The 144,179-nt window shown below is 36.9% G+C and overlaps 1 protein-coding gene across 1 annotated transcript; it reads left to right on the top strand.

Moving 5' to 3' along the window:
* The first annotated feature begins 21,203 nt into the window (after positions 1 to 21,203).
* Positions 21,204 to 87,826, top strand: LOC108645842 (ephrin type-A receptor 7). Its single transcript, XM_031896215.1, has 13 exons — positions 21,204 to 21,225; positions 22,657 to 22,781; positions 40,562 to 40,724; positions 45,838 to 45,946; positions 46,781 to 46,836; positions 54,558 to 54,683; positions 59,964 to 60,149; positions 61,039 to 61,100; positions 65,491 to 65,694; positions 66,323 to 66,472; positions 67,838 to 68,031; positions 81,238 to 81,402; positions 83,912 to 87,826. The coding sequence occupies exons 1-13, from the start codon at positions 21,204 to 21,206 to the stop codon at positions 84,024 to 84,026; spliced, it is 1,677 nt and encodes a 558-aa protein (XP_031752075.1). The 3' UTR covers positions 84,027 to 87,826.
* The last annotated feature ends 56,353 nt before the right edge of the window (positions 87,827 to 144,179 follow it).

Genomic DNA, 144,179 nt, shown 5'->3' on the forward strand with positions numbered 1-144,179 from the left:
AAAAGAGTGATTTTTTTTTTTGTACATTGTCTTGGCAAAATTGGAATCTGCAAGCTACATTAATAACAAAAGGCAATCTCAAGCCACTGAAAGAAAACTAAAGGATCTCTGAAACCTTGATATTACATTATCTATAGTCAAATAAAAAGATAATTGCTTCATTTTTACATGCAATTCAGAAATGTTCGGAAAACATTACCCACAAACCATTTGCTCTTAAACAAATAAAATGTGTTATTTTCTACCTTTTTTAGCATCTGTACACGAAATTTAATTAGTTTTTTCATCATAGTTATTTGCAGACAGAACTCACTATCAGAACAGTGGGAGGTATAGATTAATTCAGTGAGGTCTCTAGGCCCCTTAATCTGAGAGATATAGAAGCAGCGTGGGGTTAAAACTAACTGTTTACTAAAAAAAAAACAACAAAAAAAACCACACACACATAAACAAATAAATAAATAAATAAAAATGTGTGCGCCTGCAAAAGCTCCGCCAAAGTCGCTTACATTAACACAATAATAACAGTATTGTTTGTTCTGCTACGCTGCAGAATTCATTTACTATGTAAAATCAGAATCCAGTAACTCATTTTATGGCAGATTTATTGCATTTACAGAGGTTTAATCTCCAGTTCCCGGCAGCCTTAAATTGCGTATGGCCTATGATATGTGAATCCTTGTCTGTAGCTTGCTATACATTTGGGAAGATAGAAGTTGGAGATGAGTACTGTAGCTCTGTTCTGCTCTGCAGCTGCTATGTCTGTATGAGTGCATAATGTGCTATGGAAGCACCAGCAATAGCCTGACTTGCTTGATACTTTGTAAACTGGCCAGCTGTTTTTTTTTTCAGAAAAAATAGTCACCTTCCCCTAAAAGATTATTCTCCACTTTCTTATATTATTTTGTGATCTTGAAACAACCCTACTCCTATTCATTCAAAGGCATTGTAAATATCCTTATCTCATTTCAGACTGCACCATTACCGCTCTGTGCTTGGACAATACCTTCATTGTACCCAAAAGGTTTTTCATCTTGCATTAGCCCTTCTGTGTATTTTATGCATTCAATTGAACAGCAATACTAGTATGAATTGATGTTACTCTGCCATTTGGTTTGTGCCCATAGGAGCTGACACCAATACTAAACACACAAAAGAATTGAATAGAAGAATTTACCTTGTTAAAGCTAATGTGAAAGCCATGTTAGCATTTCTTTCCTATGCTAATGAAAGCCCAGACACGGAATGTCCTTACATAATTCATTGGTAGATATGGGAAAGGTAGTCACTTATTAGAAAGAGTGTTATTTATATTGTAGTTGGCCCAGAATCTGATTCTGTCTCTATGTAATAGATAAAGGATGGGAGGGATAGAAAGTAAACAGGAAAAAACTGTGCAAAACTTCTGCAGATACAAATTTCCTTGTATTATCCTGTAATTTAACTTTAAAAGGGCAGAAAGGTGGTATTTAGATGTAGAATTAGTATAAATGTTGTAATACATCAGGTAACAGATGTATAGAACCAAGATTATGGCGTCAAGAATAAACATAGGCAACCACATTATAATTTGAGGAGCCACTTGCATGAATTAGGCTGCTGCCCACGGAGAGCTTCAAAAACAATTTATAGTTCAGGTTTTTTTAAGCCCTTCAATTGCTGGGTGGTGCAAAGAGGAGCATGATTGCATATTGCCAAGCACAATCCTCATGGATTAATATTGAGCCTGTAAACCTAGAATATACATTGCCTACCACTCTATAGGGGTAATTTACTCAGACACAAATGCAATATCATGTGCCCGTTTGTCCTCATTTAAGAAAACATTGGTGTCTGGGGTCTGTCTGTGCTCTGCTAGAAATGTATTGCTAGGGGGGTCATGGTTACCAGCTTAGTGTGAGAGGATAGATGAGCTTTTGCTTAGCTCCGGGATCTGGGCCCCATTTGTGATACCCAAAAGCTACTACTATGCTACCATGGACCCTACTTCAACAAAATTGGCATCCTCTGCCCCAAAGAGGTGGCAAAACTTGATAAATATGCCTGCGAGCAGAAACAAAATAGCGCCAACCCTCCTGCTTCACAACAGAGAAATACTTCAGCGAATGCCAGCACAGCACCTCTAACAAAAACAACACTTGCTGATCTACTCTCAGAAATTAAATTGAGCCATGAGGTGTGCATAGCTTTCAAAGTGGACAAGGTAAAGGTGGAGATATTCATCATTCACCATGATATGCAAAAGACCTGGAAGATGTTAACAGGCCTCTCCCGACGTAGATGTAATTGATCCAAGCAGTCCAAACTTGGCAAAGCAAAAAATTTAGCACTTAAAGGCAAGGTTGGGGGGGTCCCCAAAAAAATAATTTAAATGAATAATTCTCATGTTAAACAATGGTACCATTTACATCTCACTAATGTTTTTTTGCCGGCTGTTGCTAATGTAATTTTCTGGGGATCTTATTTGTTAATTGGAAATAAGGCATTAATGTACTGCACATGGCTGATCATTGCAAATTATTTTACCAGTGCACACTGATCGTTCTGAAAACTTTTTCAGTTTGTTGTAATTTACATATAAATATATTTATTCTGAATGGAATTTTAGCAGGGGAACTAAATGCTTAAATAGCACCCAGAATAGAAGAGTGCTGGGTAATAGGAGACGTCATATCTGTTACCCTCAAGTGATACTTAAACTTTAATCGGCAAGTTTACCTCAGCCTCAGTAATGCTGGTAGCAGTAGTCAAAGAAAAGTTAGAGAGCTTTAGATTATAGATACAAATATATTCCTTTAATGCGTAAGGGTCAATTACACTGATGTGAAGAGATGACTATGGACATTGTTGGTGATACATCTCTTAACAAATCCTTGAAGATCTACAGTACCTTGTCCTTTACTTTGCCCAACCATTTCTCATCATCTTATTCCCAAAGCCAATTATGTCTTAAGCCTCTAGTGACTAATTCTATTAGTTGAACATGCTGCAGGCTGGGTGGGGATGGAAGAAATTTTCCATGCTGATGAGAATGTCTCTTTTTGATAAAGTGAAATACAGTACATGTCGTATGAGAATTTACTTCTCCTCTTGGCATTCCCTGCCTAGGATACTGCTCTGTACTCTGATCAATTGCAGAGAAATCTAATTTTGTACAGGGAAGAGCCAGCAATTTATTAGTGTGGTTTGTGTTTGCAATTCATTTTCATACCACAACAAGATATAATGATGCCTGGTGAAAAGTATCTGTTACTCGGTTTATAGTTGCATTTTCATATTTCAAATAAAATACCAGAAATTTTGAATATTTTAAAATATGCCTGAAATTCTATCCTGTTATAAAGGGTATTGGGACTGATTGCAGAAAGATATAAATATATATATTAATGCACTCTCATTTAATCTTTAAGCAGTGATGCCCTGCTTCATTGAAAAATACAGACTCATTTTCCACATATAAAAGCTAAAAAACAATCAGCACTCATCATGTCTCAGATTGTATCAAAACATAAATATGCAACATTTGAGCAAGCTGCATGCCCTTTGTCCTATATATGGGTGTATAGGAAGTGATCTCAGTGAGGTTAATCCTAAACTGAGCAATGATTTTTCAACTGATACAGATTTGCTGCAACATTTGGTCTTTTGTAAATAGCAAAATATTTTGTGAATCTGTGTTAAAATGTTATTGCACATTTTTTGCCAGAATAAAGGGTTGTTTTATTTTTTTGCACAGGAAAAAAAACACATGACAAATGTACATTGCCCCCAATGCATTCAGCATGACAAAAAAGATATAACACAAAGCCTACTGAATCCAATGCATTTGGCATCAGAATAAAGTATTTGTTGACTCCAATGCATTTGGGGCAGGAAAAAACATTTATTTTTTTTTAATGAAAAGGGGCAGTTTAATTCATCACTGAGTGTAATTTCTGTTCAGGTATAACTAAACCCTAAAAATGAATATGGCTAGAAATGCCATATTATGTTTCCTAAACCTATTTCACTGACATGATTTTTTTAGCATTTCTATAACAGTATTATATAGTTATATAGGGTTGAAAAAAGACCATCAAGTTCAACCGTTCCAAGTAAACCCAGCACACACACATAAACCTATACTGACCTATCTATACACTCACATACATAAACCTATACTGACCTATCTATACACTCACATACATAAACCTATACTGACCTATCTATACACTCACATACAGACCCATACTGACCTATCTATACACTCACATACATAAACCCATACTGACCTATCTATACACTCACATACAGACCCATACTGACCTATCTATACACTCACATACATAAACCCATACTGACCTATCTATACACTCACATACAGACCCATACTGACCTATCTATTCACTCACATACATAAACCCATACTGACCTATCTATACACTCACATACATAAACCCATACTGACCTATCTATACACTCACATACAGACCCATACTGACCTATCTATACACTCACATACAGACTCATACTGACATATCTATCCACTCACATACAGACCCATACTGACCTATCTATCCACTCACATACAGACCCATACTGACCTATCTATACACTCACATACATAAACCCATACTGACCTATCTATCCACTCACATACATAAACCCATACTGACCTATCTATCCACTCACATACATAAACCCATACTGACCTATCTATCCACTCACATACATAAACCCATACTGACCTATCTATCCACTCACATACATAAACCCATACTGACCTATCTATATACTCACATACATAAACCCATACTGACCTATCTATACACTCACATACAGACCCATACTGACCTATCTATACACTCACATACATAAACCCATACTGACCTATCTATACACTCACATACATAAACCCATACTGACCTATCTATACACTCACATACAGACCCATACTGACCTATCTATACACTCACATACATAAACCCATACTGACCTATCTATCCACTCACATACATAAACCCATACTGACCTATCTATCCACTCACATACATAAACCCATACTGACCTATCTATCCACTCACATACATAAACCCATACTGACCTATCTATATACTCACATACATAAACCCATACTGACCTATCTATACACTCACATACAGACCCATACTGACCTATCTATACACTCACATACATAAACCCATACTGACCTATCTATACACTCACATACATAAACCCATACTGACCTATCTATACACTCACATACAGACCCATACTGACCTATCTATACACTCACATACAGACACATACTGACATATCTATCCACTCACATACAGACCCATACTGACCTATCTATACACTCACATACAGACCCATACTGACCTATCTATACACTCACATACATAAACCTATACTGACCTATCTATACACTCACATACATAAACCCATACTGACCTATCTATACACACACATACATAAACCCATACTGACCTATCTATACACTCACATACATAAACCATATATACCAACATCAGTTCTAAGGGGCCCATTTACCAAACAATTTTGAGATAACTTCATATTTTTTTAAAATTATAGAATATTTTGGAATGTATGCGAAAAGTTTGTTAAAATTCAGTTAAAATTGCGGTTTTGGGTAAATTTCCACAAAAAAAAATGTATTTTGTGCAAAGAATACAAACAGTTTGGAATTTGTTAACGCTTTGGTTATACTTTCATCAGAAATATATTTTCGCCATGTTTGATTTGTGTGCCATTGAGTCCTATGGAAGGCTTCCAACGCCAGAAATTACAGAACTACAGAAATTATTGTGGTTAAATACCAGAAAAAAAACCCATTTAGTAAATGTGCCCCTAACTGTAGATTTTAGTATCACAATAGCCTTGGATACTATGCTTGTCAAAAACTCATCCAGGCCCCTTTCAAAGGCATTAACAGAATCACAACATCACTAGGAAGGGCATTCACTAATGTAACTATAGAGAAAGCAGACCACATGGTTGTGCCCAAGGGACAGGTGGGCCCAGATAACAGGGTTTGCTTCCTCTGTAGTTGCACATAAATCCCCCTTCCCCATCTGCTTTCCTACCTGCAGCCAGGGAGCAGGAGACACGAGGGACGCGGGCAGGCAGGGGACACAGGCGGGGCGTAGGCCAGGGAGTGGGCGGACAGGGGGGGGGGCCAGGTAGGAATCCCTGTATGCTGGGCCCCCATATGATCTAATTCCCTTCGTGTTCTATAGATTGCTAATACATGGACAGAGAGAAAAAAAGCAACTCTCACCCAGTAAAAAGTCTAAGAATTAAATAGTATGCTGGAAGATTTACACTACTATTAAAATGAGCTTTTAAGTAAGTTTTCACTGGCAGTGTCATTTGAAGAGTGATATTTAATCTAATATCTATTGACCATTAAGCATTTATTGCTGTAGTGATGGTCAATACTGTGTAAGTAACTAAATTGCAGTCCCTTTCAACAACGGAATAATCAGTTCCTCTCACAGTAGCATCCACATTCTCCTCTCAGATCCTGTGGCTTTCCCAGCTGCTAAAATGTAGACTGCAGGGATGGTTAGTTAGCAAACCAAAATTGTCATGAATAATTCATGGTATTTGGGGTTGTTTTTCACTTAGAGATTAATGAGTAAAGTAATAAAGATGGAATTTTTACAGACATTTAAGTTGACTTCCTGGGGACTTTAGAAAGTTGAGTTTCACTCTTTGGAAAGCTAGAGAGTATTTTTAGAAAAAGGACAGAGTCAAATTGAACACCTTTTTTGTAAACAGGCATTTATCACGCTTGTTTTTATATATGTCACAGCAGGTAGGAAATAATTCCAATAATTATTAAGGGATATTGTGTTAATGCCTACATCTGCTGAATGCTCAAATGAAAGGGGCTTTGTTTTTATCCATTTCTAAGAGTTAATAGTAAGAATGACTGTAAAACAAGAGCATTGTTTGTTTTGTGCCCAGAAATTCCTCTGCAGTTCTATATTAGAAAGAGAGCTGCCATTCTGCATACCTTGCCTGTGGTCAGTACAGAAAGCAAATGGTCATAAATTGTACACTAGCCATTGCTACAAAGTGAATGTCAAATTACACCTTATAAATATAAGGATATAATAAGTCACCCAGGAGTTCTATGACCTTATAAAGGTGTGAGGCTTGACGTGCTTTTGAATAGGTCATGGAAGGAGTTGAAGGACTATTTTAATTACGGAAAAAAGAAAACAAGTAGAAATCAGCCATTTTTACCCCACAATGCATTTTTTTTTCACCAGAACTTCAAGGTGATTAAGATTCAAAATTACACCCTGCACCTAACAAATAGTCAGGCCCTGATTTGTGGAAAGACCACAAAGGCCCAGGCCTAGAGTAGCACAAATTTAGGGGTGGCATGCAAAGAAAATTATGAAAATTTGAAATTCTGCTCCCATACGGAGCAATGGGGACCTCTCCCCACTGCTCCGTATGGGAGTTTAAATTAAATGGAAAGGGGGGGTTGGGGCTTGTTCACGCGGGGGCGTGAATAAGGGGCGGTCTCGGGGTGCCCGGATTTGAAATCCAGCGCTGCAAAAAATAGTGAGACATAGGTGTATATTCTCATGTTAATCATTTGCTTGCAGTTTTATAGTAGGTTAAATGAAGAATTGCTTATATTGCTTCACATAAGAAATTAAACATTTTGTAGTTACCTTTCCCTCTTATACCCGCCTAATTAACATCTGCTAGATGTGTCTGTATGCAAACCATCTCTTTGCATGCTTTCCAGACAAGAAAAAATCTGGGTAAATATCTTCCATGACCTGCCTCAATTACTTATTAATTCTAAACTGAGTACTTTAGTACAATAAAACATAAAAACATATTTTTTTTTACCATTCTCTTAAGAAATCCAGCATGAAGGGGAAACACTTGACATGAGCCCCCATCTCCCTTAGCTATATAGACAAGGAAGGCTTGCATGATTAGTATAAAAATTACTGCTGCTTAGCTATTATATGGCACTCGTTCCCTTTCAGAATGTACCAGTCTCTGTTCTATTAAAGTGAGTTATTTTTATAAGGCCTTTATGCCATGCTATAATTATTTGTACTGGCATTTTGATATGAAGTGTCAGCTGCAGGGAATATGGCCGTTGCTACTTTAGTCACAATTGCCGTGTATTGGAGTTAATCATTCAAAGCAAAGTGACAAGTTACAACTGTATTTTAGTAAAAACAATTTTCTACTTCTCTGAAGTTATGAAGTACTATGGAAATCATCTGTCATGCTATGCAAAATCAAAATGGGTCAGAAAGAATAACGAGGATTTCATGATACATTTATTTAACAAATAAACCACTTTTATGCAGTATATTGTGCTTATCCTATGTAATAAGGTTTACACCTAGTACAGGAAAGGGATCCATTAGCCAAAAAAACCTTTATCCAGAAAGCCCTGAATTACAGAAAGATCATCTACCATAGACACTATTTGAATCAAATAATTAAAATGTAAAAAAATATAATTTTCCTTTTTCTCTATAATAATTAAAAAAGTTCCTTGTACTTGATCCCAACTGAGATATAATGAATCCTTACTGGGGGCAAAACAACCCTCTTGGGTTTATTTAATATTGAAATGATTTCTAGCAGACTTAAGGTATGGAGATCCAAATTATGGAAAGACCCCTTATCTGGAAATGCCAAGAATTCTAGATAGCAGGTCTCATAGCTGTAATTAATTTGGATTTTAAAAAAAGATTTTTTCTCAAATAGCATATATGACTAAATCTTAGAAATGTATTGGGTGCTTAAATACTAGAAAAAATAAAGGTGCGGTAAACATTACAATGCTTGAATTTCGCTCATTAGCTTAATAAGTGGCTAAACTAAATTAGCCTTGCAAGACGAATCTCCAAAGACTGCACTTCCTACCAGTGCTGCGTTAGTCATCTTATCTAAGTGAATAACTGAAAAAGTTTTGACTTGTCAATATTGTTATTTTATTCGAACATCTAAATTGCCAATATAATGCAATTTAGGTGTTTAGTGTTAAAAATAAGTAGTTTTAATGCCACCAGAGATATCTAACATGTAGCTGATGTTACATACTTACATAGTCAAGTTGGACTCAGAAAAGTCTATCAAGTTCAATCCCAAATGAACTGATCTTTCCATATACTCACATATACCGTATTACTATACTTGTGCAGACCTATCTATACACTCACACATATAACCGTATATACCAGTATCTATATTATTGTAGATTTTAGTATCACAATAACCTTTGATATAATGCTTGCTTGAGAAATCATCCAAGCATCTCCCAAGGCATTGTACACCAAGGAGGCAGGATCCCCATTGAAGTCACCTAGTGCAATGCTGCCCTGAGTGTTTGCTCTTGGAGTTTGTTAGCATTTGGAAATAGTCATTATATAGTCCCTAAGGTGTATAATTATGTTCTGGGGGTTGCTGTGCTATCCACAGAGGAGGAGGAGGAGGCATATGGATTTAAAGGTATGCCTTAATATGACATAAGGTGATATCCCTACAGTGAGCACCAAACATTTGGGGTTTTTTCTGAGCTACCAACAATGTGGGTATGGTTTAAAAAGCTCTTGTGATAACATGGGTGTTGTTTAAAGCGGGTGTGGTTTAAAAAGGGGAGTGGTCAAAACTGGCTTTCATTATCGGCCCTCCACCATGTAGGCCAAAAAATTTCCGGCCCTCGGTACCACAGAAGTTGGACAACACTGTCCTAGTGCATTCTTGCAATTGACATACTAGCTCTGGAGAGCTGGGGAAAGTTGAAGTGAGCATTGTTGTTAATTAACCATAGTGTTTACATCTGCCACCAAGATTTAACCTTTCATAAATGGTTAAATTATGGTTTAAAAAATGTAAAAGGGATAAGCATTGAGAAGCATTGTTGTCATCCTTTATGTTAAAGGACACAATGAGTCTTTATGTTAAAGGACACAATTATCTGTAAAATCACAATATAAATCTAGTATTGATTCTGCTAAAATCATGAACAAACATAATTAACTGCTAAATGCACTAGGGATCATTTGGATAGGTTAAACTTGAAAAACTATGTATTAATTATGTTCATTGCCTACTTGTTCTTCACATTTGGTTTATTACATGTGGTCAATTGACTAACATCACTTTTTTGTACTGTATGTATATGTTTTAAAATATTAATTGCATTCTGTCTAACAGATCCCATACCTATATAACTATATATATATATATATATATATATATATATATATATATACATACATCCTACAAAAATTCTGCAGTAGGATGAAAGGTTAGTCAGTTTATTGATGACACAATTGATTGTCACTGGCAAGGCTTCAGAATCACCCCAGATGCATTTCAAGAAAACCCTGAACTGCAAAACTACATTAGGGATAATTTTTATATGTCCCAATATTAGTAGTGGTTCTGTCAAGCCTACTATATGCTTTATGTTTGCCACTCTCCAAATTACAAAAGAAGTTAGTGCTGGAGGGTGGGTAAGTATCTCTTTTTCCATTTAAACACCTGGCATAGAGATAAAAACTTAAATCTAGACTGAGCTTTAAAGCATTGGAATGCTCACAATACCATTAATATTTAAATTACCCATGGGAAAACATCATTTTTCTGCAATATTTTCTTATAACCAAAAACTGCCTAGAGGAAATGAAGATCGTCGAGGGACTTATGTGAGAAATGGAAAAACTAAAGGTGGTTTATTATAAAAACATACACCTTCTGTAAGCAGAATATGTAGTTTAACCTTCTAACCATAGAACATAGAACATTAACTTTTTACCTTTACAAGCAGTTGAACACACAGCTTTTATATGTGTTTTTAATTGGTTAGTGCAGGGGAATGCAATGGCATGCCTCAGGGGATTCTGTTAGGTCAGGTTCTAAAGGGTAACTATGTTTTTGATTTTTTAAATATTCCAGGTGACCTTTTAAACAAAGACTTTCTCAGAGTAGTAATTTCTGTTATGTTTACAAACTTTGTAGGGCACATTAAAGAATAGAGATGAGTAAATCTGTTCCCGCTTTGTTAAAAATTTGCGAACCGGCGAAAAATTCACAAAATGCATTGAAGTCAGTTGGCGACAATATTTTTTTCCTCATGTGCGATAATGTTTTTTCATGTGTGTCGCAAAAAAAATCACAGGCAAATCCATGCCTGCCAAAAATTTGCTCATAACTATTTAGAAATATAAGTGAATTGTGCAAAGTGCAATTTTGGATTCAATTTAAGTCTTTTAACCAGTAAACACAATGCATTTGCTACAACAAACAGAATATACATAAACAGAAATATCTCATGGTTTCATCCAACTTATACAGTCTGTTAAGAAAAGGTAGGGCAGATGTACTGGAGATGAGCACAACTGTAAGGTAGTGAAAGTAGTGTTTTTGGACAAAACTATAGGTTCCATGAAAACATTTTTCTTTTTGCAAAAAGATTTGAATAAACTGATGTACTTGGCAGCAAACTGGCAAATGAGTTTCTACCTTGATAATTGCATGGTTAAGAATTTCAGCAGTAATAAGATGAATGCTAGTTACACACTAAAATGAATTGTGTTGGGGCTTTGCTACTGAGAAGAATTTTGGAAGTTACTGTATTTTGGATACAGGGACAAATCTCTCCTTTATACTTTTATCCATTTCTCTAGCTATGTTTTTTCAATTGCCACCTTTCCCTCCATTCATTTATTTCACACTACATATTATACCTAGCACTTAGGTGTCAGGTATATTTGGCCCTACCACTCAGAAGCCGTGTTTCAACATCCTGCACTGATGAGATCTAGAAAGATTAAAACAGGCTGTCTGTAAGTTTGAATTTATGGCTCTTAAATACCAGTGGTTCAGTAGTGTTGCTATTTTGTCCCCTACAACTTTTTGTAACTGATACCCATCTTTTCTCCTGCCTATACCATATGTTCTTCATCTCTAAATTTTTAACATAACACAAGTCACAAATATACAAATTTTTAATCCAAGTAAGGGTATTCTGCACTTGTTACTTCTTATCTGAAGGACTTGCATCCCCAATAAATGTGAAGTTCAACAAAAATGGCACATTCATAAGGATAACACAATCTATAATAGGAATAATTATATGATACAACATTTCAAACTAAGGGCCTGATTCACTAAAGGGCGATAAAACGTGCGCTATTCTTATTGTGCGTTAAAAATTTTACCGCCGCTTAATTTTGGCGATTTTTCGCACGATTCACTATAAGCATACTCGCGCTTTTTTATGCGCGATATTGCAAGCGTTATTTAACTCGCGAAAGACTATTTCAATGCGGTATTTGCCTGTACATGCGCTAAATTACGCGAATAATCGCCGAATATGAATGGTAGCATAGAAATAGTGTATAAAAATTGTCGAAGCATATAAATGGTGTATATAAATATTAGCCACATATAAATAGTAGATGCTTATAAATAGTAGCCACTAGTGATGAGCAAATGTGTTCTGGTTTCTTTAGTGAAAAATTAGCAAATCTTTCTAAAGATCCCCGAAACGGCAAAAATGTTGTGCGGGCAAAAAAATTGTTGCCCGTGACTATTATTTTTTGACACTTGTATCAATTTTTGGATGTGCGGTGAATTTTTGCGTGGCGAATTTTTTCATGCGTTTTGCCATTGGCGGATTGTTTTGTTAAAAAGGAATGAAAAAATACAACGCGAAAAAATTCAACGCACGTCCAAAAATTCGCTGCGAATCCATGCCTGGCGAAACATTTCATCACTTGTAGCCAAATAGAAATAGTTGCGCAAATGAACGCACGCCATGTTAGCCATACACGCCAATACTTGCGGAAAATTACTGTATTAAAAATGAACATTTCGCTGCAAACTGGCGGCTGCGTCACTCTGGGGGAAACACAAACTTGAATAAATAACACTGTAAGTCCATATTTTATTGCAAAAAATAATTTACTGTACTTTTGTATAATTTTTCGCCTGCCTGTAGTAGGTGTTAATTTTCGTATAGCCGAATGCGATATTTAGCGCGCAAAAGTTATAGTGAATCATGCGATCGTATTCTTTTCAGCGCGGAAATTAACGCAAAACGGTAAAACTAGTGCGAGAAATACCCCATGCGAAAATGGCGATTTTTCGCACGCGATAATACTATGGTGAATCGCGCGCAAGTTATTTTGCGTTTTTTAACGCGAAAAAGCGTGCGATAATTTTTATCGCCCTTTAGTGAATCAGGCCCTAAATGTTCTATTACATAGTACCTCAAATCAAGGTTCTTTTCCTTTTGTTTAACATAAGGCAAGGAGAAGGGATGCATTTTTTCTAGTGTACCAGGTGTTGTGGGGCCTACACGAGTGATTGTTCTTCCTCTGGTGGGATGACATGTATTTACTCATCATCTTCCACAACACTATCATTGGAATACACCCACAGCTCAAATTCATGATACTAACTGGATTTCTTTCATGAATGTTGAGGTAATGACTGAGTCTGATGTATGTGACACACATCTACTTTAAACCAACTGATCACAACCAATTATCTTTTGATAGCTTTCACCCCCTACTGGTAAAGAAATTGATTCCTATTGAACAGAGTATTGCATAATAGAGATCTAGTGATTGAGAAGAAGGAGAATGCATATCTGGTATATCCCCCACTCCAAACACATTCAAAAGATGTTGATCCATAAGGGTCACACACTGTCAAACTAGTGGGAATAGGTGTTTGTCCTGATTCTTCAAAATATACCTTTCTTAGGGCTTTATGGGAGATTTATTTATTTTTTGGGCATTCTTTCTATTTAAGCATAAACATATTTAAAATATAGAGGTTTTATACTTGTGATACTAATTATAATTATGTTCATCTGTTTGCATCTTGGCCTATTTTGGAGAAGCCACATTCATTTTTTTCTATATAGGTCAAACATCAACATGGGCAATTTTACATTACCAGTTGTTTTGCAGTGGGATCTACAGTTTTCTTTTGTTTAATATCTAACTCCTTCCCAAAGAGGTGGTAAACATAAAGAATTAAAAAGAGAATCCATTGCAGTTGTAATGTTTCTGCACATCTAGGTGACTTTTAGCATTGGTATACCTTTGATTGTTCCAAGTCACTTACAGTAGGTATGAAAGACACATTGGAACTGGACTTTTTCTATTAATAAACTGTATCCTGATTGTTAAGTCCTGCTGAGTTTTGTGCTTTTGTTTCTAGAATGTTTTCTTTACCTGCATCTTGGAAGTCTAATCTGTGGGAAAATTTGTGTTTCAATGTAGAATATATATATATATATATATATGTGTATCTATATAAAAGACTTCTCTTGACCAGCACTCACCCCTCCACTGTCATTCACTGGGTGATCCTCATAAGCACAACATAGCAAAGAAGATGAAAGCACTCACAACATTTTTTTTAGGCTTCACTTGTTTGTTCACATTATCTAGTGCATCATTGCATCTAGGCATCTTTGCTATGTATGTTATACAGAGAGAGAGAGAAAGAAAGAGAGAGATTCTATATACCTGTATGTTTTCTGTCTGATAAAACAGATGCTTGTGTTTGTTGCAGTATCTTTACAATTTTACAGTTGTTAGGTTTGATACATAACAGCCCATAATGACATTTAATACATGGAAAGATTACCATGAGTAAATTGTTTCTGTAAATCAAAGTAACATTTTCCACCATAGTTGCAAAGGCTTAATGTAAGTGCTGTTTACCCTTTCTACATAATCAGGGCCGCCATCAGGGGGGCACAGGGGGTACGATCATCCCGGGCCTGAACTTTCCTCAAGCCCGGGCCCTGTCTTTAGTTTTATCCTCCTCTTTGTGCCGCGGCTCTCTGCCGCATCTTTGCTTTTATAAGGTTGCGCCCTTGCGTACTGACGTCACACGCACGGGGTGCAACCTTATAAAAGCACGGAAGTAGCAGAGAGCCGCGGCACATAAAGGAGGACATCGCCGGAGCTGGGTGCCAGGAAATGTAAGGTGCTTGGGGGCCTGGGGGAAGCCGGAGGATGCTTGGGGGGGAGCAGGAGGATGCTTTGAGGGGCCTGGAGGGAAGCAGGAGGATGCTTGGGTGGCCTTGGAAGAAACAGGAGGACGCTGGGGGGGAGCCGAAGGATGCGGAAGGAAGCAGCAGAGGGCAGGCCATAGTATGAGTAATTTGGGGGGAGCACCAATGTTTTAGGGGGCCCTGGGCTGGCCAGCATTGATTTAGGGGGTACCTGCCCTGGCACCAATGCAAAACGTAACCCCTGGCCACCAATGTTTTAGGGGGGCCCTGGCTACCAATGTCTGTATGTCCTTTGTATTGATGGGAGGGGTCACTGGGGGAGGGGCCATTGGGAGTGTGGGAGGAGGGGGGGCCCAGAAAATCTTGTTGTGAGGGGCCCCGTGATTTCTGATGATGGCCCTGTACATAATGACCCAGTAATACCCAGGGTAAGTTCACATTACGCTATATCATTTGTGTTTTGTGCAACTGACTGAAGCCCTGAAAGGGTTTGCAGTGCACTATGTATTGCATCTCTTCATTCTCAAACTGTTGGAAAAATATTTTATGTATATGAGAAGGTTACTTTTGTCTGTTCAAAGGGTTAATTTTGATAATAAATAAGCATCTCTCCAAAACAACCCTGTGATCCTTTTAGAGCTTCTGAAATAAGGCATTAAGTCTGCTAGTAACATCAAAAAGAGAGAGGTTTTCAAAGAGCATCAAACATAACCTTTTATACTAATTGCATGTGTGACTTTATTTATGACTTTATTGAGCAGAGGTTTGCCAAGTAACCAGCCATCATGTTATTATGAAGAGCGAGTTTCAATGTAAATGTAAAATACACACACACATACAGTTTTTTTTAACATAAACCCTATGTCAAAAAGGGGGGAAGGGGGGTGTATTCCGCATTTATAAGAAGTAGCAGGAGCTGCTGTCATGTTTGTGGCAAACACAGTCAACTCAAGGCTCGGCAGATTTGCCAGCAAGGCTCACAATTAAATTGGCATCACACTACTGCACTTGCTAAGTATTTCATCCATGTGGAACTCCTGTAAAGTTTATGTTGTTCTTTTACTATTATTTAAAAAAGGATTATCAATCTTTGAATATAATCTCAACTGATTAAATTGAACCATACAACTGAAACAAGAACACTGCGCCAAAGCTATGGGGGTTCTCTCTTGCTTGTCTGATTAAGAATTAGTGCAGGCAGTTCAGCAGCATTTCAGTGGCATTTGATTAAACCATTACACGTGGCTGCCTGTGCATTGTGTAGGTTAGATTCAGGTTTTTATTAAATGACAACACTTCAGAAATCAGTTTTCTGTAATGAAACCTCCCATTTTTTTGTTACAACAAAGTAGTCCATTCATTTAATTCATCTGGCAAGTAGCTGCAACTGGAAAAGTGTCATGTAGCACTAATACAGTGCCCATTTTGTGCCTAGTAAATGAGACCTGTAGTCTTTAGGTAGATGGTCAAATAACAGGATCCAGAGGACAACATGGCAGATGAGCCTATGCAGAGGGCAATGCAGTCAGTGGTTTATCAATTTTATCGGTTTGTCTAATGAGAATAAATGTTACTGCTGAGCAGATTTCTTCTCAACTGTTAGATTATATTTGTTATGACTGTCAATCCAAACCTATGGGGAACCTAGAGAACCTGGTCTCATTGTATTTTTCAATAGAAAAGGTACCAAATCAGCACACAGGAGACATGCTGGCTTCACAGGCTGCAGGTAGAGCTAGTGGAGGTCAAACAAAGTCAACACATACAAAGTTAAACCAGAAAGTCAAGCCGAGGGGACAAGGGCTGGTCAGAAACTGTATGAAGCAGCAACAGAAACAGACTACAAAACAAGGGATCTTTTTGTAATTTGGATCACCATGCCTTAAGTCTGCTAAGAAAGTCTGTTAATTGCCTCCAACAATGATTTATGAAGCTTAGTTACCATTAAGTACAATGAACTGTTTTATTATTACAGAGTAAAAAAATATAAATTAAAAAAAAATGGAATGATTTGCTTTAAATGGAAGCTTTGGGAGATTGCCTTCCCATAATTCTGAGTTTCCTGTAACACTTGGTTGAACTTGGCTAAACTGCATATGATTTGAAAAAAAAAATAGTTTGAAATTAGGGACGATCATACTCAGCTTTGAATACAGTATTTACGTTGGAAATGGAAGATTAGGGTAACTGAACTGTGATAATATTTTACTTGAAAGCAGACCTTGAAGAGGTTATCTGCAGCTGTCTAAGGGCACGTCTATGAAAGTAGCAGCTCATGTTATGATTGACTGGCCCACAGAGAATATTATAGGTCCTCCAGGATGAAGCCAATAGATATGCGATGTCCATGTTCAGCAGAGCAAGAACTCATAATCTAAGTAAACGTCTAACAGGCGTCTAGCATTTTCATCCCTGTAATGAAAATGCATGTCCTCCTACTCTTTCAATTAAGCAAGGATGCAGAATCCTGTTAGAGAGACAAGTGGAGAACTAATAACAATATGTTGTTGATTAGATGGCAGCACGTATGCTAACGGTTCAGGCTGCTTTTCACCCTTTCAATGCTACACTTGTACTGAATACTAATTGGTCATTTTGGTTTGTTCAATTTGCAGTGCACGTCAAAAAACAAGGAGGCCTTGTCCTGTCCCTGAATAGAGATTGATTTTCACTTTACTCTCTTTCTGTCAGTGACCAGAATATGCTTTTTTTATTGTAAGGAACTGTAAACTATTTGGTGAGAGACATTAATTCATAGATTAGGCAAACAAATATGTAAAGCTTTTGACAATTTGTACAGCAGGGACATCCTGCTGAAGAAGCCCCATGTGTTCAACAAGTACGATATTTTGTATCCCACTAACTGTTTGATAGGATGTTGGGAATTGTAGTTCTCAACATCTGGAAGATCGTGGGTGGGGTCGTTCTGGTTATTTTCTAATCCCATATGTTTCTTGGTTGCCTAAAATGAAATGTGATTAAAATGTTTTTAGCTTCTGCACATGGATCGGGTTGAACAGAGAAAAAGTAAGAGTTTAATCACTTTTCATTTCACCTTGAAGCTTTCCTTCTTATATTCTTTTCAGTCAGGAAATCAGGAGAACATGCTGAGATGACTTTGACATGCTAAAACATAAAAGAATAGAGCACATGAAATAAAAAATATACAATTACAGTTTAGAGCAGTACATTTATTCAGCTATTCTGTACTATTTACAGTTCGGTCTATAATCAGTTCTCAGACTGCTGTATATGTTCCCTTGCATTCTTTCCTAAGAACCACAGGCAGCAGCAGTCTGGGAATAATAAAAGTACCTGTACAATGAATTGAGAAAAACATAGCTCAAAGCCAGATTAATGTATTTAAAATGGCACCCTCCAAAGATCAGGCAAGAATTTGGTATAGTATATGTGTACTTTCAACATTTCTATTGAAGGATAATATTAATTATACAAACTAGCAATAGTTCCAAATACATTTGTTGTTTTTTTCCCTTGTCGTTTTTAAAGTTATATTTTTGCCTTTTTTTCATTCAAGCTTTTTTGCAATTTAAAGTCGCATGGTGCAAATGATATTTAAGTGAACGGTTTGGTTTGATGACTTGATTTAGATGGAAGGGTGTAACTAATCTGCTCCAAAGCAGATATTAAAAAAAAAATAGGCAAAGGTCTAAGAATTAATATTTAATTGTATGGTCTAAAAGCTAGAAGGTATTGTAAAACATAGAAATAGGACTGTAAAGGGAAAAACTTGAAACACAAATCAGTTTTGATTTACAGGTAAGGGATCTATTATCCAGAAACCTGTTATCCAGAAAGCTCCAACTTATGGTAAGGCCTTTTCCCATACACTCTATTTTAATTAAATAATTGAAATTTTTAAAAATTTCCTTTTCCTTTTCCTTTTTCTCTGTAATGATAAAACAGTGCTTTGTACTTGATACCAACTGAGATATGAGTAATTCTTATTGGAGTCAAACCAATCTTATTGGGTTTAATAAATCTTTAAATTATTTTTAATAGACTTAAGGTAAGCTTATTCAAATTACAGAAAGACCCCTTATCCGGAAAACCCCATTTCCTGAACATTCTGGATAATAGATCTCATACCTATAGTTGAAAATGCCAAGCCTTACACTGAGTGGAGGTGTGGATCTAAACCAAACATGATAACATGATCATCAACTGGCAACTTGCTTGTATGGAACTCTATTTCTCTGGTTTTCTTGACAGTGTTACAGATGCTGGTGTTCCAGGGCAAATACACATCATTTAAAAATATGTAGCTTATGAATTTTTCAGTTCATATAACTGTTAAATGAAATCTACAAGGTATATACATTTATTTGAGTGCAAAGGAAAGATTAGTTGGTAAAGGCCTTTTGAACTGTAATGAGGTTGTTAATAAATTTGCCTCATTTTAAAGCAGATCATTAGTCGAAGGTGCCATCTCTGCCTCTGACATGGGAAAGTTTTTGCTGCCTAGAAACAGGCAGCAGAATTATGGGCCAAGATGACTTTACTTGATATATTCCATTATAATAAGTGCATGACTTCATTTTCTGCTTCTCTGCCTGTTAATCAAACTCTTTAGATTTGGAGTGGGTCGTTAGCCACCATGGAGCTTTAAAATATGTAGAAATCTAAAGCCACACTAACACAATAATTAAAAAAAAAACAGATGTAGATGTATCCATTCTAAATCAAGATTAGCTCATCTGTTACCCCTGGTGATTGCAGTCAGAGATGCATTTTAGTAAATGTAATGTACTGTATAATGTTTAGATAGAATGGCTACTGGCTATGTATGCCAAAACCTGTGTATCTGTAAACCACTATCTAGCATATACATTTTCCTGTAAGAGTTGGGCAACACAGTTTGTCAACAACTATACTTTTACATTTTTTTATTCTTTAATTTTCGACACTCACTTCAAACCACCCCACCCCCGATCTTTGTTCAAGTTTTTGTCTGGGATTTTACTTCTAATTCTGTTAAATGACAGAGAAGGAAAGACATTTTGGCATTTTACTGCCAATAGATTTGCCACATTAGTGCCACCTAGAACTCTATATTATTCTGCAGAAAGCTTTACCATACCTGAGTAAAGAGCCCTAGAATCTTCCTTCGTTTGTTTAAGACAGCAGCTGCCATTTTAAGTAGCTTCCTGCTACAGCTCTAGCTGTTGGTAGCTCAAATCACACATTCCTAAGGGAGGGGGGAAGGAGTTCTTAACATTCTTGTGGGAGAGGGAACAGGAAAGGGGAGAGAGGAAAGAACTGGGTAGATTCGGCCCCTGGAATGAAGGATTTTTCTGACAGAGGAAGTCAGACACCCGAACAACGTGTTTACGAAAAAGGAGACAATAAATTCTGTGTTTCTTTTCATAGAGGACCTTTCTGATAAAGCTTACTTAGTTTTTACCTTTTTTTCTTCGTCAATGATGATATCATTTCACTTTTCTGCTTTCTGGTCCAATATTTTGATTTTTCAGTACTTTCTGAATGTTCGTTGTTTATCTTGCACAACTAAGTAGTCAGGTATGTCCCATTGCTTAGCATATTAAGAGAACAGCAAGCATTTTCTGATTCTTTTATCAAGACGGATTATATGGCATTATCTAGGTCCTAAGTCAATTATACCATTCTAAAATTACTAAAATTTACGGTGGTACATTTTTGCAGTCTTCTGCACCTACCCAGGGAATGAAATGACAAAAATGTGCAGCATGGTGTTGTTGGAAATGAAGTTCTGACTAGGGGACTGCTAACTACTGTAACACCGTTTCAGCGGAACATGTAGTAAACACCAACAGTGGAGAGAATACTAAAGGATAAAATAATGGCACTTTCAGTAACAAATGCTTTTAAAAATAATGTTAACATTTTAAATGAACTGTATATTGGATAGTTGTTTAAATTAAAATTGCTCTCATTATGCAAACTGTTTTATTGGGGTGTATAATGCCTTTAACTTTTACTGTTGCTATGTCAACAAAATCCAACCTTGAGCATATCTTTTATAGTACTGCTGTCATGTACAGCTTATGATTCACAAGTTCAGGATTCTATGGGAGAAAGGTGGTGCTGATTGACAGTAGTTGTTAAAGCCAACAGCAGGTGCCATGGGCCCATCTGGGCCATAAATACGGCCACGTTCTACATGGTCAGATATGTCCATAGAGGTAATAATAACCCTATAAAAAGAGTTATAGCTTGATATAAATTTGAATGTTTTGTTGATAATATGAAGCCTGTCAGCATTCATTTGAAGTGGGTTTGGATGGAGTGACCTTTTCCAGCCATGCCTACAACACAATGTAACCATTATGACAGCGTTTAACTGTATTTAAAAACTATGGAAAACAATATATAAGAAAGTAAATTTTCTGTGGACTTTGCCATTTACCCATACAACACTTTTGGGGTTACATAATTTGTGAGGAACCATTCAAGCCTCTCTTAAATGCATTAAGGGAATCTGCCATAAGAAGAACTATTTGTGTTCCAAGTGAGAATTTAATTCCTCAGTTTTCTAAAGACGGGAAGCCTCTTGTCCTTTCTTTTCTGTGTGAAAAAAGATTCTACCCTGTATTTCTGTAAAGGTTCTTAACATATTTATTTGAAGTTATTATATACTCACAATCACCTGTTCTCTAGACAAAAAAGTTTGTTTATCCCTTTTACTAGCTACTCTGCATACACCCCTTTTAGCTCATTCATATCCTTTCTGGGTACTGGCATCCATAAGTGAGCTGCATATTAAAGGTATGGCCTCACCAGTGATCACTTTTTGCTTTAGTGCCCTCTTGTGCTTTAGTAGACACTGATTGACACTGCCTGTTTACAAAAGTCTGGTATGGATAACCCCTCACCAAATCCTTCTCATTAAAGGAAGCAACAACGCAGTTCTACTTAGCGCATAACTGTTTATTTTTACCCAGTGCATGTATCACATCTGCAAACTGTTCTTTCTTTTGTTTTGCTTAATTTAAAATCTGAAGATAAACCAAAGTTATCAGTTATATTTCTGTGTAAGTACTTGCTAGGGGGCCATACACTGTAAGATCTGCTCGTTTGGCACCAAGTGAGTGGATATTCTTCCGATATGCCCACCTATGGGTGGGTGATATGGGGCTAATTTGATCTTTTGGCCCTAGGGCCAAACAACCTGATTCAAGTGGCGGACATAGGCACCATCTGTTCAGGGACTGCATCAATGAGCGAATGCGGCCCCCGATCCAACGGAAATATGAAACCTGCCCGATCAAGATCTGGCCAATTTCAGGTCAGATGTAGGTCGGGGAGGCCCATTGGGGGTGCCCAAATATGGGCCGATTTCAGCTGCCGACATTGGTACTTAAGACCAATTCAGCAGCTTATCTGCCGATGTATGGGCACCGCCAACAGGCCTCCTCGAAATCAGTTAAATTTGGCAAAGGACATTTTATAGCATATACCTTTTGGGATACAAGTAGACCTTGGTAACTTAAAGCATTGATATGGCTGCCTTTGCAAAGTACCCATTAAACACTAGTGCACTACTATCTTGATGTCTGATTTCAGTTTAAATGCACTGCCTAATTTTTCTTACTTTTTCCTCCTCTTCTTTCCAGCTTTGTCATTGATCACTGACATCCGTGCAGACAAAATTGACCAGAAAAGAATAACTTTGTCATGGCAGGACCCAGCTTTCCCATTCATAAACAACACAGAGTATGAGATCAAGTACTATGAAAAGGTACTGTGCACAATGCTAAGTCATAATCTTTCAAATGCATAAATGTAGCTCACAGCCAGTCAGTTGAAAGCAAGTTTCACTTAAAAGTAATTTCTCAAGGTGGTGCAGAGGTTGCCAAGAAGTTGAATGTAGGCTGTTGATCTCAGGAGGGTGTACCATTTAATAAGTCAGTCTACTCTATTGCATACATAATGCATTGCTTAATAAGATTTGATTTGTAAGAGGTTGTCATAGAGACTGTAAATATCCCCTTATTTTACCTGATTAGGTATTGAAATTGGATAGTCTGTTCTGTAATTAATAACACAACTTCCACCTACACGTGTAATTACTTTTTTGTCAAGGTGTGAATTATATGAAAGCTGCTTCAGCAGCTATAAAGACTTTTTTTGCCCGTGCAGTCATTTAGCACATGATCTAATGTCATGTCTGCTTGCATTTAGAAATGGAAAATACTGTTTAAAATTGAAAGTTTGAAAGGCATCTGCATAGTTTAAAATATGACACTCTGTAGACGTACAAGTCATTGAGTTACTGCAGGAAGAAAAGGTCAGGTTCAGCAAGCCATCGGAAAGTCATCAGACTGAATAGAGTTCAGGCAATGCTAGCAGCCTCTGCTGAATAGATTTAATTGGGACATATGTTTTATTGAGCATTTCAGAAGTATTTAAGACCAAAAGGTCAGTTGTGATACAGTGCTGTGAGCATTTTATTTTTTTTAATGGTAAAGGTGTATTGTTTTTATTTCCTTTTTGCCTATTTCTTTAGATTTAGTATAAGGTATACACTTTATCTGCAAATTGTAAAATGTTGCTTTTCATTGCTACAGAGCCATGAAAATTTCCATTTCTTGAGATTTAGATATGAATGAGTTAGTGAAAGTGCTTGTGTGAAGGGATAAATCTATCTGTTTTTCCAGTTTTAGTTTTCAGTTAAATGATTTTCTTTGTTAAAAAGTACAAGGCTCTTTTAAAAAGAAATGGTACCTTGTACGAAATATTTTAGCAGAAGGAATTCTATTAAGTTTTGCATGCAACAGTAATAAATTCTGAAGAAAAAATTTCTTTAGGCACCTCACTTTCCTGTTTTAAGTGCTTCTCAAGCAAAGTCGGTACCTGTTTAATCATTCAGAATATATGAAGTTTATTTAAAAAATGCATCAGAAAGGTGACATGATGCTAGTGTAATGCAATTGAGGGGTACGATCTGAGAGAGCTTAGAATGTATTCCCCTTTATAGAACCTCATATGTTTTACCTTTATTGCTCCTTTGCATTTCTAAATGCTTATTGAGGCTTGTAGGGTGGACTTCTACCCTGTATATCATAAAAATAAATTTTGGACAGCACCATACCATGAGACTGTTTAGCAGCTGGGTTAATGTTCATAAGCTTAGGCTATGTGCCACTGTGTACAATTTCAGAATCAATCAATTGCTTAGGGAATGATTCTAGGTTAATAAATTGCCCTTTATGGAGCATTGTTACACTCCTGGACATAATTAACTGGACATAAAATGCTTTATGGGGTGTTTAAAATAACTGTTTATAAATACTGTGAATAAAAGCAACATTTGATAAATGTACAGCAAGAATATTCTATAAGCACTAATTTCTTGTATTCATTTTGTGACATCAGGTCTTGGGAAGGCTTACTTATCAAATTTGTGAATTTTAGGGTTAAATTTAGGTTTACAATTTAAATAAACCCAAACTTGAATGTCTGCTAATTTATTATAGTGGTTGCAAAGTTAAAATCCTAACTCTGTGTTTACAGTGGAGGAAATAATTATTTGACCCCTCACTGATTTTGTAAGTTTGTCCAATGACAAAGAAATGAAAAGTCTCAGAACAGTATCATTTCAATGGTAGGTTTATTTTAACAGTGGCAGATAGCACATCAAAAGGAAAATCGAAAAAATAACTTTAAATAAAAGATAGCAACTGATTTGCATTTCATTGAGTGAAATAAGTTTTTGAACCCCTACCAACCATTAAGAGTTCTGACTCCCACAGAGTGGTTAGACACTTCTACTCAATTAGTCAACCTCATTAAGGACACCTGTCTTAACTAGTCACCTGTATAAAAGACACCTGTCCACAGAATCAATCAATCAAGCAGACTCCAAACTCTCCAACATGGGAAAGACCAAAGAGCTGTCCAAGGATGTCAGAGACAAAATTGTAGACCTGCACAAGGCTGGAATGGGCTACAAAACCATTAGCAAGAAGCTGGGAGAGAAGGTGACAACTGTTGGTGCGATTGTTCGAAAATGGAAGGAGCACAAAATGACCATCAATCGACCTCGCTCTGGGGCTCCACGCAAGATCTCACCTCGTGGGGTGTCAATGATTCTGAGAAAGGTGAAAAAGCATCCTAGAACTACACGGGAGGAGTTAGTTAATGACCTCAAATTAGCAGGGACCACAGTCACCAAGAAAACCATTGGAAACACATTACACCGCAATGGATTAAAATCCTGCAGGGCTCGCAAGGTCCCCCTGCTCAAGAAGGCACATGTGCAGGCCCGTCTGAAGTTTGCCAATGAACACCTGAATGATTCTGTGAGTGACTGGGAGAAGGTGCTGTGGTCTGATGAGACCAAAATAGAGCTCTTTGGCATTAACTCAACTCGCTGTGTTTGGAGGAAGAAAAATGCTGCCTATGACCCCCAAAACACCGTCCCCACCGTCAAGCATGGGGGTGGAAACATTTTGCTTTGGGGGTGTTTTTCTGCTAAGGGCACAGGACAACTTATTCGCATTAACGGGAAAATGGACGGAGCCATGTATCGTGAAATCCTGAACGACAACCTCCTTCCCTCTGCCAGGAAACTGAAAATGGGTCGTGGATGGGTGTTCCAGCACGACAATGACCCAAAACATACAGCAAAGGCAACAAAGGAGTGGCTCAAGAAGAAGCACATTAAGGTCATGGAGTGGCCTAGTCAGTCTCCGGACCTTAATCCAATAGAAAACCTATGGAGGGAGCTCAAGCTCAGAGTTGCACAGAGACAGCCTCGAAACCTTAGGGATTTAGAGATGATCTGCAAAGAGGAGTGAGACCAACATTCCTCCTAAAATGTGCGCAAACTTGGTCATCAATTACAAGAAACGTTTGACCTCTGTGCTTGCAAACAAGGGTTTTTCCACTAAGTATTAAGTCTTTTTTTGTTAGAGGGTTCAAAAACTTATTTCACTCAATGAAATGCAAATCAGTTGCTATCTTTTATTTAAAGTTATTTTTTCGATTTTCCTTTTGATGTGCTATCTGCCACTGTTAAAATAAACCTACCATTGAAATGATACTGTTCTGAGACTTTTCATTTCTTTGTCATTGGACAAACTTACAAAATCAGTGAGGGGTCAAATAATTATTTCCTCCACTGTATATATAGCCCTAAGATAGGAAAGCACTATAACAGATGTTGTTCTAAATAAATCAGATGGCAAAGCAGTTAACAGGGTAACAGGGTGAAAACACAGCTAACTGGAGCTCAGTATTCCTCAGTGTCTTCAGCAGAATGAGGAGTGGGCGTGTCTTACTCTCTGCTCATGTTTCATTTCCTTTTTTGTGCCGGACTTGATTTTATCACTAACTGACCAATGACAAATCAGTAAACAAAATCCTGTGTCTTTCTTTCAAGTCTGGTACAGAGCAGTCTCCTGCTTCTTTCACACCAGAATGGCCGCTGACACTTTAGATTTCCAGGAGCTGTGATCAGAGCTCATTTCAGGGGAATAGCATAAGATGCAAAATACAAAGGCTTCTAATTAAATAAATGGCAGAGAGTGTTTAATGGTTTTATATTGCAAATTTATTTTCAAATAACACAAGGATTAAGATTTTTGACTATACATCCCCTTTTAAAAAATTAAATTCTTAAAAAGTTGATCAAATAAACCTTGAAAAAAAACTTGAATGTATTAAATTCATATTCTGCGCATCATTTTCAAAGGTATTCTGAAACTCTAAAAAAAAAATTAGAAAAACTTGAAATTGAATTAAAAAAATAATTAACATTTTGCATAGGACAACTCGCATTGCCATAAACTCACAAGCTCTTAGATGCTGAAGTTTTTGCATTCAAGTTTTTAATGTCAAACATTTGAGTTTTGGAAGCCCTAATTTGAATTCAGGAGTTTAAGCTAAAAAAAATTTGAGTTGTGACAAAAATTCAAGTTCAAACATTAATAAATCAGCCTTTTAGTGTCACTTTATTACCCTGCATTTTAATGCATATTGCCGTAATCTATCAGGGATCTCCATCTGAATCTGTTTAGAATATTTATATTGTATTCAATTTGCACATTTAGATGCATTTTACAGGTAGCTAAAATTCTTCTTTAGCATGCTGTGTTTCAATAAAAACCAAAGTATTGAATTTTTTCCTTAAATACCCTTTTTTAAATGAAAGAATATTTAGTCATGCAATAATTTACTAGTTTCTAAACCACAAGAATGTTTCCTTATTACAGGCAATTAACTAACATCTGAAATTCCTTTGAAGTGAACATCCATTTCACAAACATGTAAAACAAGGGAATTTGAAGTTATATCAACACAACATGATTATATTAATATGGAAACATGGCTATCACAAAATGAATACGTCCTTTAGTTATGCAGAACAATAAACTAATAAGCTGTGACTTGCTGTTGCTAAATCAATACTGAACCTTTCATATTATGTATAATTGTATTTCCAAGACATAACTGCATATCCAATTTGAGTTGAACAAATCAGATATCATATCTAGAGGTCTAATCATGGCGGATCATTTAGAAAATGAGATTGCTTTAATTTGCAAGAAGAAATTGTGCTGTCAACCTATCATGCCTGTAAATGACAAATATTATTAGTGACACTGGGAAAGGCAAATCACTTGGAATCTAACACTCTTGGAATCTGAAACATTGTAGGAATTTTGGAAGTGTAATATCAATGGCAGGAAGCAAAATAATCTTTTACTTCTCCATAAAATTGCTTGGAAAGGAGAAGGAGCCTTGGCAGACTTTGGCACACTCATTGTCTTGTTGTATGTATCCATGTAAACATTTTGTGTATAGAACCACAAGGTTTAAGACACTTAACAAAGTTTTTAAAAAAAAAAATCTGAATGTAATATATCAGGGAAAGAATCTTAGAAGAGCTTACATTATTAAGTGGAACAAAAAGAAGCATAAAGTATGAGCTTTGTGGAAATATATGAATAATTTCATATTTTTGCCAATGCAGTAACCTTTATCAACCAGTCAGAAAGTAGCATTTACTGGTTACCTGTATAAAAGCAACCATATGATAGGTCACTGTGGGATTTTAGATCTGGTACAAGGTTTGCAACTTCTGTTATAATTGTGAAGGTCTGTACTGAAGAGGGATTCATTGTTAGCATTAATCATCAGTCCATTTTATCTGGCTGAGATGCCTCAGATGGTTTACTACAGTACTAAATGAATAAGATGGTAAATATGCCAAACATATAGGAAAGAAATAACAAAACATTAACTGTGAAATAGCTTAGTTCACTGTAGACCTAAGAATGCCCAGTAGGCAGCTGTCAATATAAAAAGGGATAGCACATGTGCTCAGGGTCTTTTACCTGGAACTTCATCTCACTAGAGGTGGTTATCCTGCTATTAGATAGTGATTAGATTAGATTAGATGTCCTGCTACTAGATAGTTCAAGTTAAAGAAAGCTAGCTGATGTAATAGTCACTTCTAGGAGTGAAAGGCAGGTTTAGGTGAAGGTAGTCGGGAAGTTCTTTGTTCCACCAAGGAGGTTAGAGTGTTATAACCCAGCAGTGACTAGACCGCCAGCTTAGGGAGCCACTGTGGGATCACCTATCCTGGGGATAAAGTCACTCACTTGGCGACCTCGCCAAATGAGCAGATCTTATAGTGTAGATCTTATAGGCCACCTTAAGATAAAAATGAGTTGGCCTCGCCATGTAAAATTGCATAAGCCTGGCCATGTGGGGCAAATGTTCCCTTGGTGTGTAAAACAGTGCAAAAATAATTCCTAAACAAGGCATAATTCCTTTCTTATGTTCCGTTCTTAGGACGTGCATAGTAATAAGTGCTATATAGAAATTGTTTGGGAATTGGTTGGTTGGTTTCTACTAATTTTTACAATAATGAAAGCTAGAGGACACTCATGTTGAAGTTAAATTTGATGATAAATTATTTTATTCTCACTTATTTATTAAAATACTGTCAAATATTGCACTTTTAATGGTAGATTAAAAACCTAATTATCAGGTTCATCTTAGTTATTTAATATAACCTAGTATTAGGGGCTGATTTACTTACCCACGAACGGGTCGAATGGAGTCCGATTGCGTTTTTTTCGTAATGATCGGTATTTTGCGATTTTTTCGTATGTTTTGCGATTTTTTCGGATTCTTTACGAATTTTTCGTTACCAATACGATTTTTGCGTAAAAACGCGAGTTTTCGTATCCATTACGAAAGTTGCGTAAAAAGTTGCGCATTTTTCGTAGCGTTAAAACTTACGCGAAAAGTTGCGCATTTTTCGTAGCGTTAAGTTTTAACGCTACGAAAAATGAGCAACTTTTCGCGTAAGTTTTAACGCTACGAAAAATGCGCAAAATGTTCGTTTTCAAGTCGGAACTTTTCCAATTCGGGTCGGATTCGTGGGTTAGTAAATCAGCCCCTTAGAGTGTTTTTTTTTCTAACTTGAGACTAATCTTACTGCTTGACTTTTCTGGGCCAAATCCTGCTTTATACACACAGTCTGCTAAACCTATAATTATTTTCAAAATGTGCCTGGGTTTACAGAAATGTTTATCTGAGCTACAGGACTATCCATGCTACACAAGCTTCCTTTTCCTTCTCTCCTGCTTGGATTGGCAGTGCAGTGATTGTGAATGTGTGGAAGAGGGAATGAAACCAGGGATTAAGTGGGGTTTATCATGTGGCTATAACCTCATGAGGCTAAGTCTTAGAAGGGAGGCAGAGTTCAACTTCAACGTAGGATTACACCAAAACCAGAGCAAAGCCTTTGACATCCATAAATACACAAAGAATCGCCCTGTTAAAACCAAGTTTTACAAGTGAGTTCATACAGCTGTAATGTTATATTAATGCAGCAGATCAGCTTTACAGTTTGGGACATTTTTACTGAACATTTGAACTACCTCTTCTAAAACTGTGGTTATAAGTTACATGTTTTATGGATAATGAGCTAATAAGTTTGGAATAATAAAGTAGCTAAAATACAAGGTTTCCTGAATCTAAATGCTGCAGAGTTTCAATATTATTTGTTGACAACTCATAAATAGACCCAGCGTTGTAATTCAGAAATAGATGGAATGCCAATTACTTCCTCTCTGAATTTTGAGCTTCATGACCTTGTAATATGTATTACTGTCATCTCCTGTTAATTTTACAATTAAGGTGACATGGGTGTGAAGAGGAAATACTGTATGTACCTCTTTGTCTAAGTAGAAGCAGCTATTGCCAGTAAAGGTGTAGGATCTGTTATCTTGAAACCCATTATCCAGAAAGCTCTGAATTTACAGGAAGGCCAGCTTCCATTGACTCTACTTTAATCAAATAACTCAGATTTTTTTTAATGATTTCCTTTTTCTTACAGAAAGATCCCTTATCTGGAAAACCTAAAAATCCTCAAAATGGGCCTTATTTACTTTTACAAAGGTTAACCTCTTCATTGAATCAATTAAGTAGTAAATGTTCTATGCATATGGTCATTTTAAAATTGATGGATTTGTTCACCTGCCAAGTAATTTAGTCATTATGGCTTGAGAAAAAAACAGTACATTTGAGATTGGGATAAATGTGGGGGGACATTTCTTAGGAACTACATGTATGAAATTAAAAAGAAGGTTCAACTTTTTGATGCTACATAGGAAACAGTGATCACAGCCATGCTGCAATATGCAGTAACACTGATTGATAAGACATCATTACTAGTGCTTACTTATGAAACTCATACTTCTTGGTTGCAAAGCCACCAAAATGGGAAAATTGGTGCTCCTTGCCAGGGCTACACTTGTAAAACAAACTATAAAAAAAAAATAAATATATATATATGTATATACATACATACATACAGACAGACAAAGACAAGAGGCCCTCTGCACTCCAATTATGCAAACCAATTATTGATATATAAAGGACATTAAAGGAACAGTTCAGTGTAAAAATGAAACTGGCTAAGTAGATAGACTGTGTAAAGTAAAAAATGTTTTCAATATAGTTAGGCAAAAATGTAATCTATAAAGGCTGGAGTGAAGGGATGTCTAAAATAATATCCAGAAGACTACTTCCTGCTCTGTAAGCTGTTATAAGTCAGTAACCAATCAGTGACTTGAGGGGGGGGGTGCACATAACTGTTCAGTTAGTTTGCTTTTGAACCTGACCTGCATGCTCACAAACTAACTGAACGCTTATGTCCCATGTGGTCCCCCCTAAAGTCACTAACTAACTAAGAGGTTAGGGAGCTGAAAGCAGCCAGGAAGTAGTATTCTGGCTATTAACTATATTAGAAATATTTTTCATTTTGCGAAGTCTATCTATTTTAAACAGTTTCATTTTTACACTGAACTGTTTAAGACATTCTGTGCACTAAGCTACTAGAAAATGCCCCTCTTCTTTAAACAAAACAGGAATTGTTTGTCCATATATTGCAGAATATTCAAGCTGGCCAACTACTTCATCCTCGGTCTGGCCAGTCCTACACTCAATTCCATCTGGTTTATTAAGAATTCTACTGCTTCATTATACATATTTCACAGGGACTAAGTTTTACCTGAAACTTGCTTGGTGTCAAGGTTAAAGGAACAGTAACACCAAAAAATTTACATATTTCAAAGAAATTAAACTATAATGTACTGCTGCCCTGCACTGGTAAAAGTTTTGTGTTTGCTTCAGAAACATTACTAGAGTTTATATAAACACTGGTGTGTAGCCATGGGGGAAGCCATTCAAAAGAAGAAAAGGCACAGGTTATATAGCAGCTAACAGATAAACCCTGTAGAATACAATGGTGTCTTATCTGTTATCTGCTATGTACCCTGTGCCTTTTCTCCTTTTTTCCAGCTTGAATGGCTGCCCCCATGGCTAAACAGCAGCTTATTTATATAAACTATATTAGTGTTCCTGAAGCAAACACCCCAGTTTTAACAGTGCAGGGCCACAGTACATTATATTTCAATTACTTTAAAACACTTTCATTTTTTGGTGTTACTGTTCCTTTAAAACTCCCAAATTGTTGCCCTTTTATTCACCACCACTGGGATCAAATGACTGTAGCTGAAAATGATGGGAAAGTTGTACTCACCACTATATATTAGACCATTAGGCAGTGGTGCAATAAGGCTGTAACCACAAAATTCATACAGACAGGTACAAGAAGTTCTCTGCACTCACCCATTATCAATATACAAGTATAAAGAAAAATAAGACATTCTGTGCATTAAGGTACTTAAATATTTCTTCACAAAACAGGAATTGGTTGCCCATATATTTGCAATCTACAGTACTTCAGGCTGGCCAACTACATCAAGTCATCCACAGTCTGGCCAGTCCTACATGCACTACATTCTGATTAATTAAGAATTATACTACAGTACTTCATTATGCATTTTTCACAGGGACTTAGTTTTTCTTGCAATGCGCTTGCTTTCAAGGTTAATGGAATAGTAACACAAAAAATTGAAAATGTTTTAATGTAATTAAAATATAATGTAGCGTTGCCCTGCACTAGTAATAGTTGTGGTTTGCTTCAGAAACACTACTATAGTTTATATAAACAAATGTGCTGTGTAGCCATGGGGACAGCCATTCAAGCTGGGAAAAGGGAGAAAAGGCTAATAACAGACAGCAGATAAGCTCTGTAGAATACAATGGGAATAGTTCCAGTTTATCTGTTTTTTTGCTATGTAAACTGTGCTGTTACTCATTTTTTAAAATTTGAATAGGTATCCACATGGCTACACAGCAGCTTTGTTGATATAAACTATAGTAGGGTTTCTGAAGCAAACACACAACTTTTACCAGTGCAGAGCATAAAATATTTTGATTGCTTTGAAACACTTTTATCTTCCAGTATTACTGTTCCTTTAAAATATCAAATGATTGCCCTTTTTATTGGCCACCACTGGGATCACCTGACTGTAGTTTGGAAGGTTGGGAGCTACAGCAAGGAGCTGGTTACCAGTAGGTAGGGGTGACCACAAAATGATGAATCATATGAAAATTCATGTAGTTGGCCGCTTGAATTATATTGCAATATATGGAAAAACAATCCCTTTGTTTGAAGAGAGGGCACAGTTTAATGCACAGAATGTCCTAATGTCCTCAGCATATTGATAATGGGTGAGTGTAGAGATTCTCTTGTCTCTTTCTATATGAATCTGTTGTCAGTTTCATTTGCACTCCCACCTAATGGTTTAAAATTTAGTGGTGAGCATTTCCTTTTTTTCCAATTATCATGTTGTACTTGGGTATTTAACATAACCTGGTATTAGAGTATTTTCTCTAACTTGTGATCAATCTTACTGTTTGACTTTTCTGGGCCAGATCCTGCTCTATAAACACTGTCTGTTAAACATATAATTATTTTCAGAATGCGCCTGAGAAATGTCTCAGCTACAGGACTATCCAGGCTACACAAGCTTCTTTTCCTTCTCTCCTGCTTGGATTGGCAGTGCAGTGATTGTGAATGTGTGGAAGAGGGAATGAAACCAGGGATTAAGTGGGGTTTATCATGTGGCTATAACCTCATGAGGCTAAGTCTTAGTAGGGGAGCAGAGTTCAACCTTAACGTAGGATTACACCAAAACCAAAGCAAAGCCTTTGACATCCATAAATTCACAAAGAATTGCCCTGTTAAAACCACGTTTTACAAGGCACACTGATTCCATTTATATCTATAATGTTATATTTATGCAGCAGAATAATAAAATAACTAAAAATACAAGGAATACTGAATCTAAATGCTGCAGAGTTTCTTTATTCTTCGTTGACAACTCATAAATAGGCTGGGAATCATATTCAGCAGAGTGAGAAAAAGTCATGGTCACGTGCATCAAAAAAGTTATGCAATAGCAGCATCTTGCAAATTTTTTGCCATTTTGCAAATTTTTCAGCGAAGTGAAACAATACAGATTCACTCATCACTACACCTAGACAGCAGGATGCAGACTCAGCATCCTAAAAATGTGCTTTGTTTTAATTTATATTGAGGTAAAGTTGACCTCTGTGCTGTTCCTGCATCAATTACATACATATTCTATACATTCTATACATATTCTATGCTTATAGTTATATCAAGTGTCTGTATCCACTATCTGTCTCCATATGTAGGGCCATATTTACTATATAGACACACAAGGGCCCGTGCCTAGAGCAGCTTTATAGTGTTGGCCTTTGGGTGCCTATATGGTTAATTAAATTTTGTCAGAAAAAATACTGGATACTTGTATTTATTATTGTAATGACCCCAGTTTGTTCTATTAATGTATTGTTCTGCTGTACAATGCTTTGTACAAAAGTAGCCCTATGTAAATCAAAATATACATACACATACATACATAAATACATACAAATCAAGTGGCAGATCTGGAGGAGTTATATGAACATGAATGATCAGTGCATGTGCAATTATCATTTCCTTCTGCACGTGTGCCGATTGAGGGCTAGGGGTGCACAAAGGTGTGGTGTCTAGCATCAGATCAAACTACAGTGCTGTGCATATGTTTGCATGTTCTTCTCATTCTCCCCAGGAATATTAGCAATTAAGTAAATGAAAGTTGTTGAGATCAAAACTGATTTTTAAACTAGATTTTTAAAGAAACTTGTAGACAAAATGTTCTCAGACAGCACGAAAGGTTCCTTTATTCTCCATAGCCAACTGATGTGCTGACGTGTAACTTTTTGCAAAATGCTATCATCAATAATATTTCAAGGACCCCCCTGTACAGAAAGTTAGAACTAAAAGTTGCAGACCAAACAGATAAAGGGGTAGAAGCAATCAAGTAATTTGCACCTCTTTGATGCAGGGCATGAAACGAGTGGCGTGTGGATGCTGAGATTACAGGCAATCTTATACTTTTGGTTTTATCAGTTCTCACTTGTGAAAGGTCCCATCCAGTTTCTGCCAGGGTCTCCAAATAAATTACGAGCCGAGCTGGAAAGGTGTCACATCTCGTTGACTGTGAGATGCTATTAATTATGGATGGAGCTTTCAACAGATTACAAATCAGTGCAGATAAGCAAAGAAACAATCTCTTTGCTAGACAAAATTTATAATGGAACCACAGATCTGTTTTGCTTTGTGTCTACTTAAATATCATGCTCCCTATTTATGCAATAAATATGCATTACATAATAAGTTTAGAAGAAGTTCTATATCATTCAGAATAAAATGTTGAAGTCAGTCTGGTGCCATTTATTGCAAGTGCAACCAAAGAAACACATATTGCTTCAAGAACAAGCAGCATACAAAAAAAATGAAATCTTTCATGTGCCTTTATACCTACATAATCTATAAAATGCTGCATTAATACTATAAATAAGCAAGCACACCGCAAGTTCTTTTACCCAGAGGACTCTTCTGCTTTGTGGACTATGCTCTGCATACAATATCTTGGTGTTGGGATGCAGGCCAGCATAGCCCTAAAAGCCCTTTTAAATAGTGGCACAGGAAAAAGACAGCAACAGAATGCAATTGCATGGACACATACCTAATTAAAAAGGAAGTTTACCTTTAAATAAACTTTTCATAATATTTAGATGCACCTACTCTAAGCAACATTTAATTCAATTATTATTTTATATCATTTTTCAGTTTAGCTACCTATTCTGCCAGCTTGCAACTGAAACTGGCCAGGGCAACCAAAATCAGATTCACTGTGGCTGTGATGACTTAGTAACCTGTTATCCAGAATTCCCTAAAAACTGACAATGACATTTATTGTTTATATAAATTATTATTTTTATATAAACTGTTGTTAGTGCTGGTATTTTGTTATCTATTATAATAACATAATACCCAGTAATTTATGAAAGGAGGAGGTAGACACTGTTGATTGGGGAAGCTTTTAACACAATGCATTCAACCAGAGAACATGCAATTAATAATATGAATATATAACAGTTGCTCTCTTTTTTTGGGGATGCTAAGCCTTATTTGCTGGCCATGCAATTTATGGTAAATTATGTAGTATAAATCCATGTCAATGTAATAAATATTTTAATGTTTAAATGTTTTTTAGATTTTAGGAATGGTTCTCCGAAGTACTCTAAATCTACATCCACATCCCAAACATTTTGGCACATATGTTTTTCATGAATTCAGATCCCCATTTCTTTAAGCAGCAAACTGAGAATAAAAACTAAAGAAAATGGAAAGATTTTTTCCCAACAGTGGGGCTATGAAAAAATGCACTTTATTAATTGCCAGTCTTCATTTAATCACAAGATAATTTAATTAAAATGATGTATTTTCTCACTCTGGCAAAAGATCAGCTAGGAAATGGGAAAGAGGGAGGTCAAGTACTGAAGATAAAAGAAAGTAATGACTCCCAAGGCTCCTATTTTAATATTTTGTAGTCCATGATATAACACACAGTGATATTGCTGAAAATGTATGGCTGATCATTACTGTATTTAAACTCCTTAAAACATTGAAGTTAGCATTCTGCCAGTGGGCCACGGACCTCTTAACATTCGTAATGAACACATACTGAAAAATAACATAATTAAAAAAGAAAATGAACTGTTAGTATAAGTACATCTATGTTAGAAATTCTGCACCACTGAAAAGTTCTTTGGTTGCCATTTACCCTTTATTGCTTCTTCTGGGAAGACCACTTAAACTTAAGGATAGGGTAGATTAGGTGGCATTATCACTCAATAATAATAATAACGATGTATTGATATTTGTAAGATTGTATAGAAAATTCTGTTGGATTAGGCCCACGTGAAGCTGTGTCTGATATGTCTGCATGATATGTCACAATTTCAATTTCATCCAACAACTTGGGGACCTGGCCAGTGAGGGTGAAGACGCACAGAGCTACTAGTAGTAGCTAATTGTCACAGCTACAGAAAGGCTAATCATTTACTGATAATTGTCCCTATGTGTGTTTTAGCAGATGCAATTCTAAGTATTGCCAAGTAGCTGCTACTAAGTAGCTTGGTGTGTCTAGTTATACCACTGCTTTATGTTTGTAACTTTTTAGTAACAGTTATGGATTATTCTTTTTTGCTGTAACTTTATAGTTAAACAAAAATTCTCAATTTACTTCACAGCTGACAGTGCTGGAAATTGTCCATCCATTAACTTCAATGCCAATGATTTGAATATTCCCAGTGATAATAACTTAAAAATGGTCATGCATGGAGAACTCGCATCTAGTTGCACTTGGAGATGCATTCTAAGCTTTGTGGAAGGTTCACAATTCTAGCACTCTTTTGTTTTCTTATTCTGAATGATGTTAGGTGTATTCCAGGAGACACCCATGTGCTACACACCTTCTGCTTCTGTTGTATGAAACTGTGGTAAAAGACAGCCACAAATCTCTATGCATCATTCTGGGAGTATAAAGAATTGTGCTTTAGGGCAAATTTAGCTGAGGAAAAGTTTGCACCTTACCCTGTTATATAGTGTAACCCTTTCTTGGCTGTAACAAGCCAACAGCACGGCTAGATAGGCCTTGAGCATGGGGTACACGTGACTCAATCCTTCAGGATGGGCCTTCGCTATGTGGAAGTAACCAAACGGAGCTATGGTGTAGTGCAACTACAACCCACTGTAGCTGTGTGCAGTGCAGAATAACAAATGGGCGCCAGAAGGTTCTTGCAGTTTAACAGTAGAACTGGTTTAATTTCAGCAACAAGCAACTTGCAGGGTTATGCAATATACTCACACATCAGTTAGCATAGCTTTCTCTGAGGACAGCACAGAGAGGGGGCACACCCGCTCCTCCCAACTCCCCTTGAGCCAGGCAGGATCAGTGCCACCGGTTCAGTTGCTCACTCTGTGGAACAGCTAGCTGGATACCACACTCCTCAGGCCCCACGGCAACTTTGGATCAGGGTTCAATCTACCTGCCTCCTAGGTCTAAACCGTGGCCCTACACTAAGGCAACAGTGCCTGTATGGAAGGGTACTCCCACAGCTACTTTCCTCTGAGCCAAACTGCTCGTGCTCTCTTCCCTCACTATCTCACTTTACTAGAAAGTGCTCCACAAAACTTGCTATCTAACTGGTCCTCATTCACGGGGTCCCTGTCCCCGACTTCACCAGAGTGGCTGACCACACTCTGGGGCACATGGCTTTACTGGAGGCCTAGTCTTCTCCCTCCAGGCTCAATGCTCCTCTCTCTCAGAACACAGGCAGCCAAAGAGACAGACCCACTCCCTGCTAAACACTATATCTGTGTCCCAGGGGAGTGGTCTCCCTATTAACCAATAATCACACATATGAACTCAAAACTGATACATGGGTCTTTGCCCAGTGACAGCACAAACCAGGAAGCTGCAGGGTTTAAAGCCATAGGGACTAGTTAACCCTATGGATCCCTACATTCACCCGGGGGAAAACCCATTCCGTCCCGGCAATGGTTCAAACATACACATTTCAAATCAGTGCAAAAATCATGTACAACACACAGTACCAAACATCCTCTTCAGGTACCCTCTCCTGAGGCATACCAGGTACAATGGTTCCTGTGGACAAAACATGTTACAATTTCTCAATCACTTACAACCCCATCGTGTGCTTGGCTGTAAAGGAGAAAAAGTCAGTGGGTGCATGCAATTGTTAAAAACACACCCCACCCAACATCAACTTTACTTAGTCCACATCTGTCCCACCTTTATGGGCAACAGACGTGGTCATCCCCCCTAAGTGTCTCTGTCCTTGGGAGTCCATAGGGGTGACCAACCAGTGGGAAATCTGGGCATAACCTCACACCTTAGATTTCTCCCAACCTCCCGGCCTTTATCCGCCATCTCTTTAGACGATAAAGCAGGGTCTATGGAAAGTCACTACAGTTGGGGTGCTCCGCCGCCGCAGTAACACCCGGGGGAAATGGCTTGCTTACCCCCCTTCTCACAGCAATCCAGTCCGCAGCCGCGGTCATCTGGAACTTATCCGGTTGCAGTCCTCAGTGGTAGCAGCTGCTTACCAACTCCCAATCAGGCAGCATGTCTCGCTTGCATCTGGGTCTGAGGTCTGTCACAAAATGGCCGACACTCCGCGAAGTCTCGTCAACAAGCGTGACCTCACGCGGGATCTCACAGAAGCGCGCCAAACTCCACAGCGATTGATTGATGGCTTCAACAGCCAATGGGTACTCTCGGGGGAACCTTCAAGCCCGAACCCACGGCCAAACAAAACGTAGAATTCACGATCAGCATCCACAGGCGCCTTTTCCTATCGAGTCCGGCAGCCTGTCAGCAAAATTTAAAGGTACATGCACACCAGCTCAGCACCCTCAGGATAATGCTCTGCCCTGTTCAAGGATGGCTCCGCCCCACGTTGGGCGCCATAAATGTAACCCTTTCTTGGCTGTAACAAGCCAACAGCACGGCTAGATAGGCCTTGAGCATGGGGTACACGTGACTCAATCCTTCAGGATGGGCCTTCGCTATGTGGAAGTAACCAAACGGAGCTATAGTGTAGTGCAACTACAACCCACTGTAGCTGTGTGCAGTGCAGAATAATAAATGGGCGCCAGAAGGTTCTTGCAGTTTAACAGTAGAACTGGTTTAATTTCAGCAACAAGCAACTTGCAGGGTTATGCAATATACTCACACACATCAGTTAGCATAGCTTTCTCTGAGGACAGCACAGAGAGGGTGCACACCCGCTCCTCCCAACTCCCCTTGAGCCAGGCAGGATCAGTGCCACCGGTTCAGTTGCTCACTCTGTGGAACAGCTAGCTGGATACCACACTCCTCAGGCCCCATGGCAACTTTGGATCAGGGTTCAATCTACCTGCCTCCTAGGTCTAAACCGTGGCCCTACACTAAGGCAACAGTGCCTGTATGGAAGGGTACTCCCACAGTTACTTTCCTCTGAGCCAAACTGCTCGTGCTCTCTTCCCTCACTATCTCACTTTACTAGAAAGTGCTCCACAAAACTTGCTATCTAACTGGTCCTCATTCACGGGGTCCCTGTCCCCGACTTCACCAGAGTGGCTGACCACACTCTGGGGCACATGGCTTTACTGGAGGCCTAGTCTTCTCCCTCCAGGCTCAATGCTCCTCTCTCTCAGAACACAGGCAGCCAAAGAGACAGACCCACTCCCTGCTAAACACTTTATCTGTGTCCCAGGGGAGGGGTCTCCCTATTAACCAATAATCACACATATGAACTCAAAACTGATACATGGGTCTTTGCCCAGTAACAGCACAAACCAGGAAGCTGCAGGGTTTAAAGCCATAGGGACTAGTTAACCCTATGGATCCCTACAATAGTATATAAAGTAAATGAGTCCCGAGTTTCAGAGGAGATAAAACAAATGTTAGTAACCTATGGTTCCTAGTATAATTATTTATATTAATTGTATTAGTATGCTGGAAGCCTTACTGTCATTTAGAACAAGAAATTCCTGTATTATATGATTGAGAACAGAACACATTTTGTTTGAGGAAATTCTCGAATTTCTCTTTGTGAATTTTAATAAATGACTGCTACGATTTTAGATTCAGCATAAGGAATGATTTGGGAATGGGTTTGTTTAATATGCTTTGTTTTTTTTCTTCTCTTTTATTCACACCACAGGATCAAAGGGACCAGAGTTACTCCACCGTGAGAACACCTTTGACCACGGTGACTGTTTATAATTTAAAGCCGGGGACTGTTTATGTGTTCCAGATCCGAACATCTTCCTCACAAGACTTCAGCAGCTATAGCCCTACTATTGAAGTGGAAACACTTGGAGAATGTAAGTAAGGCTCCATCCCTCAAATGATATATGGTGCCAACAGGTGGACACTCCTTAAAAGGAACAAACGTAACTGCTAAAATGAATAGCTTTATGCATTTAAAAAGAACACTCTGTATTATTATTTTTAACATGCCACTTAGATGAACTTTTATTTACTTATATACAAGCATATGATCTGTTATCTGGAAACCTGTTATCCAGAAAGTTCCAAATTACAGAAAGGCCATCTCCTATAGACTTCATTATAAGCAAATAATTGTAATTTTTAAAATGATTTCCTTTTTTTCTGTAATAATAAAACAGTACTTGATCCTTTATACTTAATCCTATTGAGTTTAATTAATGTTAAGGCCTAACACTCAGTCCATATAAAAGGCACAGCTGCAAAGGCTCCACACCTACATGAAAGCAGCAATTTCAGCATTTGTTTGTACAATCGTTCCATAGACTTCTTAAAGTGATAGTAGCACTTCAGTATCTGCTCTGTGAGATGCCATTTTGCACGTTACTGAACAGACATGCTTAGAAATGCTGTTTAAGCAGAAGAAGCAACATAACAGCCACAATGATGTCATGGGGCCCATCTATCAAAGCACTGCCAGTTTTGTGTGTAGTCTGCTATTTTTCCTGCAATTCTGCATTTGTGCCCAACATGCTCCACGTGCCCTTTGTTTTTTTTTTCAAATTCTTTCTTTCATAAAAATAGAGAAAAAAGGGAGCAATGATAAACTAAAATAGTTGACAACTATATATGGTATTCCAAAAGTGTTTACATTGCTCTTAAAACAGTGAAAAAAATTACTGGAGTTGCTTTTGCATATTTTAGAGGGGTGGGGAGATTAGAAAGTACCAAGTAATGCCAATTTAGCTAGTGACCTTCTGTCACTGAGCTCCCAGTGGCTATTCAAGTACAACATTTCTTCCCTTGACAGTGCAGGAAATGTGCATCACTAATACAGAAAACAGGTTTACTCTTGCTGGAGCTCATAAACCTAGCACAGGATTTATAGTTAGCAAACATGAAGTCAAATAATGTGATTTGTGCTGTGTCCCACTGTAGATTAAAATTGCTATTTGTCTGCTTTTCAAACAACCAGGACTGTGTTTCAGTAAAGGTGTTGTTAATAATACTCTGCAATTAATAGTTGTGTCTTACTGTCTTTTCTGGGGGCTACTCCAGTATCCCTATGTATGGTTCTTAGTAAAGCTGTACCACCATTATTTAATATTTCATGACAATTCAGACACTTCAGGGAGCTGTTTCAAAAAAGTCTATACTGTTATTTTACTGTATGTCAGCATATACAGTATGACAGACCACACACAAATGAATACATGTAAATATTCATGCTGCTTCTGTTATGGAAAGTGCAGAAACAAAGTGAACATAAGCAATACTTACAAAGAGTCTATTTGCCCTTTGGTCACTAAGGCAAAATAACTAAAGCACTTCAGCCAACTAGAAGAGCAATATTGAGAACACCTGGGGATGTTTAGTTTTCTGAGCAGAAGAGCAGCATTATTATGCATCTAAAAATGATAGGCAATGAGAAAGCATGTTTGTTATTTGATGGTATGCTGCCTTCATAATAATATAGTCTTCCCCTGATTACTACTTTGCTTTTCCCTAGCTCTGGACCATTGTGTTTTAAATTGTACAGATTAGGCATATTGGAGCTTCTGTAATGTGGCAGAGATTCATATGTATTTGTGTAAATAATGAATATGTTGGGGATCAAGGCATTTAGTCATTTTTATGATTATTTATTGCAGTAAACTCTGATTGCCAATTTATGGACTAGAAATAACTGCCGTTAGCCAATGATGTATAGTTGAGTGTAGAAGCACATAGCTAACCCCATTGCTTCCACCTTACCCAAGTTAATGAAAATGAACTTGGCTTTGGTGTAATCCAATACATTAGAATGCTTGGAAGCATATACTAATGCTACTACTACTTTGTTAGGGAAAGCAAGCAAAAGGACCAAAGGTTATTCCATAAATATTCACTTTCATTTTAACTAAAGTTCTTTGTAACAAAATAAATAGGAATTTTGTGAACAATTGAGCTGGATGGAGTATATTTTTCTCTATTAGTATATTAATAGACTACCCCATTTCCATGTCTATAAAAATCTCTTATTTTTGTGAATGAAAATGTTTCAGTGCAGTGCAGTGTGCAGATACAGTCTGATGGAAATAGCAGGCTTGAGAAAAATGTTTTGATCAAAAAAAAAATAAATAAAATATGTGGGTGATTTCCATTTAAGTGGGCACCACTATAACAAATGAAAGACTGGAATGATAGCTTGCTCTGTATGAATTTTACAGATTGTGCTTAACGGGGCCTTAAATTGCATCCGTTTACTGCATAAGAGACATTTGCAGAATGAATTGAATCCAATAAAAATTTTATGGAAAAAAGTGTGGCTGCCTGGAGCCCTCGCATGCACATGTTGGGTGGAAGAAAATTAATGAGTAGGAAAACCATTTGGATGCCATCATTTTTAATATGCCCTTGTGATAAACAGGGATATTTTCCTTATGTCATCTTATAACATGTTGCCTGTACAAGCCAAGAGTCAGGAGGTTTCACTTTAATATTTCAGTAACAGCATATTAAAATACAGTTTCCTCAACCAGACTGGGCTCAACAAATGTGACAGTTTCCTATAGCAGGAGAAAGATTATGAAATTGACCCTCCCCCCATCCCACTTTATTTCGGATGTACTGTAACCCTTGGAAAATCCTGTGGAAAATGAAGCATTTGTATCTATACTGTTTTGGCTGGAGTTCCATATTATGAACTGAGAATGCTTAATGTGGTGTATTTTTATTTCAGTTTTATGCACACTAATACAGAACAAAGTGCCAGACTGTCAATGCTGCAGTAGAAAAAATAATGTGTAACTCTTTCAGTGTAAAGGGTAACTAAATTTTATTTTTTTATTTAAAGCACACAATTAGTAGCAATAAAAAAAAATAACTTCTTTATAAACATTGCCCTTTTCTTTAGTAGGCAAAGTAGACATCTCGAAGTAAAATGATAATATTTTACTATTTGTTTTGCTAGAGTCAAGATTGGATTTTTTTACCCACAAGGGTAACAAAACAAAACTCACCACAATCAATATATTGCAAAAAAAAAAAAAGACAAAGAAAACGCCTCCAAAACCACTGTATATGCATGTAGGAAAGTTGTCTCCAACTGACTTGTATAAGACAAATAGACAGGGGCTTTATATAAAGCTTATAAAACTAGGATCAAGAGGATAAAACTTGATGTAACTTCACCTTCCAAATTTATGATATGCCTTCATAGGGATGATGATTTGTACAAAGTGAGCGGAGTTTTTAGTTTCAGTGTGTGTCAGCCCCTCACTTCCTGGGCTTCAACATGATAAGGAAGATTTGAGTTGCATAGAAATGAAATTAATGCACAGTCAGTGGTCATTTAGGGTATGTGTTGATTAGTTTGGAATATACATTTTATTACAAATGATTTGTATTTCTATTGCTAAATTATCTTGCATAGGGGTTTAAAGAATAATGGGATTTCAGCAACATTTTATGATTTTGATAACATTTTTATTTGAATATTACTGAATATTACACTTTCTATCAATTTTCAATGCTTTATAAATAAAAAGTTTACCTAGAAAACATTTTAAAATGAAGTCTTTTTTACGGTGTATAAATATGACCCTCCTAAGTTAGGAGAGGTTTCAAAAATGCTACAGTGGAATGTAGTTAAAACAATACCATACTATATACCATAGCCCAAATACATCTAGGGTTTAAGGTTTAATGTAAGATCATAGTGACAGACTGGGCTGGACACACTGACCTTCTGGCACAGAATGCTAAAAAGCAAGGAGCAGTCATTACAATCTACACATCTGGAGCAGATGGAACTTGGGGTCGCTAACTTTTTCCTGTGACAAGACTTAATCACATCAGTTTCCATAACTTCAGTACTGGAAATTAAGCCTTTTGCTAGCATCATTGCTGAACCCTCTCAGCTGGTTGCCTGTGAGGCTGACATGCTGAAAGTTCCTGTATTTCTATAACAGCTTTGCTGTTTTGTGGGGTTTACTGTATTCATCAAAAGAAGGAGTATGAAAGTACCGTATTTTTCGCCCTATAAGACGCTCCGGAATATAAGACGCACCCAATTTTAAAGGAGGAAAATCTAGAAAAATCTGCCAGTAGCACATCTGTCACTGTCCCGCCGCACACAGCCTGCCCAGCCCGGCATTGCCATTCCCAGCTACCCGTACATGTTGCAGCCGGAACCCGCCCCCACACACTATGGTCCAAAGGCGCACATCTCCCTGTCACCTGAGCACTGACATGACGGCACGGTGTCACACTGAGGGATACTTTCTGCATGTGAGAAGAGACGCCCGGCCCTCCCCCCACGGAATCTAAATGTACATGTAGTGCCTTATTGCCTCCTCCCCAGAAACACCTGCCCGGGCTGTGCGTCCCAGCGCTGTCACAGCAATAACACAAACTGTCTGAGTGTTTCGTTCCACTTGTGTTCCACTCATGTTCCTCTGTGCACCCACACTCACCTCATACTTGAGCGCGGCCCGCCTGCTCCATCATTTCTATTTACTACTCCCCACCCTACCCTACTAGCACCCAAGAGGCCCCCCAGTATGGGTAAGCAATGCGAATTTAAAAAATACGAAACCCCGCAACTTGCCATAGCGACGCTCGGTGTGACGTTCTGCGTTGTCAGACGTCCGGGGGGGGGGCTGTCCCACAGTACTGCCGGGGGTTGCCCCATTCACTGAGGTGCCTGCTGATCCCATAGCCGCTCAGGCTGCTGAATGCTGTGCCTATTCCATGGCTGCAGAGCCGGCCTGAGACACTGAGGTGACACTCTCTGGGGCCAACTGGCGCCTGTACTCGAGCATGCTGGAAAACCTGAGTGGGGCTCAGGCGTATTCGTCGTATAAGACGCACCAACTTTTCCCCCCCAGTTTTGGGGAAGAAAAAGTGCGTCTTATACGGCGAAAAATACGGTAATACTCTACACTGAATATAATATAGTGAATAATATTTGTAAATGACCATTACATCTTTCTTTTCTTTTCCTAGTGGCCCTGGTTTCAACCGAACAGAATCCACTCATCATTATAGTAATTGTTTCTGTGGCTGGATTTATTGTGCTACTGTCTATGGTGGTTGGACTTATGATATGGAGAAGGTGAGACCCAAACCTAAACAACTGCTAGCACTATGGAATGATTATACTGAATATGTGCCTTTCAAACATTGAACACTGAGGGGGGACAGGTAGCAAAGCAATAGCAAGCCATTTATCAACAAAGGACATGGCACACCATTCATTACAATAGGAAGAAGGGTGTGTCATCAGTTTAAACAAAGTGTGATCCATTTGTATATTGCCAATATCTTCTAGTTGATAAAAATTGGTTTAGCTAGCATGAGTTACTTTTGTGCATTTCAAGCAGATCATGGTATCCCTGGGGCTGCATACCAATGAAATTCATGGCCTCTAGGCTCACCTCAATGTTTCATTCACATGTCAGGTAAAGGCATCATCCTTGACAATCAGAATGCCTACACCAAGCAATACAATAGACTCAGCACTGCTTTGCTGTCAAAACAGAGGTTTACTGCATCTCATTTGCGTCACTGCACCAAGCTTTCCATGTAGACATATACAGATTAAGTTTGCTGCTGTTTTGTACCACTTGAGTCACTTTTTCCATTGATTAGGCTCTAGTTTATTCTTCAAACCAATAACATACTTCACTTCACAAAGCCAGGACAGGAAGTAAGACACTGACATTTTCTGTACTTTAGCAAAAGGGATTTGAGTAAGCATATCTAGAAATGGCAAAAGGGTCACATAAAGGCATGTAAGTACAGAACAGAATGAAACAATATGTATGGAGCGTACTACTTAGGAGGTGGAAGATCCATGAAATATTTGACAGCCAAACATTCTGAATGAAGAAATATTCTGAGTTTTATACTTTCAGTGGTTATGTTAATTGTGTTTATTTTCCTGCAGGCAATGTGGCTACAGCAAGGCTAGTCAAGATGGCGACGAGGAACTGTATTTCCACTGTAAGTTGAAATTATATAATATAAACGATACTTATATATTCAGAAAGCAGCAATCCAAATATATGTCATTGGAATATAGCAGGCAACGTACCTGTAATTTTCCAACCTATTGTTTTTCACATACTTTTAAAAAAAGCCACAGATTAAAAAAGCATATATTTTTGCAACTCTCACAAGTAACACCTGTCTCTATGAGTTGCATAATACTTATCAAAGTAACTCCACAGCATTCACACCTCTGTGAGTTTCAGGTGTCACTTTTCTGAAGAGTTACAAAGTGCCATTGTGATTGGATTAGTGGAAGAGTTCATATGCTGAGGACTTCCCATACCAGTTAGTTAAACTGAAGAAGCTTCAAATGAGGTTTTTTTGCCCCCCTCTGGATCAATTAGCAGTTAGGCAGGTTATATATAGGCATTATGGTTGAACTTGATGGACATATGTCTTTTTTGACCTAACTTACTATGTTACTATGGCTGAGTAGTGAAACGTCTTCAATGATTACTTAGTAAGTCCAGTTGCTTTAGATTCATTTATAGTAGATATACAGTACCATGACCTGGATGAATGAAAATTCACTGAAGTTAAATTTAATTCATGCAGAGATTGAATCTATGTTTTCTACCAATTTAAAGTAAAACAAGCAAAATTACAAAAAAGTGATGAGGCAGAATGATGAGGTGTCTGTTTGGTTTTGTTATATGGCCATAAGCGTGTAATACCAATCTCCAGCCACTGGCTGCTGGGATATGCTAAGGGGGTGATTTATCAACATCCCAATTTGAATTTTTTTGTGCTAAAACTTCCAAAATTTGATTAATTAAAAATGTAAATTTATGTAGAAGTCAATCGGAGTTGTCCTAGGAAGAGTCAAGCCATATTTTTCATTTGAGATTTTTGAGTTTTCAAGTTTTTTTTCAAAATTCGCTAATTCTAGGTATTTGAGTTTTTTATCCAAACAAGTTTTCTATATTAATAAATAATATGCAAGTTTATTCAAATTAGGTAAAAACTCTCCAATTCACAAACTCAAAAAATGAATAAATAAGCCCATAAGAGTTGCATATCTGTGGCTGCTAAAGAGTCAAACGTTAAACAGCCGTGCAGAAAATTCTATCAATAATTGTTTCAGAAAGCTGATCTATGATAGGATTCAGCAGGGTATTTGGATAGTCAGCTTTTCACCGCTTCACAAGTATCTGTCTTTGTGGAACTTCTCTTTCTTAGCAAGACACAATGATTTCACAGACAGGACTTGTCAGAGATGGTTCAGATGTGAGAAAGAATAACTTGATTTGATTTCTGGTATTTGTCATGCCAAGGGTGCTGTATTCTACTGCTCTGTGAAGCATTTCACAGCTATCTTGCTGCCTTCACTTTCCAAATGTCTCTGTCATTTAAGCACTGCTCCTAAATTTACAGCCACGTGAATGTAAAGATAAACAGGCCATTGGAATTTATGACACTAAATGGCTAATTGGCTGATGGCTATAGCAACCAAAGCAGATTCATAATTGGCATATGACTGATAAAACCTAATTGCTAACAATGCAGTATAGCCCCTAAAATATTAGCAAATTATTCCTCAGACCTGCACAAACAAATGAAGAGAAAGTTATTGAATATATTTGTGCCCATGTTATAAAATATATTGGAAGCAAATATGCAGTATTTTTTGCCCTCACTGTCCAGTTTACAAAAACACTTTATTACATTACTCCCATATTGCAGCTTCATATATTAATATACTTGGCTATAATTTGTGTGACTTTCCTATTTTTGTTCATTTCTGAAAAAACAGAGTATATGTTTTCATTTTAGTGGAATATTGGTGGAGTCAGGAAAGAGCTTCCCAGCAGAGGTGATAAAGGCTAGATGAAGCTGTTAGATGAGCTGAATTGATAAATGACCAGGAAAAGGCATAATTATATAAACATAGAGGACTAAGTATGAAATAGTTTCTGAGGTTTCCCAGCAGACTGCTTTGGACAAGCGTATGTTTTTCCTGCTGTCACATCCTATAATGCTAGTGCTCCTACTGATACCAAGCAATTCCAGTAGGCTCTTTGATTCCGGGATGCTTCTTATTTACTGTAGCAGAGAATACTAATAAGCAAGTAATGCAAATAACTGTCATGTATCTATACAGGTTGCAAACCTGCTACTTGACAGTTATCCCAGTTAACACTCCTATTGGGGAATGTAATAAACGCTGTTAACAAAACAAAATGAGCAATGTGAACAATTTTTCTTTTCTACATATTTAATATAGCTTTTTCAAACCTGCAGAGTATTTAGTGACCCTTAAGCCAGTTGAAAAAGGATGAATGTTTGATCAGTAGCATCAGCAGGCAGTGTATAAAATAAAACCTGTTACTAACAAAATCTCTATCCCCCCCATTAAAAAGCCACCTTCAGGTCTTAAAAAATTAAAATGTGCAATGTAATAATTGTCTAATGAACAACATTAGATTGTTAAATATGATTTTAATACCGTTTCACCACTAAATCCTTAAAGTTACTCAGATACAATTAAGTAACAATTTAACCATACCCCCTGTGAGAAGCTGTTTAATGTTGTATATAAACATTTTCTAAGGGTAAATAAGGGAATTAATTAGTGAATGTTTATGTAAATGAAGTAAAAAGCTACATAGGAATTGCCATATGTGTGGCCTTTATAATTTAGCTACAGTAAAAGCTTTATGTAAGGGGACAAATAATTTATGTAAAAAAATTTACAATGTATTAATTCATAGACTTTTCAATCAGTGATATAGTTAGGGGCTGATTTATTATTAAAATCCCAATCCCTTCAGATTGGAAAAGCTGTTTTCTTTGCTTGAATTATTTGTTTCATTGCTGTAAAAAGCTTTTCGAGATAAAGGCAACTATTAAATTGCATTGACATAATGCTCATTAATTTTCTGGAGCATAATGATTTTATGGGTTCTTAGAGCTCAGCACTGCCTTTATAGCTTTTGGGGTTTCTCCCTCCAATTTAAATACAAAAACTAGGATAATCCTAGGTTAGCCTTCCTTTTCAGATTTCTTCTGGGGTTCTCAGTATGTTCTAGGCCTGCTGCCAACCGAGAGTCAATTAAATCACTTTTTACCTGTGAATTCATGGCTAGTCAGAGCATGGACACTGGATTTGGGCAGCCCAGAAGGATATCTGGAAGTTTGCAGCGCAAATGATCCTCTCATCCCCACAGTGTCCAACTATATGCTATAAAACAGTGCTGTCCAACTTCTGTGGTACCGAGGGCCGGAATTTTTCCGACCTAGGTGGTGGAGGGCCGATAATGGAAGCCAGTTTTGACCACTCCCCTTTTTGAAACTGCACCCACTTGAAACCGCACCCGTGTTATCACATGACCATACCCATATTAATGGTTGAAGTACAGCAAAAACCTGCCATACTCTGCCTTCCCTACCCTGCCTGTGTGTGCCATACTCTGCCTTCCCTACCTTGCCTGTGTGTGCCATACTCTGCCTTCCCTGCCCTGCCTGTGTGTGCCATACTCTGCCTGCCCTACCCTGCCCTGCCTGTGTGTGCCATACTCTGCCTTCCCTACCCTGCCTGTGTGTGCCATACTCGGCCTTCCCTACCTTGCCTGTGTGTGCTATACTCTGCCTTCCCTACCCTGCCTGCGTATGCCATACTTTGACTGTGTGTGCCATTCTTGGCTGGTTTGTGCCATACTTGGCCTGTGTGTGCCATACTCTGCCTGCCCTACCCTGCCCTGCCTGTGTGTGCCATACTCTGCCTGCCCTACCCTGCCTGTGTGTGCCATACTCTGCCTTCCCTACCCTGCCTGTGTGTGCCATACTTTGACTGTGTGTGCCATTCTTGGCTGGTTTGTGCCATACTTGGCCTGTGTGTGCCATACTCTGCCTGCCCTACCCTGCCTGTGTGTGCCATACTCTGCCTGCCCTATGCTGCCTGTGTGTGCCATACTCTGCCTGCCCTACCCTGCCTGTGTGCCATACTCTGCCTATCCTGCCCTACCTGTGTGTGCCATACTCTGCCTGCCCTATGCTGCCTGTGTGTGCGCCATACTCTGCCTGCCCTACCCTGCCTGTGTGCCATACTCTGCCTACCCTATCCTGCCTGTGTGTGCCATACTCTGCTTGCCCTATGCTGGCTGTGTGTGCCATACTCTGCTTGCCCTATGCTGTATGGCACACACAGGCAGCACACAGTGACACAAAGCTGGCACTGCTCCTACAGTCTACATTTATAGGGGTCTGTTAGGAATGCAAGTGCAGTGTTAGCCATAGTTTTTTTTACTCAGAATTAAATTTTTCCCACTTTTCCAGAGTCATTGCATCTACTTGTGGATTTACACTTGACCCAACTCTGTTTGATGTATTAGGGCTGTGGCACACGGGGAGACTAGTCGCCCGCAACAAATCTCCCTTGTCTCGTTTGACTTTTCCCCCCGAAATACCATCCCACCGGCAAGTATGTAAATCGCTAGTGAGATATCATACGCGGTGCCGCAATTTCCCCGAACAAGTGTCCCCATATGTAATAAAAGGCACTAATTGTGCCCAGATGCAGTAACTCATAGCAGGGAATAAGAGGTTTGCTTTTAAATAGGTGACCAATAAATGCTACTTGCTGATTGCTATGGGTTACTGCTAATAATCAAACTTAATTACATAACCCACGTATAATTCTGTGTACACTTTTGACATATTGGACATAATTGCACTCCAAATTGTTGGAGTGAGGACTGTGTAATTCCCAACTTAAATGATCTGAGCATGATACTTTAGGAGCACCTAAACATGGGGGTTGAGAGAGGTAATGTAAAAGAATTGGGAAAATACTTTTAAAGCAAAATTATGAATAGCATGCAAAGACAATGTTGTGATAGATGTAAAAAAAGGTTTAACTTCTGTCTCAGTATCTCTTTAAGAGATTTATCCTAACCTACCCAGCCAGAGAATATTCACCTATGACAATGGCTATTGACAATTGCTTGGCTAATAACAATAGCTATGGCTAAAATGTATTTTCAAAGAAGCCTTTAAAAAGGGTTGGGTGAGTAGATAAATGGAGTTCTATGTATCATCCTTTGGTTTCATACCTTACATTAGCTCACTATATTTATTACACAAAGCAATGGTATTTTGAATTTTTAAACAAGTCCCACTTTTTAGTGGAACATGTTGTTAAGATCAATCCACCAACCCCACCATTCTAATTATAAAATGTTCCAATGACCACCACTCTTTATAATCTATCCTTCATCCAGTTTTTTATTAAAGTTCCAGGTACTTTATCAAATCCCTTAGCAAAATGTAAGTAGCTCTACTGCACCCTAGTTTCTAGGGTTCTGCTTACCTCTTCATAGAAGGCAATTACATTTCTCAAGATCTATTGTTCATAAAGCAATTATGGCACAAATCATAAGTAAATTAGTGAATTGGCAATGGCAGAGATAAGCTGTTTTCATAACCTGGGGTGAAGGTCCTTAACATTTGTTTAGAATTACAAGTTCTAGTCTTCCCCTGAGGCAAGCTGCCATCTTTATATGGATTCATTAAATGGTTTTTAGGCAGTGTAAATAGAAGAAGAATAGCAGTTTACGATTTCTGCTTTTTCCCTGCTCTTGTCAACCAAGTTACACCCCTTGATACCAAGGGTCCCACTCCTAATTTGGGATTTGTTTTACTCTTTGCAGCAGTGCCCTGATTGCTTGGCTGTTTGTATTTTTTTGCATTTTTATTGGCCTTCTTGTAAAAAATGTTTTAACTAAATCAACTTATTTTAAAGCCTTTTTAGTATTAACCTAATGCTGACCATTATATTGTTAGGGGATCTTTTTTATTTACAAGGGAAATTTACTGTTAAGTAACATTTTGAAGCCATTCCATTTTTGTAACAATGTGAAAAATCTTTATCAGTTAATATGGAGCAGTGATTCCCTTCTACTGGGTTTCATTTTTAAAATAAGTGTCTTAGTCACTCCATTATGTCTATAAAACATAATCTTAAAAGGCACAATGTTATATGGACTTCATTCTTCTCACATATACTGGGAGGTTTGTAGCATATACTGTACCCATAATCTTTTTTTGCCTTCTCACTCCTCCACTGTGTTCCTATTCTAATGCCACATCTCCTTCTATAGAGGTGCACTCCATTACTGATACAGAGACTGAATCCATTAAAGATACAGATATTGTACCACAATTCTTACACCATAACTTTATCCATGCATTTAGCTTCCTAAAGTCTTGCTATCTTCCTAATGTAAGTGGCTCTGGTAAACTCTCAGTCACTGTGGAGCCCCATGACCTATATAAACAACCAGAATTAGAGTGGGTTATCTTTAATGCAAAATTTCCCCAAGGGTGGGGTAAGCAGGGCTGTAAATTGAGTAGAAGTGTGGAATAAATCCTTGCGGGAGTTGCTTTGGCATAGATTATTACATTGTAAGGGGAGATAGTGCATATATTATATTCTCAGTTACCTGCAAACGCTGCAACATACAAAAATTGTGGTGCCAAGATTGTGATATTCTGCATGCTGCATGGTTTGTCTCTTTCATACACGTTTACATAATAGTTATATATAGTATCTATAAATAATAAAAGGCAAGAAATGCATTGTACTAAAATGAAAGGGTTGGATAAGTATAAAGAATGATATTGATTATGAATATGTTACTTAAAACATTGCTACATTAAAAAACGTAGATTTCAGAAGATTTTGGGCATTAGTAATTTTTTTGTACATAGGAACAATATTACTGGAAAAAGATGCTTGATTAAGGAAAGTTATTACAATATGAAAGAAGTCTTTATTATGTTCTGTAAGAGTACATATTATACAATTGCTTCTAAAAGCATTGAAATTGATCACTGGGGAGGTTGAATGAATCACAAGGAGATATATAAGAATAACTTTATGTTTATCAGCAAATATGAAAAATCACTGTAGAAAAAAAATAATTAACATTCACTATCCATCAGAGCTGCGTTAATCACTAGCTGTTAGTGCATGTCCATAGCTGGTTGATAGACAAGGGACATGCATTTGTTTCACTTAATTGTGGGTTGCGGATGGATGAGCTGCACTAAAATGAGTTTCACCTGAATGTGTGAAACTGGTCATGCACAGCAAACTATAATCAGTGCGATATTTCTGCTATCACACAGCATAAATTGTGTACGGAAAACTGACGCTTCCCGCTGCTGAGTAAATAATGCAGCCATTCTTTTACAAAATGAATTTTGCTAACAATTGTGGGGTTTGGCTCAGTTATTAACCCTCTCTAGTTTGTCCTGCTCATGGCAAAACTCATATTTCCAGTCAAAGGTTATGTGACAATAATCTATCAGATCCATACAGAAAAAATGTAATTTTTCATGGAATACACTATAATTCAAAGCTCATCCAATCAGGTTAGATGGGCAATTTGGGAGCAAAGTTTGATTTCTTTATATGGATCATGGTTCAAGTATACTGTATATAGATGTTCCTGTTGTTTACCACAAGTCTTTGTTTATAAGAAGGTATTGGCAATTATTCAATAATATATGGGATAAAATAATAGAACTGACTCAGAAATTTCTGATTTCAGATTTACTGCACAAAGGTGTTAGTTTGCATATGCTGATATCAATATCAAACTGAATATTCTGATTTAGTTTTGATGTTCGCCTTTGCGACTAACATTTTTTATTCCATTGCTTTATTACAGTTAAAATACCCACAAGAAGAACATACATAGACCCAGACACTTGTGAAGACCCAATGCAAGCAGTTCACCTTTTTGCAAAGGAGCTGGACAATTCCTGCATAAAAATCGAAAGAATACTGGGAACAGGTATGTGCATATGCTACACAGCAAAACATAATAGTGACAAGAGACACCTTATTTTTAAATTTTTAATTCTATAAATTTGTTAAATGCTATTGTATTATACTTATGAAGTACAGCATGGGACCTTATCTCTAATCTGCAACAGAGAGCTTTTTAGGTATGTGTGTGGGGGTAATTTACAGCCAGGGAGACTATTCCAAAAAATGAATACACTACATAGAACAACTTTTGTAACTGCATGGGAAAAGAATGGAGGATATCTTAACTTGCATGGCAGATCTCATTACTTTAAGAAACTGTGCCTTCCATAGCTGGTGTGCCTTCCATAGTGGGAGCCAGAGCAGTGGAGCGGGACACAGACTGTTTTGCATAGTTCTGAAGACATAAAATTATAAGCCAACAATGTATGCATCCAACACATATCATCACAGCTCTTTTGTGAATGATCTTGCACCGACAGACATTCCTGTTCTCCTAATACTGTATATAAATCGAGTATTATGAAATACACACAGTATCACAACCTACTTGTTAGCATCTAGTGTTAATATTCATTATTACTTTTTGGCTCATTAAATTTCATACCACTACAAATCTTCTGCTCAGAATGATTTTGAGATGAGCTCACTGTGCCAAGGCAGCCCAAGGCCATTTGTTCTGATATTACTTGTATGACTGTCAGTGACAGATTGTGAACATAACAGTGACTTTCACTGGCCTGTGCCATGGTGACATCACTGTCCTTTGAGAGAACATTATATTTCTGTCACTTGTTTAAAGAGTTGTCCATATGCCATTGGAATTAAAAACCAAGAATGGTAAAGATCTTCACAGACAGACACATGCCTTGACATACTACTTATCTTCTGCTTGTTTGCTTAGCTGCTCTGTGCATAGATACATTGAATTATAAACTTTGTAATGGTTCTTTTTGGTTTGTTTCTTACATTCTTTTACTTTTTTATCAACCTTTTACTATTGTTTGAGATGAATGGTATCCTGAAGATGCTAAGACTCAAAGTATTAACAGAGGGCAAGGCAGCAAACATTAATTCTAGGAAACAGTTCAGAGAGTACAGGCTGGATGTGTCCGATGTGTAAAGAAAAAAGACATTGGTCAGGGGTAGGCAGCAATCAGACATAGTTGATAAACAGACAAAAAGTTGGGACCCAGAGAACGAGAAACAAAATTATTACTCAAGGAACTCAAACAAGAACCTATAAATGGACAATCAGTCAGAAGAGAATTGCCCTTTTAGTCTTGTTATTGTGCTAAAATGTAGCATGATGACATACGTATATATTGCTGTAGCATAATATTCTCAGTGTGCCACAGTGCAGTAACTTTCACTGCCATTGTGCCGTGGCTAGCACCATGATGAAGGAGGCACCTACAGTATATACTCAAAGATATTGGGTCCATTTACTAATATAGGGGCAAAACAGTACAAGTGCAGTTGTCCATATCATTAAATTAAAACAACATGACTTGATAAATCAGGATCATTATTTTTAATAAGATACTGATTTTCCCTGCCAAATATCTAGTTGTGTGTTTAAAGTAAGTATAAAACTGAGTATACTTGCCTAGGTTTGGTTGGACAGTTTGGTCACTATCCATTACACTTCTGGGTAGAAAAATATGGAATAGTTTTGCCAAACTCTCCTGTCATCCCATCGGATCAAAACAGATATATATTTATAATCACAATTTTATCTTTTGATGTCACCTGCTGGGAACTCATTTTGGCCATTGATTAGATACTTAACTAGTATATGGCCACTATACACATGCACTGGGGAGCTTGAGGTGAACTCCCATCTGAAACTGTTTAGACACCAGTTCAGCTATTTATGAGGAGTGAGTTTTATTTGATTGATCTGCATTGGCACTGCAAGTAGAAATTCATGCATAGAATTGAATTTCCTCTTATGACAGAATATAGGTCTTAGTCTTCCAATTATCTTTTTATTGAAAGAGAAAAGCCTTCCCCTGGAGCAAAAAAAACCACTGGTTTCTTATTAGTCTAAGGTCTTTGCTTCATGAAAAATTCACCAGCCTGCATATAAGGCAATTTGATCAATAAGGCAACTTTTTCTAATGTAATAATCAATGTCTCATATTCAGGAATCAGCCTGTCTAGAGCACAAGAATCAACAATGGGCAAAATAGTGTTTTCAAAATGTTTTTAAAAATTCGGAAAATGTGGGAAAAAAAAGATTATTATAAGATTTGACAGCAGAAGTCAGTGCTTTAGGTGTACTGGTCTGAGTTTAATCTGTAATCTCTGTTGAACAGGGCGAATCAGTTCTGCAGATGTCTGATATTCAGCAGCGCAGGCAATTTGCTGTTTTTTCTTTATTCTTCCTCCAGTTTATATTCTCATTTACCTGCAACAAGGTTGGCATTAAACGATGCTTCTGATTTCTTAGTGAGGCTTCACAAGCTAACATCTGTTCTGAGAGGCTTAGCTGAAACATGAAAACTGTCTGGAAATATGCTAAGTTACTAAATGATTTATTGATTTTTCATCCGCTTTGCCGCTGAAAACTTTAAAGCAAATTAATTCCATTCTTACAACCCTGAAGCTTTAATCACTTGTGCACGGCTAAACTTCAAGCTCAGTTCTTCAGGGCCTGTCGCTTTTTTACTTTTTTTGAGAGACAAGTTCATTGAGAGGTTATGAAGATCTTTTACTCATTCTGTGAAGTCTGAAGGTTCTCATTTTTTATATTATGAATTATGATGGTGTTCACCTTTCCCACCCGTATTTTTTAGAACCATAAGACATCAGATTTATAAATCTAATCTATCCACCTATCGTCTCTTTACCTATCTCTTTCTGTCTCTATCTTTATTTATATGTAAAATAAAAAACAATAGATCATCTATACTCACCCATACCAATATGTTAAGGGGACATCAACCTTCCTTAAAACTGACTTTTTTCCACCTCCAAAATCGCGAAAAACTAAAATTGCTAACTAAATTACAGATGCAATAGGACTCTCTAATGAGAAACCCCCCCCCCATTAGCACTACATCAGTCATCTGTTTGCTATCTAACATACTGAAATGTCTGAGTGTGTGAATGTTGTACCATGTTAGCCATCATTAAAAGAAACCAAGATTTTTTGTGTGGTATCATGCCTACAAGGCCTTTTTACTAAATGGACAAAAGGGGCATTTCATCTGCTGTAACATTTGACTGAAGTATCCCCTTGAAATAGCAGACCCCACCTTTAAATCCATTGGGAGAGCATATCAGTTATACAACCTGTATATTTTTTTTTTTTTCTCCCATTTTGTAATAATGGTTTACCCACTCCTATGGTTGTTAGTCCAGGGAGCTGGATTGGGCCTCAATTCTGTTTTGGTAAACACAGACCATTTCTTTATTACCCCCATTATTATGTCCTAGTTCACCTGCTTGAGGGTATCACTATCACAAAAGTATTGGGGCCACCACAGGGGGCCCACCAAGGAGATATTTGCCCTAGGCCCACTAGCACCTTAAATCAGTCCTAATTGACTAAATGAAGAATAAGAATTGAATGTCTTGAGAAAAAAACTAAAAAAATAATATCTCTTCATCAGGCATTTTCACATTGTTTCAATTTCTTCCTTTGTAGTTATAGCCAAATGTACACAGGATATACCCAAATTGTGCTGCATGTTAGACCAGCTAACAACTGTAAATGTAAAAAAGGGTTTTATATACAATTTAGTGGGAATTATTAAATATTACAGTTACCCTAAAAGCAGTTTTCCAGTGTTATTTTGAATAGTAAGTGCGTTTCCAGTTTGCAGGCATTCTTTGCAAATTTCCAGTTATATATTACAAGCACAAACATAAAAAAACAGAATTGGGATATAATAATTCCATTATATTATAGGATACATTTATACAGAATTGTGGAATGAATACAATAAAACAAACATTTGTTAATTTTAACAACATAAAAAGAGATAAATGTATTGAAATTATGTGGGAAATTGCTATGATTAAAGATATCACGCACATAAGTGGAATATCTCTATCCCCATGGTATAATAAATATAATAATATAGTTTCTGAAGAGGCATCTCCCTGGAGTAATCATTCCAGCCTTAATATCTTCTTCCTGTTATTTAACTCCCATTTTAAAGTATTGAGCTTTATTCCACAAGGCTGGCTAAATGCAGTTACTTGCAAACAATAATTTTACAAAATGCCTAGACTCACAATCTTTTGGGTTTTAGATAAAAACGCATTTAGCATATATCACTGTAAATCAAGCATACCTGAGAATCTGCTATTTACTTTGCAGTCTTGTGTGCATGAACCAAACTAACAGGAAGTTGTGCCCAAGGAATTTTAATGATAAAAGAAAAGTGATTGTTTCAATGCCATTTACTTTCGGGTAGAAAGCCCTCTGATTTAAAGGAGAAGGAAAGGCATTTTGGCATTTTACTGCCAATAGATTAGTCGCATTAGTGCAAACTAGAATGCTATATTTATTCTTCAAAATGCTTTACTATACCTGAGTAAACAGCCATAGAAGCTTCATCTGTTTGTTTAAGATAGCAGCTGCCATTTTAGCTTGGTTTGACTTCACTTCTCTGCCTGCACACTGCTCCTGGAACAACCCTAAACTCAGATTACACAGCAGAGAGGGGAGGGGGAGGAGGAGAAGAGAGGGGGAGAAAAGAGCAAACTGAGCATACTCGTGCCATGCCCTGAAGAATTTTTCTGAGAGCAGGAATTCTGACACAGAAAATCATGTCTTATGTATCTATTGATAACTTAGTCTTGGATTATATCATAGGTGAGCAACATTTACTACAGATGGAAAGTCTTTTAGATGAAAGTGTTAAAAAAAACCCAATATCAATGTACCTATTTGACATCTAAATGGGTACCTTCCTTACTAGATTTCTGTTTTTCAATAATTATGTGAAACAATCATTTTGTAGATTTTTTCCTGCATCAAAGAGCTTGTTTACTAAGGCATATTAAAAATACTTGAAGTAACACTTTCTAAAGAAATAGTACTTGTGCACTGTATCCTTTCTCCTCCTATCTCCTATTTTAAAAACTTGTAATACTAGAAATATTAACACTAGACATTTGCATTAAAAAAATCACATAATCTTAAAATACCACTAGCTATAGCTAGTGAATGGACAAAAAAGGGTTTTCAATGTACAGCATAAATCTGATGGAAGTGGGCAATGCTACCACTTAGCATTTTAGCATCTTAATGATAAACTACACTAAACATTTGTTTTTTGATTTTCAGGAGACTATGGGGAGGTATGCAAGGGATGTCTAAAACTTCCAAGTAAGCGAGAGCTTCCTGTTGCCATTCAGACCCTGAGAGCAGGTTGTTCAGAAAAACAGAAGCGAGCATTTTTGGCCGAAGCTAGCATAATGGGTCAGTTTGACCATCCCAATATCATTCGTCTTGAGGGAGTCATAACTCGAGGTACAGATTCTTTGATTGCTTATTCTCAGATTCCCAGAATTATAAACCAACAAATTTTGATTTAATAGGTTGGATTGAAAATAATTGTTGTGCATTGGTTTAATTAATTTAATGATGCAGATATTTTTTCGGCAGGTGCTAAAGGGACACAGTCATAAAAATAAATGCCTAAATACGTTTATTTAATATACTTAAAATATATTACTAGATATTTACCCTGTATATATACAGTATATAGAGAGAGAGTACCACACTCACTGGGACATTGTGTAAAAAACAAAAGTTTTATTGAAATAAATTGGATTTCAGAATAGGGCGCCCCAAGTCCGCCCCTTTTCACCGCCCACCTCGACCCCCCCCCCCATGCGCATACATGCCACTTAACTCACATACGGAGGAGTGGGGAGAGGATGGGCTAAAGGTTCTGTGTGTCTGGCCCCCATTGCTCCATATGTGAGCAAAATTTCAGTGCAGCTGGGCGGCATACCGACCCTGAATTTCTGCCGCCCTAGGCCCAGGCCTTTGGAGCCTCACCACAAATCTGGGCCTGTCTCTGTACATGCTTTTACACCTGCACACCCGGCAGCTCCTTAAATGACATGTGTAATGGCATGTGGTCCACTCCTCGCACAAATGGAGATATGACTTGAGGAATCAGATCCAAGCTGCGATATATGTAAACTCTTTCTGACATAGCCAATATAGTTAAACCAGATGGGAATCACATATGGAAGAGTTTTTTCTTTATCTTTCATTTTAATAATGATTTATGTTTATCTGTGTCAGTAAAAGGATTCCTAACTATATTGCTAGCATACCATACCTCCAGTGAATAGATTGCACTCTGGTTGACTGCAGATAAACCTAATCAAGTTTTTATCGTTAACAGGAAACACTATGATGACTGTAATGGAATATTTGGGCAATGGAGTGCTGGATTCCTTTGTACGGGTATGTGTACATGAATCTATATTTTATCAATCTAAATACAAAGGTATAACTATAAAGAACACAAATGTTGCCAATAATTCTCAACAGACCTGAAGAACAGAGAATAATTAGAGCTACTGTTGTTTTTTTACTTAATCAGTGTCTTAGCAAAAAGCTGACTGACTATATTTATATATTTTTTATTTATATGTAACTACTTGTGTACACATTGCTGATGTGAAAAAGTGGAAGGCTACATCACACACTTGGCTCCAGAATGTCACGTAAAGGTTCAATTATATTTAGATCTGGTGACCGGGGTTGTAACAGAAGGTGTCTGACTTCATTCTAGTGTTCTTGAAATATGGTAACAATCGGAGGGAACAATGCTTTACACCATTAAATATATAATATATGTTTATGCATTTTTTTGTGAAATTTCTGCTTAACAGTTGTGTACTTTTATCTGGGAAAGCAAGAGGATCAGCAGTCTCCTATCCCTGGTTGTATGCTACTGTGGACCCATATGCATTTTTGGGATTAGTACCCATTCTCTGCTGCTGTCTGCAATAGTAGTCTCCTATGATTATGCTTATGGGAAATTAAACTTTGTACAGCACAGTAGCAGCTTATCGCAGCAGTATAGTGATTATTTTACACGGAATTTTTTTGCTACCTGCAGCCCATGAAATAGGAACACTGCAACAGTGTTCCCTAGACAGAGGGGACTGCTGAGGAGTCCCTTGCCTTTCCAGGTACTGGAAGATCAAGTTTCTGCAGTCCATGATTTACTAAAGGGAGGGAAAGCATGATAAAAAAAGAACAAAATGAATGGGGTAGCTTAATTAGTACAATGCGGGAAAGTTAGAGAGCAGAACACAGCAAGCTGGGATAAAATGGGTCTGGGAGATAAGGAGGGACTAAATAGAAGGAAAAGTAATTACAGAGAGGGAAATGAGATTGATATGACCAAAATGAGAGGTTGGCTAAAGGTTAAGGAAGGGGAAAGGAGTTAAGAGGTTTATTGGAGTAGAGTAGGTAGAATGGGTAATAAATGGGAGGAAGGGAAGTAGAGGAATATTATGTAGGAGGAGAAAAAAGGAAGAAAGAGATAAAATATTTGAAATTAGGTAGTAAGCATGAGAGAAAGATGTGAAAAATAGAAAAGAGAATTCAGTAAAAAGGGCAAAAAAAAAATATAGAAGAGGAGTACAGAGTAAACATCAAGAATCAATAGTAGTAGATGAGATGAAATCACGCATTGTGATTTTACCACACACACATTATGCACAATATATATAATGTGTCCACTATGGACTTTTTGTCCACTCATAATTTATATCTTTTACCTGAAGTATCTGAATGTCTCTGAATTATAATATGTGTGAAATAAATATAGAATTCTACCTCCCTTTATAAGATTCACAGTATATAACTTTTGTTTGTCAGAACAACAGAAAAAAAACATAAAAGGCCGTAAGATAATAAAAAGTAGGAGGATAGGAGACAAAAGCATCAGAGCAGAGAATTTTGTCCGTGTTGATGTTGACAAAGGAGAAAATGGTATTGCAAGGCAATGCAAATTAGCACTCAAGCTTTTGTGTGGGTGATCGTGTAGAAAACACATTTCTATAAGCCTAATAGTCTCCTAGCTCTTTTGATGATCTAGCAGTATGTTTTGTTTGTTTTTGTGTAGGAGCTGACAAGAGGGTGGAAACATTCATGATCATATGGTCCCAAAATGATAAGTGTCTGAATCAATTGTGTCAGCAGCACTGTGGCCACTCAGCTGTTTTCAACATGTTTTATCTTTTTACTTTCAAAAGTACCTGGGTTTAGTGCAAAATGCCTATTTGAATTTTTAGTGCTAAGTTAGTGCTGAAGAGGTTGTCATGGGGAAAAGACAATACAATACATTATGTGTATGTAGGCAGAGGAACAGGAATAGTGTTTGAATTCAGTACCCTTTTCCATGTATCCCACCTTTGGTGGGGTAGTTGGAACTGACTCTGTTTGTTCTTTAGGGTTTCTATTAGTAATGAGCTGTGAAAAAATTTGCAAAATGGCTACTTTGACGCAACCGCAGCTTTTTTCTTACTCGCTTAATTTTTTCTGCTGCAAATTTTTGCAACCGTTTCGTGAAAAAATACGCCAATGTCGAAAGGCAGAATTTTGCCGAGAATCCATGTCATCACTAGCCCCTATAACTATTGTGGCACTATGTAGGATTGTGGGCAAGGAAAGCAATATTTCAGCCAGCAGCTTTAGGGTTAATGCTGTCAGGCAAGTATGTGCATTGGTTTCCAATTAACTTAGATACTGTGTTTTAAAAAAAGCTTGCCTTCAGCTCACTGGGCTGCCTATTAGGAGAAATGGGTGCTCCACAGTGAACCTGCTCTGATCAGAAACACACAGTCTAACAAACAGGTGAATACCTTCCTTGTATTGTAGTATGCTAGGATCAGAATAGCTAAATTTTGTGCTAGAGAGGGGAAACAAACTATAATTAAAGCCAAGCTGTACGCATAACACCTAACCCAGTTCTGGCACTTATAGTACAGGTCAAGCACTGTAGACTGGAGCACTTAATATCCTTCTGTTGCAGACAGATACAGACGTAATATAGATGTTTTACAAATGAATCACTGGAAAAAAAAAATAACAGGAAGCATTTAGCTAAATAGTATTGTTAAAGGAGAACTAAATACTAAAAATGAATATGGCTAGAAATGCAGTACTTTACATACTGAACTTAATGGACCAGCCTACAGGTTTATGATCTCTATAACAGTAATGATCCAGGCCTTCAAAGCTGTACTCAGGCACTTACCTTATCTTGGATTTTGTTAGGAGTGTCAGTGGCACTCTGGGACCACCTTGCACCTGAGTTGAAATGCAGAAAATTACAGGTCACCCTCCTATACTATAGAGCAGGTATCTCTAACCTTTTTTTTTTTACCTGTGGGCCACACTAAGATGTAAAAAGTGTTGATGAGCCATACAAGTATGAAAAGAGCTTTTTTGAGGATGCCAAATAAGGGCAGTGATTGGCTATTTGGTAGCCCCATGTGGACTGCTGGCCTTCAGTAGGCTCTGCTTGGAGTAAAAATGTGTCTGTATGCTCCTAAAACTTGTCTCCAAGACAGAGATTTAAAAATTGGCACCTACTTTGAGGCCCCTGGGAACAACATCAAAGGGGTGATGAGCAACATGTTACTCACGAGCCACTGGTTAGGGATTACTGCTATAGAGTATATTGCAAGTTGGTCCCTAAGCTAAGGTAACTGACAGAAGATGGCTGACTGGATACTTGCAGAAAAGAACATGGTGAGCAACTGGGGCCTTGTAATGGCATCTTGACTCTTGAGTTCATAACTAATATTCCCTGCTCCAGATCCAGCTACATCTAACCATGGTATTCATGTACTTAAAAGTATATTTGGGCTATCATTTGGTAACACAGTTCAATATTTATATAAAAAAATATATCACACTGGGAAGTACAGATTTTTTATGGTTGGTATTGTAGGTCTCTGCCATCTTAAAATAGTGGCGTGGCTTTATTCTAAAGGCAGCTTTTATGCAGCTGACAAATGGATATTGAATGAAGCATCCCTCAGAAATGAAAGAACACCTCTTTTTTTTTAGTAACATGTTTTATTAAGCATTTTATAACAACAGTTTAAAGTAATTAGTTGTTAATTTAGTATTTATAGTCAAAGTCATTATTGGTAAGGCTGATAATGGCTTGTGACCAAGAAAGGCCCTGGAGTTCCAATATGTACTAGATCTCCAGAAACTGAGAAGTCTTGAATTTCTTTTGAATTGCTACAATGCCTGCTTAAATTTCATTGGTGCTGTTGACCCTTTTTAGCAGGTAGAGGTGTCCAGGGACTCCATCCAATGGCTATTGCCAGCCAACCAGGGCAAAAGTTGTCATAGATGGGCTGCTTCATACTGTTTAAGAGTAAAGGGCTTGGGATTGTTCTAAAAAAAAAATATATATATATACTGTAGAAATGACCAGAAACACCGAGATCTCTTGTGAAAAAAACAGCGGTTTATGCTGTTTTAAAAATACACGTTTTTTTCACAAGAGATCTGTGTTTCTGGTCATTTCTACAGTATTGGAATCCTTTACCGTGCATGTATGATATGTAGCAGTGTGCCATCCTTTGTATATATATACATATATATATATATATATATATATATATATATATATCCATATATAAATAAATATACACACATTACACAAACACACATCACACATATATATATATATATATGTGTGTGTGTGTGTAATGTGTGTATATTTATATATAGATATATATATTTATTTTTTTCAGCATGCATTTAATCAGACTTCATATTTACAGTTTTTTTTTCTTGTGTTTTTCACTTCCTGCAGAAGAATGACGGACAACTGACAGTTCCTCAGCTGATAGGGATGCTTACTGGCATTGCTTCAGGAATGAAATATCTCACAGAAATGAGTTATATACACAAGTGCCTTGCTGCAAATAAGATTCTAGTAAACTCCAACCTTGTCTGCAAAATATCTGGATTTCGGCAGATGCAAGAAGATAAACTTGATACAATCTTCTCCACTATGGTAAATTTGAAAAACAGATGATGCATGGGGGAAGGAAGGGGGGTTGAAATTCCTCTGTAATAACCTGTATTATTACTTTAAGTAGGGAGTTTAACACTATTGATCAATTCATTATTCCTTTCCTGTGTTTGGTATTATTTTTTTTTTGTTTGTTTGTTTTCACTGGGTAAGTGAAAGCAACTTAACAGTTGGCTTCCTAACCAAAATGGGAATGTTAAAATGTATAGCAAAACAGTCATAATGTCTAGATTTACATGAGTAACAATGAGTTGGTTCTGTAGCTCAGAGGATGCTATTTTGTGTGCCTATATAGCAGTAGTATTGGGTGTATACCTCCTGTATACTCATGTGTGGGGTACCAACATAATGTGAGGACATTAAAGGGGATCTAAAACTTAGGTTTAATTTATGCTGATATCATGGTTGCGGTAAAGTTACATTGATTAATCCTTACCAGTGGCCATGAACCACACTTTAAGGTCAGTTTATAAAGTTGAGGTTTTCTCTTCAGAATAACTTTAAAAATGTGTTTTGACTACTCATGATAGTAAAAGAAAGTGTAGCTTAGCCCTAGTTATAATGATATTTACCGTTAATAATGAATATGTATTTTTGTATTAAATGTCAGGGTGGAAAGAGTACAGTTCTATGGACAGCACCAGAGGCGATTCAGTATCATCGATACAGTACTGCCAGTGATGTCTGGAGTTTTGGAATTGTCATGTGGGAAGTCATGTCTTATGGAGAAAGGCCTTACTGGGACATGTCCAATCAGGATGTGAGTTCAATTTAATGTTGCTGTATTGCATTGTTATTATAGTTTAATGGTGCTGTACTGCATGATTCCATCATAATGAATATGTATTATTTTTCAGTTTTGAGTACCCTTGTCAGTGTCTTCTTGAAAAGTCAGCATAAACCACTTTTTTACACTAGCTGAATATATAGGGGCTGATTTTTTTTTTTTTTTTTTGCAACAATTCATATAAATTTCAGCAAAATAGATGCTAATTTTTTCCACAATTTATTAAATCCTCATCTCAGTAAGTTTTACGTAGCCAGATTTTTATTTTTTGCAATTTTGTTTAAAAAAAAAAAAAATCACAATTAAAAAAAAGTGCACACTTGATTCACAGGAATAAACTTCAAATTCTGAAGTTCTCATAAGCAATTAGAGAGTGTTACAGCCTGATTTTATTTAACTCACACCAAATTCTGAACCTTTAAATACTGGCAATCTAGTTTTCTATTTTCCTATCACTGTCAGTGATTTTCTATATTATCTCATGACTTATACGGAAGCCTAGCGCATACACTTGGGGGCATATTTATTATGCTGTCTAAAATGAATTTGCCGAAAAAATGGCGTAAAAAGCTGTGTAAAATAAATGGAGAAGATAGCAGTCTGAAAGCCAGATTTTACACAAGTTCCGGCGAAAGTGAAAACGCGTTTTTACATGGTGAAGCCTGGCAATGTGGGGCGAAAGGCTCTAATTTTTACATTGTTGCATTTGTTGCAAATGCAGTCTGAAATTGTATTGTTTTTTCAGTGATTTTTATGAGTTGTGGCAAAGCAAAAGAAAATGTTAATAAATCAGCAACCATAATTAAAGAACCTATACCCATATATATTTAAACATATCCTAAACCTAGAGCAACATCTGTCCCTTATGTTCCCCAAAGGTTATTTTTTTCCATAGAATCCTATTTAAGCTAAGAGGTTTTTTACTGATTCCCCTTATTTCTGTGATAATAAAACAGTACTTTATACTTGATGGCAATAAAAATAATATAAATCTGTGCAGGTGGCAAAATAATCCTACATAACAGAAAGAGTCCTGAGAATTCAAGATAATAGGTCCCATACCTGCATTATAAAATGCAATGTAAGAACAAAACCATAAATATAATATAAATACAGACTTTAGTCCTAAATATGAATGAGAATAATTTTGCTATATACAATATAATCTAAATTAAACATTATTTTGTACATTGTATATAACATCATTGCAATGATTTTTATTTCGCCTTTGTAATTTGGTGTGTGTTGGCCAAATGCAGTATGTTATAACATATATATACTGTATATATAGTTGTGTATAGTATGTGTTTAATATTTATATATTTTCCCCAACTATAGGTCATCAAAGCTATAGAAGATGGTTTTCGGCTACCGGCACCAATCAGCTGCCCCCCTTACCTCCATCAGCTGATGCTAGATTGCTGGCAGAAAGACAGAAATGAAAGACCAAAATTCACTCACATCCACAGCATTCTAAGTAAACATGGACAGAGTCCTGACAAAAGTAAATCTACAACATCCACAATAAACAGGTATACTACTGCCTTTTGTACAAATCCTATTTATTTTTCAATAAAAGTTAAGTTGGAAAAAAAAGAGGAGTCACATTGCCTAGTCTCACCAACATTGCCTAGTTTCTGTACTATAATCCAAGAGCTGTTTACCCATACACTTTTGATATCCATTATTTTCCTGAAAAAACAAATAAACAAACTTATGAGGGCTCATTTACAATTATTGTTTAAAGAAAACACAAACCAGTCAGAGTTTGTTCTCTGAACAAGGTGACAATGCTAAAATATCCAAGATGGTGACCATATCTGAAGGGCTGAATGAAGAAGTGAAGCTGTCAAATAAGGGAGGAGTTTTTTATTTGAATGAAAGATTGGTGTGCACCATTTTCAAATAAGTTATCGTTTTTCAGTACATTTTCAGTTCACTTAAATGCACAAACTGATTTGCCAGCATGTTGCTGAATTGACTAATTGTAAATGTGATGAATGAAAATAGTTTGGCATTCAAAACAAGCAAGAAGTAAAAGTGATTAGGTGTAATTTAGGACCTGCATTTGCAGTTGTGGTTGTACAGTATTAGGCATTAACAGTGTTGAGTGAAAAATGCAATTCTACTTGTGTTGAAAGAGGCTCCTTGCAGTTCCACATAGTTACTTGTCACTACTTCTGCCCTATCTTGTGATTTGCACACAGTACACTGAGGATTAAAACATTGTTCCATGCATATGTTGCTCATAGCAGCCAATCGGATGCTTGCTTTGGTTTTCTAATTGCTGATTGGTTACCCTGGGCAACATCACCGGTAATGCGTCACTCCGCCTTTTACACAGCATGATAAATTTACCCCCTATTGATTCAAGGGATCCCTGGAGCTACTGCCACCCTTGAATGCTTACACTAGTTTGCAATTGCAACAGGTGCAGTGCCACCTAGCGGCAACAATTGTCCTGTGCAGAAAACACACACTGCATTGTGGGTTAAATTGTACTTTGCACAAAGCAGCTGCATTTGTAAATTACCCATATTATATTTAACATTTTGCTAATGGTGCACCAGGAACACCATTTCAGCTTTAAGGCCCTACTAACAACACCAGTAGACAAAAGAAGCAATACCCACAGTTTCTCCTTTTAAAGGTGCCGTAAGCTATTTGGAGACATTATAAAAGCGGTTGTTAACTTTGAGCATTTTTTTTTTTTATTAAAGGTTACATATTTTTAGATACATTAAATAGTCCAATTCTATTTTCTATATTTCAGCCTAGTGGATCACTGTCATATAATGCAAAATCCATTAACTTAAAAGATACGTGCCAGTGATTGCATTTTATTACCATATAATTTACTCTTGTAAGTGCTTGACCTCTTAAATATATCATAAGGCATTGAAATTTACTGACTTACAAAGCAGAAGATAATGAGATATAAGTTTTCAGCATTAAAGGGTTCTATGAATAAGGACAGTATATCATGCACACTTTAGACCTCTGGACATGCAACAATACTATATTTGTTGGGAAATAAAAGGTATCAATGCTAATATTTGCAACATACTACATGTATAATGTCTCAATATATATTTGCTGACAATATCCTAGTTTAATACTAGTTTAATACTCACTGTGCAGTTCCTACATCTACTGTAGGCTGGAGTCATTGTTGCCAGTGCATCATTCCCATATATATTATCATTATATTGTGCTCATCAGGTCTGTACTGGTGTTCAAAATAGGCCCTGACATTTCAAGTACACAGAAGCCCAAACAGCAGCCCACAGGCCCAATATATAGTGACTGTCTATAGCATCTTACAGCAGCCCTTTTGGTATAAGCCAGAATCTACAGATTGCCAGTCCAGGCCTAGTGCTCATACTGTATATATTATTTAAAGGACATGTAAACCCTACATTTTCCTACCATAAAAGTTGGGCACATCTTCCCCACCCACAACACGTCATTTCTACTGCATATATCCCCAGTGTTTGCCAGCACCATCACATTTTCCTAAAACAAATAGCAACTTTCATCAGGTGGCCATTTTCCCTCTCACACATTATCAGTGACGTTTACATCTGCAAGCAGCACACGTGTTGCAGAATTTATGCAATGAACAATGCAGGCTTACACAGGCAGGTCTTTCATTGATAAAACGTTCTGCTTGGATTGAACACTGTATTGGTTAAGCTGAGCTCAGGAGAGGAGGTTAGGAGGAAATACTTCTTTCTCCAGCAGAGTGCACAGCTAGAGCAGAGTTTCTAAGGAAACCAGCAGTGCCATATTTTCACTGGCTGCTAGACTGGAGGATGTGTTTGAAATTAGCTGAGCTCAGTTAGTCAAGAACTAAAGCAAATTTCTAAGTGAGTTAGAGGAGGAGACGGAAACCAAAGTGATTAAGGGGATGCTGTAGCCTTACTGTTAAGCTTTGTAACCCCTATTTGGCTATGAAATAGTTAAATCCCAGGCTAGTAGGGTTTAGAGCATGGGCTACATGCGACTCTCTTAAACAGGATGGGCCTTCGCTATGTGGAAGAGACCATGCGGAGCAAGGGTGTAGTGGAACTACAACTCACTGTAGCAGTGTAGTGTAGAGTTATTAAAGATGAACGCCAGAAAGGTTCTTGCAGTTGAACTATAGCACAATTTATTGTCAGAGACAAATGATGAAGCAGGGTTATACTGACAAATGCAGTTACAGATGTTAAATGATAGTAGTACTCTGAGGACAACAAGCGAGGATGCACACCAGTTTATCCCACCTCTGTTTGGGAGTCTGGGCAGGGTAAATGCACCTTGTCTCCTATCTCTACTCCGTGGCCCTACTGCTGAGGCAACATTGCTGGATGGAAGAAATACTTCCTGCTACTTTCCTTGATGGGGCTGGAAAACTGCCCTTGCTTCCTTCCCTCTCTGCACGTCCATTCCTTTTTATATATATATAAAATAGGTTAATTAAGCCAATAAATCAAAATCAATAGGTTCCTACTTATAACTTGTTAAAACAGGAAAAATTAATTTAGTATAACTCCTAGGAAACTTTTATTTTAGTAAAAATGTTTTAATCTTGCATAACATTCAGATGCATTGCTATTCTAAGCATTTTCCTTACTTCCGCTAGTTTATAATTAACCTTGCATATTGTTTCATACTTCAGATCTGAAGTCTATTATTTCCATTTGAAGACCTTCATTATAACAGGAAAAATCAAACTATTTTACCGCTGTAATAATTCATTGAAAGTCAATGATGTGCTATACAAGTAACAACATTTTTGATGTGTGTTACATCCAACCACAACTGTTTTCTTATTTTCTTATTTTTTTGGAACATTTGACAGTTTACAAAAATAGCCCATACTTATGTGCTAGCTCAGGTTGGTTGGTGGAGAATAAACAGCAGCAAACTGGACCAAGTGACTACTATGACACAGTTTAACTTCTGTGTATTCTGTGTGTAGCAGGCCCTTTGTCAAAGGAAGACAGGTGTGTATCCAACTGCAGTATCAGGCAATGGCAAGGGACACTAGTAGTAATATAATTTTAACTGCACTGCTCTGTGCTTATTATTTGCATGATACCATAGCATATGGACATGCACACAATATTCCATTAAACAATATTCCATTAAACAATATTCCATTAAACAATATTCCATTAAACAAAATACTAGGTGAAAAAGAAATATTCCACCAACTTATAGTAGAGCCTGTATTGCTGGAAAGTTAAGGTGGCCAGGCCCGGATTTGTGGAAAGGCCACAAAGGCCCAGGCCTAGGGTGGCACAAGTTTAGGGGCGGCATGCCGCCCCGCCGCAACAGAATTTTAAAATTTGGCTCCCATACGGAGCAGTCGCAACCTCTCCCCACTGCTCCGTATGGGAGTTTAAATGTGCGATTGTGCATGCGCATTGATCGTGCATGCGCGCTCAGGGGGAGAGGGCGCCACGCGATTGCGCATGCACACTCGTGGGGGGGGGCGGGGGCGGCCTCGGGGCGCCGCAAAGTTAAATCCGGCCTTGAAGGTGGCCATACACGGGCCAATTCTAGCCCCTTCTAGTTCCTTAGACCGGTTCAGCAGCTTATTGGTCTGTGTATGGGCACTAATGACGGGCCTGCCCGACCCACATCTGGCCTGAAATCAGGCAGATATCGTTCAGGCAGGTCTGATTTTTAGTCGGATCGGGGACTGCATTGGCTCGTTGATGTGGTCCCCAGACTGACGGACGCCTATACCAGTTGTTCTAATTTGATTGCTTAGTGCGATATCGACCACCCGTAGGTGGGGACTTATAGTGTATAGGCTAATGATCTTTAATTAATTTTGATTCTTTGAGTAACCTTTAGTATGTCTGTGTGAGCTCAGCAATGAAGCTTTGGAAGCTAAGTCATATAAAATCATGACTAATTTTATTAAATCTACCTCCTTTTCCCAGCCTTTATTATACCCTTCTGCCAGCTCTGTGTCAGTAACCTTAGAATCTGTCTGACAGATCTGAGGACAGTGAAAGTTGATTTAGTGTTGTAAGCCATCAGGCCACACCCCCTAAAAACCCTTTTAAATGTGTGTTGGCTCAAAAAGACTATAAAAATGTCTCTTATATTATCACATTTTCATTATATTATGCAGCCTCATACAACCTCATGCATTCACTTTGCTGACTAAAGGCCAACCAAAGAGCTGGAATACCTTTATTAGTATTAATAATTATTATTTAATCAAACATTATGTTTTAGGATCCACTTCCCCATGGCTGCAAATTTAAGCTACTGGCTTCCACACAATATTGTGCACACTTTTTTCGGCATTGCAGGCTATTTTAAGGCTCCTTTCTTGTGTGTTCATTTCAGATTTATTACATCAATCACAATGGGAGAGCAAATTACTATAGCAAAAAGACTATTACAAACCAAACTCAGCCCCCAGAAAGATGAAAACTTAACTTTAAATAAGAGCTAATAAAAAGTAACTAGGTATCATTATTAATTCTGCTGGCAAGTGTTGAACATTTTCATATCCTTTATATAGGGCAATAGATTTTTGGCCCTTCAGACCATTCCCCATTGTATGATAAAAAAAATAACTTATTCTCTCCCATGAGAGAAGAAGCCAAAGGTTCTGGGCAACCCAAATGAAGCATCTACTGCTCAAGAAGTACCTAAATATCCAGAAACCATCATACAGGAAACATCAGTTAAACACTTATAATGTTCATAGATTACAACAGCATCAACAGTAATTGGAGGCAACATAAGTGCAATCTCTATCTTACATATGGAAAAAAGCTACATTTCAAGAACTGACACTTTGAAGTTTTTTACTGCTATTAAAGTTTCCTCAAAACAGTATTTTGTTCAACACCCACTTACACTCCCTAATGATTGATTATAGGAAAAATTGGTCTACTGTACATTACAATCACCAGCTCTCGGAAGAATTTTACAACTACTAAAGTTTCTTAGAAAATCACAGACTTCATTACTAGCAAGTGTGTCTTACATGATATGGGTATAAGCCTATATAGGCCATGGATGGAAATCTAATACATTTCTTATTATGTCTGTGATGACAACCACTTGAAACCCTTTGAAAAAAAATATGGCTTTAACAAAAGAGTTATTAAATACATTATCTGCAGCTCTTTCTTTTACAATATCCAAATCCATGCTTCAGTGATAGATTCCCCTTAGAGACATTGCCCTCTAAAAAGACCCCACCTGTTCTTAAATGCTGCTGTTATGCAATGCTAGAACACAAAAAGCTTCCATTCATGTTGAAATGGGAATCAGACTAACGGATATCATACAGTATAGTGGAATGGGTCAGAGCAATTAAGGTAACAACACAAAACCCATCACTCTGATCACTTGGGGTATCTTAACCCATCAAGATTAGCAAATACACAGGTATGGGATCCATTATCTGAAAACCCATTATTAAGAAAGCTCAGAATTACAGGAAAGTCATCTCCCATAGACCCCATTTTAATAAATTCACATTTTTAAAAATGATTTTCTTTTTCTCTGTAATAATAAATCAGTACCTTGTACTTGACCATAGCTAAAATATAATTAATTCTTATTGAAAGCAAAGCAATCCTATTGGGTTTAATTAATGTTTAAATTATTTTTAGTAGAATTCAGGTTTGAAAATCCAAATTACCGAAAGATTCCCTATCCATAAACCTCAGATCCTGAGCATTCTGGACAACAGGTCCCATACATGGATGGCCTAGTTTTTTACCAAATGCTGGAGAGGATATAAACACAGAAGAGCAATTTTATCTTATATCTGATGGGGCTGTGTAAAATTAACTTTCTCCTGGAGAGCTGATCTAAATGTTATGTACCCTTCCCAAAATAATCAAGCAAGGGAAATGGTGTTGACTCACATCTTATAGGGGCAAGGAGGTTTATTGCCAGAGCTTGAAAGCAACTTCAGGCCTTATCCCTTTCTCAGTTGCTCAATGAAATAAACTCTACTGCAGATTATGAAATGATTCCCCCAGAATTCCCCCAGAAACCAGGATTCCAATCTTGAGAAAGGCTGGTCACTATGGTTTACCTATTACACATAGGGGCTGACTTATCAAAGTTCGAATTTCGGACTTTTAAAAGTAAGATTGCAAAAATTTCTGATGAAATACGAAAATTTCTGATGTGAGTTAATTGCGCAAAAATTTGTATCATAGTCATACAAAAATATTGTGGTATGATCCAAAAGTTCAGAAATTTTCGTATCCGAATGATCGTAAACGGCGCAAAAAACTTTCTGACTTTGATCCTTCAGTGCATGATTTTGGAAGCTTACCATAATACTCAGTGGGACTCTGCAGCTCCAACCTGGCCAATGGAAAGTCACAATACCGAAGCTTGAATGAATTCCAAACCTTTCATACTAGTTGTGACAAATACGATTTTGTCGCACAAATTAGAGCAAATTCACGAAAACGTCATGGAAATTAATGAAAATATTGTAGAAAATACGCAGTTCTAAAACTTAGAAAAAAACAAATTTTTTGCATTCGGACTCAATCGTACTTTAATGAATAGGCCACATAATGTCACTAGACCTTTAGACCTTTGAATAATGCAGCCTTGTTTACTGGTTCATATGGATAATTTAATGTTTTTCTTCCCTTAAATCTTTACCATTCATGTTCTTCTCTTTTTCCTTTGTCTAAACCAGGGGTAGGGAACCTATGGCTCGGGAGCCAGATGTGGCTCTTTTGATGGCTGCATCTGACTCGCTACCAAATCTTTAATAAAAAAAATAACGGGGGCATGGCCTGTGCTCGGTGGATAGAAGACTTAGAACATGTCTTCTATCCACCAAGCACAGGCCACGCCCTCCTCCGCATCGCATCCGGCATCCTTGGCACCCACCCTACCTTGCCCCACAGCATCCGTGGCCAAACATATTGTATGGCTCTCACGGAATTACATTTTAAAATATGTGGTGTTTATGGCTCTCTCAGCCAAAAAGGTTCCTGACCCCTGGTCTAAACTATACTTTTCATATATAATAAAAAAGGAAACATTTAGCATGTAGTACTCAGTGATCTATGTTATAGCAACCAAAACTTTCTCTATATAATTATGCTTCAATGCACTTCTTTGAAGTGAAAAAATATAACACAGGAAAACACAATGGCATACAAACTCAAGCATTTGCTCATGCTAGAAAGCAGGGAAGCAATGAAGGGGGCACAGTCATTTCTTAGGCTTTGAAAACATATATCAGTACTACATTATATGTTACCGGGTGCCGCACACAATATTCTGGCACAGGGTCACAATATACAACATTAAAAAGCAAGCAGCACTAAAAATCAAATGTTTTGACCCAGCTGGAATAACTGTTGCTTCCTCACCTACATTATCTGTGACTTACTCCCTTCCTTTACATCCATCTAGATGCAATCAAAAGAACAAAACTGCAAAAAGGGCACATGCTAAAATAAAAAAAAGATACACAGCTTGTTGTCACTGGGATTTATCTGGTTCATTCAACACTAGTTTTATAAGAACCCAAAACATATATGCATTATATTCATTAACCTCAACTTGCTTTCTGGAGACCTACAACCTTGTAACTTTTGCCTATTATTTACATTAGTAATTGTAGGCACAGATATATTAAAAATATAAATCCTAAAATAAAACCACTACTGGTTTTGAAAATAATAGCATTTGAAACATTAAATCACATAATTTTCGGTTCTTTTTTACAGTCACGATATGCTGTACAGTTTAAGTGCTCAGTGATGCAATTGCTAAATTCTCTGTCAATCCTCTACCAGAGTGTTCTTTCTCTTCTTGTGAAAGTGCTTACTTTTGTATAGATTGCACACAATGCCTAACTCCGCTGTATAATTATCTTTAAATGCTCCCTATATGGAAGAATAAAATAGCAGTTTTAATATAATTACAGCTGTGTAATTGCCAGCACCAATGGGCTATTGGATAGAAATTTTCATTCACGGAGGAAAAGAAAAGGTCAAAGCAGACTATATCTGTATTTGCCATTTGTTTATAACTGTTTGAGAGCAATAAATATAACTACTGCAAAATGCTACCATATTTTCAAATCATTGAATTAAAAATAGGAACATTAACACCTACTCACACAACAATCCCAGTCAGTGAGAGGCAGACATAGAAAATAAGCAGAAGATGTTTTTAATAACAAAAAAAATCCCCTGCTTATTGCAGAAACACTGCACAAAGCAAATGGAACATCTTCCCCCCACGGAAAAGCAATTAAAAATAAATTTAAAAAAGAGCCAGGCTAGCCTCAGACATGGCAGCTTGTTTCTATGTGATAATAAATCTCCAAAAGGTAATATATGAACCTAGAAATGTCAATTACAGTTTTATCTGAAGTAAATACATTAGAATAGATTAGTGGCTTTGTTCCTGTTTATGATTCATAAGAGTTTCACAGATCTCATTGCATGGATATAATCTGTTTGGACTACACAATAGGGTCTAAACCTAATATAAAGTTAAACCATTCTTTTTTTCTGGGGACAATAATAACCTGCAAGCATTATACCATATAATCTTCATTTCTTGTTGTTAAAGACAGACAAACCTGTAAACTCTAAAGCAGAAAATGAAAAGGGTCTCTGTAACTATTTAGTTTCACTGAAATCAGAAATATTTAAAATTTTAGTACCTGCATTTTCTGTAGAAATATTGAAAGTGCCATTCCATAGCAATGTCGTAATACAACTTCTAGGGCCCTATTTACTATTGTTATCTTGGCAAATTTTATGAGACTATGAGACTTTCGCTAAGCTTTTCCATTTGGATATTAATCTTTTTGGAGTGATTTGTTTTTTTAAATGTTTTCCTACATAAAATATGTGAAATAGGTGATTTATATCCCCCTTTAAAGAAGATCTAACCACTGATCCAGCATACTCCAATCAAGGTTAAAGCATGCTTAGCAGTATTCCAGCAATATCAGGATTGTATTCTGAAAGCAACAATTCAATAGCTCAAACAGCTGTTCTGCACCTCTGCATGGCAGGTGATCAATGAATGCAAGAGAATCCTCCAATAAGAATTTCATCTGATCTGGCTCCATGTTTTTTGTTCCTGCGTTTAGAGATGAAATAGTACATCTAGTACTTTAAATGAATCCACAGGATTCTCATCACTAAATATTTTTGTATCTGTAATCAAGTTTGGGCCACATACTTTAGAGAGACATGACTATATCCACCCTAATAAGGGCCGTGGCAGACAGGGAGACTAGTCGCCACGCAACAAATCTCCCTTGTCGCGGGCGACTAATCCCTTCCTAGTCGCGGGCGGCTAATCTCCCCAATATCGCATCCCACCGACTAATCTCCGCGTCTGTCACAGCCCTTGGCATTTGGTTATAGTGTAGTTGACAATTCATGGTTAGATAACAACAAGATGAATGACATAGAGTTAGCAGACAAGTAATTATATGGTAATTAAGTTTGGTTGCCTATTTTGGAGTGCTATGGTAGCAAAACATTGTGTATGTCATGCATGTATAAAACAGAATTCTTGATGTAATGATGACAGTGAAGCAGTATTTTACAGAATGGGATATGGAGGGTTGGCATGTGCATCACAATCCTCTTTATTGTTATTGTTTCTTCTCTTTTTCTTCCTTTATTTTTTGTTATTGCTTTGGTAAAACAATGGTTAAGTTAAATATAAGATCCAATAAATCAAATAAATGTGCAATATATAGTAGTATCAGTTAACTGGCACTGACAGACAAGGATCTCATAAGAGACAAATTGATATAACTGGTGATCAGTACAGTTCAGTCTTTAGAATTTCTAACAAAGCAATCTTAGACCGTGCTTGCCAATTATAACAGAGACACATAAATGAGTCCTAGTTGACTGTAACACATGTGCACATGCCATTATAGCTTCAGCACAGCATGCAAGAGAGCAGCATAGAAAGTGACAGGAGGCAGTTAAAATTCATTATCAAGGTGACAGAGTGAGCAAAAATCATCAGGACAGACGGGCAGGGAGAATATAATGTATGGGCAGAATAAGCCAAAAATCACCTGGGACAAGTCAGGCAGGCTAACAGAATTTTGTGTAGAGAAGAGCAAACTGAAATTTAACAGGAGCTCCAAAGGGAAAAAAAAAAGTAAAAAGAAAAGTTTCTTAAAAAACCTTATTTTATAGTGTTTTGATTAGGGTGTCAGCTTAATCCTATCAGAATTCCACAAGTGTTGATAGGAAGACAAGGCATTGATATGAACAATGTTTTTATACCTTTTTTTTTACAAAGTAATGTGACATAAGGCAGATTTCTGGTACAGTGTTGTGCAGACTATGCTTTATCATTTGTCAGTCTATACTGTTCTAGTACTTTAATTATGTATAAAGAGTAGGTACGGTAAAGGAATACCACCCCTGTGCTGTCATGCACATTTCCTACTTCAGTACTGGTTACTATGCAGGAATGAAACAGACGCTTTTATTGTTGCTGACTAATGAGATAACTGACTGATATGATGTCATATAATAATAATGAAACTAGACAGTGATGCCAGCACAACAATTTCTTATTGCTAGCTGTTGGGGATTATTGCCTTTCTGTCTGAATCAATATGGGAAGGTTTCCCAGAGACTGAAGTCGATTAACTTACAGGTGGAGCCATTAGTGAACTGTGCAGTCTTTGTATGAGATGCTGAAATGTTGGTGGCTCCATCTGTAGACCTTTCTGTAGAGCCTGATGGTGAAACTGAGGTCTGCAATCTGGTTAATTATTAATATTTTATAGAGATAATTCAGATTGGCCAACATGGCACTCTGTATACGTGAAGGTGTCTAAAATGATATTTAAAGTTTAAAAAATGTTTATCAAAGTTATATTTTAGATGATTTTTTGCCCCTGAAGGAGTCACAGCAAGTTATGAAACGTGTTGGCCTTTATGAACTTGATGAGCAAATAACCACTGCAATCTTCTAAGGGCATTATATTTTTAATAAAGAAGTGTTTTTCAAGGATTACACCAGGGGAGCATGCCCTTCTTCTAATTTGGTTAAAAGTTATATTTCAGTTTTACAGTGATCAGGGTTTGCCTGAGTCTCCCATTTATTTTGCTATATCCATTCTGCATGCATACCAACACCCTAGGAAAGCACATCTTTTTTCCCTTGTAATGCTTTTATATGGCAAATTCAGTTTAGTCATAAACTACAATATTGCATTCCTTTGCATCCTTCACAGATGCCAACAGAACTGCACGCCTAGTGGGTATAATTATAATGTTATGTTCTACCCCAGTGTATGCACACATGCAGAAAAAGTTGATCAGCACAAGCAATAAGCTGTGGTGCCATAGTTTACTGTAGAAAAGAAAACAATAGCTAGACCATATTATTTAACATTGCATATTTTAAATAGTTTTTGAAAAGCCACCAGTCATTACACTTTCTTTATACATTCACCAGTGAAAATACTATTTTAATTCTTTTTTACTTGAGCATCTAATCTTAAAATCCCCAGTATGGCCCCTTTAGGTGCAATTCAATTACTGAAAACCTTCTGTACCGTATAAGCACATAAAATAACAGGAGAGGCAGCTGCTTCTAAGACTATAACTCTGCTGATGAATTCACTTGGCATATTTAGCGATGCCAGGAGATTCATTTCTTTGGATTAGTAGATTAATAGTCGTGTACTACACATCTGACTATCGGTTATCCAATATGGAGAGATTCTTAATGAAAGTGTTTTATTCTTATTGATATAATTACTCTATTCACTGACACTAGGCTCTTCTCCACCTGCTCTGGTAATAAAATAGTGCTAATATAGAAACCAGAAGGTTTAGAACAAAGCCCTAATACTGGCAGTTATTCCCTACAACATCTGGAGGGCCAAAAGCTTGACATCCATGCTTTAGCATCAATTTTATCTTAAAGGTAAACACTAAAAATAAGGTTTACCTATTTTTTTAAACAAACGAATTGGGCTATAATGTATTTTGCTTTTTGCACAAAACATTATGCGTCAATTTATTATGTGCAGGTCAGAGTGCAAAGTGCAGGTCTCTGTGTTCAAAAGTAAGTACAGAGACCTGCACCCCCCAGTGAGTACAGCACAAGATGCATTTAGGAACCCTGTGTCCATGAACAGTGGTGAAACTACAATACAGAAGGCTCCGCATTGATTTTTGGTGGGTGGTGACCAGGGCTGGGGCACAGTGGGGGCATGGAGTATGCACTGGGAACCCCCTGAATATATTTTTTGCATGGTGTTCTGTAATTTGTATGCCACAGTTCATGAGAGGAGTAGCATGTGGCCATCTTCCCCTCCCGCCCTATGCCTTAATCACAGGCCTGCAATTGGACAGTGTACTGCAGGAGGTAAATAGAGGGCTGCCTTGTGCCTGATGATTCCGTGCTCTGTACTGGGCTCCACCCTTATGGAAGTAGTGCACTAAGGGGCACTCTTTTGCCCTACTTTTACCGCTGTTAGGGTTGTAGCACAACCCTTTAAGTTTGAGAAGAATGATAAAATCCATTTTCTGACTGGGTGTTACTATATGCAGTTTAGCAGTACAATAAATGAACCTGCTTATATAAAGCATATGTGTCATTTTACTTTTTTGTTTACCCTGTTAGAAAATGTTATTGGTGGACATTACTCAAGAAAGAGTTTGATGTACTTGATTTTACAAGGTTTGTGGTGTCATAATAACTTTTAAACTCTCTAGATCACACAGCACATCCATCCCATTAATTGAAAGAACTTTCACAACGTTCCCATCCTTTAACTCTGTGGGAGAGTGGCTGGAGGCCATTGAGATGGAGAGGTATAAAGATAACTTCACTGCTGCAGGATATTGCTACTTGGAGTCTGTGGCCAGAATGACAGTTCAGTAAGTTTTTTTTTACTTTTTTTTAATGTGATTTGTTTCTGAAGGCATTGTAGTTGCTGTAATGTATCCTGTGTATGCAAGAAAAAAAAATAAAAATCTACATAAGCTACTAAATGTAGCCTTACCTGCCCATATTAAAGACCTACTGCCAGATTATCTTTGCATACATGGAAACTTGGGGGGGTAGTTTCTATAATATAAACATATGGTCTGTGATCTACTACTCCCTTTTATGAGAGGGTGTATAGAATAAGCAAGAGAGGTGGTGAGGAAAGATGCCGCTCCTCCATACTTCGTATCAGTCTCACTTGTTCATGCAAACATCTGAACTAATGCATTAATTCTGGCCATCTGCATCAAATTGCATAATATCCATCCATTTGTTCAACGGTCAGTGTCTGTGTATGCAGTTGTGTATGCAATTGTCTCTATGGATAGTGTAAACTAAATCTGAATTTACAAAGGATCATTCAGAATAGTGAACAGACGAATGTATTGCATGTTAAAAATTGTATGATTTTCCTCCATGATAAAAATGTCTGCAATTACTTGTATTTTGGCTCTTTATTTTTTTGAAGTCTGGTCAGGACAACAGTTTTCAGCAACAGAAAGGTGACATGAAAACACAAGCAGCACTTGTATTGCTGAATTTTGCTAGACCACTCCCAAAATACTTAACTATTATATCATGGGATAAAACATGCTGGGTGCTGTAGTTAAACATCATCAAGGCAAAGTTAGTGAAGCTAAAACTGCTTGATAAAATATCGGGCCAGTGTATGCAAGAAGGTCCTCCAGTGGCAATCTGCTTCTTCGAAATAGCACAATATTTGTTTTTCTTATGCCTATTTCTTAATTACCAAGATGAGTTATGTAGCAATAGTATGGATGAAGCTAGGGAAAGCAAGTAAGATAGATTTAGGAAGGTTATTTGTCAAAATTAAAGTATATAAAAAAATTGACAATAAATAATTTTTTCATTTTATTAAACATGTGCAATTGTTAGTCCTTATTTAGGAATGTAAGTTTAGTGTGCTAGATTAAAAAATTCACTACAATTTCAGCATTATAGCAGCTGCCTACAAAATATTTATTAATATAAAATCAGCTACTTGTGTAGGTGCCCTTTAAGTACTACCTCCTCTAGGCAGTTGTTAATTCCAGCATTCCTGTGCATCACTTACCTGCCTGGGTATGGGGCCTCCTTGACTTGCTGATAAACAGACCAGATGTCTATCAGGTAAGTTTAAAAACCTTGTCAGGCAAGGGCCTCATCCATTAGGATCCAATTGTTGGCCTACAGTACAAACAATTGGATGAGTTTGATTTGGACATCTACATGTCAACAGCCTCACCAAACAAGCAGATCTTATGTGTATGGTCAGCTTTTGTACAGCCTATTGTATTCAGCTTTGTTGAAGAAAGAACAAGCCATTTTAGTGATTTTTCAGTTTCACACTTTGTTTTCAGGGAGCCCTAATGTGCCTGCCCAGCATCTTCTAATGAATAGTGCTTAAAGACATGCATTAACCCCAGGGAGCCTTGGTATTACCCTAGTTCCAGAGTGATTATGCTTGTGCCAAACACAAAACACCAGTGGGGTAATGTAATAGAGCAGCTCCCTCCCAAAAAAATCTTGAGGCCCAACATCCTCTGGCACTCACAGCTCCCAGGCAAAAATCCTTAAGGCAAAGCATAAGCAGTGACAGGGGATCCTATCTAGCAGACAACACAGTCATCCAGCCCCCAAGGTTATGGAATCTGCTGAATGGTTATTATGCCATGCAGTCACACATAATAGTGACAGTAGTTCCAGGGTTCAGCTAATAAGTGCTACTGACTTTCACCAAAAGTCAGTTCTTATTGCCTGTTCCTAAACCACTCTGTCCAGCTGTTATGCATCTCTTCTCCTATTTTTATCCCACTTTAGTAATGGGCACTGATACATATAGCCTCCCTCTTCAGCTCCCGGATACTCCTTTTTGGGTCATGACACTTTGAGCTGATGCAGATACCTGACTTAGCGCATAGCTTACCATGAGCCACCATGACTTTTGTTCAGTTGTTAGACCATTTTCCATCATCCATTGGGATGAAATCTATGGCATTTTGTGCCTTGGTACGAGTGTAATGTCAGCATTTGTTATAGAATTGGAGAATCTAAAAGAAATACCAAGTTTATTCTAATTAATTTTTTATCAAAACTTTTCTTCCTGTCAATCAGAATAGTTTTCGATGAATTGACACATTTATCAGTGCTCATACCTATGTCAGTTCATGAGAATGTGTATCACTGCTTTAATAAATTAAATTCCAATCTGCCCTACACAGTGAGAGTACTCAGTTCTGTGTATTTCCCATGATACCTCATCATGATTTCTGAGAATACATTTTAATATGTATGTAAACACTAAGGTAATACTAAAATATTTACATTATATTGATAAAGAAAATAAAAAATATATTCGTATTGCTTTGCTCTAAACATATCCAATGCTTGGTTTCCTAGGGATGTCATGAGTTTAGGAATCACCTCTGTGGAGCACCAGAAAACGATTCTTAGTGGTATCCAGACCTTACGTGCCCAAGTTATACAGATGCATGGGAGAGGAGTACAGGTGTGATATTAGAAGAATGGGACCAAGTGTGGAACTCGAAACTCAAAGGAAGAGCAATGCAGGCCCTCAGATCTGGCCAAGACATGGAAGTACATATGGAAGGCAAAATCTAATGAAATGGTAAAGGAAAATGGGATTACAACAGAGTCCTAATCCTAAAATCCCTGCAATCAGTGGCAATATCACTCATTGTGGCTGCTGCCATGCCATTTTCCAAGAAGGACGACAGACCAGATAAAGATGAAGATTTTGTGCCCCTTCATGTGGAGGGATTTGGATATGGATTTATGATCTTACTACTGAGCAGATGTAGACTGCATAATGGGGCAGATTGTAGTGGTCTTAAGCCCAGTTGTCAGTATGGTGCATAGGCATACAGGGTGAGCAGAAAAAGTGTGCACTTGTTTTTATATGGGGTACATGTTGTAATGTTTTGGTGCCAACTACTCCATTAACTTAAGTACTTACGTATTTTTCTAACAGCAATTGTGTAGTACAGACTCCCATAAATTGCTTTATTTTTGCAGAATGTAAAAAAAAAGAAAAAAAGACTGTTTTATACCTGATTCAAGTGTTGAAGTCATATGTGTTTGGAGCAGAAATTGCTAGTCTTTTTGTTTGGCTTCTCATACCTTAATAAGCACTTCTTCTTTCTGGCATGACACGATCACATGTCTTTCTCTCTTTGGTGTAAATGGGATGAAGCTGTTGTTGTGCAATTGCTCTCTAAGTTAGAGCTCAGTGGAAGCCAACGCTTACTCTGCCAACAGTTTTCAGCAACAGAAAGGTGACATGAAAACACAAGCAGCAAGAAAAAAGAGCAAGCAAAATAAAGCTCAGGATTTATTTATAGGTGCACATTGTAGTTCTAAACCAGTATAGTCAAGAAGGAGTCATGTTTTGTAATGTAGGGGGTACCCAGTTTAGCATGGGCTATAATATAACCTTGTATCCAATGATAACCCATACAAACGGTATATAGGCCTTATAAACAAATCTACTTTTGAGTGTTTAATAGTTTAAGCTTTTAAGGTTGTTATGAGCAGATAAAGGGCCAGTAACCTACAAAATAGCTACAAGATAGCTGTCAATTCCCCTGGGTTAACTGAGAGTTACCCAGTTTTGGGCCCATTCCTCCTGGTTTCTTGTCACTTTATGCTATTTTAAGTTTGCCGGACATATCCCAGGTATGTGCAGTAAGTATTGAATGCTGTGGATGGGTCTATATGCATGAACAGTGAGCATTCCGGGGTGGCAGAAGCGGTCTGTGCACATGTGCGGTTATGTCACATTAACTGGTGTCCATAAGGCACACCCACAATTTTTGGTTCCAACTGCTGCCAGTTGATATCTCTATTATATACATTGATTGATTTATTTTTATAAGAGATAATGACAGTTGCCACTCTGATCAGCTCAGACCAACAAATGACTTACCAATACATAGACCAGCCTTTCGATGCAATGCTTCACTAAACTCTAGAAAAGAGACAGATATTACCGTAAAATCATTCTAATCAGTTCTGACAAACTGGCTTTTTTAAAAAACGTAAAAGCCTTTGATAAATGTATATACGCATTAGAAAACTGTCCTGATTGTCAGAACTGAAATACAGTTCAACCTGCTGGAAATCCATCTGAATTCCTAGTTCTGATTTTAATAAAGCTGGCATATATTTGTCTGACCAAATAAAATTATTTTTCATCCTACTAGAGCCTAAATGACATTTGACCCCATCTGATTAACTTGTTAATTACTATGCAAAGGAGGCCTTGCATTCAAAGTGGCTGCCTCCACTGCTGAAGAAGAGCTCATTTATATAAATATTATTAGACACATCTGCAGTAGACACAAATTGTACAATACTGAGGCAATAATACATTATATATAAATGGCTACACCCCTCCCCCCCCCGAACATTTTTCGTGATTGGCCCTGTACATTCTAACAATAGCAGTTTTATTATTTAGTATCCATAAAAGATGTTTGAGCTTTATGGAGTTCTTTGTTCTAACTCTTTCTACAAGTAACTGTGTAACTTATATACAAGCATACATTAGACAATTCAAACCACCTGCATTCACTTAAGAATGATGAGAGTGGCATCACTTAGTGAGATAAATACCAGTGCACCCAAGTTTCTGTATATGTATGGGTTTTAATATCTGGAATGTTTGGGACCAGGGGATGCCTGTAATGTAGCCATGGCTCCTAAGGCTATTTAAAGAAAAAAACATTATTTTATTGTTAGTATTGTCTTCCATCAACATTAATTTATACTAACATTTAACATTAAGTTGATGGTACTATCTTAGTATTCCAATAAAACCCCAAGTTAGTAGTTGTTTGTTTAATTAGGAAACTATGAAAAATGGAAATGCCATAAATAAGAAAAATCTATATAAAATGATTTCTGAATAATGGATCCCTTACCTGTATTATATTTATCTACAGTGTTTTATTCAAATATAACTGTTTGTAAAGGAGGCGTTAAGGTGAAATTAATGGGGGGGTGCCAAATGTTAGACACCCCCCAGTGATTATAATTACTTACCTGATACCTGATACCCAAGGCTGGTGCTGTTCTTACCAGAAAACTGTACCAGAAATGGAATATTTCTGAGCGAGCACCACAGGGCAATATTATTCATGCTTATTCCTTCTTCTTGGCGGAGGTGCATGTGCAGTAGAGTTAAAAGTCGAACTCTAAAAATCTGCTGGCTCAGGGCCATTGAAAAATGAAGATGTAGAAGAAGACCATTGCTCAGTCATGCTCACTTAGAAGTACCTGGGGCTGGTTCAGTTTTCTGCTAACAGGAACACTGGCCTAGAGTATCATGTAAGCCTAACATATAACAATTAAAAAAGGTTTTGAGGCTTTACGACAGCTGGCCAAATCATAGGTAGCAAATTTGATATAAAGTTTTAATGCATGAACAATGTGAACATTTGCTAGTGTAACCGCTGTAACACTGAAACATTCATTTTCATAGTCAAACAAGCTACTAGGTTTTCTTTCCAAAATGGTTGGCCTCGTTAAACTTTCTATGATTAGACTTTACTGAAAATCGAGATTGTAAATGAAGCCTGTCCTGACAATGTGTTTTATAGAAACTGAGCTCCTAGCAAGAAAATCTCATTTAGGGTTTAATTATATTTAACAGCACCTTTTAAGCTGGTTGCCAAAGTCAAATGATAGAGTGTTTTGGGTTATTAAACTTAACATTATAAGTAAATTATAATTCTTTTTTGTGCTAAGGCAATTGTTTAAACCAGCAGAAGTAATGAAACTTATGAAATGAAGTTATTGTCAATGCATTATTCTAATGTCAATAATAATTAGCTGCAATCTATCATACACTGATCTTCTGTGCCTGTAACATTTTCAGTAATATTGCTGTAGTTTCTATGGAAAAGGATGGTAAACTGAGACAGCCTTAGAATGCCCCTTTGACTGTTGTCAGCCTCCTAATTAAAGATGGGAAATTTAGACACATTTGGCTCAGCTTTAAACACTTCAATCTAATGCATAACTCTTCATCTGACATGCAAGACTTCAAACCTTGATATTACCAGAACTGGAACACCTAATATCAGTCCCCTAGTATTTTGCTGTTCCCACCATCTTAAATTACATATAAATATTCCATAACAGTTTCATTCTACCTATATTTTTTGCAGCATTACAACATGCTGGAAAGAGAGCTATGCACAAGCTACTTCAGGGATAGATTCTTAAAGCAACACTGATAAAAGGGATTCTGTCATGGAATCATTTTTTTTTTTTACAAAATGCATCACTTAATAGTGCTCCTCCAGCAGAATCCTGCATCTTTTCAGTTTTTCAAAAGAGCAAAAAGTGTTAAAATATGACATGGAGCTAGACATATTCTTAGTTTCCCAGGTGCTCTCAGCCATGTGACTTGCTAAACTTCAGTCTCTCTACTGCTGCAGTGCAAGCTGGAGTGGTCACCCCCCCTACTTCCCCCCCAGCAGTCAATCAGCAGAATAATGGAAATGTAGCAAGATAACAGCTCCCTGACAACTGTATTGCAAGTCTAGCTCATCCAAGTCATGACCCTGTAGGAGAAATAATAGCTTATTTGAAAGCTATTATTCCTCTTTCTGAAAGGACAGGATCACAATGCATTGAGATGGCTGCCTACACAACAATATTACAACAACAACAACAACTAATAAATTTATTGATTCAAAAATAAAATTATAAATGGTAGAATGAATTTCTTGCAATGTACATCTCCATACACCATAAAAAAATTACAGAATCCCTTTATCTTTTTCTTCCAGATCTACAAGGCCAGCAGACACCACATCTGTGTAATCACAGTCACAGTTGATTGTAGACTACCAACATTTTATTTAAAGATTGCATGAGCACTTAGGGAAAAGTGCTCTAAGGGGTACACCACACATTCCATAGTGCTCCAGCAATTGAGGCCACCCATAGTAAATGATCCCAAATCCTGACATTTGCTGGCAGAGAAAACAATGTAGCTGTCTTTAGTCTGCACCCCTGTGCAGCATTTGTAAGAAAAGGACTAACCAAAAGCTATAAGAGAAAAAGACATCAGGGCTAAATTACAAACATAGGTGCTAAAGTGCAGTTGGTAATAGCATTCAATCAACCAATAATTTAGAAATGTCTACTGTTAGAGCATAGCCACTGGCAACTGCACTTGCGCAGTTAAGCGCATATGTTCCTAAGTGAGCCCTAGTAATCAGGTCTTGAGCAAAAGCTAAGTAAAATGAAAATTTACATAAAAACTGTCTAATAGCCAATATTACAAGTAATTTGTCATTCTTAATTGTGCAAATGTATACATATAGATTTCAGTTGTGACTATTACACTCCTTCATAAAGCTAGAGAACTGGAGACAAGATCCAAAAATATACAAAAAAAAAAGTCTGCTATTTATTAAATTGATATTCTGGTTGAATTATTTTATTGTACATTCTTCTTAGTTTATCAATAAACAGCATATACACAAAATGAAATATCCTAACAATTTTACTCACCCAGCCACCATCATTGGATTTCAGCCTTTTTATTGTAAAGGGCACCCCTCAGACCAGACATAAAAAGCTGTATAAAAAATTTGAATTAAACATGAATCCCTCCATTTTTATTGAAACATCTATATCTATATAAAAATCTCAACTGTCAATCAGAAATTGCCTGCCCCACCTCTAGGCTTCAGGCCTCATTTGGAATTATTTCTTAGAGTGACAGGTTCATGCCACTTAATCATGCATTGCTTAGTGGTTGTTGGATAGCAGCAAGAAGGTTACTGGGTTATTATACAAAACAATGACATATTTAGAGAATAATTCATATAGTAAAAAGATATTCTTGCAGAATAAAATATTGACACTAACATGTCTATAAGTTGATGTGTTCATAAATTATTGGTTACCAATCCTAGGAAAGCATTTACTACTTTTAAAAAAGGTCAGGGCATTATAATCACTAGAGATAGGTTAGTTTTGATGTGTTTACTACTGTAAACAAGAAAGCAGAGTTCTGATTGGGCAACTGCACTTGAGTCATTTTGAACCCCACTGCTTCATGCCTGAAAGAGTGTGCATTAACAGTATGTCCAGTTAATACATATAATTATTCACAAAGTCTTTTTTTTACAAAATTACCTATGTCAATGTCCTTTAGCAAATATAAAGGCAAAAAAGTGCATGCTATCAATACATATAAAAAATGTATACTGCAGTTTTCCCTACATCAAAGCGGTTCTAGATCTACACACGTAATTTACAATTCAAGCAATATTGTAGAGTCTTTCCACTTATGTATGCTGCATTTGACTTATTCATTCTTTTAAATGAGAGTGAAATTTTCCCTTGCATGCCTCCATTATGCTTTTGGCTTTGTTCAGAAGGAACCGGAGCAACTATTCATAACATGTAAAAAGATTTAATGTAAAACCAGAAAGTTAATACTCATAACACAATATTACAAAAAACTCTAATTTTCATATAAATGACATAATATACATTCAAATACTACAAAGCAAAATAATTAGTTCCACTGAGAGAAAAAATGTGGCACAGTGACTGTATTATAAATGCATGCATGTATTTTAATATACTAACAGGTAGACATCACTATGTTTAAATCCATTTACAGTACTAAAGGAGTAATTGAAATTCAAAGCACATGGTTCTACCCTACTTTATATGCATTCACCAAAAGGAATCTGCATTTACCTTAGGGAGACATGCTAAGATTATAAAAGCTTGTTTGCTCAAGTGCTTTATTCCCCCTTGCAAATTTGCATACCAAATTATTAAAAAATACTCTGTTCCATTGACATTTGAATCTATGATAACATTTGAAAAATGCTCTTGACGCCAGATCATTTTACTCTTTCTTTTTGTTCATGTGTATGCATACATATGTCTGTAGGGATACATTAAACAGCAGGAAAAGTTCTTCCCCCAAAATGTAAAAATTATTGAACGTCTATAAGCCTTTCAGATACTATATATTTTAAGCTAACCATTTTTATGGTGCAGTTTGATTATTGCGGTGACATACAGGTGTGTGGTATTTCAAAAATATGGCATGGTCTAAGTGCAGAACAAAGTGTAGCTTGGGCAGAATGTGGGCTTGTGCAACACTATTCTAATTTGTTAATCAGAAAAGTTTGGAAGTCGAGGTTAAGTATTTTGGATTTGTAATAGATAATTATGCCCAATACTTGTCACATTTGAATACAGCAGATATGTCTTGGAAACAGAAATGAATTCCTCAAATTCTAGTGTAGAAGTTTTTCTGGAAAATAGCAGACTTTGTGGGACAGTGCTTTTCAGATTATTTTGATGCAAGGCTCTACAGTTTGGGAACTGCTGTCATACACCATTGGGCCATTGTCATTGTTCACCATTGGGCCATTTAAGACAGTACTTAGCCTAAATTCTTCTCCTTTTAGTCCAAATAGATAACTATAAATATTACAGTTTGAAAACATATATTGTCCTCTAGGCTTCTTCCTTCTGAAGAGTCCCATCCAAGAAGAGGATGTAACAGAACTCCTATTAGATAGCCATGGCTTCACTGCATTCTTGTTGGTTAGTAAAAATTCATACCAGTCTGCATTCCATGCTTCCTTTTTCTATCAAGGATTAATTAGCACCTTTTTTCCCATATATATATATATATATATATATTGCAGTCAATCCAAATCAACCATGGTAAAACATTTAAGCCATGTAATTGTGCCAAATATTGTAGTCAATCTCCAACGGTAAAACCACGTAATCGTGCCAAATTGCCTTTTATTTTAACAATACCTTTATATTGTAGTTAACCTGATTCTCCGATGGTAAAACCAGGAAATTGAGACAAATTGCCTTTTATTTTATCGCTTTTACACAATTCAAATGTTTTACTGAAGGATATTTAAACTGACCACAAGATGTACTGTGTGCCATTACCCTCAGATCGGCCTCAAATTATTATGAGGGTTAGGTACTCTTGCCTAGTGATTTGATTTTATCTACTATTTAGATATCTAACAAAACAACATCAAAATACCATTTTGAATTATCTTTCTTATCTGAAATTCATAGGTTTTCTAGTTTTTTATTGTTTACTCTTATACTACATTGGTATTCACAGACCTAAATAGAAAATGATGGATATAAATGACTAGCTGAACTAGACCAAACAAAATCATGGAAAATAATGGAAAATATGAGCTATGTAAAAATTATATATATTGATTTCTCATCATGTATAATAGTATAATTCTTTTATTATCTTTTATTTTACTTTTATAAAATGAGCAATGTGATTTTTGCACTGACAGCATAGCCAGCAAAGAAAGTGTGTGGTTCTCTTTAACACAATGTATTATAATTAATACAAAAATTAGAGTCTGGCCAGCCAACTACTGATCAATTCATATCAATTCTTCCAAAAATTGATCATAGTTCATTATTATTATTAACAGTAAGTATAATAAATAATAGAAAAAGTGGTGTAAAAATACGTCCAAGTGGAGCAACTGATCAAAAAACTGGTGATGGTGTTATACTGTTGGTATAGTTTGCCTTTGCCGCATTGATATACCCAGTGCCCTTTTGTTGTAGTATTTCCTATTATTATGGAGAGTAGTCATCTCTTCTTCTGCTGCTTGTCTGAATCCTTTGTGGTTGGCTCTGTTTGTGACCTTCTCTACCCTTGGAGCACCACACTTTATAATAATTTGTTCTGCCTTAACAATATACTGATTTATAAAGCTGGATTAACATAGTTTGGCCCTCAAGCTGTTTTGACACTATATATGAATTAATATTTACACCACTTTTTATACTCATACGATGAATGAATTGTGAGCAATAGTTAGATGAATTAATAGCTACTTGATTTTCAGTGTTTCTAAATTTCTAAAAAAAAATTCTACATTTTTTTTAAATAGTTAGCTGACCAGACACTGAATGTTATTATAAATAAATTGTGTTAAAGGGAGCTCAGCTGTTTTTAACAAAATAATACAATAGATAATAAAGAATTAATAGATAAAAACATCCAGCGCTATTATACCGGGGAACTCGGACTATATAATTTGAATATTGCGCCTAGTTTTTCAATGTCATTTGTGGTTTTAATGATTTTCAACAATTGGGTCAGGGGTGGGGGTAAGTTGCCTCTTTGCTTAACATTCTAGCCACCCATTAAGAAATCTACTGCCTGTGTTGATTATATGGAGTGCTCAAAATGTTAGCGTGCATGCACATAAAGTAAAGGAATGTATACTGCCCCCTTTATTTAACAGTAGGGGACATATTTATTATGCTATGTAAAAAACGGAGAGAAAATTCACCACACATTGCCTGGCTTCGCTGTGTAAAAAAAACGGCGTAATTTTTTTCCACGGTTTTTCTTCTGCCGGAACTTATGTAAAATAATGGCGTAAAATCTGGTGTTCAGACAGCGATCTTCTCTGTTTAATTTACACAGCTTTTTCCGCCGTTTTTTCAGCGAATTTGTTTTACACAGCTTAATAAATATGCCCCTAGGTACATTATCTCCTAAATTCAGCAATTCAACGCACAAGCCAATGTACTGCACATTTTATACACTTTTTCAAATAGCAAATATGGGTGTCTCTCTTTTATCAAGGGATATTGGGCCAGATTCAACTTAATGAGAAAAAGGTTCATCGCTTGAAAACTCATGGACAAGATTCGAGATACAATTCAGTTCAGAAAAAAATCATGTGAAACTCTATTGAAGTCTATGGGAAAAAAACTGGAGCTGAAAAGACTTTTTGAGTTGAATCTTGTCTTTAACTTTTTCTCACTGAATTGGATCTGGCCCATTGTACGATATAAGGGATATGACATTTAATTTATGGCACTATAGTGAGTTCTGGCACACAGAATCTGATGCCTGAAAAGCAGTAAAAAAGTTTTTTACTGCTTTCACAAGATGAAAATGATAGAACTGAGAGCATAGAGTCTTCATGATAGAGCTTAGATTTTAGATTTGTGCTGAACAAGAATAGTGCAGTGCCTAAAATCCAATGTTGTTTTGTTGTAGATTGGATGTCAGTGTGATTTCTGTCAAGTACTATTAATATAGGCCTGCCTACTAAAGCTTGCCAAAAGTCTTTCACTCTAAGAATTTCGCATCTGTAAAGTGAAAAGAATGTTGCATAATGTCCCATTTGATTTAGTGTCAGACATTTTAATCTTGAAAGATGCAACCCTCATGGGATAAAATGTCAACATTAAGCATCAATAAAAATTAGGCTTTAAAGGCATCTACTTAATTGGCTTTTCTAATGATCCTAAGGCAGGTGGTCACCCTCTCCCTTGAGTACCAGCACAATTTGAAAGTGCTTTTGAAGGTAATGGAAAAATCTAGTTATCCTAAAAGAGCAATAAAATTACTTTCAATTAAAAGCAAACCTCCTGATCATGCCTTGCCATTTAATTAATAAGCAATAATTTCTGAGTTAAAATGATCCTATCCACTTGGGCCTGAAACACTTTTCCTGTTTTGCAAACTGATGTTTTACTGTGTTATCATCTTGAGGAAAAACATAATTTTCATATATGTGATTAGGTATTGCTAGTTAAAGCAATGGGTTTGAAATTCAGTTCTGTTTGAATTTATTGCCAAAATTAAAGTTTTATTTATTTTCCATTTGGCTCCTTAGATGTGCATTCTCCATTGTGCATTACCTTCTGTTCATCTTGATCTGATCAGTATTAACTTAAATTCGGATGCTTTAATCCTGGTTGACTTACGTATACATTTGCTGCGTGAAGGTGGCCAAAATGAATTAAGTGTCCACATATTTTTATTCAAGGTCCATGTGAAAAAATTGGCAATTCATGGCAATGTACATATTATTATATTTCAGACGGGTAATATTAAATACAGGTATGGGATCCCTTATCTGGAAACCCGTTATCCAGAAAGTTCCGAATTAGGGAAAGGTCATCTCCCATAGACTCCATTATAAGCAAATAATTCTAATTTTTAACAATGATTTCCTTTTCTCAGTAATAATAAAACAGTACCTGTACTTGATCCCAACTAAGATATAATTAATCCTTAGTGGAGGCAAAACAATCCTATTGGGTTAATTCAATATATAAATATTTTTTAGCAGAGCTTAAAGGAGAAAGAAAGGTAAAAACTAATTAAGCTTTATCAGAAAGGTCTATGTAAATACAGCCATAAGCACTCACAGAAATGCTGCACTGACTTCTCTGAAAAAAGATTAGTTGTGTCTGTATTTCCTTTGCCAGAGACATGCAGCTTTCTGTTCTCTGCTCTTTCCTGCTCCCCCTCCCTCAAGAATGCTAAGAACTCTCTCCCCCCTTAGGAATGTGGATATACGCCAATCAGCAGGAAGCTGACTCATAGTCTTACTAACTGAGCATGTTCACTTGGTCTGGGTGTCTGTGCAGGAGTGAGGCATTATGGGAACTTTCTTTACACAGCTCAGCGTTTTTTCTTCCTGTTTGGCTTCAGATCTTCTGAACAGGTGAAACATGGGGGCACTATTGAGACAACTGAAGGTATGCCTGCAGCTTGAGATTAACTCTTTACTAGACTTTCGTTCTCCTTTAAGTTATGGAGATCCAAATTACAGAAAGATCCCTTATCCGGAAAACCCCAGGTCCCGAGCACTCTGGATAACAGGCCGCATACCTGTATTTCTGTTGCAGTTATCACTTCAAAACCGTCAGTCAACAGTCATTTGTTAATATATTTTGTAAAGTTGCTCAGAATGACATTTTCATTCATTTTGCTTTCATTTAATAAAATGGTGTTATTGGTATTGCATGCCCTTTAAAATATACAGTGAAATCATTGTATTTTAGACTGTATAGCTTTTAGTTCAGGGATCATTTAACATTCCTTTTTCCACAGAGTATTGGAAACCCTTATTAAACATCAGACTAAAAATGTACAGACTTCATTTAGTCCCATAGCTTATTTGAATGCTCTTACTCTAGGGAATAAGTAAAGACCGGAAATTAGGAGGGTTTGTTTAAGGCTTGGAAATAATTAAGAATGCATTTCCAATGTGCATAATTATGACACATGAAACATTTAAATTCTATTAAAGAGTATTGTTGCACAGGGAATAAAATCATAGACTTGACAGGTGCATTTGCCTTTCAAACCTTTGAAAACTGGCAACTCAGTTAATTGCTATAATGCATCAAACTGTTGTTAGAAATGATACATTACATTAGATCATCCACATCAATAATTTCCAACTTTGTCCACAAAGTGGGCCAAATATCTCATATTCCAAATAAGGCTCTAACATATCAATGTGATAATCTCATTCAAAGAAGTACAGGTATGGGATCTCTTATCCAGAAGCCCGACATCCAGAAAGCCCCAAATTACAGAAAGGCCACTTGCCATCAAAACCATTTTAAATAAATAATACCATCTTTTTAAACTTTCTATTTACCTATAATAATAAAACAGTATGAATCCATATTGGTGGTGCTACAATCATCTTGGGTTTATTTCTGGTTACATACATATTACTTGAAAATTTGCTTGATTTTTCCATGTCTAATGTATAAGATGAATGACAAAAAAAATATATCTTTAATGTTTAAATCCTGCGCCAGAGTGGTTAGGATGCATAAAACATATTTACACATGAACAATGTATTCAAACAAACTCATGAACTACAAATGACTCTGCATACAGGGTATGATTGTGTAGAGTTACATACCTGTGATATGTCTAAGATTAGGATACTTTCAGGGTAGCATAATTGTCCTCTTTCCAAGGGTGATATATTTATATTTTAAATATGTGGCAAATAAATTAGATGTAATTATTATTATTATTATTAGATGTAATTAAACATAACTACTGAAGAAACAGACTAAAACTTGCTACTGCTACTGTCTATATTGTAAAGCTTTTGGGGCTTCTGAAGAGCTACTATGGGCATAGGTGTTAGAAACTGTCCATCTAATGCAACTCTACGCCAAGGGAAGAACTATGGACATGACAAAATTTCATTAAAATGAATGTGGTGGTGATGACGGCAATAAGAGAAAATGTCAATACTGATTTAATCTGAGCAAGTAAATAGGGAATGGGGATGGATCACCCAAGAAATACAGAATGAACAGGGTGGAATAGAGTATGGGGGAAGTGTATCAACTTTCAAGTTCTATTTATTTATTTATTTTTCATTCCAGTTTTCAGGTTTTTTGCACTTAATAAATACCAGACACTCGAGTTTTTAAACCATTGTTCGAATTAAAGTTTTTTAGCACAAACAATTTGAATATTTCCTTTTCAACCAAAAGAGGTGAATGCACATCAGACTTGCAGGCCTTACATTTAGCCAGTATGGACAACTCAGTTTATATTAGTAGAGTAAAGCCAGTAATTTGTGTTGAAACAGATTTATATTGTGAATAAGGCTTTGGTGACTTATGATATAAAACCTTTTAGATTCCAGATGTGGGAGTGCCTTTGTTTTACTCAAAAGGAAAACATAAATTGTTTATTGTTTTAAAAATGTATAATTCATCCATAAATGTCCATTTACATTCCAGTGGCTGCACAACATAGAAATAAACCATTGTTTCCTGTACACCCTGATGTATTCCCTATGTAGGACAGGCAGTTTGTAAGTGTTTTACCAGCCTTTATATAGCCACTCACATATACTATTACTTAATTATTAGTAATATTCCATTAGTTGTGTATCCATTAATTAGAGGATGATTTATCAACCAATGTTAACTTATCTGTAGCAAGGTTTTTGGATTAAGTATTTTATTTTCTGCATTGGAGCAATATGCATTGCGGAGTTAACATTCAGATCAGGGAACAGTGCTGCTGAGCTGTACCCTAATACACCTTTTGCAATGGGCAGTCAAACACATTGTGACGATTTGACACATCTGTGCTGATAGATGTGTCAATTCCTTAAGTCATAATTGTCATGAACATTTTCCAGACAGACAGGAAGTTTTTAAAAAACCCAAAACAGTGCTAACAAATCTTCAATAATCTTGGAAACAAGAATGCATTCCAGGTATGGGATCTATTGTCTTGAATGCTTGGGAACTGTAATTTTTCTAGATAAATGATTTTTCTGCTATTTGGGGAACCATGCCTTCAGGGTATTAGAACATATGTGAATATTATTGCATCTCAATAGGATTGTTTGCCATTAACAATGATGTATGCTACCTATGTTAATATTAAGTACAAAGCACTGTCTTTCTATTACAGAGAAAAAGCAAAAATTGTTTAACTAGACACTAAGGGGCACATTTACTAACCCACGAACGGGCCGAATGCGTCCGATTGCGTTTTTTTCGTAATGATCGACAATTTTTTTTTTTACCGAAAAAGTCGCAAAATGTTCGTTTCCAATCGGAATTTTTCCAATTCGGATTCGAAATCGTGTCTTAGTAAATCAGCCCCTAAGTGAAATGGATTTGTCCTATTTGAAGCATTCAGAATAAAACATTTTTGAGTAATAGAGCCCCCATCTGCAATCACACATAGAATCCAGTGAATCTATCACCTTCCCAAGCCTGATTCTAGAACTTTCCTTCTTATGACAACTTGCTGCAACGCTACAGCTGCCTACAACTGTAAAATATTCTATGAATTCTGCCGAATTTACTTTTTCTTTATTTTGAGCTCAGATAGTATGCATCCAATTTATTGTATAATGTAAATATATAGATAAAAAGGCAATATATTTTTCTATGTCATTTGAGTGAATGTGATAACATGAATGTAAAGATATAGCAAAAAGATATTAACCCTTTGTCCAATACAGTAAAAGCTAATTAGACCCTACGGGTTTTGTGCATTCACTCTTCGTTCAAAATCGACGTAATGGTTATACAACCTTTTTCTAGTTCCTTACAAATGATACCATTGTTTTTAAAATGACAGGTTTGTACCCACATTATTGTTCTCTGACTTGCTCAACAAAGACTAATTGATCAAGTTGATCAAATTTTTTTTCGTTTTAAACTCTTAAGCTGATTAAACATTGGCATATTAGGTTAACTACCCAGGCTTATTCCTTGTCTATGGCAGTTGCTTGTGCTGGTTTGCAGAAATTGTGCACAAATGCATTAGCATTCCCAAGTGATCCTCATACCAGCAGAACACAGGCCTTTTAATCACCTCCTTTTTTCCTGTGCAATTTGTCATGACTGTTGGGCAAATGCAGAACATGATAGCAGACACCCTGTGGCTTCTGTATGGCAGCAAAGACTTAGGTTAGACAATCGCTCAGTGAAGCCTTCATTTCCTCAGCCACACAAGATTATTGCTGGGAAAGTGACAAAAAAAAAATAAAACTCCAGTACTGACCAACCAGCCTGGGACAATGACTTCACCAGAAGCAGAAACCATTGTGAGAGATTATGGTGTAACTAATCACAGTGAGCCAAGTTCTGGTATTTCCTACCACCACACTGATATCCTGCCTTGATCTGCTACAGTATAGTGTAGCTGGCTACATAGGGAAAGGGGAGATCATTTAGTTACGTATATCACCTAGCCTCAGCAGATCAGAGAATCACCTGCAAATAATATATATGAGTACATTGCACTGAAAGAAAAAAAAATAATTACCATGGAATATTTCTAGTGTGTTTCTTATTTGCTATGATATTAGGAAGTGAAATGTAATTGTGAAAATACCACCATTTACGGACTTATTTATAAAGCAAGAGCAAGCTGCACTAATTGAAATTAATGTATCATCAAATATCCAGCGTTTACAGAATAGTGTCCTCCTTAACATGCGTGCAAAACATGCTATTAGAGGTACAAATTAGTACCTGCAATTTGTGGTGGTAATTCCAGAGTTCCCTTGTGTTAATGTATGCAACAAGATGCAAATCTATGGAAACAGATGCTTTGGCACTTGTTGCTAGTGGCATGTAGGATAGCAATTACATTGTGGGTAGCATCAGAGCATGCTCTACGCTACTACTTTGCACATTTACTTATATTGGTAAATATAGTGTAAAACGTATTACAAGATAATAAATTCAGATTATGGTGGTAACTAAGAGTGAATGCACATTTCAAAAAAAGGGCTTAAACCACAAAGTGAAGCAGAGTTGGACAAATATGTTTTGTTTCCATTTGTTAACATTTATGGAAGATTTTGTATGAACACATCCTCTCAATTAATGAAATAATAAAGGTTTAATAAATATTAAGCAATGTTTTTGTGACTCTTTTTGCTAGAGTTCATTTATTGTTAATGTTTGTGGAAGGAAACACTAATTGGCATATTTAGCAATTAGCACTATATCTGATCTGATCTGATGGCAGCGAAATCAGAGTAATACCCTCCTATGTGTGAGGGACAATAATCCATGAAAACACAATCCTCAGTTTAATCAGGGTGGGGAAGGAGAATTTGGATTCTGCTGGAAAATATGCCTGGTCCTCTCATGTTATAAAACACAATCAATACAGGTATGTACAATCAAATACTTTTATATATCTTTCTTTATGATACAATCTAGAATGCCACCCTAGACAGGGCATTCATTGTTTACATATTGTAAATGTTGCGTTTATAGTTACAGTACCAACAACAACCTTCAAAAATTGTCAGTCTGCACTAAAGGTAAATAGCCCCTCTAGTTTTCTTATGCTCTTGTTTTGGTGTGACTTTGTTTTATAATATTCAGAGCATCAAATCACTGGCGCGACTTTCTCTGAATACCAAATACAGAAGTGGCAAGCTCCTGGTAATTTATATTTCCACCTCAACCTTTGGTTATTAATAAAACCATATGCTTATTAAAAGGACAATTGGCAATTGATTAGTAAACCATAAGTTCATGTACTTTGAAGTTCTGAAACACGTCAATGGACTGGCTACGTATTCTTAATAAAAAAAAATATATATATATATATATGATATAGAAGAAACAGTAACCATCAAATCACATGGCTAAATATTGTAAACTGAGGTCACAAACTCTGTTGTCTCACAGACAGTTAACATAATGGGCCTGGACCTCATATATTAATACGAGGTTCATGAAAAGTGCAAAAATATTGGCCCAGTTTGCCATGCATTTTTAATACAATGCAATGCCTTTTACATTTGAGTCACTACAAGTTAGTTTGGTGCCTAGAATACTGGTACAAAGCTTTTGACTGTTTGTTATTTCATGTACATGGCACTCACATCATTAAAAGAATGGAGATGCAGGACTACAGTCAGGGACCTGGTGGATGCAGGTGGCCTCAATGGCTCTGAAAGAAGTGAAAGGAGTGTTAAAGTGTTGAGGTTTAGGTAAATCAGCATGATATGTGCAGGGCCAAATACCTACTTCCTTTACCCCAAACTACTGGCCTAGAAAAAATTACGACTTACAACTTGTCCTTCATTGGAATTTATATTGGCTACAGCTTTATTACATGACATAAGATCTAAAGTGGGCACACAGGATTGAATGCTTCAACCAAGGTATCAATATATATATAATGTAACACCTTCCAGAGACCCATTGCTCTTAGAGAGGAAACATCAAAAACCAAACTCAACAAACTGGGACTTATTTAACTTGGCACTGCCACCAAAACTATCTCCATTGCCAGGGAAGGGACCAGCTGCCTGGCTTTGACAGCAGGTCATACACCTTTAAACCCTTACCTAACCCTGGTCCCAGAATACTCACCTTTTCAAGTCCCCACTTCTTCATATGGCAAACATTCTCAATATAACTGGCTTTTGCAGGTGGGGGCTCATGTACGAAGGGATTCCTGTACTTACACCTTGGTCAGTAGAAGGTGTAAAGCGGATGGGTGGAAGACCAGCATCCAGATTACACTGGTTTATGTTTAAAGTTTGGCAGAATCAGATGAAGCTGTGATTGGGTGAGAAGCAATGAGTCAAGGCGGGGGAAAGCTGGGCTGGGGGTGAAGAAGGGAAGTCAAGGGAAGAAGCAGTTCACTTCCTTATCTCTGAGCAGGTAGAAACATCCCACCCACTCTCCCCTCTTTATCATATTTTGTGAAATGTCAGAAGTTTCTCTTCTTTATGTTTTCATATTACTCATATTACTCATTTAAATGACAATGTGCATCGTCCCATTCTCTCTTTCAAGATCATTTTTTGACACTATACAGAAGATTTATTATTATTTAAGAGTCAAGTTTGGGTAAAACAATATGTAAATGTGATTTTTTTAATGTGCTTGGTTTTCTTTTACATTTTTTACAATCAGGCTTTTTCAATGAAAAACTGTGTTTGCTATATTTTAGGTGGCCATCTTCTTATTTTTTGAAAAGATGTTACAGTGGAATAAAAAATGTGGGGATAAACAGTTAATATAAGAAACACAAGGGAGACAAAAAAAAAACCTCACTAATTTCTCACCCATTTCATGTGAACCTGACCCACAAATCATAATATATCTGCCATATGGCTTGGCTCTCCATTGTTTAAAGAGTTTATGTAATGCCATGAGAATGTTTTCAACATTGACCTACAGTTCTCCCATTTGTGGCTGTATATATTAATATATGGATGAAAATAAGCTATTAAAATCAGATCTTTACAGAAAAGAGACATTGATGAATACATTATCACATTACTTCAGTGCACATCCCAAGCACCTGAGGTGTAATAACCCAATGGGGCATTTTCTAAGAGTAAAGAGTAATTGTTTAGAATTTAAAAATTACATTTTAGAGCAAAAATATACCCCAGATCATGTACTGAGAAAGGTATGTCCCAAGCTTTACATACCTAAGGCATAGGACCAAGGAATAGGCTTGTATTATCCACACAATGTTGTGATGAATTGTTTACCATTCAGGTACCCATTTTGCCTCTCTTAGTGGCAAAAGCACAATACTGCACAGGTGCCACTATATAGCTTTCAGGAAACATGTGAGAGGCTCTAAATTGTATAGAAATTCTGTTGCTCTTGCTATATTGGTCGAATGATTAATTTGGCTAAAGCAGTATGGTGCAGCACACATAGTAATGCGTTTAGCCTCAGAAGGTTCCTTAATTGCAAGGAGCAATCTATCGGCTTATTTATTCTTGCAATAAATTTGTTTTTGCAAAAAAATGGGTGCAAAACAATCCAACCTCTGAAGGCACATTTTCAAAAACATATCTTGTTGATTTGAACTGCAGAAGGAGATAATGATTTGGTCCTTGTAGCTGGCCACTTTTTAGAGAAGCATGACTGGAAGTTTACAAATTCTTTTTAAGAGTTTAAAAATAATGGGTCTAAAAGAAGTGGTCCCTGGACCAAGTGGTGGTGGAAATTATTATTACAAAAATCTGCATGCCTGACAGAGGAGAAGCTTTCCGGGAATGCACAGTGAGTCAGGCAGTTGTATGTATGAGCACGGAAAAGAATCACACTGGCTCCTGCTTCTCAACTTATAAATCAGAAACCAGATCAGAATGAATGCATGGACTAAGGTAGGTTATTCTGGCATTGTTAAGTGTAATTTTAATGATAAAAAAAATGAAGGTTTACTTTTTCTTTAAGAATCCTTTCACACCTTGGCTGGAATGAGGATTTGAGCCTCCATAGTTTTGCGGATTAGCAGGTTCCTATTGGTCTGACTTGTCACGTTTAATTGGGGTCTCTAAATAAGAACAGTTCCCCCAACTGTACCCCTTACTCATTTAGACTTACGCAAATAATGTGACCAATGAATGTAAAGTGGCTCATTGGATTATATTTGTAGCCAGGCATGTGCACTTTCAATAATTTTTGTTCTTTTTGTGTTGAAATAATAACCAATCGGCCTGAGAATAAAGGTTAAACTGAGCACTGGCAAATAGCAAAATGTGGTTTAGACAAAGCACTAGCAATTCTGCTCTCATTTCTTCTGTAGACTATATTGCTTCCACGTGTTATTCGGCCTTTAGTATAAGTATTCTTTCACAATTTCACCTTAATTAGTTCGTGCTTAAAAGTTAAAGAAAGTAAGTATTGTTTTACTGCTTAGTTATATGAGTGCATACTGTTACTAAAGGCTTTATTATTTTAAAAGCACCATAGGCTGTATTTAACCAGTAGACTGTAGCAGATGGCCAGAACTTAAGTCTAGCACAAGTAAGACTGTCAGCAATCACTGATAATTTCTTATTATTGGTTAATTCCAAAGACTGGCTCATTTTTAACTGAGACTTAAACTGCACCAGACTGGGTGTCCAAGGCCACTGGGGCTGCTACACCAGGGGCCCCCACATTCACTCAAGGGCCCCCACCAAAAAAACAACCCCTGACATCAATGTATTTGGAGCAAGAAAAAAAAGACACTAATTGACTTCAATGTAATTGGGCGTTAACTTGAGAAAAACAACTATTGACTCCAATGCTGTTGAAATTTTTCAGTTTCATTAATGTTTCTGTGGTTTCAAAATTTTTGTGGCAAAGCAAAATGTGGCAGTTTTACTCATCACTGCTCATACATTCAAGTGCAATAGGGAAAGGTGGCTGACAGAAGAAAAAGCCTGAGCTGGTTATAATGCCAGGTGTGTTTATTTCCACTTTACAGGGGATGAGACGAGCAGCATGAAGTAAGCCCAACCACAATGTAAATACACCAAACATATAAAGCCCATTTTTTAGCCAATTCTTACAAACAATGCCCTTTTGCATTCTCAAGAGTGAGTCCATTTCTGAAATGTAGTTAAGATTAAACCACTAATTCACCATAACTGCACTATATTTTACAGTAATTTATAGACTACAGTTTGAGTCATTTTAAAGTCAATAAAGAATAAACACAGTGAGGAAACAGTCAGTGTGGAAATAAGGAATCTGACTAACACATAATCATCAGGAAAATGACTAGTTTTAAAGTCAACATTCTACTGCTTATTATTAAATATTCTTACATAAAAGAGTGTTGGCCATCTTCCCAGCTTCTACTTAAAATTATCACTGTTTAGATCTTTCTTGGAACATGTCCATGTCACTAAATGGAGCTACATTTCACATGTGCAGCACAGAGAACAGAGCCATCTTCGCTCTAGCTATGCAAATACTTGCATAGTGAAGGGCAGTCAGAATGATGGTTTTATTTGCTTCCTTCGTTTGTAATTATATCTTCACAGCCAGAAAGACTTATGATGCTTTTAAGTGCAAGGTATCCAACATAGAACAATGAATGGCAGAGAAAAGAGCAATGAGGAGCGATGTACAGCACCCCGCAGTGCACTGTAAAAAAATAATTGCCATACATATGCTAGAGGCCAGAGCAATGCTTTTCAGGTTACATTACATAAAGCAGCACATTTTATGGAAAATTCAGTAAAGTATTTACAATCAGGATACTTGTACATAAATTAGACCATATTTTTGCACTGGAACCAAATTTGGTTGCTTACAAAATAGACACAGTTTGTGATAAAATAAGGTTATCGCCATAGAACACTTTTTGTAACATGAACCACTAACAAATAATGTTAGGTTCTGTACAACCATATGTGCGCATAGTCTGTTTTTTTTTTATATTTTTTTTCAGAAATTTTTATTGATTTTTCAAACTTACATTGTCAATGTATCACAACATTACATTGGTAACAGATGTAGACATCCTATGCATCCTCTCTGACGTAGTCGTCTGCTGTGTAAGGGCGTTGTTTATGTAGTTGACAGAGGAGGATTCGGATAGCGTGTGTTAAGGGTTTGTGAAGGGCTAGGGTGAATCTGGTTTGGGTGGGGATCAGGAAGTGGGGTAGGTCATTTTCTTAAAGGGATAAGTAATGCCATATTTTCAATTTGAGTTTGTAAACTTGAAAATTAGAGGTATTCAAGTTTTTTTTTAATCACACAAATTTACCACATAAATAAATAAGTGAGCATTCGATATGCAAGTTTATTCAACTTGGAAAAACAAACTTGAATTCATTTGAATGAAAAATGGAAGTTTGATAAATAAGCCCATACAAATTACTTATGGATATTGTTTTTCACTGGTAGGGTTGCTTTTGTTACTTGAAGTTCCTGAACCTGACGATTTTGCCAACCTGACTGTCCCACAAACTTTATAGAAAGAATAATTTTTTTCAGGTTCATTTATTGATGTAAGGGGTATTGAGCAAAAAAACTCTAGTTCTGGACAACAGGCTATGATGGACTACTGTTTGACAAACTTATCGTTCTGGGGCTTTACTTGTCCTTTCTGAAAGAGAACCAGAAGGGTATGGCATTAAAGGTCATATACATTTGATAGGGCAGGAAACATGTGCAAGCTGCCATGTTGTCACAGTTTGATACCCTTCCCTGCCATCAGTGCCATGGGTTGTAACATTTCCGAATTGAGAGCAAGACCTCCATTTTATGAGAATAAGTAGAATTCATAAAGGAATTCATGTGGTCTGGGGGACAAACATATAAGGTCACACTTCAACAAGTCCGGATAGTATCACAAATTGTTGTCTGCATGCGATTTTATAGATACAGAGTGAGGTGGAAACCCTGTATCTAGCATGGTACCTACCATTGGAGGTGGCACTAGCTCCAGTGTTCCCCTGTGTCAATAGGTGCAACAGAGCTTGATTCAGAACAGGAGGCACTGGGCACAACTATATGGAAGCACACAAAGATTGTGATGTCACTAGTACCCTTAATGAATTGGTACTTTTTAACTGACTATAAAAAATCCATTTGCGGAGCACTGTAGAAAACAAATAAATCTTGTTTTTTTCGGCCTGATACTTATAATCAGCTACAAATTACCATTTTGCCAACGGCCAAAAATCATAATTACTGTCTTAGGGCTATATTTCCAGCAATTTTCATCCAAAAATGATTTAAATACTTTTAGAAAAGTATATTTTATTGCATAGGGTAAATGGCCAAATGTAATACATAATTATCTGTATGCAGATAGGCTTTTAGTGTGAAGTCAATCAGATTTTTTGTAGGATTAAACAACTAATCAAACCATTCATTTAGTTTGCCCTTTTGAAAAAAGCATTGTCCTTTTCCTCTTTCTTTTTTGTGGAATAACTTCTTTATGAAGATAGGACTATTAAAACCACTGTTTCACTGTTTTGTAAATGGGATGAGACAGTTCTTGTTTTCTGAAAAGAGGCCAGACGCCTGTTCTTCTATTCATGACGAATTGATCGTTAATAAGAAGAGAAGCAGAATGCTTTGCAATTTTCCACTAATTAAGTGACAGAAGATTCATCTGCAGACAGCAGGGATTTTTTGCTTTTTGTACCGAAGAAAAGGTATGACCTTTTTTTAAAAAATTTTCATGAGTACAATACTCTTTCAAAATGCAGATAAACATATAATTGCAGTGATATCTCATTATGTTTCAAAGTAATTACTCTGTAGGCCCTTGTTTTTTTCATGTTTTCTTTTAAATCTGCCTTTTAAGTATATATACAGTATATATATATATATATATATATATATATATACATAATGTATAAAATATGCTGTATATATGAAATATCTAATAATTAATCTAATGTTTTGAGTCGCAAAGATTTCATTTGTGTTCTTGCTTTGGAACTAATGTCCACTATAGACATAGAATGAATATGTCAAATAAAAGTTGTGATTTTATGCTGCTGAGATGTATACCAGTGATGTTTCCAGAAACTAGGTCTTCTGGAGAAGTAAAGATATTCCATGTAAATACACATCATCAGGAAGACACTTATTAAGTATTGGCAGTTTTGAGTCCTTATATAGGTATGGGATCCCTTATCCGGAAACCTGTTATCCAGAAAGTTCTGAATTACGGAAAGGCCATCTCCCATAGACTCCATTATAAGCAAATAATTCTAATTTTTAAAAATGATTTCCTTTTTCTCTGTAATAAAAAAAGAATACCTTGTACTTGATCCCAACTAATAACATAATTAATCCTTATTGGAGGCAAAACAGTCCTATTGGGTTTATTTAATATTTAAATGATTTTTAGCAGACTTAAGTTAAGTTATGGAGATTATGGAATTATGGAATTATAAATTATGGAAAGATCCCTTATCCGGAAAACCCCAGGTCCCGAGCATTCTGGATAACAGGTCCCATACCTGTACTGTGATGTCTCTAGAAATTGGAATCCAATCCAAAGGGATTGGATAGTAGACGGTAAGGGACCATAATGCGCTTATGATGTGCATTTAAATTAAAATGTCCTTATGTAAGCCCTTTTTTCAGCACGTTAGACAGATTGGGGGGAACAGTGGGAACATAACTTGTGCCACTCTGACAGGCTACAAAGCACATAATAGAAGTTCCCTGTTCCCTGTGAAAATTGATAAATTAGCTCCATTATGTATCACAATGTTTGCTTGACTTTTTGAATGAAGAGGAGGCTTCACTATATGCACTACAGTATATTGTCTTCAAATTAAATGTATTGTATGCTTGCACGTCCTTGACCTAAAAAATGTACTTCCACTTTTATTTCTTAAAATAAAATCATTGTAATGTTTTTCATTATGCATGTTCTTCCCTTTACAGTAATAATCAACTGAGCTTTTCCCATGGGACCCTGCTTTTAAACATGGTATGACTGAACAAATTGGTTCAAGGGAATTCACAAGGGCTTAAATTGCATTAACAAAGCTGTTGCCCCATTAAGAGCATCAAGAAAAAATGGATCTTGACTTAGTCTATAATTTGTCTCTAATGGAATCGTTTTATATACACATTCTATATTATTTTTGTACTTTTAATAGAAGCTATACTTGTTTCTAAATCTACATATTACTAATATTAGAAAACTTATTCCTATGTGATCTAACAAAAAAGACTTTGCACATACAGAGTTTCTTTTAAATACTTCAATAAAGGATGTTATTAGCCCAGTATATCCTTGCATGATGTTTAGCAGTTTCTTTGTGGGTTTAATGAAAGCTTACAGCCACAGTGGCAATAAAAGCCAAGATTAGAGATTTAAATAAATGTCACACCACCAGATAATTACTCATTACTCAGGTCACTATAAATGAATGGGTTAAACTTTCAATAATGCCACACTGAGGGCTGAACAATTTTAAAAATATTGTTATATTAACCAATGAATAATTTATTATTAGTTTGTGGCAAAGTAAGTCTTTGGGGGTTTCTGTCAGATTGTTAATAAAGGGCTAGATTGAACAGTGTTTAAATTCATGCAAAAATGTTTTATACATTTAAAAAAAAAAGTTTAGCTTGTACTAAACTTTTTATAAGAGGCCTATGAAACTATGTAAAAAAACATTTACAATTCAGATTGAATGCTTTTTCAATCTGTATTGTAACAGACAATATCCATAAACTTAGGGGTAACCTTAGGAGGATTTATTAACCCCACTGAGCCCTGTGTGGGTACTAGGCCAGTAAAGCCTAAGAGATTTCCAAGCTGTTAAAGCATATACTTACTACAGGCTGTGATTTACATTACTCCTAGTAAAAAAAAAATATATGCCTTAATGACAGTTGCAATTATCTGCTTAAATAAATAATGAAAGCGCGGAGGGACTGTGGAGCCAGCTGTGGCCAAGTTCCCTCCGTGCTTGTAAGGGGTTAACTTACCAGTGCAGTCAGGAAAGGGCAGCCCCCCCTTGCTCGCTCCTCCTCCCTCCTCTGTGCCTGCATTCCCGCGCTGCTGCTGCCACTCTGCTTCCTGGATTCCACCGAGCTGCATCCCCCTCCCACCCTCCCTGTTTAAGCACACTCTGTTTATAAAAATAAAAAAAATCATCATATCAATATAAATTTGTGGTTTGTCACAGCAAATGGCGGGGGGTAGTCCTTGGCCATTTAAGTTCTGATGTTGTCTTATGGCTTCTACATGCCCACTGCGTTCGCAGTGGCCGGCATTCGTTAACAAAATAGTTTATTGTTTGGAAAAGTTTGAATATACATGGCAAGGACTAATTTTGGATGTTGTATTTGATAATAAAGCTGTGGCCGAACTCCACCCACACAACGGTGTCATTGCATCTTTTGTCAGCTAGGTGCAACGGGGCAAGAGTGATAATGGGAGGGAACAAGTCTCCACAGTCTACAGCAGGATGTAGTGTATCTGCCCACAACACATATTTTAGCATCTAAATATAAAACCCCATCCAGCAATGCAATACAGATTATACAATCAATGTGGGGTTTAAGCATCTATCTGGTTGCTAGGGTCCAAATTACTTTAGTAAGCAGGATGTGGTTTGAATGAGAGACTGGTTTATGAATAAGAGAGGACCTGGATAGAAAACTAACCCGTACAAAGTAATAATAACAATAAAATTGTAGACTCAAAGAGAAATAGTTTTTTAGCTGCTGGGGCCAGTGACCACCATTTGAAAGCTGGAAATAGTCAGAAGAAGAAGTCAAATAATTTAAAAACTATAAAAAAATCAGTAATGAAGACCATCTGAACAGTTGCTTTGAATTAAGTATTGTATAACATAAAAGGTAAACCACGCCTTTAACTGCATGCAAAATAATAGCAACTTCAGACAGTGGTGTTATTACTAGAACGCACTGGGCCCTATAACTTGCTATGTAGAGAAACTCTATTTCTTTTTGCCATCCATTGACAGATTTTGAGTATCTTAAATATCTGACATGTATGTGGAAAGTGTGTCAGGGGACTGAAGGTGTCAGGGAGCCCTGTGTTTACTAGTTTCTAAAGGTACAGGACTTCTTTAGCCTGTGTGCTCCATTCTCTGCTCCTTCAATAATACAGAAAGACAAGACAGAAAGCAGCTTATACCTGCAATGTAAATAGGCCCATAGCCATAGTAAATGAGCCCTATAATATTCATCTGCAGTTAGCATTTCCTGGACAAACATTGTGCCTTTTATTATATATGAGGGCTTAGTTGCAATACAAAACCCTAACAGGAAGTTAGCATATGTTAAAAAATTCAAAAGATATAAATATAATTCGATACACGCAATCATTGATTATTAGGCCAGGTCTTGAATATAGGGTGAAGTTTTGGGAAAGAGTATACAAAAAATATATAAGAACCATGAAAAGTGATGGGTAATCTAGCATGCAATAAAATAATTTAAAACTGGGTTTGTTCACCCAAGAAAAGAGGCAAATAAGTGCAAGACCATTGTATACAAATGTGTAAAAATAACATTTGTCTTGTGATTTTTTTAAATAGGAGAATGTAGGTGCAAAAAAGCAAATCGCACAGCAAAAAAGCAAATTATCTGTATGGGGTCTTTACAAGTAGCCAGCAGGCACAAAGATATGATATGTATCCTGTCTGCTATCCCAAAATGTATTGCTCCCTTAGCGAACTATTGATAAAGACCATCAGACATTTTGTGTAGAAAGAATCTTGATTGGGTGACCCTGCAAACTTAATTTCAGTGATAGCTTGCATTTCATACAGTGATGATATTAGGTCTAATTAACCAAACAGTTACATGTAATGAAAATACACATTTATCATTTCATAAGTGCAGCTTTACTTAACCTTGAGCAACCAATCATTGATAAAATGCCAGATTACATGCCAAAGATCAGCTGGCCATTCATGGTATCTTTATGTTGTAACAATAAATATATATATATGGAGAGAGCACTACAAAAATTTGTTATTCCAAAGTAATGTTATTGCTTTTAATCAGAAAGCTTTTTTCATACAGCATTAAGGAATGCCTAAGGGGTATTTATTTACCAGTTGCATTGTGCAAAGTGCAGTTATAAAACAATTTTCTGTGTTTTTTTCCCCACAAAGTATTTTTTTCCCAGAAATCCAGAGCAATTGCAGCAGATACAAATCTTCATCTGCTGCAACTGTGTTGAAAATGCAACTGTGTGTGCACTGGGGTCAGGTACAAAGAGCACAGAGCCTATTTATTATGTTGTGTATAATAAAATTCATCAAAAAAAAAAAGCTGTGCAAACTAAATGGTGAAGTTAGCAACGTGTGCTTTATTTTACGTTGTACAAACGATTTGACGTCAATATTTTACACTGCTTCAGACCTTGTACATGTAAGTTCCTTTGGAAGTTTCTCTAAGAAAAAACGTGTAAATAATTAAGCCATTTTTTATGCAGCGAAGCATGGAGATGTGTGGTACATTCTGTCACCATTTTTTCACCACATAATAAATCTGCCCCCAAGTGTTTATTAGGAGGTATATTTACTGAATTATATGTGCAACTTTTTAACAGTGGAATTGCTAGTTATTGGGCCTCACAGCAAGATTTTTGGGCCCCCTAGACTTATACAATTACTTTTTAAGAAAGTTAACTTATATATAAAGCAATGGCAACGCAGAGCAGCGTGATAGGGACAGGCAGTTTTAACTTAGGTGAGACCACTGACTCCCAGTGAATTAAAGGTAAACTCCACTGCCCTACAATAAACCGACTGACTTATTAGCACATTCATTAATTATTTTTACTATTTACATGACTTGCTACTGACTAGTTATTGGGCTCACCAGCATGATCATTGGGCCCGTAACTTATGCAATTCGTGTATGTTATTCGCAAACTTATGTTACTTTTAAAGAAACTTATGTAATGGATATCCAGCAATGTCATCACAGAGCAGTGTCACAGGAGCAGGTAGATGGGTTGGACTTAAACTTGGGTCAAACTCCACTGATTAATTAGCATATTAATTAACTATTTATATGAAATTCCTATTATAGAGTAACATCTATTTACTGAATAATATGAGCATTATATGACTTGTTATTGGGCAACATCATTGGGAACTAAACTATGCATTTTCCATGAACATATATTGCAACTATTTATCAGTCCCACTGTGCCCCCATAGGACCTGGGCCCCCAGCAGTTGCAGGCTTTATAGTTACAAACCTGCTTTTCAGTAAAATTATTGGTGATTTAGTATTGTAGTAGTTGTGATTTGAAAAAAAAATACACCCAATAAATGTAACCTTTTGCCCCAGCAAAACCTACCTACCTGCTAACTGATAATTTGTGTAGCACATGCAAGGGGCATGGCCAAAACGTTTGTTACTGCGCTTTTGAATTCCCCTCAGTCTGTTAAATTGTGCTTATTCCTAACCCTGTCGTGTCCCTATCATTCTCCAGTTCTTTGTTCATTCTTTACAGGCCACCTGGACACCAAATGGCACTTAGCTCATCCATACAGAAGTGCACAGAGTGTGTTTGAACATGCAATATTTACATCCATATTAGTGCAACCTTTATGACTGTTTAAAATGTAGAGGGAGCAAAAACAAAGAGCAGGACTTATTTTTCTTGAATTGTTTTCATACTTTTCATTCTGTTTAATTTTGAAACACAATGTTGCAGCAAATAGAATGTAAAATATTTTTTTAAACCCACAATGACCGTCTACATGATTACCTTTTCAAAAATGTCTTTGACCTACAAATGAAGCGCATCCTATACCCACTGGTCCTATCAACCTCTAAAAATGCATGCTAGGTTGCTTAGAAATCCCTCATGGATAGTTATATGTATTATATGCAGCATAATCCACAGTTCACTGCATTTCATCTGTTACAATACAGCACTTTATTCCCATGTGAATGCTTTGTTTGAAAACTTTCAGAGATACCAAGGCTGAATGTGTAAATGAAAAATATAACAATAGATGCTGTATAAGTAGAAAGGAAGGATTCCTCATTAATACTAAAAGGGTTCACATTTGCAATTGCTGTTGCAGCCCCTGAAATATTCCCGCAGTCAGTTGCCTGTAAAACCACTTTAATTAAAAGTACTGGGGGATTATGTAACAAAAGACATAATCCAGGAGCAATAACCCATAGCAACCAATCAGCAGGTAGAATCAGCTGGTCACCTGTTTAAAAACAAGCTTGTTATGGTTGCTGCTACTGGGCAAACTTTGTATCTTTTTTTATGCAAAATAAGGGGTCTAGTGTTAAAATGCACTCCTTGCACTTCTATATAGTTGCACTAGGTGCCTCTCAGTCCTTTCTGCCTTCCAATCAAAACCAGGTGCTGCTGTGCCTATTAAAGCAGGGAAACCCTATAGCTATAGCCACCTCTGACTAGGTGGTAGCTCCAGGGTTCCCTTTGCACCCAATAAGCGTATTATATATATTAAGGGTTTATATAAACTGAACTGAAAAAAACAGATCTAAAAAGAGAAGCCTGGCTGCTGTCCAACTTTTCTTACAATCCATTAGGAATGGAAGATTTGGACTCACAGGAAATGTATATGAGAAATGAAAGAAAAAATAGAGAAGCCCAAGATTTTGTTAGACTGTGGAACCTGCCAAAACACTAGCTTTATCAATAAAAATGTTTTTTTTCTTGAATAAATTCTGAGTGCCAACATTTAACGAGATATGGCACAGGGCCAAAATAGGGATACTATCATCAAGATACAAAAAAGGAGATTATGTTTTGGTTATACATACTTAAAAGTAGAAAATGTACTAAAAGTTCATTTTAGAAAAACAAATACTCCTCCTCTAAAAAACTTGTGTGCAAATTTGCTATGACTAGTACCGCTAGTAAAGAAAATCAAGCTGCTCAGGTTGACAAATTGTTTTCAGCATTTTTACTGATTGTCCACTGCCATTGTGGAAAAACCACATTTGTTTCATTCGTTTTCAATGGGGTTGAAAATCCTAAATGTTTAAATAAACTGTGAAATATATGAATAAAATAAAGTTGTTTAAGACAGTTACCATTAACTGCTCTAGAAACTCAGCATCTTTTACTTGTTGAGTTTTTTCTGACGGCTCCTTTGATAAATCTTAACCATTCGAGGTTCTGAAGAATATTCTCGTGTATTCACGTTTGATTTTTTTCTTGTATTGTGAAAATAAACTCAAGCTCGACTTTAGATAAATCGGGCCCGAAGTCCAAAATATTAAATAATCATCAAGCTTATCAAAGATAATCAAAACTTAGGACCACTACAGGTCTGGGATCCATTATCCGGATGCCCATTATCCAAGAAGCTTCAAATTATGGGAAAGCCATCTCCCCTAGAAGCTATTTTAATTAAATAATTCAAATTTTTGAAAATGATTTCCTTTTTCTCTGTAATAATAAAACAGTACCTTGTACAGATATGGGATCCCTTATCCGGAAACCCGTTATCCAGAAAGTTCCAAATTAAGGAAAGCCCATCTCCCATAGACTCCATTATAAGCAAATAATTCTAATTTAAGATATTATCAATCCTTATTGAAGGCAGAACAATCCTTTTGGGTTTATTTAATGTTTAAATGATTTTTAGCAGATTTTTAGTTATGGAGATCCAAATTACAGAAAGATCCCTTATCCGGAAAACCTCAGGTCTCAGGCATTCTGGATAACAGGTCCCATACCTGTACTTGATCCTAAGATATACATTATCCTTACTAGAAGCGATACAACCGTATTAAGTTTACTAAATGTTTAAATTATTTTTTTTAGCGGATTTGCGGTATAAATATCCAATTTACAGAAAGGCCCCTTATCCAGAAAACTCCAGGTCCTGGGCATTCTGGATAACAGGTCCCATACCTGTACAGCACAGTAGAATTTAAAGAGTTCAGAGAATAAAGCCAAATCTTTCATAAACTCCCCATAATGTCTCATGAATCTCTACAAATAACAAAGTACTTCAAATCCATAACATTTTAAGCATCCACTAAGGGTCACAAACTTTAGATTTCTGCTTTTTAAATCAATACAATTTTCATCCTTGATAAATCACTTTGAGTATTCTTGCACCAGTTGGGCTGTCATGGGACCTAAAGAAATGAACCTTAATGCATCAAAGTAATTGGCTGCAAGATTAGAAGAGACCTTGTTTGAAATCACAGCACTCATTTTCTCTCAATCCATTATTTCATACTGAAAATGCATAGAAGATGAATACAATGAGGTACTCTGTCTAATATAAGAATAATCATTGTAAATCCACTTACAAAAAGATGCCACCCAGAGTAAAGGATCAAACAAAAGGCAAGATTAGACAAATAGAGCTTATAGAAAATAACTGCCAGTGAAGAGACTAATCTTCTATACCTTTATAATAGCTTTCTCCAGTGATTCTAGCATTGTAAACAGAGACCCTTTATCAATATATAATTATTAGTGATGAGCAAATTTTTTTTTGCTAAACGTGGATTTGAGGTGAAATACACTGATTTCTGGAGTGGTTTGAAAAAGTGCTTTAAAAATTTGGTATTGTGGTGTTGGGAGTTTTGACCCATAAAAGTGAGAAATTTCTATAAAACTATAAAATTTAGTATTGCCATTTTTGGGAGAAATGGGATTTTCAAATCTTCAGGCCCCTAAAGTGAAAGAGCGCACTAAGTTTAAAAACTGTCTGGCAATAAAAGTACTGAAAGCGACTAAGTGGCTGGCAGTAAAAGGGTTAATGTTTATTCTCCCAGAATTCCTATTGTTCATATTTAGGATGTTTTATCTGTGGACGTAAGAAATAATGTGAGATAAATGTAGAAAATGTAAATATTTTTAGGCAAATTTCTTGAATGTCATTAAAACTGCAGCCTTTATTGAAGTTTGCAGTAGTAATTAAACCCTTTAACTGCCAAGCACGTACGCCGGGGACTGTCATGTCAATCCTGTGATCGTCACAGGACGGACCTCTAAACAGCAGATGTGATTGCATCATCACTGCTGCTTCTCCTGCTTCCTACTCCTACCCAGCACCGCCCACTCACTTCCTGCTGTGCAGCGCTCTGTCAAGTTGGACCCTCCAGGACCCCACCAAGAGAGCCCTGCATCCATCCTGCTCCAGAACCGGTAAATGGCATTTATTTGCACAATCACAAACACATACATTTACACACATACTGTTGCACAATGTTGCACAGTTTTTTTTACATGCTAGAGAAGGCCAAGCTCTTGCCCTTGTGACACACCTAATGACATGGATGTAACTTGTGCAAGATTTGTACAAGAGAAGTATATTTTTTTCTGTATTATTAAATGGCTTGGTCTTAGCAGTAGGCTAAAAAAATGGTAATTACTTGCTTTATAGCAGCAACGTTATTGTTTCAACAAACAAACATGATGTATATGGTGTGCTACACTGATTTTCTTTTCTGCTAAATCACTTTTGCCTCAGGCAAAGGTATCAAAAACATGTGTTACTAGAGCAAACACAACCCTCTGCTGTGTAACATGGTTTTTAGCTATAAGATAATAAGGTATTCTTGTTGGCCCTGCAGATATTGCATTCATTGTAGATCACTCTCTGTAATGCTTTAATACAGTATAAAAAATGCATTTATAAATGAAAAATATTTACTTTGAAATAGCCTGAAATAGCCTAAGGGATGTAACCCCCTGTGATGGAGTGCATTATGTAATGCACATGTCTATAGGTAACTTATTGAACTTAATTACAGCTAAAACACATGGAAATGTTGTCTCTCTGCTTGCAGCTAGTGATACAATGACAATACATTTGCAACTACAGCTGGATTTGTGGTAGTGCTTAAAATGGGAGCAGTTGTCGTGTATACTGACGCCATTCATTTAAGGTACTTGCACCTAAACATGCGCTTGTGCATATCTTCACCAAGTACCACTGCAGTTCCCCAACCTGTTAGTGCTTATTTATGAACGACAGCACAGTGGGCAAAGATTTAATTTGTCGTGTTTTTTACCCAGGATGTAATATTTTTTATTTTGCATAATTCCGGCATCATTATACCCACAGCTTTGAGCTGGGAACTATTTCTTTCAGTGCGTTAAAATGCTTGCAAATTTTACTTGCATGTTATGATGAATCAGACACAATTATGCTCAAGACTGTAGAAGTGGGGTTTGGATATTGCATAATTTATATGATCAGAATGAAAATGAGGTTTGTGCTTGATTCTATAGGTGCAGGCTTGATAAAGGGCTGGATTGAAGCCCGAAACGTTGCCTTTGACGCTTGAGTAAAGCTATCACTTTTTTTCAAATTAACCGGTGTGCTGTTGTTTTCATCATTTTTTATTCTTTAGCTTAAAGTCTTCTGTGCCTATTGATGGTGGCAGCCACCCCCTGCATTAATATGTGAATTTTTGCCTGATGCAAATACTATAGCATTTAAACTCAGGGCAAACTCCACTGACCCCTAATGAACTGAACTTTGTTTTATTTATTAGTGCATTCATTAATGAAACTATTCATGTGAGGTAATTATAACAGAGTAACGTTAACTGTTTATATTGAGAGCTATTCTCTTATTTATATGAGCTATCAAAGATTAAGGTGGAAGGAAACCAGAAGTTTTGGAAATTCCCGTTTACACAGTTGCCTATAAATGATCTTTTACTGTATACTTTAAATAACTGTAATTATGTATAATATAATACTAATATAGATATAAGCAGAATTCTCTGTCTTTTATAGCTAAAACAAACACTGTAAGTAACAGTTACTATCATTGGGCAAAACTGCTTAAATCTAGTAACCCATAGCAACCAATCAGATATTTACTTTCAAGATGTTACCTGTATCAGAATGAAGAAAACTAATTGCTGATATTTGGCAATTTTGTCCAGTGTTCGTATTATTGTAAGGCCCTGTGTGATTTCACATTTCAAGAGGCTATGAAAGGGAGATGGATATCTGATTCTAAACATTTGTTTATTTTACCCAGGGCAGTACCATCCATAGATATAGTTCTGTGTCTGTGCCTTCATTGCTGCTCTACAGGCCACCTGGGTGCCTCAAAGAGCAGAGAAAATATCATCTGGCACAATGTCATCGAGACTGACCTAAGTTCACTTGTCATGTATGATTAATTTGCTATGTGAAAAAGGGAAGAGGCCAAGCAAAATATTCTCCTTAACTCCTCAGAGCAGATGGAATACCCGTCAAAAATGCTGATCAACAGGATAAATGTAATGTCCTTTTCATTCTGAGGTTTCCAAGGAAACAGCATGGGGAGAAAATGAAGATACACCTTTTTCACCCTTAGCAATATTCAAAGAAATTTCTCTTTGTCTTATGCCCATTGTTGCTTCTTCAAAATAGTGTACATTCATCCTGTATTTCCTCTGCCTAAAGCCTGTCTGTCTATCCAATAAATCTTTTCTCTAATTTCATTCCCAGAACCTTGATCAATCCATTTATTCCTTACAAGCTTGCTCTCGGTTACATACATTGTTTTAATAAAAACTATTTTTTAACTTTTGGGTTCTTCTATAATCCATAACCTTAATTTTCCCCATACAGTCTTGGCAGTAATTTCATCATTCAGCTTGGCTAGGTTTTAAACATAGGACAACCACTAATTCATACAGTATATTTCATTCAATTCCTTAATAACTCTTTTGTAATAATGCCCAGTTCACCACCACAGGGTGGAGAAAAGGTAAATCTGCATGTAAATAAGGGCTTAGTTTAATTGTAAAGAAAAACTATCATGAAAACAAATTGAAAAGGTAAAGTCTAGAAAGATTATTATAATTTAAAACTATTAAAACATTATACCTAAGCCTTATGCCATAATTCAGTTAGTCTTTCATGTATTCCATTCAATTCCTTAATAACTATTTTGTAATAATGCCCAGTTCACCACAGGGTCGATGATAGTAGGTCTTTTAATTTGACTGTAAATAAGAGCTTAGTTTAATTTTAAAGAGAAACTATAATAAAAACAAATTGATAAGTAAGGTCTAGATAAAGATTATGGCAATGTAAAACTATTAAAACATTATACCTAACCTTAAGCCTTAAACTGTATGCCATTTTAACAGCACCACCTTCCCCAACCTGAAAAATACCTGGCTCCCTTTTCTGTTTCAGTACCTGAGAAATCTGTAAATGACAGGGTAGAATAAAGGTTGTTAAGCCACACTGCCAACAACAAACATATGATGAGGAGAAGTACCAATTGCTGATGTGTTATATAAGCATTCTTCCCTGCTCAACAGAGATATGTCAGTGACTACATTGTCAAAATGCATGCATATTTAAGTTTTACAAAGTGTTTAGGAAGTTGCCTTGATAAAACAAAATATAAAATTACCTTCTATATGATAATTAAAGTTAAATAAAGGCAAAAAACCCTTTACATTCAGTTAAAATGTTGGTTGTTGGTTCAACCTTTTTTTTACAATTACAATATTATTAAAATTAAGGGCAATATAAATACTGATTTTATTATATTATGATATATAATATTCAATTATATTATACAGTACATCAAACACAGGAAATTATGGGAATAATATAGCCCACTTGTATGATGTGATGATAGCAGACGTTGACCAGGATATTTCTGCCCACATAAAGGAACAAGATAACAGACTTTTCGTTTTATACAGGTCATGAAACTCTAAGGGGCAGATTTATAAAAATAGAGCTTAATACATAAAAACTCACCCACATTCTGTTCATTCCTAAGGAATTTTTAGAAGGGTATTTATCAAATGGTGAGCTCTAACTTTCACCCATTGATAAATACCCTTCTAAAAATCCCATAGGAATGAACAGAATGTGGGTGAGTTTTTATGTATTAAGCTCTAAACTCAAATTTTGATAAATCTGCCCCTAAGCGTTATTAAGAAAGGGGGTCAAAAGTTTCTTATACAACACGTTTTAATGATTTAAGTAATATTACTAAGCACTGATTTTAAATTATGACAATCTAATAGGCAGCATTTATAAGGATATATACTTAAAGGCTATTCTTGACTCCTGTGCTTTATAAAGAATTGAAAGGATGGACATCAGAAATGAAAGCCCTTTGTGGCTATTTTTGTTTGCTCTAAATTTAGTTCTTGAGCACATGTTCTTATGTCCTACAAAACACTGTTTTTTTTTTTTACCAAGAATTCATTATTGGACAATAATGTTGATGAACTCATGCTGCACATTCACAGTTACATCCAATTCAGCAAAATAGATGCAATTGTGTGTGTGATTCATTTCAAATTAGTTGCAGTTAGTCAGAATATTTCTGAAGTCTGCCTGGCATAATTTCTGGTGTTCAGTGGAGCCATATCTGGTGTTTGACATGTGAGTGACGTGTGCACCCAGTTCTTTCAGCCAACTGATGCAGGGTGCTGTTGGAACCCTAGAACTACCACCTGGTCTGAAGATAGTGGTAGCTCCAGAGTTCCCCTGCGCCAAATTCAGAATGGATGGTAGGAAGGACTGAGTGGCGCTGAACGCAACTATAGGGAGGAACTATAGGGAAGAGAAAAAAAGTGCATTTTGATTCAAGTACCTTTAATGAAAGAGGTTCACTGTGCTTTTTTCTTTTGTCACAACCAAGCTGTCACCCTGGACACATTTGGTAGCACAAGTATATAATTGTTGTAGAGCACAAGTGTATTCTTGGTGACTTATGTACATAGGGTTAAAGGAGAAAGAAAGGTAAAAACTAAGTAAGCTTTATCAGAAAGGTCTATGTAAATACAGCCATAAGCACTTACAGTAATGCTGCACTGACTTCTCTGTGAAAAGATTTATTGTGTCTGTAATTCATGTGCCAGAGACAGGGAGCTTTCTGCTGTCTCCTCTCTCCTGCTCCCCTCTCCCTCAAGAATGCTAAGAACTCACCCGCCCCCCTTAGGAATGTGGATCTGAGCCAATCAGCAGGAAGCTGACTCATGGTCTAACTAACTGAACATGTTCACTTCTGGGTGTCTGTGCAAGAGTGAGGCATTATGGGAACTTTCTTTACACAGCTCAGCATTTTTTCTTCCTGTTTGGCTTCTGATCATCTGAACAGGAGAAATATGGGGAGACTTAAGGGCACTATTGAGAGAACTGAAGGTATGCCTGCAGCTTGAGATTAACTCTTTATTAGCCTTTCCTTCTCCTTTAAAGTGTAGGGCGAGAGTGTAGTTCAAATCACAAATCCCTTTCCCCTGTAAACAAACAGGTCCAAGAGATCCAAAGTTTGTGTGATTTATTTTCATTACTGGAACAGTGAGTTCCCACATTTATAGCAGTACAAGTATTATAACAGTTGTGATCTAGGTCTTATTTGTTGGGCTGGGTTACAAACATCGGTACTAAATTGCCCAAGCACAATTATACATTTATTGTAGAAGACGTTTTAAACCTAATTAACTAATTAACTGCTTGCAACTGGCACTCGTGTAGTTTAGCACCCATTTAGTAAAGGAGCCCTGCCAGGCACAGACATAGGTGCATAATGGTCACCACAAAATAGCCATTCACAGAGATGCTTACATTTATAAATGTTCTTTTCCTGCTTAGATTTGCTGGTTACACCTGATTTGATAAATTTGTCAACACAGAGGTGCATGTAATCCTTGAAGAGCTAGGAGCAAGAGGTATTTAACAGACTTTTTCAAGCTTGTGCCACAGGCACTCTCACTCATGCACTACCTGAAGAAGGAAAAATATTTTTATTGTCAAATTGTGCCCACTGGCATGCCCACATTGGTGCTGCCACAATTTGTTACTGATCTTTTAAAAGGTGCTTGGTTGAAGGTTGGCCTGGCCCTACAAAATACACCTCTTTTGCAATGTAAAAGAGCATATATAGTGCCAATAAATGTGATTTCCTGGCAACAATGTTTTCTAAAGCATCCTTACAGAGTTTCTGAAAAGTTCAGTTTCAAAATAATGTGCCAAGGAATATCTACATGCAGAGCATTCTGCCCACTTTTTATATTGCTGACATTTTAAAAGCTCCTCTCCCCAGCACTAATGCATTTCTGAGAAAATACTTCATTTTTCTTAACCTTTGTTATTCACGCTCATTGATTTTCCAACCTGGCATCTGTGTTTCCATACCTTTACTGAGTTTTTATCTTTGTCTTTTTTAATGTCTGCTATTACTATCCCCTTGACTGCTTCTTCATGTGTTTCTAAAGTGTCCACCTCCTTCATATGTCTATGGGTCAAGGCTCTGCTTTAATGACATTTCAAATAATGATTTACCAGTGTTCCTATCATAATTCTACAAAGAGCTATTTATTGTAGTTCAGTGACAGTTTCACATATGGTGATCCACAATAATAGTCTGTTCTTTTCTTAGGCCCGCACAGTTTGAGAGTTTGATGTGATTTCAGTGGAACCAATAAGAAATTGAAGTCAGAATTAAGTTCTGAAAAAGCTTACTAACCTTAACTGTAGCTTTCCGATTCCTATCTGATTGCAATGCAAGTCAAGAAGTACAAGTACTATAATTCTGGCAATTTTCATCCTATTCGAGTTGGTCCTATTGAAACCAAATCACATTGGCAGGAAAGCAAGCAGCACAGCAGAGCTCAAATACCAGTATTATTTTACCAGTGTTACCTCAGATATGAGACATGCTTTGGAAGGAACACCTGGGGTCAGATTTACCAAAATGTGAGATTAGAGCTTGCCACGGAAACATTAACCAACGGTCTATTTATTCCTATGGGATTTTTACAAGGGTATTTATCAAATGGTGAATTTTAACTCTCAGCCATTGAAAATACCCTTCTAAAAATAAATAGAAAGTGGGTGACTTTTTCTGTGGTGAGCTCCAATCTCACATCTTGATAAATCTGCCCCATAGAGTTTAGTTTTGTGGAACACATAGGGACTGATTTACTAAGACACGATTTCGAATCCGAATTGGAAAAATTCCGATTGGAAACGAACATTTTGCTACTTTTTCGTATTTTTTGCGATTTTTTCGGCGTCTTTGCGATTTTTGCGTAAAAACGCGAGTTTTTCGGCGTCTTTACGATTTTTGCGTAAAAACGCGAATTTTTCGGCGTCTTTACGATTTTTGCGTAAAAACGCGAGTTTTTCGGCTTCCTGACGAAAGTTGCGCAAAGTCGCGCCTTTTCCGTAGCGTTAAAACTTAAAAGGCGTGACGTTTCGCGCAAGTTTTAACGCTACGAAAAAATCGCGACTTTGCGCAACTTTCGTAAAGACGCCGAAAAACTCGCGCTTTTACGCAAAAATCGTAAAGACGCCTAAAAAAAATCGCAAAATTACCGATCATTACGAAAAAAACGCAATCGGACGCATTCGGCCCGTTCGTGGGTTAGTAAATGTGCCCCATAGAGATGGCTTATCAGGCAATGCAGTGGTCACTCCTCAGGGGAGGATAATATAAAGAAGTGGACATTTCCAAGAAATAAAGTCTAAAAAAAATAGTCTGGAAATGCTGTGCATTAAGCTCTCAGCTCTCGACTGTTCCAGAGGTATATCATCCTTATAGCAGTAAAGATCAGAATCAAAGGTACAGATAAATATCTAAGTTTCACAATCCAATAACAGGTCCCATAGCTGTACAAGGTGCTGTCTTATTGTTACAGTACAAGAGCAAATCAATAGAAAAATGAGGAATTATTTATTTAAATAGAATACAATGTTAATAGCATTGAATATTCTAAAAATATTATACAGTGGTGTGAAAAACTATTTGCCCCCTTCCTGATTACTTATTCTTTTGCATGTTTGTCACACAAAATGTTTCTGATCATCAAACACATTTAACTATTAGTCAAAGATAACACAAGTAAACACAAAATGCAGTTTTTAAATGAGGGTTTTTATTATTTAGGGAGAAAAAAAATCCAAACCTACATGGCCCTGTGTACAAGTAATTGCCCCCTGAACCTAATAACTGGTTGGGCCACCCTTAGCAGCAATAACTGCAATCAAGCGTTTGCGATAACTTGCAACAAGTCTTTTATAGTGCTCTGGAGGAATTTTGGCCCACTCATCTTTGCAGAATTGTTGTAATTCAGCTTTATCTGAGGGTTTTCTAGCATGAACCGCCTTTTTAAGGTCATGCCACAACATCTCAATAGGATTCAGGTCAGGACTTTGACTAGGCCACTCCAAAGTCTTCATTTTGTTTTTCTTCAGCCATTCAGAGGTGGATTTGCTGGTGTGTTTTGGGTCATTGTCCTGCTGCAGCACCCAAGATCGCTTCAGCTTGAGTTGACGAACAGATGGCCGGACATTCTCCTTCAGGATTTTTTGGTAGACAGTAGAATTCATGGTTCCATCTATCACAGCAAGCCTTCCAGGTCCTGAAGCAGCAAAACAACCCCAGACCATCACACTACCACCACCATATTTTACTGTTGGTATGATGTTCTTTTTCTGAAATGCTGTGTTACTTTTACGCCAGATGTAACGGGACACGCACCTTCCAAAAAGTTCAACTTTTGTCTCGTCGGTCCACAAGGTATTTTCCCAAAAGTCTTGGCAATCATTGAGATGTTTTTTAGCAAAATTGAGATGAGCCTTAATGTTCTTTTTGCTTAAAAGTGGTTTGCGCCTTGGAAATCTGCCATGCAGGCCGTTTTTGCCCAGTCTCTTTCTTATGGTGGAGTCGTGAACACTGACCTTAATTGAGGCAAGTGAGGCCTGCAGTTCTTTAGATGTTGTCCTGGGGTCTTTTGTGGCCTCTCGGATGAGTTGTCTCTGCGCTCTTGGGGTAATTTTGGTCGGCCGGCCACTCCAGGGAAGGTTCACCACTGTTCCATGTTTTTGCCATTTGTGGATAATGGCTCTCACTGTGGTTCGCTGGAGTCCCAAAGCTTTAGAAATGGCTTTATAACCTTTACCAGACTGATAGATCTCAATTACTTTTGTTCTCATTTGTTCCTGAATTTCTTTGGATCTTGGCATGATGTGTAGCTTTTGAGGTGCTTTTGGTCTACTTCTCTGTGTCAGGTAGCTCCTATTTAAGTGATTTCTTGATTGAAACAGGTGTGGCAGTAATCAGGCCTGGGGGTGACTACAGAAAAAAAACTCAGGTGTGATAAACCACAGTTAAGTTATTTTTTAACAAGGGGGGCAATCACTTTTTCACACAGGGCCATGTAGATTTGGAGTTTTTTTTTCTCCCTTAATAACGTAAACCTTCATTTAAAAACTGCATTTTGTGTTCAATTATGTTATCTTTGACTAATAGTTAACGGTTTTTGATGAGCAGAAACATTTAAGTGTGACAAACATGCAAAAGAATAAGAAATCAGGAAGGGGGCAAATAGTTTTTCACACCACTTTATAACAACTGTCTGCATATTAGATACTTGTATAGTTTTATGGTGAATGGATATAACTTTGTGCATGTGTGTAAGTAAAATCATGCTTTTTCCCCCCTAGTTTACTTGAAAGTGTTACTTGCTCAGCTAGTATAAATGACACCCAATGTGTTTCTGTGGTTTGATACTTAATTATAAAAGTGTCTAGGATTTCAGTCACAAAACAGGGGGTGGGTCTGTTGTATTTTGAAAGTAAAGTAGTAGACATAACCATATGAATATCAGGGAAATAGAGACTAGGCTGCAAGCATAAAAAGTAATCATGAAATTGTATCCGTGTCTGGAACTCAAGAGTTAATCAGACTTAAAAATGCTATACAAGAGATTAAGAAAAACAACTTAGTATTGGAAACTAGGGCTTTATACTTTGTTAAAACATTTTAAAGACAACAGAACTTAACACCTATTTTTTTTTCAACAATTTAACCATGTGAAGAAGAATGTTCAGATGGAGATAATCTAAAGTGATAATAACTATAATTCTGCCAAAAAAGAGGATATGAAAACACTGTCTTTCAGAGGTGTCATGATGTAGAAATATTTCACAATGTATAAATCAGGCTGGCTAATTACAGTGAGTAAATCGACAACTGTCAGATGCTGCTTTGATGTACCAGATAATTACATGTCTCCTACATTGTGGCCACATATACTTACATGGTAACGCTTAGCAGCAAAAGCCAGCTTTTAGGTTTTATTTTGTCACTTCAGTACACATAATAAAAATAACTTTAGGAAGTAATGTCTGCATTTAATTCATATTTGTAGTCAACGTAAGGAATCCTTGGAAAGAAGCCAATTTTACATTTTCATATAACACCCTATACGGTGATCCCAATTTGCAATCAAGGGTCAGTTATTTAAAAGATATGACAAAAAAGTACAAATCTTGATCACTATCATTTATCATAGAGTTAAACCTTTTAAAACAATCTTTTTTCAAATGCAAAGTTGTAATTTTGGTTTTGAGGTAGTATAGAGGCAAAGCCTTCATTGACTATGTCTTTACATGGGAGTCCATAACTTCATAGGTAACTTGCATACATAAATAAACAAAAGATGTCTTATTTCATCTTAAAGAGATAAATTCAAAATAAACCCCTATAGAAATCACAACCTGAAAAGCTGGGGGGCATGAAATGACATACAGTACATGCAATAAGAAGAGCTTGTCTAGACCACCATAGCAACCGTAGATTACAGTACTGTATAAATTAATATGACCTGAATTCATAAGAACTCAGAATGGCAATAGCGCTTTGTCTCAACCAATTCTTTATGTGTGTCATATGTATGTATGTATGTATGTATGTATGTATGTATACATTTGGTCAGCTTGATAGAAACTATTGAGGTAAGACAGCATCACTTTCCAAATAGCATTATAAAAGTCTAAAATTAATTAATCTAAAAATTGTTATCATTAGCTGCCTTATAACTTGAAGTGTCCAAGTTGGGCTGGCAATTGGGAAAAAACCCAGCATCTTTCGCATCAGGTTCAATCTCCAAATCCAGGAAGGAAAGGACTTGAATTACAATTTCGGGAACTGATACCTGGATCACTGCTTATATCTTGGTAAGATTCTCACTCATTGCCTATTTGTCTCCATGATTCATAATTCATACTAATTCCACCCCACACATAAGCAACCAGCTTAATAACTTCCTACTCCAAAGTATAAAGGGGTTCAGTCATCACTGCAGCCCCACAAAGCTTTAAACTTATAGCTTATAGAGTAACAATATCAAGAGAGCTGATGGGTTTTCCATTATTCTTGGCAGTCACTATAGGGCATATACAGGTCACATTTTCCTTTTATCATTTGGATAATGCAGTGTGCCCTACAACCACAGAGTGTTCTAGTTTAACTAAGGGCCCCTAGTCCATCCTCCCCACCACTGTGGACAGTCATGGACTATATGCTCCAGGACTCCACAGCCCCAGCCCCTTAGCATAGTGGGAAACGGAAATACTTGTCACTTACCTCTTCATACCTATATTCTAACTATGAATCTGTGAGTTCTCTGACAGGGAATGAGGGTACAGCAAAATTATTCCTATTGAATAGATAATAAAACAAAGATCAAAACTTGAGCATTACCCAACAGTTAATTTTCTCATTACATGTTGACATAACAACCCACCTAATTATGCATGCTCTTAAGTGCAAATTCATTCTAAAAACTGAAGACCTAAGATCGTCACTAGCATTACCCTAGGTAAAATCAAGCTGACTTGTTGGTACCAGAGCAAAATGCAGTGCAGTGATCTCTTAACCTCTGCCGGCACACAAAATGATTCATCACTAACATCCCAGTCAATAGCCTAAAACAAACATTACCATTAAAGGGGAACCATTGAAAATCCACTAAACTATAGTATGCAATATGTTTAATATATACACAAATAGATAGATTTATATATATATATATATATATATATATATATATATATATTCCAGCACGTCAGCAGTCAGCAATTAGCAATGACCTTCTGACAAACAGCACAACTGAGTTTTTTTTGCAGAGAAAACAAATTACAGGATGAGGAAGTGCATTAATAAACCACTTTAAGTAAAAAAAAATATTTGTTGTAAGAATTCAGTGTAGTTCAACTGATTTCTTTATCATGGAGACAGTGAACATTTATAGAGATGTAAAAATGAAGGGCCAATTTATCAAAGATTTTCAATTTAGAGAACATGTAACCCCCCACAAACAAACATTTAATCAGTTAACAGCCTCTTTGAAATCTGTAAAGACCTGCCATTCTGGTTGTTAAAAGGTTAATAGTAAGACTGCAACTTCCCCTTAATCACTTGGGATTCCTACCCCTGCTCTAGCCCACTCTGCCCTTCCCTTAAGAGTTGGCTTTGTCTCTTGGGTAACTGGGCATGCTCAGTTCTTCTCAACTCGGGTTACCAAAAACACCCTCTAGTCTAACAGCCAATGAAGAGATAGCACTGCTGGTTTGCATAGAAACTCTGCTCTAGCTGTGTTCTCTCCTGGAGAAACATGTTTTTATCCTAACCTCCTCTCCTGAGCTTAGTTTAACTATTACTGGGCACAATCCTAGCAGGACTTTTTATCAAAGTAAGTTCTGCATGTGTAAGTATGCATACTTCATTGCAGATATAAAGATATAAATGTCACTGAAGATGCGTGAAAGGGAATACAGGCATCAGGTAAAGGCACAATGCATGAAAAATATTCTGGCAGGTTTTCATGCTTGAGAATATTCTTAGAAGAATAATAAATTAGCATTATATGCAAACTCACCCAAATTCAAGAAACGGCCCTGGTGTAAAACCCCCAGGCCCATCATTTGCAGCTGAGTTATTAACAAGGCATAATTTTTCTTCCTTAAGCAATGGATTCAAATAAAGTCTAATAGAAAGGTAATGGAGGTCACTTGCATACAAGTACTGCACATTTACAAGCATTAACGAAACCTTTTAACATCTTTGGCATTAAAAGATTATTTTATTCTCTGATTTTACATTAGTTTAAATTAGCGGCTAAATGCCAGTTGAATACAATAAGTCACACTTCCAATGTTGAAAAATTCACTTTATGAATCAGAAATATTTTAGAAAGCAAATAGGCTTATGAAGGCTCTACAACCCTCTTTCTAAACACTAAACCTGTGTCCATGGAAACTATATGAAAAGGAAATATAACTTGCAAAGAATGCAGCCTCAGGAGGAGGAAGTGAAGGTGAAATGGAACGAAATATAAAGCACCTAATGACAAAGCAAGCAGGGTTAAAGTCAGGAACTGAAATTGGGCTTCCCTAGGAGAACAAGGTACAAAAGCTTGGGAAGTGAAAATTCAAAGTTTTCATCAAAGGAAACTGTGGAGGTCGTATCATTCTCACTGATCAGCAAATGTACCTGCTGCTTCTGCAAGAGGCACTTTATAGAAGTCATCAATTCATTACTTTGATCTTCCGGAGCTATGTTCAGTAAGAATCCTTAAGAAAGAGATATGTTTCAATTTTGCTAGACAAAAAAGCAATAGATATATGCCGTGGCAACCACTGTTAACAGGGTGAGCCAAAGGTAACATTGCTAAGCAAATCTTTTTGACTTTACGAGATCTTGCACTCAGACAATACATCAACAAGGGAATTAATTTCAAAGAAATATAAATAATGCTGAATCTACTTTCAACATTTCGACATTTTTATTCTGGGGAAAAAAAAGGGAAAAGTGATTGAGGTTACATAATAAAGGGTGCAAAGTTTGCTACAGGTCTGGTCAACTATAGCAATCAATCTGCATGAGTATTTAAGGGTCACCTGATCAAAAGCAAAATCTTATTGGTTGTTATGGCCACTGAACCTGGCCAAACTTTAGTAGTTATGTAATAAGAGGCACTAAGGGACAGATTTTTCAAAATGTTAATTTAGGGCTGATTACATAAAAACTCACCCATGTTTTATTCATTCCTATGGGACTTTTAAAAACGTATTTATCAAAGGGTGAAAGTTATAATTCAGTAGTAATATAATAAATACGCTTCTAAGAATTCCATAGGAATGAATAGAATGTGGGTGAGTTTTTATGTATTAAGCTCTTAACTCACATTTTGATAAATCTGCCCATAAGTCTGCCTAAGAGAAGTAACCCATACAAACCAATCAGCAAGTAGAGTTTACTGGTCACCTCTTTAAAAGCAAACATCTTATCGGTTGCTATATATTACAGTTACTGGGAAAAGTTTTTATTAAATATGAGGTGAAAGGTGTCTTAAATGTCACAGATTTTATGTGTACTAAGGGGCACATTTACTAACCCACAAATCCGAATCCGAATTGGCACCCTGCAGCTCCAACCTGGCCCAAGAAAAGTCACCATACTGAAGCTTGAATGAATCCGAATCTTTCGTACTCGGCACGAAGGCTACGAAAAAGTTGCGCAAATAGTAACGCTACGAAAAAATCGCCAGATTTTGCGCAACATTCGGAATGGCAACGAAAAAGTCGCGACAATTTTCCGAAAAATCGCCAAATACCGATCATTACGAAAAAAACGCAATCGGACGCATTCGGCCCGATCGTGGGTTAGTAAATGTGCCCCTAAGTGTCCAGTGTTTGGCTGCACTCTGCACCTAGTGCCAAACTGCATATCCAGAGTCAGGTGCAGTGCTAAAAGGTAACAGTAAATTGCAGCCATGTTTTTGCATTTTGCTTAATAAATAACCCTTAATCTGTTTAAAGCAGTTACAGAATTAGCCTCTTAGTGCTCATACTAGAAGCACTTATAGCTGATGTTGCTGATGCCTGTGCCTTTCACCTTGCGCCAAGTACAGGGCTCCATTGCATATACACCACAAGTAAGGAGAAGGGTAGTGGCTGGGGGTGGGGACACCTATGTGAAAAACGGAAATTAGCTGCAAATTTATGCCTACCAAATTATTTTGCCCATCACTAGTTGTAGCCTCTGCTAGGGCAGGGACTGATGTGAATAATGTATAATCTTTGTAAAATGCTGTGGAAATGTGTCAGTTCTCTATAAATAGGAACAAATAAACAATTTTGTTCTGAAGTACATTTCACCAGCAAAAGGGCAAATAGAAAAATATAGAAATAGCTAATCTTTATAGAAGATTGATAAAGGCCTCAATAAGGCCCAAGCCTTCTCTTTGTATGCACTTGGGCTAAAATCCTTCACTTTTGAATTATATGTAGGGGAAAGTTTTGGGACACTAATTTCTAGTTTGTTCGTGTTCATGAGTCTAGGGCTTGTTTATAACCCTGGGCATATTTGCACCTGGGCAATAACACATAACAACCAATCAGTGATTAGCTTGTTTTTTAGCCTGCTGCAGATGTTACTGCCCAAGTGCAAAATTGGCCAGTGTTTATAAAAGACCTCCATTAATCTAGTCTACACACCTAGTAGCCCATTTCAAGACAATGTGGTGGGGGTCCCTAAGATCTAATTACTTTAACTGCGTAAATATGGGTGACCAAGAGTCAACATTAGACAGATATTAGAAAATAGGAATATACAAGGCTTTATCATAGTCTTTAAACTTGTATTGGCCATAATTCATTACACACTTGTTCCTTTCTGGTGTCTTAACCAATCATAGTGCCACGTGGTTTACAGTTAAAGTTGACATCCCAATGATATAAAATAGGTATATACAGTATATCCATTCAGTGCAACTAGTGGAGTGTGCAAGAATAGGGGTGCTATGTATAACTTCTATAGCAAAGGATACTGCATTGACAATGTCCCTTAGTTTTCCTTTACGATCTGAGATTCTCTATTCCTTAAAAATGAAGTATACTTCAGAGTACATAGATGTTTCCTTTGCTTTCCATTTATGCCTTTCTCCCTCCGAGTCAGGACATATTAAGCCATACTTTTTGATGACAATAAGGATTCAATTAACACAAATTCAGAGAATGCACAGGCACAGAACAGAGAATGGATTCTCGGCAGCCACTGTAATAGTAATATCAAGTCAGATAAGCTCTTGCAGACAGGCAAGAAGAGAATCTCATTTACCTAAACCAATTACAAGGTGCTGTGGCTTTCAGAGCTGATGAAATATAGATTACAATAGACAATCAATAACACTGCCACTAAAACTAATGGATCCTTCAAAGGCCTGCCGTTATTTCCTCATAAAGCACAGGTGTTTTTAATAAAACTACACCATCTTTACATGTTGTTTTTTCTGTTATGATTTTGTAAGGAGTAAAAAGAAAAAAAAAAAAGTCAAAGAATAAAACCACCATTTTTTTTTGCAGAGCAAAGATTTTTTGCTATTCTAATTATAATGAAATGATTTGCAGCCTGCATCAATTGACACATGAAGTTGTTCCTAAAAAATCGGATGCAGGTGTCATTTTGATGGCAACATCCAAAAAAATAAAGATTTTCAGAGCAATTGCATTTGATTTGCATTGAAGCGCATACACATTTACATGCATTTTAACTTATCGCCTGCACACAGGAGCGGGTCAAATTGACTGGGCACCCTAGGCAACACGACCAGCCTCCTTGTCCCTGTGTCCTCCCCCATGCATGCGTGCATGTGCAATGATGTTGCAGTGGGGATGCCACGCAATTACAAGGAGGGGGCAAGGCACAGGGATAGGCAGGAGAAGTACCTGCCTGGTAGCCCCCCAGAGTTGTTCCCTAGGCAGGTGCCTCATCTGCCTACACCTAGTTCTAGCCTTGCCTGCAAATGCATCAGGCACATCACCACTTTGCAGGGGCAATTATATGGCATTGTGGGTAACAAACATGGCAACTTGTTCCTGAAATTGCACGTTTCACACTTTACTTGCACTCATGAACTACCCGTGAAATGTCAAGATTTGGGTCTAAGTGAGTGGCATTTCTGCCTTGCAGTGCTGAGGTCCCGAGTTCAATCCTGGCCAGGGCGCTACATGAAAAGAGTTTGTATGTTCTCCCTGGGTCTGTGTGGGGTTTCTCCAGGTACTCTGGTTTCCTCCCACGCTCCAAAAACATACAAGCAGGTTAACTGGCTTCTGTTTAAATTGACCATAATGTGTGTAAATGCAATAGGGACCTTAGACTGAAAGCTTACTGGGGCAAGGGCTGAATGATGAATAATCTTTTTGAAGAGCTGTAGAAATGTATTTGTGCTATATAAATAACAAGAAATAAATAAATGGTATGGTGCATTAATGGAACCATAAGCGACAGCACCCACCCCCCTCCAGGTGCAGTTTTCACAGGCAATTCATCTGGGCAAGTGTCCGGAGGACCCTGGTAAAGTGAACTAGGCAGCAGATTACTGGGAGCTTTGTGTATAAAACAGCAAACCATTGCCTGTTGTGAGTACATTTATTGTATCAAAACTGCCAATGCAAAAAGGAACATTTCTGACATGCTAACACTAAAATAATGAATGTATTTATTTTTTTTTATATAGGGAATCCTCTTAGTTAATCCAGTTTTGAAATGCAGATTGCTTTTCCATCTTTTTATCGTTCTATTGGCGTATCCCAGGCTTATGCAAGCTAGCTGGCAGTGGCAGTGTGTAATGTGTTTTGTGGTAAATTAAAAGTTCATCTGCCAAAGGCTACGCAATTTGGTGTTTGAAATTAAAGATGTAAATGAGTATTTAAGTTAATCCTTTCCTGTGATATATCAGCAGTGATGGCTTGCACCCCCAAAGCTGGCCATACATATAACAATTTTTAAAAAAATCTTTTTTTTATTGTAGGACCAAGCTTATCATGAAATGATTGTTTAAAAGAACAATTTGTTATCAATTAAAACAACCATTTCAAGCAATATTGTCTAGTTGGATTTAGGAAATACTGTGGTAGCTGCCTGCTTAGTCCTGCAAACAATGGGACAATGGACAAACTTCATTGTTAATGACGGAAACTTTCACACCTGCATGATCAATTTTCTGACCGATGTCGGATGAACGATTGCTAGATGCATGATCACTTGGTGCACACTAACCGCATGATAATTTGACAGTTTCGTTGGAACGCACTGAAATTGGTAGTTAAGTAAAGCAACGGTACGTGTATGGGCATCTTACAAGAATTAGAAAACTACAATCACTGGGTGGTGCCCAAATGTTAGGCAACCCCATTGATTGTAATTGCTTACCTTAAACCCCCAGCCGGTACTACTGTTAGGAGAAATCTGCACTGGCTGGAGTGTTTGCGAGCAAGATTTCCTCTTCCTCCTTCAGTCTACTTGCATGCGCAGTACAGTGAAAAGCTGAACTTTAAAGAAAAAGCCAGCTTTTTCGCTCAACTGCACATGCGCAGGATTGCTGCTAAAGGAGAAGGAAGGAAGAGAATCCCAGGACTCCATTTGAGATCTCAAAATTACAATTTTGATCAGATTTTGTGGGTCAGATTTTGTCTGATCTTGTCATCCAACACCATGCAACAGCACAATATTCTGTAGCATCCTACAAAATCTGATTTCCATAGGCTGTAGTGTAAAGTCGGATCAGATAAATTCGGAGGGTGCATTTTGTTCATGTATCTCCATCCGACATTCAATGTATTTCAATGAGAAAAAAAATCTATCAGACACTATCAGATTTTATCTCGTTGGATGAAGACACAGCATTCAGTGTTCCCTTCCCACAGGCGTGTCATGTCGGATGGCAATTCTTTCACGTAGTTTACACCTCAGATTTTTCAATCAGTCTAATTTTATTTTGACCCACGCGACTACATCTGACTTTTTGTCGATCCGACACCGTCCTACAAAATCTCCCGTGGAGTTTAGCCCTTAGGCAAAGACCAGCAGCACCAGGTTTTTGTTAGAAAAGTACATTGTGGGTTGTGCAAACTGTCAGTGAGTGTTAAGCAAAAGTGTGAAGTGCTGTCATAGAAGCTACTACACTGCATATAGTTAATGTCAAATGTATTTTGTTCTGCTAGTAGCAAAGGCTGCTTACAGTTTTTTAAGCTGTGTTGAACAAAGATGTGAAAGTTCAGTATATATATGTGTATATATATATATATATATATATATCTTTCCAAAAGTTTAGAGTCCCTTCTAGTTAGAGCACCTATGTGATCCTGAGACTCACTCTTTCCAAAGGTTAAGGACTGTAGAAAGATTATACATTGTGCCATACCAAATGCATTTTCAGGTGGTCCAAAAGCAAAATGCACAAATCCTATCCAAAGAATTAAAATGGGGATTACGGAAGTATTTTCCAACTCCACAATAGCAAATCAACCAATTACTAAACCAGTATGGAATAACGACTAACTGCTTCTTTGGACATGAAATAAATGTAGAACAAATTTAAAAAAGCTTTTATTATTTCAAAGTAAAATGAAATCAGCTACATTCAATATCTACATAATTATAATCCCCAGTAATTCGGATTGCACCTACACATGCAGTCATTTCTAGTTGGGTATCTGAATATTTTGCCACAATGTACATTGCTAGAGAAGTGTAACCTGCAGTGGTTAAGCTTCTTTAGCATTTGAGTTCCTGCATACTGCAAAGAGAACACATTAAACAGTTAACAATATTTTTTATATAATTTACTGATAGTGGCCTTTACCTTCCATGCACATAGAAACATACCTACCTGCAATTTATGAGTGACTATATCACCATATTTCACAATATGTTCATGGATAATGACAGTGCTCAGTGCTGAACCATGATATATATATATTTAGAAGAAGCATGCATTGTTTAAAGGTCAGTATACCCTTATTATGAGCATGCTGTTCTGTTTGTAGGCATCTGATATTGACTTATAATGAGCACTCTATATAATGATGCATGTTATCTCAGTAAAATGAAAGCAAGCACATTTAATAACAAGTAATTTATTTGGGAACAGTTGGTTAGCACCACCATTCCCTCTAAACTAAAGAAAGAAGTGGGAAAATACATTAGGCCATTTTGCTGGGTGCCATTATATCAGTTCATCTCAGTGCAGGACTTACTGAATGGAGCTTTTTTTGGTATCTAATCTTTTTTTACTACCTGTACTATTTTGTAACCTAAGAATACCAGTTTTTAGGTCTGTCTTTGGGATCCATAAAGAGTGGTGAATATTCAGTGTTTCAGAAATGTTTGCACTATATGAATAAAGGTCGTACGCATATTGATGCTAAAGTACTAGCAGCCAAATACAGTCCTTTTATCATTGGTTGCCGGAGATGCTGTTACTTTGTCATAGAATGTATGTTCTAAAATCAGAACACTTTTTATAACTATATCATTTTTAAAATAGTTTATAGTAAAAAATCTTGTACATGTTCTATCAAACCCATAGGTTTGTGTTGTGCAATCCCACAACAATCCCATTACATTAAAGAAGCCTATATTTCCATTATTACATTATGATCTTGTATATTAAAGTAACAAATTATTACTATGCTGTAACATAGCAGAAAAATCTAGAACAAATATTTTCAAAAAAGAGTAGAGATTATTTTTAACTTTTTGGTTTGTCTATTACTTAATTTTCTGATAAATGTCTACATCTATTTCTCAGTCATGTTCTGGTTGTTTTTTTACTACTGTGCACAGGGCCGGAACTAGGGGTAGGCAGAAGAGGCAGCTGCCTAGGGCGCAACGATTAAGGGGCGCCAGGCAGGAGCCTCTCCTGCCTACCCCTAGTGCTACTTTGTCATTGCCTCCGCCGCTTGTCATTAGCGGCGGAGGCAATGACTGATATAATCGCTCCGCCCCCCTACACCTCCTCCTGTGCTTTGGCACGCATGCGCCGTTCGGGGGGGGCGGGGATGTGGGCGGAGTTGGCTGACCGGGTTGCCTAGGGCGCCCGGTCGGCTTGGCCCGCCCCTGACTGTGCATATGATTTATTTGAAAATCTCCTAGCTACAGTGTACATGCACCATCCAGGAAAAAAATATTTTTTCATTGCACTGCACCAGGTCCAAACTGGGATTTAAAATAGTCCCTGGCATTTCCAGTACACAGAGACCCAAACAGCCCCCACAGGACCAATAAATAATGACTGTCTATGGCATCTTACAGCAGCGCCTCTGGCCAGATTTAACAGAATTGACAAATTACCAGTGCAGGCCTGCGCTGCACACAGAATGCGTGTCAAGGGCATGGACTCCTTTACAAGGGAATCCAATAGGCTTGTGCACTGCAATGATAGCTATTTTACACCAGCACTGAAAATGAAAGTGCATGTGTACAGTGGCATATCTATTTAATATATAATCAAACCGTTTAATAGTTCAACTAATGACGTGAAAATGATCAGACATAAATATTACTTCTTGGTTTCACACCTCTGTTTGGTAATTTAAAGATTGGCTATTATTAAGAAAAATGTAATAAAAGAAATACTATAAACTGAATGCCCCCCCCCACCCAAAAAAAAAATTATAGGATAAATATTTAATTGGATAAACCTTTCATAGTGGTATGGTTTCAGCCAGATGTTTCTAGACAACCCCCTACAACTGCTCCAGTCCATCAGGGATAGGTAATACCGGCCAAAAAACTTCTCTCCTTGGGGCCAGTGGCTCAATTGATGAGAAAGATTTTTGAACTAGATTTCTATTTGCTCTGTGTACATTTGGCACCCAGATTTTTTTTTTTTTAATCACTTAAATGAGAAAGAAACCTTTAGCAGTGTTGCTGAACTAGGTCTCTATTGTATATATTATATTAGGGTCAAGGCATGCTGGGAGCTGTAGTCTAGCAATAGCAGGACAAGGACAAGATTCTAAAAGCAACAATATTAAAAACACATCCCAACTGATGCCAGAAGATCCTCCAATAAAAATGATGCCTGTTCCTAATGTACAGCCCTAGCACTCTTTTCTTCCTTAGATCATATCTGACACAATGTTCAGGCAAAAGCTACAAACAAATTGAAGCTTCATTTCATTTAACAAAGGCAAAACTGATAATGAACCATTACACAAATGCGGCAGCATCTTTTTGAAATGGAAATTTAAAAATTGTCATAATATTTTTTAGTGATCCATCATATGGAAGAGTCATTTGTCATTGTAAGTGCCAGTGGAATAGTGGTCTTGTCCCGTTCAAATTAATCTTCAGTCATCTGCATATTAATCTTTTGAGAAAGTAGCAAACTGGACAGAATCCAAGGATTTTAAATGAAACCTTATATCTCTTGATTTATATGCAGGAATTACAAGGCTATCATTTTCTCTTCATGATTCTAACCCTTTCAGGACAGTAAGGCCTCAAGTCTTCCTCACAAAAACAGATCATTTTCTGTTGCTGATTTCTCTTATTATTACAGATTAGTATACAGCCTTAATTAAATTTTGTCTCATTACATTTATCTTGTTTAAAATTATGAATTGTGCTATCAGTCCCAACATCTAGTAAAATCTATTGAAATAACTTGGTAATAACTAATACGTTTTAGAGGGCAGGTTTTTGGGCTGGATTATGACAGATCTACTGGGGATGCAGTTTTAGGCGCTAGCAAAAAATGGGCCCATCATTAATATCTGTGTTATGTCTATCTCAAAACACAGAGCAATCATTTCTTAACACAATTTTTAAATTAATTTCTTCTTATAAAGGGTCTATCATGCATGTATTCTTTCAAAGAATTGCTATACTTAGGTAACCAAATGACAACTCCTTGAATAAGACCTTTAAAAAATATAAAGTAGTTTACAACAAGAACACTTTCTTTCTGCAATTTTTTTGTCTTTGTCCTACACACAAAATTGCACAAGTTACAGCAAACTCACAACCTTGAAAATAAATGACATGCCCTGCTCTTTGCACTGGATTTAAACCACCATAAATGCTCTGTAAATAAGCAATGGCCTTATCGTTACTAAAACCACCTTTTTATGGTTCAGACCACCTTCTATGGTCAGACAAGGCTAAACACACTTTCCTGACCACTCACCTCTGCTCTGTGATGTGTCTGTACCTGCAACATGCCATCAGCCTGGGTACAGATACACAGAATGGATTTCATTATGGAAACGATAGAGAATGTGTTTACACACCAGCTGAAAAACAGCTTTTTCTGACTGTAGCCTAATTCTTCTGAGTGTGAAGGCAGTGACAGGGCTGAATGGAATAGGACCTGGGGTGTGGATACTGCCTGTATATCAAGCATTTTTCAGGCTAGGGATGGGTGTCTGTAGTACCATTTTGAGGATCAGAATGTACAGTATATAAGTCTGTGAGAAGTCGTTCTATTTATTTAATTGTTTGGTTTTGTTTTTTTTGGTAGAGTATATACTATTTATTTCTGCTACTATTTATTTTTTGGGGCTTGACTGGATTTGATTTAGTAGAATATTAGGGTGTAGGTTGGGTTGTGCTGCTTCTTTCCTCTTGCTCTTTCCATTGGCTGTACAACCTTCACTGCTGGGCATTGGGCTTTAATTTTCCATTTTCCCATTGTTACAAAGAGGCAAAAATATATGAATGAATATTAAAATAACTGCACTCACCCTACCAGTGTTTAGTTTACAAGCTGAGAAACAGCCACAATTTAGCTCCCTATAGTACTTCAGCAAAATATTGATCTTGCAGTATTAAAATATACTGGGTCAGCACATAGTAAAACCAAAACACATTTTTTTATTATATACAGGGACATTACATTATCCAGCTCAGGCACTATAATATATTTTGATCATGCAGTTTAGCAATACAGGTATTACATCCATTATCCTTAAACCTGTTATCCAGAAAGCTCTGAATTAAGGGAAGGCCATCTCCTCTAAAGTCCATTTTAAATAAATAATTATAATTTTTTAAACTATTTCCCGTAATAGAAAAAGACTCTTGTACTTGATGGTAACTAAGCTGCATGAATCCATATTGGTGATAAAACAATCCTATTGTGTTTGTTTAATTTTTAAATTATTTTCAGCAGACATAAGCTATGGAGATCCAAATTACTGTACAATTCTCTATCCAAAAAGCTCCAGGTCCCATGCTTTCCACATAATAGATCTCATACCTGTACAACTATTTGGCACTAACAACACATATATGTGTGTATGGACTGGTTTCCTTTGCGTGCCAAGGCTGTTTGTTAATCCTAGTCTGGCCCTTTTGGTAACCATGCATCAGTGAGATAAAAAAGGGTATTAGTAGTCATTCGAAAATGATTAGTATTCTCTATTTCATTATTTTCCAAAAATAAGCTTATACTTCAGTTAGCAATTCTTTGGTAACTTTAAATTGCAGTTGTATACAGTTGAAACATTGTTTTATCCAACCATTATGTCTTATATCAAACAAGTTCCTTTGAGAATATTATTTGGACACATGTGTAAGCTCATTTTCTGAACTTTTGATGGATGTCTCACTGATGACTTCAATCACTGCAGTGAATGGGAATGCTGTCCAGTCCCAGCCAGATGGTAATTTACATAGTAATGTACCTGAACTGTTAATGTTACGAAAGCATGACCGGCATGTCAATTTCTTTGTGTATAATAGCCGAGACCTGGAATAGATAGAGCTAGCCCTGAACTCTGTCCGTGTTCAACAGGGTTAATCTGTTGTCATGAGACATTACCGATTTTCTGCAATGATGTTGACCTTTTAGGGTGCCAAATAAAATGAGAACTATAAGGGCCTAATGAAGGTGAGTTTAATTTATTTGGAGAAGAACCACAAATAAATCTAGGAATGCACATTTGCATAATGGAAAAGGAATATTGAGACTGCCGTACATTTTTTCAAGTTTATTTTTATGATGTGAAGTTACATAAATGGTGGCCTTTTTAGTACTCTCTTCAATATTTTAATAAGATAGACAGCCTATTTTTCCCTTGCAATACAAAATAGACACACACGTATATATTACATAGTTCACATCCATATCATACAAGGCATTTATGGTTCAAACTATAAGGGGTTAACAGAGTACATTTGATCACCCAAAGGGTGGACATATATGAAATAGAGCCCTCCGACAAACCTCCTGTTTTTCAAAATGTGAAAATCTATCAAATATCTGAAACTCAGTGCTTCCCTTGATCTGTGTGTCTAAAAAGTCAGGCAATCATCAATATATGGCAGGGTTTCCACAATAAAGGAAAATTGTCAAAATAATGTGATGGTCCTTTTAACAGATGTTCTTTTGCTCTTATGCTCAATTATAGAAAAACAGCAGATTGCATATAGCTGAAGTCTGATAAATAAGCCCCATAAATTGTTGAAATGAATGTGACTGCTCTGCAGCTGCTGCTTACGTAAACTACAATTTCCAGCATAATTTCAGTTAGTAGCTTACAAAATAGCTCCCAGAGATAAAATACAGGACTAATTTGTTAGTATCACAAACCCTTACCAAATCCAGAGCAGGGAAACAATCCACAGGACAAAATGTAGTGATTTCTTGAGCAGAAAAAAAAATCCTGTACAGAAAATGCAAACCAAAATATCTCTTGGAACTACATGACTATTCAAACCATATACTAGTGGTGTAACTAACAGTCATGGAGGGGGGCAGACTGCAGGGTATGCTTGTAGTTAGAGCAACCAGCAGTTCACATACCCAAATAAGTAGGTCACTCGAATTTTAATCAAACATGCAGCACAACTTTATTCACACCCAGATTCACATGAGGCAGGCAGTCATCCAGTTGTTTTTCAAATAGCACACAGATACAGTGATACAATATTCCATGTGGCTAATAACACCAGGAGCTCCTGGGACCCTATCTTGTGGATGATCCATTGGGAAAACTATTTCCTACTACAATCCTCGTTGGAGCAATAGGCGGCCCTTGCTACAAAACCTGACTCAGGCACCTAGGAGTATATTTATCATGCTGTGTAAAAAGTGGAGTGAAGCATTACCAGTGATGTTGCCCAGAGCAACCAATCAGCAATTAGATTTCAACAGTTAGAAAACTAAAGCTCCTCACTAATTGACATCATTAGCATATTATATGTGAATGCTGAAACAAGATTACTTATGATGAAATTGTATGCAAAACATGAAAGAAATGGGAAGATGCATTTATAAAGACAGACCAACCGTATGAAACTCTTTAATTCAGTGACTTCATCATTGATCTTGACTTGATCATTTAAAATAAGTGGAAGGGGCTTGTTTGAATTTAGGTGTTATATCATGGGGGCTGTTTGCACACTTGATAAAAAGTTGTTAGCTTGAAACATGTGAGATTAAAGGCACTTTTTCAGCAGTACATCTGCGCTTTTGGGTATTTTTTCCTAGCTTTATTCTTTTCGTTTATGAAGATAGAAGTTTTAAGAAGTTCTAAGAGAAAAGGGGGTATATAGGCACCTAATAAATGTGTAATGCTGACAATTTTGGTATTGTTATACTTATTTAGAGCCTGGAACAGTTCCCATATTTAATAGATGGCCACATATATTTTTTTTTTTTTTTGAGACCAAGGACTGGAAAGTAATGGGGACAATGGGACCCCTTCATGGCAATTTCAAGTCTTGTGACCCAGAGGACCACATGGGGATCACTCTAGGTAAATCCTGCCAGTTGGTGGTTCTAACTATTGTGAATTCCTGTCTTAATATTGAGCCGTTGTGTTGATTGCCGAATAAAATTACTAGAACTTTATATTCTTGACCTCCAAGTTCCCTTGCCTGAAAAATGTACAATGTTTGCCCTGTTAATTTAGCCTGTTACAATATTTACTCCTGTATTGTTTAAGGAAGATTTGTTATCTCAATACATTACTTTTTTACACTATCATTATACAATATAATAGGCCTGTGATTAACAGCTGTTCTGAATAATAACTTATTACCTTAAAGGAGACATATAGGATGCACGAATAATGCATAATATATGGTGCTGGTTTTTAATTTGGTCTAAAAATTAATACTCTTTATTGCAGCTCCCTAAGAATCCTGTCCATGTTCAAATGAGGGGTGGGCATGTCCTAACGGTCCCTGCCAGAAGCACAGTAGGAGCGGGAGAGCCAGTCACAGCCCTGCAGTCACACAAGCAAAGACAGGCTTTAGTCCCCTATCAGGTCAGTCTAGCTGCTGACTGGTTCCTATCCTACAGTACAGTGTGCTTAGTTCCACCAGCACCCCTGCCCAGCCTGGGAAAGGAGGCAGCAGGAAGTGGAACAGATGGGTGGAACTAGTGGGGTTTTTGGAGAAATTTTAAATAAAACATCCAAAACACTACTTTTTAAAGCACATTCCTTTTACTATATATTCCTTCTATATTCCCTCTACATTCCTTCTATATTCATTGGCACTATATTGTTTTTTACACAATATGTCCCTTTTAAGCTAAGAGTTTCAGCAAGCTTACTGTTCCCAATTTTGAAATTTCCATCACAATGATGCTTCCATTAGCTCTTCTGTGGATCATTTTGGCAGTAGATAAGTGGTTAACATGTAATTTCATAATTTAGACAAGGTTTCATGCTGATCTTCCTTTCATTCCCTGGATTTATCATGCATACTAAAAAAAACACAAATGCTTGGCAAATTCTAACTTGAAGTAAAATTTAATTACACAAAGTATAATCTCTTTTCACTGAGGGTATTACTATTCTTTGAACAGTTTGCCACAGAGACCCAGTGATTCTCTTTACCCTTATCCATTCACGCTTGTAATAATCTTGCTAATTGAACTGCACAAATAAGCCTCTTGCAGTTTGCCAGTGGTTATCATGGCCCACATGCCACTGTGGATCAAACACTCTCATCAACATGCATTTGAAGAGAAGGGGTCATTTATCTTTTTGCTGAGTGCTCTGTCTTGGTTATGATGAGACTATAAACATTAAGAGGGCTGCTCTGATATAAATACATAATTATGCTAGGAGATTACAGTATCACAATTGCTCTGGAATTGTGAAACTGTAAGGACAAGGATCCTTCTTTTGAATTATAATAGAAAAAGAGGGTGCATAAGATACCAGGTAACTGAATAAAAGTATGAAATGAATGTTTAGTCCCTTTTTTTTAAATCATACATTAATGATAAGTGAATGACAGGGAATACACCTATTATATTATACAGCACTGTGCATGATTGTATTTCATGATTATTATTAGTAGCAGTTGTTGTAGTTCTGTTTCCTAATTTGAAAAGTTTTGCTCTCCACTAATCACATGAATAGTATGGCTAAAAAGGAGAAAACAGGAGGAAAGTATTGACCATGTTATCACAACTAAAGTCTATGAAATGTAGGGCTTTTTATTTAAAAATCCATTGCTTTCTGTATTATTTGTGATTTAAGGTTGG

The sequence above is a fragment of the Xenopus tropicalis genome, chromosome 2 (assembly GCF_000004195.4).
Source record: "Xenopus tropicalis strain Nigerian chromosome 2, UCB_Xtro_10.0, whole genome shotgun sequence".
Taxonomy (NCBI): Eukaryota; Metazoa; Chordata; class Amphibia; order Anura; family Pipidae; genus Xenopus; species Xenopus tropicalis.

What these genes read in the sequence shown, in the direction of transcription:
- LOC108645842 (XM_031896215.1), top strand. Translation starts at nt 21,204, where the DNA reads ATGGTCAGATATGTCCATAGAG. An exon ending in GGGACATGTCCAATCAGGAT is followed by an intron (nt 66,473 to 67,837) that starts GTGAGTTCAATT and finishes CCCCAACTATAG; the next exon opens with GTCATCAAAGCTATAGAAGA. An exon ending in ACAACATCCACAATAAACAG is followed by an intron (nt 68,032 to 81,237) that starts GTATACTACTGC and finishes TAAACTCTCTAG; the next exon opens with ATCACACAGCACATCCATCC.